The 108923-nt window shown below is 42.2% G+C and overlaps 1 protein-coding gene across 7 annotated transcripts; it reads left to right on the top strand.

Annotated features, from left to right (window-relative positions):
• Positions 1–25190: 25190 nt before the first annotated feature.
• LOC140200377 (matrin-3-like) lies at positions 25191–83735 on the top strand. 7 transcript variants are annotated; one of them, XM_072263614.1, is made up of 17 exons: positions 25191–25211; positions 40985–42048; positions 48504–48565; positions 49352–49390; positions 49886–49980; positions 52137–52174; positions 52779–52913; positions 53135–53266; positions 53561–53701; positions 53976–54107; positions 55802–55854; positions 56810–57218; positions 58538–58585; positions 70482–70625; positions 76591–77044; positions 77508–77629; positions 81744–83735. In XM_072263614.1, the coding sequence occupies exons 2-17, from the start codon at positions 41158–41160 to the stop codon at positions 81831–81833; spliced, it is 2985 nt and encodes a 994-aa protein (XP_072119715.1). In that variant the 5' UTR covers positions 25191–25211; positions 40985–41157; the 3' UTR covers positions 81834–83735. The 7 variants fall into 7 exon arrangements, with proteins under 7 accessions (XP_072119715.1, XP_072119719.1, XP_072119716.1 ...); XM_072263618.1 differs by having other exon boundaries at positions 25193–25211; positions 41157–42048; XM_072263615.1 differs by lacking the exon at positions 25191–25211 and adding an exon at positions 25222–25299.
• The last annotated feature ends 25188 nt before the right edge of the window (positions 83736–108923 follow it).

Here is a 108923-nt window from a genome sequence, read left to right as displayed (position 1 = left end):
CAGGGCGATGCTTCTTATGCGACATGGGTGCTCAAGTGAGTGTGCTGCCAATTGACCAGAACCTTCACTGGAGGCTGCCAACGGCAGCAGGATCCAGACTTGCAGGACACGATGGGTGATGCTCTGCTTCAGTGGGCAATGTTACACATAGGGCTTCGTCCTAGCTAGAGTGGCTAGACATCTGCTCTGCGCAGATTTCCTGTGTGCCCAAGGACTGTTAGTTGATCAGAAGAATTGCTGGCTTGTGGGTGTCAATTACTTTGGGTCATTACCCAGCTCCCCTGGTAAGTTTCCCACAACACCATTGTCAAGCGCATGCACCACCACATGTGAGCTTAGTCAACTGTTGGGCAAATTCCCAAACCTCAGTAAGCCTTCATTCTCAACTACAGTTACAGAACATGGGGTCAAGCATCACATTTCCACAACTGGCCCCTTGGTCTATGACTTGCATATAGATTGGACGAAGAAAAGCTGGCAACTTGAAGGCTGAGTTTGCCAACATGGAAAGGCTTGGCATTGTACATGGGTCAAATAGCCTCTGGGCGCATGGTTCCGAAGCCTGATGATGGTTGCCACCCTGTGGCAATTATTGACACCCGAACGAGTCCACCACCCCCGATCGTTACCCAGTCCCATATATCCAAGACTTTTTGGCAAGCTTAACCAGAAGGTTAATTTTTTCTAAATTTGACTTAGTTAGGGGTGCCTGTGTGCATGGAGGACATTCCCAAAATGATTGTGATAACCCCGTTTGTCCTCTTTGAGTTTCTGCGCATGCCATTTGCAGCAGAGACTTTCCAACGGCTGATGGATTCTGTATTAAAAGACTTAGATTTTCTTCTTGTTTACCTGGATGACATACTTGTCGCCAGTGCATCCAAACCTGAACACGTATCTCATCTCCACACACTTTGCGTGCTTAAGCCAACACAGGTTGATTATGCTAGTTTGGATTGTCAACCATTGACTTTCTCGGCCATCACAACTCCACAGAAGTTGTGAAACCCCTCCCACCAAAAGTAGTCATCATTATGGATTTCCCACCCCCCTGCACAAATAAAAAACTATAGGAGTTTTTAGGTGTTGGGAATTTCTATCACCACTTCATTCCACAAGCTGCTGAACTTATGCTCCTCTTAAAGTCAATGTCCCTAATCACATGCTTGACTGGTCAGAGAACATGTCCAGAACACCTGATGACACACAATAAGTTCCTTCCAATGCAACCCTCCGCTCCCCAAGCTCCTAGGCTTCAGACTGTGCTGTGGGCGCTGTGCATAAACAGTTGGTCAGAGATGTGTGGTAGCCACTGGCCTTCTTCAGCCAGCAGCTCTGTCCTCCCGAAAGGAAATGCAGCACATTTGACTTTCAGCTTCTTGGTCTCTAACTGGCTGTCTACCACTTTCATTTTCTTCTAGAGGGTCACCATTTCACAGTGTCCGTTGACCACAAACCCCCTGTGCATGCGATGGCCAAAATATCAGACCCTTGGTCTGCATGGAAGCCATGCCACCTGGTCTACATATCAAAGTAGCATCTGTGCCACTGTAATGTTATTATTTGGGGGCCGATAGATGATCCCCACCAGTGATTTTTTTCCCTTTACTTATCTCTACCCAGATGGATTCAACATTCTTCTCCTTAGATCTTACATCTTCTCTCACTATCGTCCTGATCTCATCCTTAATTAAGAGCACTACCCCACCTCCCTTACCTTCCTGCTTAATCTTCTATATTACCTGATATCCTTGAATATTTATTTCCCAATCCTCTCCACCCTGCAACCACATTTCTGTAATGGCCACTAAATCATACCCCTTTATATTAATTTGTGCCACAAGTTGACTGACCTTGTTACGAATACTACAGGCATTCAGATCAAGCACCCTTACACTCATCATGCCTTGAAATCTAGTAACCTTTGTCTGTTTTGCACTTGACTTTTCTTCACTCCACCCTTACTTTTCTCTTTTTTAACTTTTGCTTTTACTTTATCTTTATCCACACTTTTCTCTTTTACTTTATCCATACTTCTCTAATCTGTAGAACCCACTCACTACTATTTAGTTTAAAGTCCAAGCCACAACCCTAGTCATGTGATTTGCCAGGATCTAGGTCCCATCAAGGTTCAGGTGGAGCCCGTCCCAATGGAACAGCTCCCTCCTTCCCCAGTATCAGCGCCAATCTCCCATGAATTCAAACCCACTTCTCCCACACCAATCCTTGAGCCACTCATTTAACTCTCTAATGTTCTTGACCCGATGCCAATTTGCACATGGCTCAGGTAGTAATCCAGAGATTACCACCTTTTTGGTTCTGCTTTTTAATTTAGTCCCTAGCTGCTCAAATTCCCCCAGCAGAACCTCTTTCCTTGTCCTACCTATGTCGTTGATACCCACATGGACCACAACAACTGGATCTTTCCCCTCCCACTGCAAATTCCTCTGCAGGTTAGATAAGATGACCTGAACCCAGGCTCCAGGCAGGCAACACAGCCTTCAGGATGCTCTATCCTCGCGACAGAGAACTCGGTCTATTCCCCTGACTACACTATCCCCAATTACCAACACAAATCTCTTCTTTGCCCCCTCTTGAATGGCTCCCTGAACTATGGTGCCGCAGTTAAGTTGCTCATCCTTCCTACAGTCCCACTCTCATCCACACAGGGAGCAAGAATCTCAGAACTGTTGGACAAGCTCAAGGGCTGAGACTCCTCCGGCACTGTCTCTTGGATCCCTCTACCCACCTCACTCGCAGTCACACCCTCTTGTCCGTGACCACAGACCGAATTTGAGGCAGCTAATCTAATGGGTGTGACTACCTCCTGAAACAGAGAATCCAGAAAACTCTCCCCCTCCCCGATCTGCTGCAGTGTTTGAAGCTCAGATTCCAGGTTATCAACTTTGAGCCTGAGTTCCTCGAGCAGCCAACACTTGCTGCAGATGTGGTCACCAGGAACCACAATGGGGTCCACCAGCTCCCACATCATGCAGCTGCAGCATATCACCTGATCCTGCATCATCCCTACTTTATTTAATCAGTTGTAGTTTGGTGACGTTTTATTCAACCACTATGAAAGCTTTACTCATTACTCAACTGTGCCTCCTCACCGAAGCCTCTTCAGCTAAAGTCAGTAAACTCTCTTCTCTCCATCAGTAAACTATACTGCAAAGTGACTTTTAGTCCCGCCTTGTTAGGCCTACAACAACTTCACCACTATTTTAAATATCAGTTCGCTTTTTCCTTTGAAAATCATGCTAAGTGCCTCTATTACCGTGAGCGAGCTGCTTATGCAAAGGCGAAAAGACTATTCACCCAAAACAAAGGATAGGCCAGAAATAAATTCCTTTGTGGCCCCCTGTAAGGCAACCAAACACAAGTTATATAAGCAGCCATGTCCAAAATTAAAAATAGAACAAAAGAATGCGACGGGGCAAACCAACCAAACCTCTTTCTCACACTCACACTTACTCACGCGCACACTCTCCCAAACAGCGAGCGCAGTCAGACTGGAGTCTGCTACACCAGCTACCTGAAGCGTTGCAGACAAAGTGCCCAAAATATTGTTGAGGATCTCTACCATCCATCCCAGAATCTCTCTGACCCACTACCATCAGGAAGGAGGTACAGAAACATCAGGACTAGGACTACCAGACTGGGTAATAGCTTCTTCCCTCAGGCTGTGAAACTAATAAATAATCTGCCACCACCGAGGTCTCGTCACTAGGACAATGAGCTGTTTACTGTCTACTGTACTGTTTACCGTTTACCTCTACTGCAGTGGTCCCCAACCACCGGGCCGCGGACTGGTACCAGGCCGCAAAGCATGCACTACTGGGCTGCGAGGAGATGATATGATTTGGCGATATGGCTCAGCTGCACCTTTCCTCATTCCCTGTCACGTCCACTGTTGAGCCATTACGCATGCGAGGTCATTAACCGCGCATCATCCGTGTCAGTGCGGGAAGAAGTTCAACTCCTCGAGCTTGCAAATGACGACGGGCTGAAAAGTATGTTTGATATAACATCTCTGCCAGCATTCTGGATCAAAGTCAAGGCTGAATATCCTGAGAGAGCCACGAAAGCACTGAAAACGTTGCTTCAATTTCCAACGTATCTCTGCGATGAATGCAACGAAAACTAAATTGCGGAATAGACTGGACATAAGGAACCCCCTTCAAGTATCGCTGTCTCCCACCAGCCCTCAATAGGACCATCTTGTTGCAGGGAAACAAGCCCAGGGCTCCCACTGATTCAGCGATATTGGTGTGTTGCAATGATTTTATATGTTCATACGGGGAAAATATGTGTTGTGTGTTTAATATCCAAACGTTACTTAAAATGTTATGATGCTATTGACTTACTTATATAACCATATAACAATTACAGCACGGAAACAGGCCATCTCGGCCCTTCTAGTCCGTGCCGAACGCTACTCTCACCTAGTCCCACCGACCTGCACTCAGCCCATAACCCTCCATTCCTTTCCTGTCCATATACCTATCCAATTTTTCTTTAAATGATAATATCGAACCTGCTTCAGCCACTTCTACTGGAAGTTCGTTCAACACTTATTTCAAGCTCCCCTATCCTCCCCTGACTTATCACTATATTAATGCGAGTAAAATATGCGCTGTGTGTTTAATATTAAATTCATCAGATAAACACTTTTAGAAACGAAATTGAGTGTATAGCCACCTATCACCTATATTCCGGTCGTGATTAACAACACCCGCCCCCCCTGCCCGAACAGAATCGCCAAAAACGATTTGCAGAAAAAAAAATTGACAGGTCACGCATGCACACTGGTGCCTGCGCAAGACTTCATGATCATTGTAGTATTTCTCTGGGTAAACACAACGTATTTGACTGCTACTCTTGTCCGTTGGCAACCCTACACCGCCCCCCCGCCCCCGGGTCAGTCAGTCCGCAAGAATATTGTCAATATTAAACCGGTTTGCAATGTAAAAAAGGCTGGGGACTCCTGCTCTACTGCACACTGCATGCATTTGAAATACATTTTACTCACTTATTTTTAGTTTGCGTGCTGTGTGATTTACGTTTTGTGCGTGCACTGTTGCCTGGTGGAATGTTGTTTCATTTGGTTGTATATACGTGTAATAAACTTGAACTAGAGGGGTATGTGAAATTCCTCAGAATAACTTTCAGCTGAGGTCTATTGCCTGAAGAATCTATACAGAATTATGGTGACTCCTTGTTCACTGGGTGACGGCAGCACAGCTGTGTCATACTTCTCAATTTGCTGCTCATCACAGTGTTAGAGAGGTCACAGATTGTTTCTTACCTAGTATCATTTACGCATAAAGTGACCTCTCTGGCACAGAGATGTTCCATAAATTGAGGTATCTCTCAACTGTACTCCTGTGCTCACATGGTCCCAAAACAAACTCCAAATCAGAATCAGCTTTATTATCAATGGCATGTGAAATTTGTTAACTTAGCAGCAGCAGTTCAATGCAATACATAATCTAGCAGAGAGAAAAATATAAATAAAATAAAATAATAATAAACAAATGAGTAAATCAATTACATATATTGAATAGGTTTTAAAAAGTGCAAAAACAGAAATACTGTATGTTTTTTTAAAAATGAGGTAATGTCCAAAGATTTAATGTCCATTTAGGAATCGGATGACAGAGGGGAAAAAGCTGTTCCTGAATCGCTGAGTGTGTGCCTTCAGGCTTCTGTACCTCCTACCTGATTGTAACAGTGAGAAAAATATTAACGTATTCTATGCAAGATTCGAACAGAAGAGGAGTGTCCCACTCCCTCCGGATGAACCGGACCTGGTGGCATCGAGATTCATCGTCACCGAGGAGGACGTTAGAAGGGCTTTCCTGAAGATAAATCCAAGGAAGGTGAGGGGCCCAGATGGCGTTCCAGGACGGGTTCTCCGGGCCTGTGTAAGCGAGCTAGCTGGAGTGTTTGCCGACATCTTCAACTGCTCCTTGCTTCAGTCTAAGATCCCCTCGTGTTTTAAGAAGGCAACGATGATCCCAGTGCCGAAGAAGAGCAAGGTGGCATGACTGAATGACTATCGACCTGTGGCTTTGACATCGATTGCTATGAAGTGCTTCGAGTGATTGGTTATGGCACACATCAACCATAGCCTACCAGTCAACCTCGACGCTTTGTAATTGGCCTACCGGAGCAACAGGTCAACGGCAGATGCCATCTCTCTGGCCCTACATTCCTCCTTAGAACACCTGGAGAATAAAGACGCATACGTAAGGCTCCTTTTCATTGACTACAGCTCTGCCTTTAATACCATCGTTCCAAATAAACTGATTCCTAAGCTCCGGAACCTGGGCCTTAGCACTCAGATCTGCAGCTGGATCTTCAGCTTCCTCACAGACAGGACCCAGGCTGTAAAAATAGGGGACAAGCTCTCCTCTACAATCACTCTGAGTACCAGCGCCCCACAAGGCTGTGTACTCAGCCCCCTGCTGTACTCACTGTACACCCATGATTGGGTAGCCAAGTTTCCATCAAACTCAATATATAAGTTTGCTGATGACACAACAATTGTAGGCTGTATCTCAGGTAATGATGAGTTTGAATACAGAGAGGAAATTAAGAACCTGGCGGCATGGTGCAAAGACAATAACCTATCCCTCAGCGTCAGCAAGACGAAGGAATTGGTTGTTGACTTCAGAAGGAGTAGCGGATCGCACGACCCAATTTACATCGGTGGTGCGCATGTGGAACAGGTCAAAAGCTTTAAGTTCCTCGGGGTCAATATCACAAATGACCTGACTTGGTCCAACCAAGCAGAGTTCACTGTCAAGAAGGCCCACCAGTGCCTTTACTTCCTGAGAAAAGTAAAGAAATTGGGCCTGTCCCCTAAAACCCTCACTAATTTTTATAGCTGCACCGTAGAAAGCATTCTTCTAGGGTGCATCACAACCTGGTATGGAAGCTATCCTGTCCAAAACCGAAAGAAGCTGCAGAAGATCGTGAACACGGCGCAGCACATCACACAAACCAATCTTCCGTCCTTGGACTCACTTTACACCGCATGCTGTCGGAGCAGTGCTGCCAGGATAATCAAGGACACGACCCACCCAGCCAACACACTTTTCATCCCTCTTTCCTCCAGGAGAAGGCTCAGGAGCTTGAAGACTCGTACGGCCAGATTTGGGAACAGCTTCTTTCCAACTGTGATAAGACTGCTGAATGGATCCTGACCCGGATCTGGGCCGTACCCTCCAAATATCCGGATCTGCCTCTCGGTTTTTTTGCACTACCTTACTTTCCATTTTTCTATTTTGTATTTATGATTTATAATTTAAATTTTTAATATTGGCTTATTTTTACTATTTTTAATATTTGTAATATTTAATATTTGTAATCCAGGGAGTGGGAAGCGCAGAATCAAATATCGCTGTGATGATTGTACGTTCTAGTATCAATTGTTTGGCGACAATAAAGTATAACGTATAAAGTATAAAAGTGCATGCCCTGGTGCTGGAGGTCCTTAATAATGGACGCTGCCTTTCTGAGACACCGTCCCTAAAGATGTCCTGGGTACTTTGCAGGCTAGTGCCCAAGATGGAGCTGACTAGATTTACTATGAACTTTAAGAGTTTTCGGTCACATTGCAGATAATGAGAAGAATTTCATGATGGCCATGGTCTCCTCCTAAGGCCCGTGACTTCCTTTGCTAGAAAATGTGCTCACTGCTGGACTTCTTCAAGAGCCAGCAAGGCTCTGAGGAATGGATCCTGGGAAGGAGGGCTACCCTCATCAGTTGACCTCCATCTTGATTGTCCAGTGGACATAAATTGAAAGCCAAACAAGTGACATCAGTCAGTGTCAGAGTAATGCGGGAACCAGTAGCCAAACTGCGAAGACCAGTAGTAGGAGGAAGAACAACAGGGGAATGATAAAAGCAGTCAGATGGATGTCTTTGCCCAGAGCAGCTTCACCTCCCAGCCAAGTCAAAGCGGGCGACATTACTGAAATTGGCAATAGGAAACTCCCTGGTAAAGAGACATTTCTCTGTTCCTGCAGTCATGATTCTTAATTGAAGCCATGTGGCATGCTCCATATTTTAATAATTGTCAAAAATATTACCCAACAGTAATCAGCTGAAAACCCAGAGGATGCATAACATTCTCATATCTTATACTGATGGTCCACTTGCACTAATCATAAATACAACTGAATAAAACTTGAGCTAGTTACTTAACTGGTTTTGCTTTAACACCTCAGTATGCCTACACGAGTGGCACCACACTTAAGCACCTCTGACCTCCACATAAAATGCACCTTCCTCAGAAAAGCTGAACTTGACAAGTGTAAACATTGGTTGAGAGCTTGATCCCATTGAATTCGCCATTGAAGCCAATGGAACAAAGAGTAATGCACATCGCAGTATATCATTCAGATTGCTATGTGAAAGATTTAGTCATTTAGTGATAAGAAACAATCATAAGTATGGTTCAATTCAGCTCATTTCAAGGTTCAAGTTTATTTATCAGGTATATATCAAAATGCATATTTGTGCTAACAACTAATAAACCCAAGGATGTGCTGGGGGCAGCCCGCAAGTGTTACCACACATTCTGGCACCGACACAGCACGCCCATGGTGTTCAGCAGAACAACACAGAACACAAGTAACAAAACAACCGTAGCAAAACAAGCCTCCGTTCCTCCCACCCACCCACACGTACACACAGTCCTCTAAGCCCAAGACAGTCTATATTCTTCTGTCTCCAATGAATGTGGACGAGCAAACATTGTGCGTTTGACTACCCCAGTGGAGTCACAGAGATTCACAGACCCAGAGCTCCAGCCAATGGGCTTCAACTTCTGGTTCGACCCTCAGGCCTCAATCCTTGGCGTTGACTACAGGACTCAATGATCAGCGGACTGAACTCCAGTCTCACCGATATGAAGACCCCAGGGGGCCATCGGACCCTGTTCCTCCTACCCGCAAGGAACTGGGACTCTGGAACCTGCCAACAACTTGCTGACCCTGGGGGAGCCACCATCCTTCTTCCATGTTAATCTGTCGGCTGAATATCCCAGCTGGTTTTGGATGCCCCACATCTGCATCCCTCTCATTGGAACTCAGAGCAGAGACTTAAGCCTCTGGCCTGCTCTCAAATTCGTCTTATTGCTTCACATCCTTGTTGCCAAAGCCCTATCATGTTCACACGGGGGAAAAGTAAAAATAAAAAAGTGTCGATGAGAGAATAGTCATACTTTATTCTGTTCATTCTGAGCATTATTTTATTTTGTATGCTTGCACAAGCACTTACTCTCCCAGATTGAGCAGATGTTTCACGTCACGAACCAAGCTGCTTATACTCTTCATTGTCTTCAGATTGTGTCGAAAACTCAGGCAAGTAGGCAGAGGGGGTGGCGAGGCTCTGTTGGTACATAATTAAATCAAATCATTAGAAAGAGATGACACAGGGTTGGAAGGTTTGTGGGTCGAGCTAAGGAACTGCAAGGGTAAAAAGAGCCCGATGGGAGTTATATACAGACCACCAAACAGTGGTAAGGATGTGGTCTACAAATTACAGGAGATAGAAAACACATGCTGTCATGTACCCCATGACGAGAATAAAGAACCAGCAGAAATAGAAAATACTTTGGAGTCCAGTATTGCTATTAACTAATAATATTTATCAATAACTATGCAATACAGTAATATAAATGTAGATAAATCAAACAGGTTAGCAATGATTATATGTAAGTAAGCATATCTGGAAGTGTGGAAATATATATGAAAAACCAAGTTTCTTCAAGTCTAGGGGTAAAAAGATACAGTCTTACGATGATGAGTAAAGTTCAGTTCAGTTCGTAGTGTTGAGTTGAGTAGTGATGGAGAGAGAGAGAGGGAGAGATTTGAGTCTTCCGGTGAGCTGACGCCATCGATCTTCTCGTTATCCTCTGAATCCTTTAAAAGTCACCGACTGTGACCACAACAAAGGGGACCGGTTTTCTGTGGTGGAGCTATCACCCAGGCAAGGGTGGACACGTGGACAACTCCCCACCTGTCAACCCCTTTCCTTTTCACTGCAAGAGCCACTGATCGATCTACCTGATCGATCCTCCAAAAACCCACTTTTTCTGCGGCACAACAAAGCTCATTTAGTGTCAGTGTGTCTCAGGTCTATCATCTGACCTTCTATTTTATCTTCCCGTGCTGAGCATCAACTGTCACTCAAATAACTCCTGCTTCCTCTCTCTGTGTAAGAAATGCAAGTAGGCGATGTCCTTGAGAAGTATCAACATGCTGCCGAAATATCATAACATCGATTGTCCATCAAATAACACCGCCTTCAGTCACCATAGCAACTTACGAGCTGCTTGGTGCCATCTCCAACTCAGCAGAAATCCAAAAGTTAGCCAGTTCTTTCTCGTGTCTTAAAGAGACAGTCCAACAGTTAGTCTTCGTCTCTCGCTCTCTTTCTAAAACAAGATATCTGTGTTAAATATGTCTCTTTCTCTCTCTCTCTCTCTCTCTCTTTTCAAAAGCACAGTTAATAGGGGTAAACGAGCACAGTTCATAGGGGTAATTCAGGACCCCGTCACAATGCCAAAAAGTCAAAGTTACAATAGTCATGGGGGATTTCAATATGCAGGTAGATTGGGAAAATCAGGTTGGTGCCGGATCCCAAGAGAAGAAATTTCTAAGATGCCTGTGAGTTGGCTTGATGGCAGTTATATACAGGCCTCCCAACGCTGGCTGGAAGGCAGACCACAGGTTACGACAGGAAATAGAAAAGGCGAGTCAAAAGTTCAATGTTATGGTGGTCATGGGAGATTTTAACATGTAGGTTGATTGGGAAAACCAGGTTAGTAATGGATCTCCAAGAGTGAGTTTGCTGAATGCCTAAGAGGAAGCTTTGTAGAGCAGTTTGTCATTGAGCCTAGTTGGGGATCAGTTATACTGGATTGGGTGTTAAGTAATGAATCGGAGGCGATTAGGGAGCATAAGGTAAAAGAACATTTAGGAACCGGTAATCACAATATGATTGTGTTCAACTTGAAATTTGTTAGGGAGAAAGTAAAATCTGATGTAGCTATATTTCAGTGGAGTAAAGGAAATTACAGTGGTATGAGAGAGGAGCTGGCCAAAGTAAATTGGAAGGAGCTGCTGGCAGGGATGTCAGCAGAGCAGCAATGGTGTACATTTCTGGGAAAAATGAGGAAGTTGTAGAATGTGTGTATTCCAAAAATGAAGAAATACTCAAATGGTAAAATAGTACAACCATGGCTGACAAGGGAAGTCAAAGCTATTGTAAAAGGAAAAGAAAAGGCATACAACAAAGCAAAAATTAGTGGGAAGATAGAGGATTGGGAGGTTTTTAAAAACCTGCAGAGCAAATAAAAAATAATTAGAAGGGAAAAGATGAAATATGAAAGCAAGCTAGCAAATAATATCAAAGTAAAAGTTTTTTCAAGTATGTTAAAAATAAAAGAGAAATGAGAGTGGATATAGGACCGCTAGAAAATGAGGCAGGAGAAATAATAATGGGGGACAAGGAGATGGCTGCTGAACTAAATGAGTATTTTGCGTCAGTCTTCACTGTGGAAGACACTAGCAGTATGCCCGATGTTGTAGTGTGTGAAAGAAGAGAAGTGAGTGCATTTACTGTTGCAAGAGAGAAGGTGCTCAAAAAACTGAAAGACCTAAAGGTACGTAGGTCACCTGGACCAGATGAACTGCACCCTGGGGTTCTGAAAGAGGTAGCGTTAGACATTGTGGTGGCATTAGAAATGATTTTTCAAAAATCATTGAACTCTGGCATAGTGCCAGAGGACTGGAAAACTGCAAACGTTACTCCACTCCTTAAGAAAGGTGGAAGATAGCAGTAAGGAAATTATAGACCAGTTAGCCTAACCTCAGTGATTAGGAAGATGTTAGAGTCAATTGTTAAGGATGAGGTGATGGAATACTTGGTGACACAGGACAAGTTAGTACAAAGTCAGCATGGTTTCCTTCAGGGAAAATCCTGCCTGATGAACTGTTGAATTCTTTGAGGAGATTACAAGTAGGATAGATAAAGGGGATGCAGTGGATGTTGTATTTTTGGACTTCCAGAAGGCCTTTGACAAGGTGCCTTACATGAGGCTGCTTAGCAAGTTAAGAGCCTATGATATTCCAGGAAAGTTACTAACATGGTTAGGGCATTGACCGATTGGTAGGAGGCAGCGAGTGGGAATAAAAGGATTCTTTTCTGGTTGGCTGCCAGTGACTAGTGGTGTTCTGCAGGGGTTGGTGTTGGGACCACTTCTTTTTATGCTGCACATAAATGAGTTAGATGATGGAATAGATGGCTTTGTTGCCAAGTTTGCAGATGATACAAAAATTGATGGGGGGAAGACAGTGTTGAGGAAACAGGTAGGATGCAGAAGGACTTAGCTAGATTAGAAGAATGGGCAAGAAAGTGGCAAATGAAACACAATGTTGGAAAATGCATGGTCATGCACTTTGGTAGAAGAAATAAATGTGCGGATGATTTTCTAAGCGGGGAGAAAATCCAGGAATCTGAGTTGCAGAGTCCTTGTGTAGAACACCCTGAAGGTTAACTTGCAGATTGAGTCAGTGGTGAGGAAGGCAAATGCTATGTTAGCATTCATTTCAAGAGGTCTAGAATACAAGAGCAAGGATGTGATGCTGAGGCTTTATAAGGCACTGGTGAGGCCTCACTTTGAGTACTGTGAACAGTTTTGGGCCTCTCATCTTAGAAAATAAGTGCTGGAATTGGAGAGGGTCCAGAGGAGGTTCACAAGGATAATTCCAGCAATGAAAGGGTTATCACACGAGGGACGTTTGATGGCTCTGGGTTTGTACTCGCTGGAATTCAGAAGGATGGTGGGGGGAGGGGGGAATCTCATTGTAAACTTTTGAATGTTGAAAGGCCTAGTCAGAGTAGATGTGGAAAGGATGTTTCCCATGTTGGGAGAAAGAGCCTAGGAATAGAGGGCACAGCCTCAGGATGGAGGGGCACCCTTTCAAAACAGAGATGGGGAGAAATTTCTTTAGCCAAAGGGTGGTGAATTTGTGGAATTTGTTGCCACATGCAGCTGTGGAGGCCAGGTCGCTGGGTGTATTTAAGGCAGAGATTGATAGGTTCTTGATTGGACATGGCATTAAAGGTTACAGCAAGAACTGGGGTGAGGAGGAGATAGAAAAAAGGATCAGCTATGATTGAATGACAGAGCAGATTCGATGGGTCAGATGGCCTAATTCTGCTCCTATGTCTTATGTTCTTATGGCTTTTTAGAGCAGCTCATGGTTAAGCCCACTAGGGGATCAGCTGTTCTAAATTGGGTGTTGTGCAATGAAGCAGAATTGATTAGAGAGCTTAAGGTAAATGAACCCTTACAGGATTGATCATAGTATGATAGAATTCACCCAGCAATTTGAGAAGGCGAAGCTAAAGTCAGATGCATCAGTATTTCAGTGAAATAATGGGAATTACAGAGGCATGAGAGAGGAGCTGGCCAGAATTGATTGGAAAAGAACAATGCCAGGGATGATGGCACAGCAGCAATGGCTGGAATTTCTGGAAGCAACTTGGAAGGCACAGGTTATACACATCCCAAATAAGAAGCAGTATTCTAAAGGCAAGATGACACAACCATGGCTGACAAGAAAAGTCAAAGCCAACATAAAAGCCAAAGCAAGGGTATATAATAGAGCAAAAATTAGTGAGAAGTTAGTGAATTGGAAAGCTTTTAAAAACTAACAGAAGGCAACTAACATCCCAATAAAAATGTAAAGATAGAATACGAAGGTAAGCTAGTCAATAATATTACAGAGGATACCTAACATTTCTTCAAATAATGTGCAAAAGAGAGGCGAGAGGAATGTTAGCTTAACATCTGTAGTTGGGAAAATGCTTGAAGCTGTCATTAAGGAAGAAAGAGAGAAACATTTAGAAAGGAGTAGTTCCATTAGAGACGCAGTATGGATTCAGAAAGGGCAGGTCCTGTTTGCAAACTTACTGGAGTTCTTTGAGGACATAATGAGTGCAGTGGATAGAGGGGAACAGGTAGATGTCGTATACTTGGATTCCAGAAGGCGTTCGATAAGGTGCCACACAAGAGACTTATAAATAAGATAGAGATGCATGGAGTCAGAGGAAGTGTAGTGGCATGGATAGTGGATTGGTCAACCGAAAGAAGGCAGAGAGTTGGTATAAATGGGTGTTTCTCTGGTTGGCAGTCAGTGGTGAGTGGGGTGCTGCAGGGGTTGGTGCTGGGCCCGCAGCTGTTTACCATTTACATTGATGATTTGGAAAAGGGGACTGAGTGTAGCATAGCAAAATTTGCTGATGACACTAAACTGAGTGGAAAAGCAAATTGTACAGAGGATGTGGAGAGTCTGCAGAGGGATATAGATAGGTTAAGTGAGTGGGCCAAGGTCTGGCAGATGGAATACAAGGTTAGTAAATGAGGGATCATCCACTTTGGAAGGAATAATAGAAGAGAAGATTATTATTTAAATGGTGAAAGATTGCAGCATGCTGTTATGCAGAGGGACTTGGGAGTGCTTGTTCGTGAATCGCAAAAAGTTGGCTTGCAGGTACAACAGGTTATTAAGAAGGCGACGGAATGTTGGCCTTCATTGCCAGAGGGATTGACTTCAAGAGCAGGGAGGTCATGCTGCAACTATACAGGGTACTGGTGAGGCCGTACCTGCAGTACTGTGTGCAGTACTGGTCTCCATACTTGAGGAAGGATATACTGGCTTTGGAGGCAGTGCAGAGGAGGTTCACCAGCTCGATTCCAGGGATGAAGGGGTTAATCTATGAGGACAGATTGAGTCGCCTGGGACCATACTCTCTGGGATTCAGAAGAATGAGAGGGGATCTTATAGAAACATACAAAATTTTGAAAGGGATAGATAAGATAGAAGTAGGAAAGTTGTTTCCATTGGTAGGTGAGACTAGAACTAGGGGACATTGCCTCAAGATTCAGGGGAGAAGATTTAGGATGGAGATGAGGAGAAACTGTTTTTCCCAGAGAGTGGTGAATCTGTGGAATTCTCTGCCTAGGGAAGCAGTTGCGGATTCTTCACTGAATATATTTAAGATACAGTTAGATAGATTTTTACATAGTAGGGGAATTAAGGGTAATGGGGCAAAGGTAGGTAGATGGAGCTGAGTTTATGGACAGATCAGCCATGATCTTATTGAATGGCGGGGCAGGCTTGACGGGCCGGATGGCCTACTCCTGCTCCTATTTCTCATGTTCTTATGAGAGTGGATATTGGACCACTAAACAATTATTCTGGAGAGGTAGTAATGGGGGATAAGGAAATGACAGATGAAATGAATAAGTATTTTGCATCAGACTTCACTGTGGAAGACACTAGCACTATGCCATAAAACCAAGAATGTTGGGGGCAGAATTGCGTGAAGTTGCCATTACTAGGGAGAAGGTTCCTGGGAAACAGAAAGGTCTGAAGGTAGATAAGTCATCTAGGCCAGATGGTTTACATGCCAGGGTTCTGAAAGAGATGGTTGAAGAGATTGTGGAGGCATTAGTAATGATCTTTCCAGAATCAATTGATGCTGGCATGGTTCCTGAGGGATGGAAAATTGCAAATGTCACTCCATTCCTCAAAAATGGAAAGAGGCAGAATAAAGAAATTACAGACCAATTAGTCAGAGGCACATGATAAAATAGGCCATAGTCAGCATGGTTTCCTTAAGGGAAATTTGTACCTGGCAAATCTGTTGGAATTCTTTGAAGAAATAACAAGCAGAATAGACAAAGGAGAATTGGTGGATGTCGTGTACTTGAATTTTCAGAAGGCCTTTGACAATGTGCCACTCATGAGACTGCTTAAGAAGTTAAGAACCCATGGTATTACAGGAAAGAAAGAAGCGTTGATAAAGTAGTGGTTGATTGGCAGGAGGCAAAGAGTGTAATAAAGGGAGTCTTTTTTGGTTGGCTGCTGGTCACTAGTGGTGTTCCACAGGGGTCCATGTTGGGACTGCCTCTTTTTATGCTGTATGTTGATGACTTGGATGATGAAATTGATGGCTTTGCGGCAAAATTTGAGGACGATACAAAGGCAGGTGGAAGGGCAGGTAGTTTTGAGGAAGTAGAGAGGCTACAGAAGGAATTAGACAGATTAGGAGAATGGACAAAGAAGTGGTAGATAAAATACAGTATTGGGATGTGTACAGACATGCACTTTAGTACAAGAAAGTAGTAGACTACTTTCTAAATGGAGGGAAAATTCAAAAATCTGAGGTGCAAAGGGAACTGGAAGTCCTTGTGCAGGATTCCCCACGGGTTAATTTGCAGGTTGAATCGGTAGTGAAAGAGGCAAATGTGATGTTAACATTCATTTCAAGAGGACAAGAATAGAAAAGCAACAATGTAATGCTAAGACTTATAAAGCACTTATGAGGATTTCCTGGGGTATTGTGAGCAGTTTTGGGCCCCTTATCTAAGAAAGGATGTGCTGACATTGGAGAGGCTTCAAAGGAGAGTCATGAAAATGGTTCTGGGATTGAAGAGCATTTGATGGCTCTGGGCCTGTACTCATTGGAATTCAGAAGAATAGGGGTGACCTCTTCAAGCCCTATCAAATGTTGAAAGGGCTCAAGAGAGTGGATGTTTCCTCTGGTGGGGGCGTCTAAGATCAGAGAACATAGAGGGCCATCATTTTACAACAGCGATGATAAGAAATTTCCAGCCAGTGATTGGTGAATCTGTGGAATTTGTTGCCACAGATGGCTGTGGTGGCAAAGTCTTTATGTACATTTAAGGCAGAGCTTGATAGATACTTGATTAATCAGGGCATGAGGAGAATTGGGGAGAAGGCAGGAGATTGGGGCGGAGAGAGAGAAAACGGATCAGTCATGATGAAATGGCGGAGCACACTCAATGGGCCAAATGGCCCAATTCTGCTCTTATATCTTATGGTCTTTTGGTCTAACAGTTTGCTGTAGTTTTTGTATATTGTGAGAAGACGCTGCACCAAATCAGATGGGAATTGTTGATGTTGGGATGCTCTCTCTTATGGGAGTGTGGAATTGCATCAGTATGTTCTGGTGAAGATGGAATTTTACTAACTGCTGGAAGATGCACATTCTCTGTTAGCCTTTTTATTAATTAAAGACATATGGTTTTGATATTAAATAACATTTAAAATTTAATTGATATTAAATAAAATCTGTTGTTCACAGACATGACAAATTGGCGACGAGTACAAACCTGAATGTCAGAAAATATCACTAACTGCACTGATAGTCACAGCACTATTACAGGATGAAATGAGAGTTAAACAGGACGAGATGGCCATCACAAATGCTAACAAAGGAACGCCTGAATAACAGTGAAAGATGCACTGAATTTAAAGTGAAAATAACATGGCAATGGCTTCAGTTGGGAAAGTTGATGAATTTGATAGCACTAATGAAGGCTGGGAGTCGTATATCGAGAGGGTGGAACTGTACTGTAATGCGAACAATGTGGAGGATGAAAAGAAAGCCCTTACACTTCTTAGCTTAATGGGCTCAAGAAAATACAGTCTCCTACGCAACTTAGTAACCCCTGCAAAACCAGCAAGCAAGATGTTCAGTGAAATTGTTACGATTTTACAAAATCACTTGAGCCCTAAACCACTGTTAATAACTGTGAGATTTAGATTTTACAAATGGAACCAGTCAAAAGTAGAAAGCCTTTCTGAAGACTATGCAAACTACGCAAACTTTCCCAGAACTGTGACTTTAGAGGTGGGCTTTCTGATGCATTAAGGGACAGGGTTATATGTGGCATGCATAGTAAAAGCATTCAAAAGAGGCTATTGTCTGAAAGAGACCTAACCTTAGAATGGGCATTGGCCATTGCACTATTGTTAGAGACTGCAGCAAAGGACGCAGCAGGACTATAGAAAAGGAGGTTAGAATGTGAAATGCACAAAATGTTCCTGAATAGTGCAAAATGCCAAAGATGTTATTGATGTGGCAAATCCTTCCATGACGCAAATGACTGTTGATTCAAACAATAGTTTACAGAAAGTGTCACAGACAAGGTCACATGGAGAGAATTTGCAAGGCAGACAAAAAGCACAACTGAGTGAAAAATCTCAAACACAAAACGAAGCAAATGCATAAAGTTGCCGAATGTAAAACAGAATCAAACAACATAGAGTCTGACAAAGGTGAACTGTCATGCCTAGAACTGCATAGTATTACTGAAGCAGATCACAAAATCATACGGATCACAATAGATGTGTCTGGTGTAAAGCTGAAAATGGAGCTGGATACAGTGTCAGCTTTTCCATCATTCCAGAGGCCGACTACAACAGACTGTTTTCTAAGATACCATTAGAGAAGACACAGGTGATGCCAAAGACTTACACAGGCAAAAAAGTGTCTCCCAAAGGCAAACTGAAAGTAAATGTATGTAGGCCAAATACAACAGTTAGAGTTTTATGTATTGAAAAGTGGAGGACCAGCATTTTTTAGACATGAATGGTTGAGAAAAATGCAATTAGATTGGCACTCAATCAAAGCTCTCAGTGTGAAATCAACAGGCAACAGCTGCCCAAATGGTAGCACTAACCAGAGACTGGCACAGCTGCTTAATGCTAAAGAGAAGGTGATTGGTAAACTCAAAGGCCTGAAGGTCAGAATTGAAATGGATGAAACGGCAACAGCAACATTCCATAAAGCGTGTCCAGTGCCTTACACACTACGTCCTAAAGTGGATGCTGAACTCAGCGCTTGGAGGCATCTGGAATTCTCTCCAAGGTTGAGTGGAGCGATTGGCCACGCCCATTGTCCTGGTGACTCAGAGCTGTTCTCTTATGTGGGGATTCCAAAGTGAGCTTCAGCCCGGTGCTGTGTGCTGTGCAGTATCCCCCGCTGTGAATAGACAACATTTTTGCATCTTTGCCAGGCAGGGAGAGATTGACTTTTTACAAGCCTATCTCCAAATGGAGAATGAGGAGTCAAGCAGGAAGTTCTTCACAATCAGCACTCACAAGGCACTGTTCCAGTATAATCATCTGGTCTTTGGTTTTGCATCAGCTCCAGTAACTTGGTAAAGAGCAATGGACCAAGGGCTCCAAGATTTCCCAGGAACACAATGTTACTTTGATGACATCATCATGACTGGCAAAAATGATGAAGAGCACCTCCAGAAAATTGGTAAAGTGCTTACCAGGCTGAGTGAGTATGGTCTGCTTGCAAAGAGAGAGAATCTCCGAAATACAAAGGGAAACAAGAAATGACCCAACATTGTCAGACATCTATGACATCACTGTGCAAGGATGGCCAACTCATGGTACTCCTACATTTCCAGAGTTCTCAGCGAGACAAGACCAACTGTTGCTATGTCAAAGAACACTGATATGTGGATTTTGTGTTGTGGTTCTCTCTAAACTGGGCAGTGAGAAAACCTGCATGAAGAACACCTGGATACAGTTAAGATGAAAAGTCTCGTCCAGAGCTACATGTGGTGGCCGGGAATAGATAAACAGATTGAAGACTTGGCCAAAAGCTGTTCATGATGACAAAAAGTTCAAAATGCACTCCCCACAGGCATTATTACACCCGTGGGAGTGGCCGTCTTCACTATGGCAAAGGGTACATATTGACTTTGCTGGGCCATTCATGGACTCCTGGTTGCTATGGATGCCTATTCGAAGTGGCCAGAGGTTATAACAATCAAGTCAACCACTTCAGCAAAGACGGTCTCCACCCTGAGGACTATCTTTGCCAGAAACGGCTTACCAGAACAAATTGTGAGTGACAACGGACCACAATGGACGTCAGAAGCATCCTAACTGTTCATGAAGAAAAACGGCATCAGACATTTCAAGTCAGCTCGCCACCACCTGGCAACAAATGCGTTAGATGAAAGATTTACCCAAACCTTCAAGGTGTCCATTAAACTGATGGACAAGGAGGACATTCCTCTACAGCACAAGGTGGACAACTTCCTTTTTGTGTATTGGAACTCTGTTTACACGACAACAAATCAATCACCTGCAATGCTGTTCATGAACAGGAATCTAAAATCTCGCATCGACCTCCTGAAACCAAATCTACAGGGGGAAGTGCAGAATAAACATTTCATTGCCAAGTGAAGCAGCAAGGAGCATTGAGGTTGGACACGACATCCTCATGCCTAGTTACCAAGAAGGCAAGTGGACATCCAGTAGGATAGTTACAAGAACTGAACTACTGATGTGCACAATGCATGTTGGAGATCAGACATGAAGATGTCATGTGGACCAGATACTGCCTCCTGTCAGGGAGTAAGTTTGTGATCCACCTACAGAAGGGACCTGGTACATCAGGTTTGGAGAGCTTCTCTTGCAGAAGCACCGGGATGCTGGTATTGAAAGCTGAACTGAAATCAACAAAGACAATCCTGACTTATACAGCACCATGCAAAAGTCTCAGGCACAGTACTGTTGCAATTTTATGTATTGCACTGTACTGGTGCTGCAAAAAAAATCATGACATATGTAGGTGATGATACAGGTCTCTATTGATATAGGAAGAAAATGGTTGGGAAATGGGGAAGGGAGTGGGAAACACCAGAGAAAATGGTTGGGAAATGGGGAAGGGAGTGGGAAACACCAGAGAGGCATTCTGTAATAATCACTAAACTGCTTGTTTGGAATCAAATTATCTAGCCTGGTGTCTCAGGGTTGGGTATGGCATGCCTCGCCCTGGCACTCTTTCTCTGCCACCTGTCCCAGACTCCTCCCACAGTGCACCACCCTCGCCGTTCTCAACATCCTTTGCTCACGTCAGGTTTACAAACTTGCTCTCTGCTCCACAATGGACAAAAACAGTACTGTGCAAAAGTAACACACATCAAAGTTGCTGGTGAACGCAGCAGGCCAGGCAGCATCTCTAGGAAGAGGTACAGTCGACGTTTCAGGCCGAGACCTTTCGTCAGGACCTTTCCAGCATCTGCAGAATTCCTGTTGTTGACTGTGCAAAAGTCTTAGGCACCCGAGCTATATATATGTGCCTAAGACATTTGCACAGTACTGTATATGGGGGAGCCATTCGCTATGGCATGATATCTAGAGCAATGTTAACTTTATAATTTACTAGACAACGGGGTGACTCACTGGGGCACCCTTTGAGAGAAGGGTAGTGCAGTCTGATGTGACCAGAATGAACATCAAATTTCCCTGATTGCTATTGGTATCGCTTTGCTTTGGAAACTGAAGTAGTAAACGTCAGTTTATTAAAGAAGAACAACACGTAGCAAAGCAAATACAGCTCCTCCTCGTTTAACGAAGGACACTTTTGATGGCATCATTTCTGGCTTATCTGCCATCCAGCACATCTCAAATGTCCTCTTTCTTTAAGGATCATGGTTTCCCTTCTGCCGTCATCAATGATGCCCTCACCCGCATCTCCTCCATTTCCCACACTTCGGCCCTCACCCCATCCTCCTGTCACCACAACAGGGACAGAGTTCCCTTTGTCTTCACCTACCACTCCACCAGCCTCCGGACCCAGCAATTTATCCTCCGCAACATCAGCCACCTTCAACAGGACCTCACCACTAAGCACATCTTTCCCTCTCCACTTCCCGCAGGGATCATTCCCTCCGCGACTTCCTGGTCCACACATCCCTCCCCACGGATCTCCCACCCGGCACCTATCCCTGTTAGCACAAGTGCTACACCTGTCCCTACACCTCCTCTCTTGCCACCATTCAGGGCCCCAAACAGTCCTTCCAGGTGAGGCAACACTTCACTTGTGAGTCTGTTGGGGTCATCTATTGCATCCGGTGCGGCCTCCTCTACATCGGTGAAACCCGACGTAGATTGGGGGACCGCTTCGTCGAGCACCGCCGCAACAGACAGGATCTCCCGGTTGCCACCCACTTCAACTCCGCTTCACATTCCCATTCAGATATGTCCATACATGGACTCCTCTACTGCCAGGATGAGGCTAAAGTCAGGTTGGAGGAGCAACACCTCATATACCGTCTGGGTAGTCTCCAGCCCCTTGGTATGAACATAGAATTCTGTAACTTCCAGTAATTCCCTTCCCCCATCCCTGTTTCACTCTGCCCCCTCCCCCAGCTACCTATCACCTCCCTCATGGTTCTGCCTCCTTCCACTACCCATTGTGGTTTCCCCTATTCCTTCTTCATCTTTCCTGCCTATTACCTCCCTGCTTCCCCTCCCCCACCCTTTTATCTTTCCCCTTACTGGTTTTTCACCTGGCACCTACCAGCCTTCTCCTTCCCACCCTCCCCCCACCTCCTTTATAGGGCCTCTACCTCCTCCCTCTTCAGTCCTGACGAAGGGTTCTGGCCCGAAACATTGACTGATCCTTTCCATGGATGCTGCCCAACCTGCTGAGGTCCTCCAGCGTGTTGTGAGTGTTGCCCTGCCACCCTTGTGCCTCTTGTTGTCATTCGGGAGACGTGCAGCCCTTTCATCCCCTATCTCTTCATCTCTTCTGCTGTTTGTTGTTTGTCTCTGATCCTGGAGACATGCATGCCTCTCCTCCTCTGTCTCTTCTTCTCTCTTTTTATGTCCTGACTCTTTGATCCTGGAGTCGTGCGGCTCTGGCCTCCTCCGATTCTTGTTCTCTCCCTCTCCTTGCCGCATCCCAACAATGTTTGGCGTCATCTCTTGACCATAATGTCCCCCTTCCCTTTCCACGTGGCATAGTTAGGCTGACCATTTTTTTTTACCCTAATGCTGGATAGAAGATACGAAGCAGTAACACCAAAGGATGATGATTATTCTTGATGATGTGGTTGGCGCTCTCCTAAATGGATGTGATATAGTCATCGCTGTCCTTTGACTGCAGCAAAAGGTTTTATGGGTGTCTCAAAGTACGTCATTACAATAAGATTTAATTATCTCTTGTTGATGGGTGGCAGTTAGATCTGTCCCAATCCTGCACATGCTGATGTTGATTAGCAGAATGTGACCCCTCAAAATAGATCTTCCCTGCCCTTTTGCTCTGGTAGGTGTCACTGCTGAGGCTGGCCGTGCGTATGCGTCGGGCTGTCGCGTCCCGATTTCCATGATGACCGATCGGCTCTCGGGTGAAAGGGAGCCTGTTGATTTTTGGCGAATGACCAATTTTATACGAATATATAACCCTGAACTTTGCCTGCATTCTGTAAGTTAGCGCATTTTAATTCGATTTAGCCAAAAAAAGTGCTGCTGTAATGCACTGTTTGCGCTAATTGGAGGTCACAAACAGACAGACAGAGCATGAGAGTTTTAGTAGTATATAGATAGATCTGTTGGTTCTGCAGGTGAACTGAGCAGGCTTGAAATTTTTGAGCTATGGATTTGAGAAGTGACATGATGAGCCTTTGAAAAGTTTTAAATGTTTCTCTTTATGCAACTATCTAGAATCAGTCAGCAGTTTCAGAATATGAGATTGTTTAATTAAGGCAGAGTTGAAGGGAAATTTCTACTCTTTGCCATATCTCTAATTCCCTATCCCATGAAATTATTGAATTCTGTGGCAGAGACTGACAGAGATTTAAAATACAATGGAGTACGGAGAAATTGTGGGAAAGGAGTATTGAAACCAATATCAAATTAGCTAGGATTTTATTTAACGCCAAAGCAGGCTTGAGGAATGCATTGACCAATGCCTGGTGTTGGCTATGTTTCTCCAGTGAATGGCCAGATCACTGGGAAAATTCCTACCTCTTCCTAAAACTCAGAGCCTGGGATAATATTGTCAACTCTTGGCACAACCTCAATAATATGCTCAAGCTCTCAAGGGGAACTGAAATCCATAAGCTGTACAAGCTACAGCATTTTTTGAACAGCGGAAAATTATTTATCAGGCTAATCAAATATTGTTTCCTCATCCTGTGTCTACCAAAAAACGATTCATTTAAATTTTATTTCAAACAGGAGATTAGTTATGATTGACTACTGCAATTTCACAATAATTCTTACTTTTAAACGTGCCAACTTGAAAAACAATCCAAATCCACCCAAAAGGGCCAACGGAACGCTGGCGCATGGCAGTGTGGTGGTTCGCCCATCGTCGATGAAGACCTCAACACCATTAGTCATTTTGAGACTGGATGCGGTGTGTCCGAAGATAACTGGTCAGGCCAATTCAGGCACGAAATGTCCTGGCACATGTTGGGCAGACATGTGCAGGCACTGCAGTTGTTGCGCTGGTGGGTCTGGACTTGCACAGCTCGTGCTTATGTTGTGCTTCAGCAATGCTTCGTAATCTTGACAGCCCTTGCGGATGAGGCCGTGCCAGGTAGGGCGGTTTTGTGCCAGCATTTCCTAAGAGGTCGTGTCTATGTCAAATGACTTCAGGGAGGCCTTTAGTGTGTCTTTGTAATGTTTCTTCTGCCCTCCATGCGAGCGTCTTCCAGCAGAGAGTTCCCCAAAAAGGAGCTGCTTGGGTATGCGTTCGTCCGGCATGCAGATGACATGACCTGCCCACCGGGTCTGTGCTCTCATCAGCAGTGTGTGGACTGATGGTTGACTTGCTCTAGGGAGAACTTCAGTGTCTGGTACTTTATCTTGCCATCTGATGCCTAATATTCTGCGAAGACAAGTCATGTGGAAGTGGTTGAGCTGTCTTGCATGCCTTCGATACACAGTCCACGTTTCACAGGCATATAGGAGGGTAGTGAGTACCACGGCTCTGTAGACCTTCAGTTTTGTCGCTGGACTGATTCCTCAACGTTCCCATACAGTGGAGCGCAGTCTACCGAAAGCAGAACTTGCCTTTGCTATTCTGCATTTAACTTCTGTATCAATAGGTCCGCACAACGCTTTACAGCAGCAGCGACCGGGTGGGGGGGGGCGGGATTTAATTGCCACCGCTCTGTGCAAGGAGTTTGTCCCCCTTCTCCCCGTGACCTCGTGGGTTTCATCGCAGAGATGCCACATTCATAGGTAGGCTAATTGGTCATTGTAAATTGAGCCTGTACCGCGCTGCATCTCAATAAATAAATAATAAGTAACAGTTACTTCCGCGGCTCTTGGCGACAATTCACATGCGCGGGAACTCCTACAATGCCAGGCGCCGCGAGCGGTCCATTGCACGGGAGTACGCATGCGCGGGGGACTGCTCCAACGCCAGGCGATGCGAGCGTGCCATTGCATATGAGTGCGCATGCGCAGATACACAGGCGCAGAGAGCGCGCCTGCCCGTGCACGGGCGTGCCCATGCGCACTGTTTAGTTGGGGGGGACTCGCCGTTGGAGGTAAGGTGGCGGCTGGAGAATGGCGACATGCAGTCGAGAATAAACTAAGGGGAGTGGGCCGATCAGACGATCTGGACTACTCATCGGGGTTAGTTTAGAAGCGGGATTTGCTTCCTGCGTAGGCCCTTAAGAATGTGACATCAGTGAGCCGTCTTCACTCCCAAGGTTCTTTAATGTTTTCACGGCCCGAGTCGGCGCCATTTTGAGATGAACGAACGAAGGGGAAAAATTCGCAGGCAACCTGATAGAACCGCTCACCCCACAGCTGAAGAGACCTAGGTATCCGGGAGGAAGTGTGAAGGATAGGGGGAAACGAGAAGGGTGGGGGTTGTTAATGCAGACCGAAAATATTATCGAGTGAAAATAGAACAAATTGGGCGCTGTATGTATGGAGAGGAGATGGTGTGGGAATGTAAATAAACGGATGGAGAAGAATGGAATGCCAGTTTATATTTATATTGTTCCTGTCACTGGGGGGGAGGGGAATCCCAGGGTACATTACGGGATCAGTTGTCAAACAAATTTCACACTTTCTCAATATTACCATTGTTAATATAAATGGTAGAATTATAGTTTGATGGCAGTCTTTTAACAAAAGGAAATACAATATTTTGGTGTATTTTTCATTTTATTGTTTAGCCAAAAGAAACAATGCTTTAGCAAGCATTTACAGAAAAGCAGCAATACAGTTGCTACTTGGGGCATCAGAGTAACTGGTGTGTGTGTGAACCAATTTCTACCAAGTACAGTACTACAGTCATTTGATAGTGGACAAGTGGATAGCTCTTGGAGGTTGGATTGCTCAGAGGCTGTTCAAACATTGAAAGATGAAAGTAGAATTGTTTTTCTAATCACAAACGAGAGAATCTGCAGATGCTGGAAATCCAAGCAGCACACGTAAAATGCTGGAAGAACTCAGGATGCCAGGTAGCATCTATGGAAAAAAGTATAGTTGACATGTCGAGCCAAGATCTTTCATCGGGACGGGGGGAAAAATGAGGAGTCGGAGTAAGAATGTGGGGGGGGGGGAGGGATGGTGAAACCAGAAAGAAAGTGAAATAAGGAGCTTGGAAGTTGATTGGTGAAAGAGATACAGGAAGGGAGAAGGAATCTGAAAGGAGAGAACAGCCCCCCCCCCCCCTTCACCAGTCCCATTTCCTCTCTCACCTTATCACCTCCCTTTGGTGCTCCTCCCTCTTCTTTCTTCCATGGCCTTCTGTCCTCTCCTGTTAGATTTGACAGTCAAATCTTCATCTGCCAACACATTAATCTGTTAATCAATACAGTACCTTTCCTGCACCTTTATACACCACTTTTTGAGATTTGTACTTTCTGCCCTGATATCTTATTATGTGACTTTGTATCATATGTTTAATATCATTATCAACTTGTAAAATGTGCTTTTTGTACTTGTGCAAAGACTTTATCTTTTCTAGTCATAGTTATCAAGGCCACTAGCCCACTGATGTTACTGAGTTGCTTTCGGCTTTTATTTGCCTTTTGTTCTGTGTTAGTGAACCCCTAAACCTTTTTGGGTTTCTTCTATTCTTTTGACCTTTCAAATAATAATTGGATTTGTGCTTAAATGCATAACTTCACTTGCTTGCAATTTTCTGCAATCTTTCACTCTGTAGCCTATTCTTATCTCTTTCCTGTTTTGTTTCTATCCCTATTTCCTATTCATTTCAATAATTGTGTCAATATAAATTTGATTGCATGAGACACTATTATATGATATAATAAATTCATATATGAATTTCATTTTTGCATAGGGAGTAGGGAAAGATTAGGTTAAATGAATAAAAATGGATGGAATATGAGAAGCTGTAGATGGTATAGAGTGAAAACTAAGGAAATGATTTTATGAAATAAAACTTTGTATCAACAGTAGGGGCAGGAGAAGTACCAGTGGATTGGAGGGTTGCATATGATGTTCTCTTGCTCAAGAAAGGGAGTAGAGATAACCCAGGAAACTATAGACCAGTGTGTCTTACTTCAGTGGTGGGCAAATTGTTGAAAGTCCTGAGAAGCAGGATTTATGAACATTTGGAGACAATCTGATTAGGGATAGTCAGCATAGCTACGAGCCTGATTGAATTCTTTGAGGATGTAACAAAATATATTGATGAAGGTAGAGCAGTGGATGTAGTGTATATGGATTTCAGTAGGCTTTTGAAAGGCTCATTCAGAAAGTAAGGAGGCATGGGATCCAAGTGGACTTTGCTTTGTGGATCCAGAATTGGCTTGCCCTCAGAAGGCAAAGGGTGGTTGTGGATGGTTGGTACTGCATGGAGGTTGGTGACCACTGGTGTTCTGCAAGGATCTGTTCTGGGACCCCTCCTCTTTGTGATTTTTATATATGACCTGGATGAAGAAGTCGAAGGGTGGGTTAGTAAGTTTGCTGAGGGCACAAAGGATGGAGGTGTTATGGATAGTACGGAGGGTTGTCAGAGGTTACAGCGGGCTGTCGATAAGGGCGCAGAACTGGGCTGAGATGTGGCAGATGGCGTTCAAGTTGGATAAGTGTGAAGTGGTTCATTTTGGTAGGTCAAGCTTGAAGACAATATAATGTTAATGGTAAGGCTTGGCAGCATGGAGAATTAGAGAGATCTTGGTGTCTATGTCCATAGGGCACTCAAAGCTGCTGCGCAGGTTGACAGTGTTGTTAAGAAAGCATATGGTGTGTTGGTATTCATCAACCGTGGGATTGAGTTCAAATGCCATGAGGTAATGTTACAGCTGTATACCCCACTGACCCCACTTGGAGTACTGTGTTCAGTTCTGGTTACTCACTACAGGAAATATGGATGCTATAGAAAGAATTCAGAGGAGATTTACAAGAATGTTCCCTGGATCGCAGAGTGTGTTTTATGAGAATAGGTTGAGTGAACTTGGCCTTTTCTCCCTGGAGCGACAGAGGATGAGAGATGACCTGGTAAAGGTTTAATAAGATGTTGGGAGGCATTGGTTGTGTGGATAGCTAGAGGCTTTTTTTTCCAGGGCTGAAATGGCTAACATGAGGGGGCAGATTTTAAGGTGCTTGGAAGTAGGTACAGAGGGGATGTCAGGGGTAAGTTTTTCCACAGAGGGAGTGGTGAGTGCATGGAATGCACTGCAGGTGATGGTGGAGGCAGATACAATAGGGTCTTTTAATAGATTCTTGGATAGGTACATGGAACTTAGAAAAATGAAGAACTATGTAGTAGGGAAATTCTAGGCAGTTTCTAGAGTAGGTTACATGGTTGGCACAACATTGTGGGCTGAAGGATCTGTAATGTGCTGTAGATTTCTATGTTTATGACAAGCTGTACAAGAAATGGGATGGTGAAATGTTAGTAATGTATTGAAGATTAGGCTTAAGCATTTCACATAAAAGTTGTTGGTGAACGCAGCAGGCCAGGCAGCATCTCTAGGAAGAGGTACAGTCGATGTTTTGGGCCGAGACCCTTCGTCAGGACTAACTGAAAGAAGAGTTAGTAAGATATTTGAAAGGGGGAGGGGGAGATCCAAAATGATAGGAGAAGACAGGAGGGGGAGGGATGGAGCCAAGAGCTGGACAGGTGATTGGCAAAGGGGATACGAGAGGATCATGGGACAGGAGGTCCGGGAAGAAAGACAAGGGGGGGGGGAGCCCAGAGGATGGGCAAGGGATATAGTCAGAGGGACAGAGGGAGAAAAAGGAGAGTGAGTGAAAGAATGTGTGTATAAAAATAAATAACAGATGGGGTACGAGGGGGAGGTGGGGCATTAGCGGAAGTTAGAGAAGTCAATGTTCATGCCATCAGGTTGGAGGCTACCCAGACGGAATATAAGGTGTTGTTCCTCCAACCTGAGTGTGGCCTCATCTTTACAGTAGAGGAGGCCATGGATAGGCATGTCAGAATGGGAATGGGATGTGGAATTAAAATGTGTGGCCACTGGGAGATCCTGCTTTATCTGGCGGACAGAGCGTAGGTGTTCAGCAAAGCGGTCTCCCAGTCTGCGTCGGGTCTCGCCAATATATAGAAGGCCACATCGGGAGCACCGGACGCAGTATATCACCCCAGCCGACTCACAGGTGAAGTGTCGCCTCACCTGGAAGGACTGTTTGGGGCCCTGAATGGTGGTAAGGGAGGAAGTGTAAGGGCATGTGTAGCACTTGTTTCGCTTGTTCAGAAATCAGATGTAAAGGGTCTTGGGTGTCCTATTTAAGGATTCCTCAAGGTAACTTGCAGGTAAATGCAATGTTAACATTAATTTCAGATTGTTGCTTTGCTAATCTAATGTACTTCTCAGGCTTTAAGGTGTTGGTCAGACTATGTTTGGAATGTAGTGAGTGATTTTTGGGCCCTGTTTTTAAGGAACGATCTGCTGGCCTGGAGAGTGTTTAGAGAAGGCTCATAGTTGGATGCATCAGCAAGGGAGATGAGGCTGAGTACAGGGCTACGGTAGGAAACTTTGTCACATGGTGTGAGCAGAATTATCTGCAGCTTAATGTGAAAAAGACTAAGGAGCTGGTGGTAGATCTGAGGAGAGCTAAGGCACTGGTGACCCCTGTTTCCATCCAGCGGTCAGTGTGGACATGGTGGAGGATTACAAATACCTGGGGATACGAATTGACAATAATCTGGACTGGTCAAAGAACACTGAGGCTGTCTACAAGAAGGGTCAGAGCCGTCTCTATTTCCTGAGGAGACTGAGGTCCTTTAACATCTGTTGGACGATGCTGAGGATGTTCTATGAGTCTGTGGTGACCAGTGTGATCATCTTTGCTGTTGTGTGCTGGGGCAGCAGGCTGAGGGTAGCAGACACCAACAGAATCAACAAACTCATTCGTAAAGCCAGTGATGTTGTGGGTATGGAACTGGACTCTCTGACGGTGGTGTCTGAAAAGAGGATGCTGTCCAAGTTGCATGCCATCTTGGACAACGTCTCCTATCCACTACATAATGTACTGAGTGGGCACAGGAGTACATTCAGCCAGAGACTCATTCTACCGAGATGCAACACACAGCATCATAGGAAGTCATTTCTGCCTGTGGCCATCAAACTTTACAACTCCTCCCTTAGAGGGTCAGACACCTTGAGCCAATAGGCTGGTCCTGGACTTATTTCCTGGCATAATTTACATATTACTATTTAATTATTTATGGTGCAGCTGTAATGAAAACCAATTTCCCCCGGGATCAGTTAAGTATGAAAGGCTTAATGCGCCTGGAGCATTTGAGTCTTTGTGCCAGTATTCATTGGATTTCAGAAGGACAAGGGTAGATCTTATTGGAGACTGAAATACTGAGGTAGATTTGATAGCAGGGGGATATTTCCATTAAAGGATAGACTAGGATCTAAGGGCAGAGCCTCAGAAGGGTGGCCCCTTAAATCTGAGATGAGCAATTTCCAGAGAGTGGTGAGTTTGTGGCCACAGTTCTGTGGAGGCCAAATCATTTGAGTGTATTTAAGGCAAAGATTGATAATTTTTTTGTTTGTTAAATAGGTTAAGATTTACATGGAGTAAGCAAGACAACGGGATGGGAAAAAAATTAGGCACGATTCAATGGAGCCACAGACATGATTTGCTGAGTAGCCAAATTCTGTTCCTATATTTTATGGATTTTGAAGCAATGGTTTTGTCAAGCCAATTGACTTGTGTTGCTTTCATAGTGATACATTGATTTCACTATAATCTGTAAATCGTGATATTTTTGATTAAATTTGGAATTGACTGGTAATGCCAATTGTGACCTTGGATGCAGTATATACTAGAATCTCAGTATCTTATCTAATTTTATGCTTGCATTTAATTTTCAGAATCTGTTTCAAAATCACCTGTATATGTCATGAAATGTTGTTTTGCGGTCACAGTACATTGCCATACATAATTATAAACTATAAATTACAATAATAAATTTGTGTAAATTAGATAGTACAAAAAGAGAGAAAGGAAAAAAGTAGTGAGGTAGTGTACAAGGGTTCATTGTCCATTCAGAAATCTGATGGCAGTGGGGAAGGAGCTGTTCCTAAAACATTGAATGTGTATTTAGGCTCCTGTGCTACCTCCTTGATGGTAGCAATGAGTAGAAGCCATGTCCTTTGTGATGGGGGTCCTTAATGATAGATGCAGTTTTTTTTTGAGGCGTTAGCTTTTGAAGATGTCCTCAATGCTGGGGAAGCTAGTGGCCATGATGGAACTGGCTGAGTTTGCAACTTTGCAGCATTTTCTGATCCTGTGCTGTAGCTCTTCCATACCAGGCAGTGTTGCAACCACTTAGAATTGCTCTCTGTAGTACATCTGTAGAAATTTGCTAGTGTGTTTGGTAACATACCAGATCTCCTCAAACTCATAATGAAATATAGCAGCTGTCATGCCTTCTTTGTAATTGCATCAATATATTGGGCCCAGGACAGGACAGATCTTCAGAGATGTTGACTCCTGGGAACTTGAAACTGCTGATCCCTTGATGAGGACTGATGTGTGTTCCCTTCAAGCATCCCCTTCCTGAAGTCCATTATAAATTCCTTATTCTTGAGTTGAGTGCAAGGTTGTTGCTTTTACACCACTCAACCAGCTGGTCTATTTCATTCCTGTACTCCTCCTTGTCAACATCTGAAATCCTGCTAAAAATACAGTGGCATGCAAAAGTTTGGGCACCCCGGTCAAAATTTCTGTTACTGTGAATAGCTAAGCGTGTAAAAGATGACCTGATTTCCAAAAGGCATAAAGTTAAAGATGACACATTTCTTTAATATTTTAAGCAAGATTACTTTTTTATTTCCATCTTTTACAGTTTCAAAATAAAAAAGGAAAAGGGCCCAAAGCAAAAGTTTGGGCACCCTGCATGGTCAGTGCGTAGTAACACTCCCTTAGGCAAGTATCACAGCTTGTAAACGCTTTCTGTAGCCAGCTAAGAGTCTTTCAATTCTTGTTTGGGGAATTTTCACCCATTTTTCCCTGCAAAAGGCTTCTAGTTCTGAGAGATTCTTGGGCCGTCTTGCATGCACTGCTCTTTTGAGGTCTATCCACAGATTCTCGATGATGTTTAGGTCAGGGGACTGTGAGGGCCATGGCAGAACCTTCAGCTTGCACCTCTTGAGGTAGCCCATTGTGGATTATGAGGTGTGTTTAGGATCATTATCCTGTTGTCGAAGCCATCCTCTTTTCATCTTCAGCTTTTTATTTTACAAACGGTGTGATATTTGCTGGTATTTAATTGAATTCATTCTTCCCTCTACCTTTGAAATATTCTCCATGCCACTGGCTGCAACACAAGCCCAAAGCATGATTGATCCACCCCTGTGCTTAACAGTTGGAGAAGTGTTCTTTTCATGAAATTCTGTACCCTTTTTTCTCCAAACATACCTTTGCTCATTGCGGCCAAAAAGTTCTATTTTAACTTCAGTCCACAGGACGTGTTTCCAAAATGCATCAGGCTTGTTTATGTGTTCCTTTGCAAATCTTCCATGAAGGTCATATTTGTGCAGGTGTCGCTGCACAGTAGAACAGTGCACCATCACTTCAAAGTCTGCTAAATCTTCCTGAAGGTCTTTTACAGTCATACGGGGGTTTTGATTTATCTTTCTAGCAATCCTATGAGCAGTTCTCTCAGAAAGTTTTCTTGATCTTCCAGACCTCAGCTTGACCTCCACTGTTCCTGTTAACTGCCATTTCTTAATTACATTATAAACTGAGGAAATGGCTACCTGAAAATGCTTTGCTATCTTCTTATAGCCTTCTCCTGGTTTGTGGGCATCATTTATTTTAATTTTCAGAGTGCTAGGCAGCTGCTTAGAGGAGCCCATGGCTGCTGATTGTTGGGACAAGGTTTGAGGAGTCAGGGTATTTATAACATTTTGAAATTTGCATCACCTGGCCTTTCCTAACGATGACTGTGAACAAGCCATAGCCCTAACAAGCTAAATAAGGTCTGAGACCTTGGTAAAAGTTATTTGAGAGCTCAAATCTCTTGGGGTGTCCAAACTTTTGCATGTTGCTCCTTTCCTTTTTTTCACTCTAAAATTGTACAAAACAAAAATAATACACTAATCTTGCTCCAAATATTGAAAAGAATGTTTCATCTTTAACTTTATGACTTTTGGAGATCAGTTCATCTTCTACTCAAATATTCACAGTAACAGAAATTTTGACCAGGGATGCCTAAACTTTTGCATGCCACTGTAGTTGTGATTGGCAAATTTATACATTGGTATTTGAGTTGTGTCTAGCTGCACAGTCCTGGGTGTAGAGCAGTAGGCAAAGTATGCATCTTTGAGGTGCACCAGTGTTGATTGCCAGCGAGGAGGAACTGTTACTTCGATCTGCACTGGCTATATTGTTTGCTAGAAAGAGCTTCAGGAATGTTCTAATATCTTCTGAAAAGAAACTTCCTACTTGGTGTAGGAAATGGGCAATTACTGAACCAAATTATTTTTAATATGATCATTTTAGCAGCCTTCAAAGAAGGTGCATCCTTTGAAGATACAACTGTTACATGTTGCTTTAGTTGGTAACTAATTGAATTAGAATCACGTTTATTATCAGTGACATATGTCATGAAATTTGTTAACTTAGCAGCAGCAGTTCAATGCAATACATAATATAGAAGAAAACAAAGTAATAAATAAGAAAAATCAATTACAGTATATGTGTATTGAATAGATTAAAAATTGTGCAAAAAGCAGAAATAATATTAAAAAAAGTGAGGTAGTGTCCAAAGGTTCAATGTCTGTTTAGGAATCGGGTGGCAGAGGGGAAGAAACTGTTCCTGAGTTGCTGAGTGTGTGCCTTCAGGCTTCTGTACCTCCTACCTGATGGTAACAGTGAGAAAAGGGCATGCCCTGGGTGCTGGAGGCCCTTAATAATGGACGTTGCCTTTCTGGTCCTGGGTACTTTGTAGGCTAGTACCCAAGATGGAGCGGACTAAATTTACAACTATCTGCAGCTTCTTTTGGTCCTGTGCAGTAGCCCCTCCATACCAGACAGTGATGCAGCCTGTCAGAATGCTCTCAACAGTGCATCTGTAGAGGTTTTTGAGTGTATTTGTTGACATACCAAATCTTTCAAACTCCTAATGAAGTATAGTCACTGTCTTGCCTTCTTTATAACTGAATCGATATGTTGGGATTAGGTTAGGTCCTCAGAGATCTTGACACCCAACATCTTGAAACTGCTCACTCTCTCCACTTCTTATCCCTCTATATGGATTGGTATATGTTCCTTTGTCTTACCCTTCCTGAAGTCCACAATCTGCTCTTTCATCTTACTGAGATTGAGTGCCAGGTTGTTGCTGCGACACCACTCCACTAGTTGGCACATCTCGCTCCTGTACGCCTTGTCGTCACCATCTGAAATTCTGCCAACAATGGTTGTGTCATCAGCAAATTTATAGATGGTATTTGAGTTATGCCTAGCCACACGGTCATGGGTATAGTATAGAGAGTGCACCTCTGAGATGCACCGGTGTTGACTGAGAGTGAGGAGGAGATATTATTACCAATCTGCACAGATTGTGGTCTTCTGGTTAGGAAGTCTAGGATCCAATTGTAGAGGGAGGTACCGAGGCCCAGGTTCTCTAACTTCTCAATCAGGATTGTGGGAATGATGGTATTAAATGCTGAGCTGCAGTCGATGAACAGCATCCTGACATAGGTGTTTGTGTTGTTCTGGTGGTCTAAAGCTGTGTGAAGAGACGTTGAGATTGCATCTGCTGTTGACCTGTTGTGGCGATAGGCAAATTGCAATGGATTCAGGTCCTTGCTGAGGCAGGAGTTCAGTCTAGTCATGACCAACCTCTCAAAGCACCTTATCACTGCAATAATGTGAGTGCTACTGAGCCATAGTCATTAAGGCAGCTCACATTATTCTTCTTGGGCACTGGTATAATTGTTGCCTTTTTGAAGGAAGTGGGAACTTCTGCCTGTAGCAGTGAGAGGTTGAAAATATCCTTGAATACTCCTGCCAGTTGTTTGACACAGGTTTTCAGAGTCTTACCAAGTACTCCATTGGGACCTTCTGCCTTGCAAGGGTTCACTTTAAAGACAGCCTAACATTGGCCTCTGAGACAGAGATCACAGGGTCATCAGGTGCAGCAGGGATCTTCACAGCTGCAGTTGTGTTCTCCCTTTCAAAGTGGGCATAGGCGTTGAGTTCATCTGGTAGTGAAGCATCACTGCCATTCATACTATTGGGTTTCACCTTGTAAGAAGTAATGTGTTACAAACCCTGCCAGAGTTGTCGTATGTCCGATGTCACCTCCAACCTCGTTGGAAATGGCTCTTTGCCCTTGGAATAGCCCTCCGCAAATCATACCTGGTTTTCTGGTACGGGCCTGGGTCGCCAGACTTGAATGCCACAGATCTAGCCTTCAGCAGATGACGTACCTCCTGGTTCATCCACGGCTTTTGGTTTGGGAATGTATAGTAAGTCTTAGGCACACACTTATCCACGCAGGTTTTAATGAAGTCGGTAACAACTGTTGCATACTCATCCAGGTTCGAAGATGAATCCCTGAATACAATCCAGTCTGCCGATTCAAAGCAGTCCTGTAAGCACTCCTTGTGCTTCCCTTGTCCATACCTTCTTGGTCCTCACTACTGGTGCTGCAGTCTTCAGTCTCTGCTTACACTTGGGGAGTATAAGTACAGCCAGGTGATCAGACTTCCTGAAGTGAGGGCGTGGAATAGCATTGTAGGCATTCTTGATGGTGGTGTAACAATGGTCCAGTGTGTTGTGCCCTCTAGTATTGCAAGTGATCTGTTGATGGTGATTGCTTAGTGATTTTTTTTCAGACTGGCCTGATTAAAATCCCCCAAAACATTGTTGAAGGTGTTAGGGTGCACTGTTTCGTGCATGTTGATCCCATTGCTCAGATCATCTAAAGCCTGCTTGTCATTGGCCTGAGATGGAATGTATACTGCTACCAAAAATGATTCTGGAAATCTCCTGCGGTAGGTAAAAAGGATGGCACTTAACTGCTAGATATTCCAGGTCTGGTGAGCAGAATTGGGACAGCACTGATATATTTGAACCAAGAAGAGTTGATCATGAGGCATACTCCTCCACCTCTGCTTTTGAGAGACTCTATAGATCTATCCTTGTTAAACCTTACTTCTAGTTATTACCCATTACCCGATACAAGAGCACACAGTACTACGGAAGATAAAGCAACAGCTTTTTTTAATTTAGTAGCTCACTACTGGAGGGAGAGCATATAGGCACACACAAAGGCCCGTACCAGTGGTCTCTCCCCTAGCGCACAGATAGGTTTTTTATACCCTTTTTGTCACATAGCAGGAAACAATTTTTTTAGCTACCCCCAGTCACATGCCCAGCAACAGCTTTTTTTTAAACAAAGACCCCTTGGTTACCTTAAAAGGCAAAAGCCATCAAACTCAGACAGTGTACATGATGAGGGAGTTCCTCATTTTCAACCGTAGTTCCACATTTTTTAGACAGAACGTAATTAAATTACCACATGCTGCAGGTGAAACAAGGATTGCAAGGTCATATTGAACCATTGTCCAACTTAGAGTATGTATAGAACTAGCTTACGAGACAAAGACAGAAAAGCGGAACCCAATTCACAAAACGTAACTTCTGCAAAATTGTCAGTCTGAAAGGAACACAGGCAGACCACCCAGACAGAAGTCTGAGCAACCCCTCCTCACAAGGGTCTGAAAACCATTTCCCAACCCCTTTAACCCTTTTAACATCTCATCCTGACGGTGTATAGTAAACCCATTGATTTGTATCGCTGTATCCGGTATGGAAGGGGTTAACCAGGGTTTTGTGAAACAAAGGACACATGCTAATGCCCCTCTGATTCAGCACCCTAGCTCTGAGGTCATTGATTTTATTCACCAGAGGCTGCACATTTGCCAGCAAGATGATCAGTATTGGGAGTTTAAAACCCCGTTTCCTTAAACGCACTTGTATCTTTGACCTGCAGCCATGTTTTCTGCGTGGAATCTATGAGGATGAATCCATCCCCATTTGGCATTGTTTCCGTCAGTTTTAAGCAGCGATAGTTTGTTTAAATGCATTAAGACACCTTTGTTGACTGTACTGACCTTGGAAGCAGTTGTGCTTTTCAGCTGTATCAAGCTGAAACAAGAATATTTAATCGTATCCATTGAGAGTTCTGCTGCTACATGAGTTGTCCCTAGGTGCCCGGGAAGTGAAAAGTTGATATTGGACTTTGCAAATGCCTTTTGAAGTTTCTAAGTGATAGAGAAAAGTGTTATCCAAAAGTGAACTGAATAAGATTTTAATAATAAGGTTTTGCTAAACTTAATAAGATTTTCTTTAGAATTGGACTCGTCTTTGTAACATGGGTGTGTAATCTAGGCCAATACTTCAGTGTGATGCAAAAGGACTTCCACAGAGGAGAAGTTAAATCTAGCTTGGCTGTCCATTGGTTTAAGTGAATGTTAGGAGTACTCTCTGCATCTGTTTGCCACAAAACAACATTTCATGAGATATGTCAGAGATAATAACTCTGATTCTGAGCATGTCAGTTGGTGATAGATTTTAAAGGAAAAACTTTGTTTAACTTGGTAATATTGAAAGTTAGCATATTGCTGTTGTGGTCACTTTTGGAATATTTCTCTGGCACTCTTGTAAGGCTCAATTTTGTAGGTGTACATTCTGTGAATGATCCTAGTGACCTTTGTGTTCAGGCTGTTCAATGGTTCAGCCAGCATCTGCAGTCTCATTCATGCACGTACAAAATATATTTTGTATATCTGCAAGTACATATCCAAATGTTCTGATAAAATTGGACAGTTCGATAGATTGTAAAAACTTGTGAAGAGAAGTTTCTAACTACAAGGAGTTCTAGGGTATTTGGGGAACAAGTAACTCGTGTTAAATGTGGCTTTTTGTCATTTATGACAAGGGAAATAGTGTTAATGTTGCAAATCCAGAGTAACACAATGCTGGAAGAATTAGATTAGATTAGATTCAGCTTTATTGTCATTGTGCCGAGTACAGATACAAAGCCAATGAAATGCAGTTAGCATCTAACCAGAAATGCAAAGAATAGTGTTATTTACAAAATAACTGCGAATAAATAGTAAGTGCTACAACACACAAATATAAAAGTACTGAGACAGTACAATATGGGTGCAATACTCCTTAGCGCTGTGATGTGAGGTTCAGCAGGGTCATAGCCTCAGGGAAGAAGCTCTTCCTGTGCCTGCTGGTGCGGGAGCGGAGACTCCTGTAGCGCCTACCGAATTGGAGAGAGTAAAATGTCCATGGTTAGGGTGAGATGCATCCTTGATAATGCTTTTTGCCCTGCCCAGGCAGCATTTATGGTAGATGTTCTCAATGGTGGGCAGTTGGGTGCTGATAATTTGCTGGGCAGTTTTCACCACCTGCTGGGAGTGCTTTGCGGTCCAATACAGGACAATTGCCATACCACACTGAGATGCAGTTGGTGAGTATGCTCTCAATGGTACAGTGGTAAAAGACCGTCAGTATCCTAGGACAGAGGTGAGCTTTCTTGATGCTTCGCAGGAAATAAAGGCGCTATATAGGCAGATGGAGGAGTTCAGGAATCAGGTGAGATCCTTGGAAATGTGGATACCAAGGAACTTGAGCTCCGTTGAGGTAGATGGGGACGTGAGTGTGGCTCCTAGCATGCCTGGAGTCCACAATGATCTTCTGGGTGTTAAGGGCCAGGTTGTTGTTGGTACACCACGCGGCCAGGTGCTGGACCTTATCGCTGTAGGCCGTCTCGTCATCCCCTCTGATTAGATTCAGCAGGTGAGGCAGCATCTGTGGAGAGGAATAAAGAAATGGCTTTTCAGGCTGAGATACTTTATCAGAACTGCAAAAAGCGGGTAGAAAACATTCTTCCCTGTTGCTTTCCAGACCTGGTTAAGGGTCTCTGCCTGAAATGTCAGCTCTTTATGCCTCTCCATAGATGATAACTAATCTGCTGAGTTTCACCAGCATTTTTTATTGTTTAAAAAGTATTTTTGAATGGTGTAAATGATTTATCTTCAGTGTGTCATTTGTGAGACCACTTGGAACATTCCTGTTCATCATGTACATCAATTAGCAAAGTACTGCTTAATCAAGTTAATTTTAAGAATTATCTGGGGAATGCAGATAGTTTCATTGTGCTTCAGATGATAAGCATGACTTTGTTTAACTTTTTGAGAAATATATTTTAAATGTAGTTGAGGAATTCATAGACAAAATAATGTGGCTTTGAAGCAAGCTATCAGTTTACTTATGAAAAATACATGTATGCAAGTAATATTTAAAAATCAAGCAATATTGATTCAGATTGAAATTTAAACACACTTGGTCAAGTTTGTGAAACGAACCACCATACTGATTACAATTCAGAAAAAAGAAACATCATGCTGTTTTTCTCACACGGCTGGTACTTGATCAGTTTTAAAGACACGAACCATCTTCATAAACATATTATTATTCAGTATTGGTTTGCTTGATAGCTTGGTAGTACAACTGATCTTGAACAGTTAAATCTTGCTTTCCATAACAGGGATTCATCATATTTTGGTAACATGTTTGGAACTCTGAATTGTTGGTCCCTGCTGCTCTTATGGGTAGAGACTATTGCTTAGGTTTAGACAAATTGGTAACAGTCAATTGTTAGCTGACAACTTCAATGTGCCATGACATTAATCCTTTATGAAATACGATTTTAGTGCCACTATGTGCTAAAACATCTGAGAATGTACACTTTAATGCAGATATTTCTCTCCTCTCACTGAGATTCCATTATGTGAAGATGGATGTCAGACTGTAACGTTCCTACAGTCAGATCTTTTCATGTTTCAGCAACTGTGGTGAAAGCTATTGACTGGTTGATTCTCATTGCCTTGCCAACAACCGTTTTTTTTGGTACATGTGATCTTGAGTGCTAAATGCATGGTAGGATGTGTTTGATCTTGAAAATTGTTTTAAGAACCTTTTCAGAGATTAGATTTTCATTTCAGACAGCTTCTAGAATGCATAATATTTATAATTGCACTTCCATGTTGACAAGAAATTTATGGAGCTGTTTCTATAGTCCAACCAAAGGTTCTTGAGTTGGATGCACGCCATTTATTTTTCAGCACTTGCAGCTAGTTTCTTGCTGGCTAGTTGCTATTTTAAAACTTGTTGGCTTTATTCCTTTAAAGTATTCCTTGAATTCTGTGCACATTTTGGTTATCTGTTGATTCAGTTTGTTGGCTGCTGGCAGCGTGTTCAAGAGGTGTCCTTGCAAGATGAGGCATTAAATCATTTAAAAGCCCTTAAGTAAAAATGATTTGCTTTATCAAAGTGTGAAATGAGTGCTGTAACACACTGCCTCTTTCTTTTCCAGTGGCTTACACAACACATCCACTCCGTGTTACTTCCCTTTCTGTGGATAGTTAGATATCTTAAAAATCTGCAATGTTTTCTGAAGTGTTACAATTATTTTATTGGCATTCTTCAATATGGCTGAGATTTCCTATAAACTTGTGTTGGAAAAATCCTATTGATTTGAAGGGGTTTGGTGGCAGGTTACCATTTTGTTTGTACCCGCCATGCTTTCCTACTGATGTGCATTTTGAGATTCTTACCGTTTCTCATTAAGCGGTTGTATAGAATACAAATAAATTTCCCACTGCATTGGATTTTGCATGCAACTGTGAAATGTTGCATTCGATCTTGTTATTTACACTGTCTTTCTACAGACCAGTTTTGGACTTCTGACTTTGAAGACGGTTCCAGGCGTATGGTCCTTTAAAGGCCTTGAGATCCTTGATCTAACATTTTTGTTTTAACTTTTCAGCCTGGCAAAAGTTCTCTGGGGAATCTGTGACATTGTCGCATCTACCATCTGTTAGCCGAAGTTAGATAGTGAAACAACTTTCTACAGAGCCAGCAAAGGCTATCTACTAACCATTGAAGAATTGTTTTATGGTGCTCTTACCAGTTCTGAATTAGACTCTTTCTTGTGCCAGAATGTCATTGGATGGAGTTCAACAAGATCATGGTCGTGGCATGAAGAAAGACAATCATAATGTTGGATTCTTTCCGTCTGCAAATGCCCATGCAAATCTTGGGAGAATGAACCAAGGTGCACGAATGGGTGGCTATCTGAATTTTGGACGTGGTCAGACAGTGGGCCTACAAGCTATGGAACAAATGCATCAGAATATAATATCTTCAGGTATTGGGCCTTCTCGATCCAGCAGTGGTTTGACTACCTTGTTTGATATGAGCAGCCGTAATCAGCCTTCACTTGCTGCTCAGAAACGGATTGATGCGGACAAGGCCAGTAATATTTTGGCAACCTTTGGCCTTTCATCCAGAGACTTGGATGAACTGAGCCGCTATCCTGCAGACAAACTTACTCCTGAATCCTTACCAGACATTCTTTTGCAACTTAAAAGAAAAAGAAATAACGTTGGAGCATCTTTGAATTACAACAGAGGTGACATTTCTTCTCGGGAAGATAGATCCTTCAGAGGATCCCATAGTGAGTGGCAGGAAGAAAGGCGCTTTCGGAATAATTTTGAAGGCCGTGATCCTGATGCTGATCCTGTGGTCAATTATGACCATGGTTCTTCTCGAGAGCTGAGTTTTAGATATTATGACAGGAAGCACTATGAGCCTGAACGATTACGAGGTGTTGACTTCCGTAGGGATGATATGCATTTGTCTGACCCAATGTATAAATATGATTCTGATTATGGAAAAATGGGGCCGTCTTCTCGTGGCCAAGAAAGGTCCCTTTTTGAAAGAAAACGAGGATCTCCTTCACTGAGCAACATAAACGATTACCATGGCTTCTTGCCAAGAATGTTCCCTCACTTGTGTTCGCTGTGTGATGTAAATGTTCATTCTGTAAAGGTGAGTGACCTTTAATTTAAAAATTGCTTTATAAAGTATAAGCAACAATTCTTATTGGACTTGTGGAAACCACCCTTGAGTCTTAATTTGTTCCAGATGTTCTTTGGAACATCTTAGCAGCATGAAATTTCTACAAAATTATCTTTTCATTGAGAAGTAGTTATGAAAGTGCAAATCAAATTCATGAGCAGATTGCCAGTGAAAATTACAACATACTTGGTCAAATCAAAGGGGTGTGCAGTACTTGTAACCCATTGCGTTATCAGTGGTAGCATTTGTTTTGAAGCTACTGGGTGTTGGGTCTCAATTTTTTTTTGTTTGTGTTCTTAAATATGAGCAAATGGTGCACCTTATTACATGTAGAATGGCTGTTCAGGTGGGTGTATTGCCTACCTCAATAGAAGGCAGGTTTCTTTCTGGGCAATTTTTCAGAATCTCTTTCCCTTGTTAATAGAGAAATTTGGAGTATTTTTCTGGTAAATAGAAAGCAAAAAAGGACCAGATCCTTGAAATCTGAAATAAGAGCATAAAATGCAGGAAATGCTCTGTAGGTTAAGAAGCATGAAGAGAAATGGAAGTAACATTTCATGTTGATCAACTTGTCTCAGAGCCTATGGTTTTTTTCCCACAATTTTCAATTAACACTAGCATCACGTAGTCCAATTCCCTGTTTCTGAGCTATATTAAGAGGTTATTTCTAAGATCTGTGAAGGTTAATGTGAAAGGAGTCAACTTTGGTTCTGCTAGTAGCAACAGAGCTTTAATAAAAGCTTAATGAAGATATATATTCATGAAAAATGTAAATGAGTAATACAGTACTGTGCACACATTTGATTTTTTTGTATTATTGTTTATATTCCTTTAGAAACAATGGGATTTTTGGTTTATTAAGTCTATTGTTGTGGAGTGTCCAAATGTTCGGTATAAGGAAAAAAATCTACAGAATTTAATAGATGTGCATAGCTATGATTTGTATGTTATTCAATGCAGTTTTCCTCTTAGATGTCAAAATGTTTAAAGTGCTGCTTCACTTAGTGATTGAAGTAACTTCATGTGGTCACTTTATAGTCGTACAAAGATTTGTGCATATATCGTAAATGTCTAATAGATCATGATAATTTAGACCTTGAACTCAGATTGTCATAAGAAGCATCTCACTAAGTGACTTTCATGTGATATTAATGTCATTTATGCCAAAGCTTTTCTTTTTATTACCCAGGGGTGCTTAGTGCATCGAGGTTTTTCAGCACAGTGACCTCTCTTTGAACAGACCAGAGGGTTTGTTTAAAAGTTGAGAAGTTGAGCTGTCATTGTATTGATGTGTTTTTTTTTTCCTATTCTGTTTTGATTGGATAATGTTGGACAATGCACTGCCAGTAGTAAGTTCAAAGTAATGCCAAGATTAATGATGGGTGCTTTCTTTTAGTAAAACTTTAGTACTGAACTTAAGAGGATGCTGGTATTATACTCAGAGGACTCTGGGGAAAACTGCTTACTTAACAGAAAACTGGCAAGTTTTAATTATTGAATCTGACAATAATTAATTAAATCCCTAACTTTCCCCCCCAGAAAACAAACCCTGTGCACTAGAGACTAATCATAACCTGGTAAATTCTGACCTAATTTCAATGCATTCATTCTATTTGAGGAATAATTTTAAAAATTGGTATCACAAGTAGGTTCAGTCTCTGGTTGGTTCACTTAAAAGGTTTCCAGCCCTCTACCCCTTCTTTGAAATGTATCGATAAATGTCATGGATGAAGTCTGAATAGGAATATGCTTAAGGTAGGAATAAACAACAAGTCCATATCCACCAGTATTTCACAACATTAGGTGTTACAGCATTCACTGCGTTGTGAATTAAAATCAAGCTTTCCACAGTAAGCAGCTGAAAAGCAGCTTTAATTATAATTACTGTGGGAGGAGGGGAAGGTATTGCATTTTTAAGGGCTGTTTGAATATCTTTAGTTTGACGAGTCATAGCATTTGATTGGTTCAATTGTGGCACTCCTGTCTCGAGCTTGAGGTTGTTGGTTCAAAATTGGAGGACATGGTCTATGTCCTTATTACCACTACCAATGAGTGGTATTAAATTATCACAAGCCGCTGCTACTGTTGCCAACAAAAATGTTGAACAATATTTCAGGCCTCATTTGCTAATTGGCTGTTGTAATTATAGCAACAGATCTGGAAAAGTCTTGAGATAAGGGCATAAAGGATTATTTTCTTTTAAAGTGTGTAATGGCAGATTACACCGGTCTTGAGGACTTAAGCAGAAAAAATATTTTTTCTGTTTGTAAAATAAAGTACAGTTGGAAAATGAAGTCTGCTACATTTGGGGTGAGTATGCAATTTGATAAGCTGACCTTATAAGCAAGTAAAATAGACAACTTGCTTCATGTTGTTGCAAATAAATGCCCATTCAATCTGTTAAAATGTTGCACAGTCTGTTTTCATGTTCTATTACTACGGTATAGAAATGGTAACAAGATAAATTATCGTTGGTTATATCAATTCTGGTTCTTCACATAATGTATACTGTGTATGTAACAAATTGGCAATGATTTTAAAGTATTAGGATTTAATTGGAAATTTGGAAGCTCATAATTCCCTAGTATTCAAGTTCCGTTAGGTGTTGGAAAAATTGTACAAGAGAATGAAAAGAAAGTTGTAATTGATTGAAAAGTATACCTGGTAGAAATGCTTAAAAAAGACGTGAGTATTGATTGCTGTTGTATAGGGCACCTTTTAAACGTTTGATACTAAGCCCTTGTCAATTAAATTATGTGCTTTGTTAATGTGGGAACGCAAAGAAATGCTTCAACTTTTTTTTTAAGCAAAATTAACCATTCAAAGTTATATGTTCACCTCAGGGACAGATCAATTATGGCACCAAAAGCAGAATACTTTATAGCAGCTTTTGAGATTCTCATTTTTATTTTGTTGATAAATGCTTTCTTTAAAAAAACTAATTTTAGGTTTGTAATTTCAGCTTATTTTATAAAATAATGTATTTAATCAAACACATTTTTCTGGTGCAGTAGGCACTGGTGTCAGGTAGGTATTACAGTAGTTTTAAGTAAACAGCAAGATGTGAAGCTTTAGAAATATGTGCAGTGTTTGTTTATCTGCGTAGTTAGAATCGCTTTGAGTTGCAAAATATGTTAACTTCACACTTTCGGCTGGATTAAACCTTAATATTTTTGATTTGTTCCCCTTTTATCTTGAAGATAATGAAGTGAATGGCTTTACCTCAAAACATTGGGGTGGGAGGATGTCAAAATGGGAAGTAATTCAAGAATGGGATCTACCTGCAATCAGTATTGGGGACAAATTCCAAAAGAGTTAATCTTCTTGTGGAAAGAGTACAGGACATGTTGATCTGAAAGATGTTTGAACTTAAGTTATGAAAACTTGGTTAACCTGTGATATATTATTACCTATAAAAGGTATGGGGCTGGTTGCAGAAATTAGTGTATTTAATGATAGACCATGGGGGAGGGAATGCAGAACATATTTATTACTTCACCACCACCAATGTGAGTATTATAAATATAGAGAAATTAAGGACAAGACTAATTGAGATGTATAGTTTATTCTCATATTACCATGGTTCCACTGCATGCATGCATCATGTTTGCTCTGCCTAAAGGCAAATTACAAATTACCTTCATTATATAGGTATTGTAAGTAAATACAGGTGTTTTCCCTGCAGACCTTTAGTGCTTTTCAACAAATTACCCAATTGTGTATGTTTATATTCCAGCCTGATCTATTTAGCACTTCATTCTATTAGTGTCCAAATATTTGTCAGTGGCCTCATTATTTTCTCTATTTCATTCTTTTAACTTACCTGACAAATTTTATGAAGTTGCCCCTGAACTAGTAGAATAATTTTTCTAGATAATTCATGCAAAAATGGCAAATAATTAGGGATAATCATGCGGGATATTTAGGAAACCGAACCAGTTGATTGAACAAAGTTCCTGCTGATTATTTTAGGACTGTTAAACCAAAAAGATTTGATCTTGAAGACTCAGGAAAAAAATCCCTTTTAGGTTGAGAACATAAAATTCCTACTCCTATTTGGAGAACAGTGATTTTGATCATTTTGCCTGTGCAAAAAAGCTTGCCAAGGTTTGTAGCAAAAGTTTTATGGGCACGAGATTTTAGGCCTGAATGAGCTAAAGCTGTGAAATCAACATGGAACTACTATAAACTTTACTGATTTGTTTATTATCACACAATATATTTCCAAGGTATGTTTCGTTGCATTGATCCTCTTAAATTGCTCTTTAAAACTATTCATATTAACATTTAACAAAAATTTACTCTGGGTTCCAGTCATCATAGCTTCCCTAAAGTTCTATTACATTTTAACAGCCTAGTTACTGCTGCAGATACCTGAAGTAATGTGATTTGTATTAATTCAAATTGAAAATGATATCAAACACTTCTATTGGTTTTGATTTTACTCCAGACTTATCTGGGCATAGCTTAATATAGCTGAGCAATTTCTTAATTGGATTAAAAGCTTCATTAAGTTTGTGGGCTTTGGAGATGTCAACGTTTTCTGGCAAGACATTGTTTGAAAGATTTGTTTTGACAAGATATTGTTTTTGATCCTGTAGTTTCTTAAGTTTGCCAATTTGATCTTAAGCAAATCTGGTTTGGATACAGCTGGCCGTGCATTATACGATCTATTGACATTTTTGTATCCAGCTATTTGGCTGTAGGTGCATTAAGATTGAGCTCTCATTTGACTTGGGCATCTATCAGAAGTGGTTAGCTGGCAATTATGAACACAGTTACAGTGGGTTAATCACTTGAAGGTTAGTTAGAGACATGTACTTTATTGATCCCCAAAGGAAGTTAGTGTCACAGCAATTCAAGTACACAGATACATAAATGTTACAAGAAGGTTAGAAAGAATAAGAAAAAAAGTTACCTCAAACAGTCTAACAGCCATCACTGTTCTCCTCTTCCCGGCTATAGGTTGACTCATTGTAGAGCTGAATGGTCGAGGGTAAGAATGCCCTTGTATAGCACTCCTTGGAGCAGCGCTGTTGTCTTGGCGCTAAAAGTGCTCCTCTGTTCAGCCATGGTGGCATACAGAGGGTGAGAAAATTTTTCCAGGGTTGCCGGAATTTTCCATTGGGTCATTTAGACAATAGGTGCAGGAATAGGCCCTTCGGCCCTTCGAACCAGCACCGCCATTCACTGTGATCATGGCTGATCATTCACAATCAGTATCCAGTTCCTGCCTTATCCCCATAACCTTTAAGAGCTCTATCCATCTCTTTCTTGAAAGCATCCAGAGACTTGGCCTTCACTGCCTTCTGGGGCAGAGCATTCCACATATCCACCACTCTCCGGGTGAAAAAGTTTTTTCTCAACTCTGTTCTAGATGGCCTACCCCTTATTCTTAAACCGTGGCATCTGGTTCTGGACTCACCCATCAGCGGGAACATGCTTCCTGCCTCCAGCGTGTCCAATCCCTTAATAATCGTAGATGTTTCAATCAGATCCCCTCTCATCCTTCTAAATTCCAGTGTATACAAGCCCAGTCGCTCCAATCTTTCAATATATGACAGTCCCGCCATCCCGGGAATTAACCTTGTGAACCTACGCTGCACTCCCTCAATAGCAAGAATGTCCTTCCTCAAATTTGGAGACCAAAACTGTACACAGTACTCCAGGTGTGTTCTACCACATGCTCATTTGTTCTACCGCATCCTCCAGTGTGTCCAGTTTGACTCCTATAACAGCCAGCCTTTCTAATCGGTTTTTTGAGCTTGCTGACATCCCCTGTATTGATGCTATTACCCCAGCATTTCTTTCCAGTCACAGGACCTGCTAATTGGATAAGGTATGTTACCATGAATAATCATTGAATATTCCAGTTTCCAGTGACAAACCATCTCCCCATCTTTTGTTTCCTCAATTTGTTTTTGTGGAGCAAGCTTCTTTTGACACAATCAGCTTAAATTAGCTTTGCTGTTTTTCATTCATCATTCCAATTTTCTGGTCTCAGCTACGTAGAATAAGAATGTGTAAATAAGGATGAGGAAAACAGATGAGCAGTGTTGCAGAAATTATTGTTAAAGATTTGTAAAAGTTTTTTTTAATCGAATTCAGGATATTCACTTGTATATGGAGAATGAACTTTATGTCCAGAGCAAGGAAATGTAACCAATAAAAGATTTTAAAACTCTTAATCATACACAGTGTATACTGTAAGCCAACATTACAGGTTTTGATCCTGATGCTTAAGTTCCATGCAAGATTTCGTCCAGTACTATTGAGAATGAACCTCTTAGTATATATCTAATTTCTACTATATTGGATTGAAATATTTTGTTGCTTAAGATACAGGTTCTGACAAAAAACAATTGTTTGTACTGAAATATAGTCATCGATTTGTTTTCTTTTCCCCTCCAATCCCCATAATGCAGGAGTGGAACCAGCATAAGCATGAACCAGCACACAAAAGGCGTTGCTTGCTGCTCTTGGAGATGTATGCAATTTTTAAAAATTTACTTTAGAAAGATTAGTGACATGGATTCTTTAAGTTAACATCATCGTGTGAGAAGTGTAGTGTGGCACAAGGTCTGATACTTGTGTTGGCTAAACAATCCTAATTAAGCTATTTCATGTTTTAAAAAATGGCATTTATGAAGAGAATGGAAATACTGCTGTTGGATGGATTTAATTTGGTTGGAGGGGATTGGATCATAGGAGGATAAAGGGGGTAGGAATATATTAGTGGTATACATTTTCACAAAGTACCCAGAAACCAACAGATGAAAGAAAATATTTTTAAAAGATGGTCATTTTCTCTATTTCAGTGAACCTTGCCTACTCAGCTTCCATGATAGTTTTGAATGTTCTGTGGAGATTCCTTTGGGTGAAAATGAGAATGTGGTTGTAGTCATTGGTCGCTAGCCTGGGTCTCATTATCATCTAGCCCAATTAGTCTATTTATTTTGTTCTCTTCCAAAAATATTGCTCCTCATTCTTCTGATGGTTTTCTTAAATATTTATAAAAACAAACTGAGATAATTCTAAAGCAAATTACCTACCTTCTCCCTGCCCTTTTACCTTAAATTTGCTCTGTGTACATGCTTTTTGAGTGCATATGTTCGGAAAGTAACCAAGGTAACTTTTGCCGGTGTTATTGATGAGCCATCGTGCACTTGGGAATTTTAGCTCCCCTCATTTACACTTCTATTGAGTGATCATTGTTTGAATTCAGGGATTGCTTTTTGGAAGTATGTAATGAGTCTTTGTCTTTTGTTTCTAGTTACCCTCAATGGGTTCCAGAAGATGTACCGTCTGCAAGGTATGTCTAAATTGTTTTAGTGATATTTGGGTAAGGAGTGCTGAGTCTGAGTGGTGCTTATTTTGAATATCAAGTAGAATGTAGTAAAATAGCATACAGTTGGATCAGTTTCACTAAACTAGTGGTTGGGCACAGCCTGATTTTTATAAAAGTGGGAACTGAATTTAATTGTTTTTAAAGCATATTATAGATAGACTCTGCAATTTTAGACTCCCAAGTTTGCTGCTTCAGAGGTTGGCACACACACACACCCTTTATTTGTAATGCTTATAACATTGGAAGTGGTAGGTTTGTGATTGTTAATTAGTATATTGATTGTACATGAATACTTCATACTTTATTGTCGCCAAACAATTGGTACTAAAATATACAATCATCACAGCGATATTTGATTCTGCGCTTCACACTCCCTGGATTACAAATATTAAATATTAAAAATAGTTAAAATTAGTAAATTAGAATACCCAACTTGCTTTCCCTTTGGATCAAATGTAGGAACAATCCTGCTCGACAGTCCAATCTTGCTTCAGATGCTGCGTCTGCAATTCTTGCAGCCATCAGACGATTGGATGCACTGGACCCTCATGGAGGTCAGAATTAAGATTATCCTGTGTGCTTTTCTGTTTGCAAATCACAGTGATTGTTTTTCTCTAATATCATGTTCTAGTATGGAACACTTAATTGTTGTCTTTAAATAAGCGTAATTTTCACATGGAGTTGCTCTGAAGCCTATATTTTATCCTTGAATTCATTGTAGGCAATAAGTTAAAACAAGATCACAGACATTTCTAGGAAGAGGTACAGTCGACGTTTCAGGCCGAGACCCTTTGTCAGGACTAACTGAAGGAAGAGTTAGTAAGAGATTTGAGGGGGGGAGGGGGAGATCCAAAATGATAGGAGAAGACAGGAGGGGGAGGGATGGAGCCAAGAGCTGAACGGGTGATTGGCAAAAGGGATATGAGAGGATCATGGGACAGGAGGCCCAGGGAGAAAGACAAGGTGGGGGGAACCCAGAGGATGGGCAAGGGGTATAGTCAGAGGGACAGAGGGAGAAAAAGGAGAGTGAGAGAAAGAATGTGTGTATAAAAATAAATAACGGATGGGGTACGAGGGGGAGGTGGGGCATTAGCGGAAGTTAGAGAAGTCAATGTTCATGCCATCAGATTGGAGGCTACCCAGACAGGATATAAGGTGTTGTTCCTCCAGCTTGAGTGTGGCTTCATCTTTACAGTAGAGGAGGCCGTGGATAGACATGTCAGAATGGGAATGGGATGTGGAATTAAAATGTGTGGCCACTGGGAGATCCTGCTTTCTCTGGCGGACAGAGCGTAGGTGTTCAGCAAAGCGGTCTCCCAGTGTGCATCGGGTCTGGCCAATATATAGAAGGCCACAAACAACAGGAATTCTGCAGATGCTGGAAATTCAAGCAACACACATCAAAGTTGCTGCCTGGCCTGCTGCGTTCACCAGCAACTTTGGTGTGTGTTTATAGAAGGCCACATCGGGAGCACCGGACGCAGTATATCACCCCAGCTGACTCACAGGTGAAGTGTTGCCTCACCTGGAAGGACTGTCTGGGGCCCTGAATGGTGGTAAGGGAGGAAGTGTAAGGGCATGTGTAGCACTTGTTCCGCTTACAAGGATAAGTGCCAGGAGGGAGATCAGTGGGGAGGGATGGGGGGAGGGGGCGAATGGACAAGGGAGTCGTGTGCCAGGAGGGAGATCAGATACTTATCCTAGTAAGCGGAACAAGTGCTACACATGCCCTTACACTTCCTCCCTTACCACCGTTCAGGACTCCAGACAGTCCTTCCAGGTGAGGCGACACTTCACCTGTGAGTCGGCTGGGGTGATAAACTCCATCTGATGCTCCCGATGTGGCCTTCTATATATAGGCAAGACCCGACGCAGACTGGGAGACGGCTTTGCTGAACACCTACGCTCTGTCCGCCAGAGAAAGCAGGATCTCCCAGTGGCCACACATTTTAATTCCACATCCGATTCCCATTCTGACATGTCTATCCATGGCCTCCTCTACTGTAAAGGTGAAGCCACACTCAGGCTGAGGGAACAACACCTTATATTCTGTCTGGGTAGCCTCCAACCTGATGGCATGAACATTGACTTCTCTAACTTCCGCTAATGCCCCACCTCCCCCTAGTACCCCATCTGTTATTTATTTTTATACACACATTCTTTCTCTCACTCTCCTTTTTCTCCCTCTGTCCCTCTGACTATATCCCTTGCCCATCCTCTGGGTTCCCCCCCCCCACCCGTCTTTCTCCCTGGGCCTCCTGTCCCATGATCCTCTCATATCCCCTTTGCCAATTACCTGTCCAGCTCTTGGCTCCATCCCTCCCCCTCCTGTCTTCTCTATCATTTTGGATCTCCCCCTCCCCCCCCCCCCCACTTTCAAATCTCTTACTAACTCTTCCTTCACTTAGTCCTGACGAAATTCAAGCAACACACATCAAGGTCTCGGCCTGAAGCTGCGTTCACCAGCAACTTTGATGTGTGTTGCTTGAATTTCCAGCATCTGCAGAATTCCTGTTGTTCACAGACATTTGGTTAGATTTTAGATGCTGAGATCTTTTATACATAATTCCTTTATAAATTGAATTTGCCATTTTTTCTGTATTTGTAGTTTTGTTGTATTTTCACTAGGTCTGTGTGCAGCAGACAAGTGTAATAAAATATGATAGAATTTCACTTGCTGGGAGCTCATGATGTGTTTTTGTTTTCTCAGGCAACAGACAAGGTCAAATCCAGAACAAGCGAAACATGGTTTGTTTTCATCTCATTACAATATGAATGATATTAGGTCAAAAAATTACTGTTTAAATTTTCAATTTGGTTCTTTCATCTGGGTTTGAAAAAAAATTCCACTTTAGATTGAGCTCAAGTGGAATAAATTTGATACTGTACTGCTTGCTGGTAATAGTTTACCTTTCTGAAAAGTATTCTGGTGAATTAATGTGTAAATAGGTTCTATAATTTTTGTCTTTGGTTCAGGATGTTAAAAAAACATTACCTCTTCTGCTTGAATTATTGTTACTTTCTATTTTCTGTATTGGAACAAACCATTTGGTCCATTTGATCCTTGTTACTCCTTACAACCTATTTCCATCCTTCATCCTGTTTTATTTAACACACCTTTTAGATTGTTTTGTCTTTCATCTTTTCCTCAAGTGCCACCTGTTAGCTGTTTCAGCTTTGTCTGGGGTTGTGAGTTCACCACTCTTGAATTCTAAATGAATTTAAAACAATAATATTCATTACACTTGTGATCAGCTTAAGAGTTAAGTACATGAAATGATAATGCCATTTACTTTTCAATGAAATATTTGGTTGTTGAAACATGCAGTTAAATTATCTTTCCTTTCAAAAGGCAGTGGGTGAACCTGGCCAAGTACTTCATATGACGGAATTGCCCAAAGGAAAATGCAAAGTGAAAGACATTCTCAAACTTGCTCAACCATTTGGATCTATTGCAAAGTACTTGCTTTTAAATACAAAGAGCGAGGTGAGTGAAGGGAATTTGGCAATATTAAATTAGGCTGTTTGTAATTTAGTGATGGTAACAGTCTGATAAATTGTGAAGCTTTGAAGATGCTATTAAATTTGACTTTTTGAGAATGTGGTTTTTAAAAGAATGCCCACCACTATTTTCAATAATTTCTAATGAGATCTATAGCTTGACATTTGTGATGGTCCCATGCGTTTTTTGTTTAAACTCAAACTTAGGGGTTTGTACAAATGGCCACAAGTGGACAAGCACAAGCAGCAGTCGCCTACTACAGTATGAATCCAGCAATTCTTTATGGCAAGAAGGTTCAAGTGGATATATCTCTCAAATACAAAGAGATAGATTTGAAGGTAATTGAAATGGACTATTGGTGAATGTTTCAGTTATTTTTTTCTGCATTTGAGTCTTTCTTTTTTAAAAAATATTAAGTTTTGCTGTTGGTGTTTCTTCTGCTGCTTCTGACTACCAGTTGTAACGTGGGTCTGCCATTGGGTCTAAGCCTTTTGGCTTCAGAAGGGTTAGAAGCCATTGGAATAATATACTTGGGGAGAAAGTTCTACCTTGCATGACTTCATTAGAGAAAAGATTTTAAAATTGAACATTTGGCATTTAAGCAATTCTTTCTTTAAAATTGTTCTTTCCAGAAGCAAAAACAAGAAAGTGGTGGCAGGGTGGCGCTTCTCCAGAATCTCCCTCCCTCTGGGTACTCGGATGCTGATGTTGTGAAAATGGGCACCAGCTTTGGGAAAGTACTTAATTACATTGTGATGAGACTGAGGAACCAGGTATCGTTAAAAGTATTTTTGGTGTTTAAAGAAGGCAAGGGTTGCAATTAATTATGTGGTATACCTACTGTGAGAATTTACTGTAATGTTTATAATGTCTATGCACAAATAGTTAAATGACCAGAGGAGGAGCAAGGGAAATAGAATTTGTCAGTAGTTGAATCATTGGGTCCAGGGATACATGGTATATTGTTACTCTATTGTGGATTGTGAAAACAATGTTATGATCAATTTCAAGTCAATTCTCTCCTTGTACTAATGCTGTAACCAACAGGCCTTTCTGGAAATGGAGTCAAGAAAATGTATGTTAGAAATGGTTAAATACTACAAGAAAAAACCTCTAATATTTCAAGGTAGAAAGATAACAGTGGATGCATCTCAGAAATACAGAACTCTTGTACTGAAGGTAAGGAATACCCTAATTGTAATTCTCTGACAACTGGAAATATTTAAAATTAATTAATTGTCCATGAAGTTCTCTGTGGCTTCCTAAGTCGGTGAAAGCTGTTACATGGGAGCATGTCCTTTACTTCAAGTGAGCATTTCTAAATACTTAGCATTGTACTGCAGATGAAAGTGGTTGTGATGGGCACCTAATCGTTATTTAAATGCCTGGGCAGATACCTGCATAGGAAAGGTTTAAAGCTGTTTTCATTCAGTATAAATCTATGCAGAAAGTCTAAAGTTGTAAGAATACTCAGTTAATCTGTTGGCATCTTGACAGAGTGAGAGTTGATGATGAAGATTGGTAATATCAGAACTGGAAAATGTTAACGCTTGGAGGTACATTGAAAGGAAACATGTCTACATTGGCCTAGAGTTTATGTCACACAGTTGAACTGTTCTTTGGTGTCATGTTTTGCAGCATACTTAGATCTCCTTTTCTTTCTTTCCTTTTCTTGCTGCCTCTTGATGCAGCATTCTGTTACGTAAAGACCAACCCAGTTGTTCTCCATAAATTTGCTTACAGATTTGATGTGTGCTCCAGCCTGTGTTAGGCAAATTCACTTCTACCTTGAAGATCTGAATTCAACTTCCCTACTATCCACTAACACCCTGGACCATGACCCTGAAATGGAACATCAGATCATTGATTTTCACATTTATTGATCTGATTTTTCTGGTGGTCTCTTTCTGCAGTCTCTAACTTAAAAATCCCCAATCATGTCTCGAGCATCACAGTAGCACAGCGGTTAGAGCGACACTATTACAACTCGGGGCGTCAGAGTTCAATGCCTGCATCGTCTGTAAGGAGTAGCTGTGTGTACTCCCCATGGAATGCTCAGGTTTCCTCCCACAGTCCAAAGACCTTCTTGGTTAGTTAATTGCTCACTGTAAATTTGTAAACTGTCCTGTGATTAGGGTAAGATTAATTCGGGTTGTTAGAGGTTGCTGCAGCAGCAGGGCCTACTCTATGCTGGTTCTCCAAAATAAATGCATAGTTTGCTGCTTCTTTCCAATACTGACATTGGATCCTTAGAGTATTGCATGATATTTAACTTCATTTAGATAAAACATGAGCAAGGAAGTTTCCTCATTAACAGCTACCTCATTTGTTTTCACCAACTGCTTTCTCGTCAATGAAATTGAAAATGAACACGAGAATTTTCCTTGTTGCGACTCTGCTGGATTCATAAAATGTCTTTGTTTGATCAAATCTCGTCTTATGAGCGATTCTAAACAATATGCCAGAATGCCTTGGTTTTTTTAAGAGTGCGGCATAGATTTACGAGGGTAATACTTTGTGAAGGTTAAATTGCTCAGAGAGATTCCACAAATTAGCATTCAATTTCCTGGAATTGACACATGTGAGGAATGATTTGAAGTTTTCAAATATTTATCTGATATATTGCTATTTCCACTGGTTGGGCATTGACTAAAATATGGAGTCTTTTTAGCAAAACAATAAACTAATTGTAGAAATAGCAATAATTAGGCTTGAGGGGTAAAATGTCTTAGTCCTTTATAGTGAACTGTATAACTTCGGTATATATTTGAAACATGAGACCCTTTGAACAGCCATGACCTATATCTTCTGAGCCTAGAGAGTTTTCTACAGTATTCCTGATAGTGTAATAATCTTTACTTTTTTAATTTCAGAAACCAAGCATTAAAGTTCAAGAAGTGTTGAAGGACCAGGATAAAGCAGATAGGTAAATGGGCTCAAAGTTAATGTATTTTATTGTACTGTATTTGACAATCACTTTGGCCATTTTCTTTCGGTTATTTGGAGAGATAGAAAGGAATGGTCCTGTTTCCATAGATGGTCAAGCACTTAAAGAGACACTTCATGAAAAGTAATACTCCTTATGCAGTATATCTTTAGATTTATTCATTTTTGGGATATGCACACGGCTGGCAATACCAGCATGGTCTATATCTCATAGTTCCTCAACTGACAAGGTTATTAAGACTTGATTGTATTGAGGGATCTGCAAATGCATAAAAAAACAGAAATTAGAAGGAAATGCTGGAAGCTTAGCAGATGAGGCAGGATCTTTGGTTAGTGATTCAAGATGAATACTGTCAGAACTGGGGCAGAAAACACAATAGTTTTAAGTTGCAGAGAAGCTCTGCGAAGGATGTGTTGGACACAGGCAATAGGGGCAGGCCAGGTTTGCCATGGAAATAGAGTCCAGGAACTCAGCCAAGCAAGCAATGTCTGTAGTATGGGTAAAGAGAGAAACTAGTTGAAGTTCCAGGTAGGACCCTTTATTAGAACAGACAAAACAATTCATTATTTCAGTCTAAGTAGCAGAAGTTGAGGGTGGAATCTGGAGGAGAGAGAGATCCATAAAAGGGAAGGCAAATCAGATGGAGCATCTGAATTTAAGAATGAGAAAGAAACTGGCAACCAAATGCAAAGTTATGAGAATGATCTGAACTTTCCTCCTATCAAATAGATTCTTTTGGTTTAGTGTTTAACTTATTTTCCCTCCTCCATATCCAGAATATCTTGGATCAAGTGTAGATTTCCATTTGTTATAAAAACTGTGACAAATGTGAGTTTGGAGCAAGTTTATTTTACCCCATGGATTGTCTGGCATCAATTTGATTCAATTACCAGAGCTAAATCTTAGTATTTTATATTATTTGCTTCACTCCCAGAAGAAGACGACATTCCCGCAGTCCTTCTAAGAAGAAAGTACTTAGCAAATCTAGAGACTCTCCAAAAGCTGATGGAGATGATGGAGATAAAGGAGAGCAGACAACCTCGGAGAGTTCAACTTCAAAAGCAATCAAGAAAGATAGCTTTGAGGGAGATAATGAACTAGAAATTAAATCTGAAGCAAAAAAGGAAGATTCACAAGAAGCAATTGCGGTTGTTGAAAGCGATGTAGAACTTGATGAAGGAGGCATGGTTGAGGGGCTCTGCATTAGTGAATCCGAGAATGAAGCTGATCAAGAAGATTTACCGAAGGAAACGGTACATGAGATGGAAGGATCTGACTTGGAACCAGATTCGAAAACAGACATGGCAACAAGCGTGCAAAATGCATCGGGACCAGCTGAAACGGTAAAAGTTTAGACATGTTTCTTTGAGAATATGACTAAGAGGGAACAAGTGGAATATAGTGTATTTAATTTTTCAGAAAGCTTCCTTTCAGCTTGGACAGAAGAGGATGTCAAAAAGCACAGTGTTTGTGGTGATGTACTTGGGTGGGTTGAGAATTCATAATCAGACATAAAGCAACAGTGAGAGTAAATGGATCATTCTCTGTAGGCTATGATCAATGGGATATAGCAGGGATTAATGCATGGGCCCAGCATTTCATGATCTGCATGAATGACTTGGCTGAAGTGACTAAATGTCACATTTGCATGTTTGCTGACAGTATAAAACTAGGTGGGTTTGTACATAGAGGAGAAGCTTTACAGAGTAGAGGCAAATGGAATGGGTGGGCAGAAAGAATTAAGATCAATATATTGTGGGGAAAGATGTGAAACTATTCATTTTGCTGCACAGTGTGCAATGGTTTTAATGGAGAAAGAGGTTGGTGATAATAATCCTGATGAAGGGTCTCGGCCTGAAACGTCGACTGTACCTCTTCCTAGAGATGCTGCCTGGCCTGCTGTGTTCACCAGCAACTTTGATGTGTTTTGCTTGAATTTCCAGCATCTGCAGAATTCCTGTTGTTTGGTGATAATAATGTTCAGAGGAGACCGAGATGTCCCTGGACTTAAATAGTTGAATGCCAGTATGAAGTTGTAGTTAATGATTAGAAAAGCATGTGGTATGTTGTCCGTTGGAATACAGGAAGCACAGATATCTTGCAAGTCATATATAGGGCCCAGATAAGACTGTACCTCAATTTTGATCTGTTTACTTTAGGAGAAAAATGAAAAATATACTGTAGTTTTATTTGAAAGGTTTTCTGGGCCAGATCTAGGAATGACTAGTTTGCTGCATGAGAAGAGATTGGGTGGACTTGGGGCCCTTAGTCTCTCGGAAGTTCATAATTGAAAGGAATTCTTGTTGAAACTTATATTTTTAGAGTTTGACAAACAAGATGCAGGAAGAATTTTGTGCCTGGCACCAAGGGTTATGTTTTCAGGGTAGGGAGTAAAGTTAGGCCAATTTGGTTTGAAGTGAGCAGTAACTTGTCCTTTTGGTGAATGGTGAGTCTTTGGAATTGTATATTCAGGAGGCTGTGGAAGCTATCAACAAGTTTATGCAAAATATTATGCAAAAATACTAAAAGCGATACAGTTGTGGGACTGTTCAAGAAAATGGAACAGAGGTAGAAGATCAGCCATAGTTATGATGAATGGTAGAGCCTGCCTCCTGTTTTTTTATATTTGTTATTCCTCTTGTATTTTTCTGTTTTGAATCAGGTGCCAGCTGTTCAAAGGAGCAAAACGAATCAACAGGCATCATCCCAGGTATTTTTCTTCCTGCTTGAATTATTTGACTGTATATTTTAAGTTTTAAATATGTGTAGGTCATTGTTTTATTATCAACAACTTGTTAACACCCGTCAGCCTTTGACTTTTGCTTTCTGTGATGCATCTTGATACATTTTTTAAATTTAAGAGCTGACTGCTTTGCTGCTGATAGATTTGCTTTTCAGGTTGTAGGGAGGCGTAGACTAAATTTTGACTTAAAGTGTAGAGGTTAAAATAAAGATGTCATTAAGATAAATGTCCTCAGAAGTCCATTTTTGGATGTTTGTCCTCAGCAATACAGTACTACCCATAGCATTTCAAGGCATAAGTCCTTCTGTCACTTCCGCTTGTACACTTTCAACTCCTGCCCTAGCTAGACATAACATCTTAAGTATTAAAATAAGATCTTAATTAGATGTTGGATAGGTGTGGAATGTGAAGTTGAGTGACTTCTCCCTTACAAGTGTTTGACATAATGACAAGACAAATAGTTTTTTATTGGAATTTCAGTGATTGGGAGTGGTTTATAATATGCTTTGCTTTTTATTAATACAGGTACTGTTTACAAATTATTTGTCTCTGAACAAATACCAGCTGTTGTAACATTTTTAATACCATTTTTCCTTTACCCACTCCTATCCTTTGTATTTTTTTTCACAATTGCACGTCCTGGAAGGTATTGCTTCTTGAAGTAGTTATGGGATATTGAGAGAAATCACTCTCCACTGTCCACAGACAAGAGAATTTATTGTTATTGGATTGTGTGGGTGAGCCATTTTGTTAAACTGGATGGCATATATTTAAAAAATGTGAATACCATTGTGCTGATGCGGCTCTTCTCAAGAGCTGGTCCTTGATTTGAAACTGTTCAAGTTAAGACTGACCAGAGGTTTTAAATCGGTTTAGCGAACTTCTTTACTTTTGTATTGTATTCAGTTAATATCAAGGCCCCCACAAACTTTTCATAACTTTTGTTTAGCTACATTCAAAGACTTGTGGATCTGATCCTTGATTCCCCCCCCCCCCCGGACAAACTTCAAAAGGGTAATTTATTCTGGTCAAAATGTTACTTGATATTATCTTCCCCTCCAAGTAAAACTTGGAATCCTCCAATACTCCAGCATCATCCTTGTGTCTAAGATGGATTGAAAAGTTGTTCCCAGAGCTTTTTCAATTTCTTTTGTACTTCTCTCAAAACCAAATTCTTAGGATATTCCTAAACTTTTCAGTACCTAATTTTATTCCAGCTGTCAATGATTTTAACAACCGGGAGAGGGAAAATGTGTTTCAATTTCACAATCAAACAATATTTCTGCTTGAATGTATGTTGCTTTTTTTTTGGTTGAGGTACTGTAAGGTGATAGTGTCATTGAGCTCAGCCAAAAGTGAGGCTAAAAGCTACTACAAAGTATAGAGCCATGATTTGACAGGTGAGCCAATTAGGACCAGTTTCGTTTCTCCACCAGGCACTCATGGAGTGAGGTTGATTCTGGCTTCACTCCATTACCATTATTCTTCTTAACCTATAATCATCCTTATTTAATTTATTTTTACCTACACTTGAAGATTTAAACTATATTGATTTTTCCTTGAACTGTGACTGTGAAATTTGAAGAAATGAGTAAAGAAATAAATACAAGATCTAAAACCCAGGATCCTAAAGATGGGAAAGACTCCGATGGAAACAGGAGGAAGAAAGCTGAAGCCAAGTAACCTGAATTAACTTAAGATACTCTGCTGAATCTTTCAGATGAAAAATTCGCACAAGGTCAAAAGTTTTAAGGAAGATTTAAAGTCGATTATGGACTCTTTGGAATCGCTTGGCTCCAAAGTGAAACAGCAACAAAGTAAAATTACCGGATTGGATAGTGAAGCTTGGAAGAGAGATCTGAAAATTCAGAGTTTGGAACAGAAATTGTCTTTGACGACTAAACAACTGAAGCGTTTTAAATCTAAGATTATTGATCTTGAAAATCGATCTAGAAGACAGAACTTACATATAATTGGTCACCCTGAAGATGTTGAAGAAGGGGGTCCTTTCAAATTCTTCTCTCAACTTTTAAAGGATGTGCTTAGCTCTGTATTCCCGGATGATCCTCCACTGCTTGATTGTGTTCATCGTTCATTACCAGGCCCCGGATTTAAACCGAGGCCAGTAATCCTCCGTTTCCATTATGTTCACGATAAAGAGGTTCTTATCCAAATTGCCTGTCGGCAAGGTATGATTAAACTTCAACAATATCAGCTCCGTTTAGTAGAAGACTACAGTCCAGAAGTGATGAAGGAGTGGCGGGCTTTCAAACTTTTGATGACGGAATGTTACCATAAAGGTCTCCGACCAGCATTATTATATCCTGCACGACTAAGAATTTCTCCCCCCGACAGTTCATCCCGTATCTTCTATTCCAGGGGTTCCCAACCTTTTTTGCACTGCGGACCGGTTTATTATTGACAATATTCTTGTGGACCGGCGGCCTGGTGGGGCGGGGGGGGTGGGGTTTGGTGGGTAGGGTTGCCAACAGACAAGAGTAGCAGTTAAATACGTTGTGTTTACCCCGAGAAAGACTACGATGACCATGAAGCCTTGCATAGGCGCCACTGCGCATGCGTGTATGTGCTGTTTTTTTTCTACGAATGGTTTTTGGCGATTCTGTTCGGGGGGGGGGGGAGTAGCAGTGAAGTTAATCACGACCGGAATATAGGTGATACATGGCTAATACACTCAATTTCGTTTCTAAAAGTGTTCATCTAACGAATTTATTATTAAACACACAGCGCATATTTTCCTGGCATGAATATAGTGATAAGTCAATTATCGGGGAGGACAGGGGAACTTGAAGTAAGTGTTGAACGAACTTCCAGTAGAAGTGGTAGAGGCAGGTTCGATATTATCATTTAAAGAAAAATTGGATATGTATATGGACAGGAAAGGAATGGAAGGTTATGGGCTGAGTGCAGGTCGGTGGGACTAGGTGACAGTAGCGTTCGGCACGGACTAGAAGGGCAGAGATGGCCTGTTTCCGTGCTGTAATTGTTATATGGTTATATAAGTCACTTATAAGTCAGTAGCATCATAACATTTTAAGTAATGTTTGGATATTAAACACACGGCACATATTTTCCCCGTATGAACATATAAAATCATTGCAACACACCAATATCGCTGAATCAGTGGGAGCCCTGGACTTGTTTCCCTGCAACAAGATGGTCCCATCGAGGGGTGATGGGAGACAGCGATACTCGAAGGGGGTTCCTTATGTCCAGTCTATTCCGCAGTTTAGTTTTCGTTACATTCGTTGCAGAGATATGTTGGAAATGGAAGCAACGTCTTCAGTGCTTCCGTGGCTTTCTCAGGATATCTAGCCTTGACTTTGATCCAGAATGCCGGCAGAGATGTTATGTCAAACATACTTTTCAGCCCGCCATCATTTGCAAGCTCGAGGAGTTGATCTCCTTCCCGCACTGACATGGATGACACGCGGGTAATGACCTCGCGTGTGTTCAATCTCAACAGTGGGCGTGACAGGGAATGAGGAAAGGTGTAGCTGACTGATATCGCCAAATCATATCGTTTCCTCGCAGCCCGGTAGCACGTGCTTTGCGGCCTGGTACCGGTCCACAGCCCAGTGGTTGGGGACCGCTGTTCTATTCCATAAGTGTGGTTCAAAGTTTTTTGGATGAGCATTATCCAACTGCTACAGATACTTCGCTCTAAGTAATGCCTGGCTCTCGCAGTATCAGCTCTGTTCTTATGTGCTTTTTCTTTAAAGCTTATAATTATCGTATGAAGATGGACTTCTATAATTCAAGATTTTCATTTTCGGTTAATAGTGTAGGTATTCTTATTTGATTTTTGACACTGTTACTAACGATTCGATGGTAAATTTTTACTGTATGGAGGAATACCTTGTTTTTTAGCCTTGTATAATTAAGATGGCGGTTTTTTTTACTACGCCATCTTTTCATGTTTCTTCTTCCTATAATTCCTTTTTTTAGTGCCATTTTCAATTATTTAGATTTTTGTTTGTAATTGATTGATAATATGTTTTGGCCCTTTCCTCTTTCGTTCATTTTTGATACCACAATATGAAGATTATTACTGCATAAGGTTTTATTTTGGTTTTCGGGTGGCTGTCTTTTTAACATATATCTTTGGAGTTGCCTTCTGGAGAAATGGGGGTAGATTTAGTATTACTTTTTTTTCTGGCCTCCTTTTGGCTTAATTCTGGGACTTTACGGGTGGAGGGTGGGGGGGATTTTACTTTTACTTTCTTTTTCTGTTGGGCTGATTCCAAACTACAAAGATGTCTGCAGTGTTGTGACTTCTGGTTCCTCTCTGAATATTTGTTCCTCTTCCGATTTCATGAGTTTATATTCTGGTTAACTCTTTATACATTGAAGGGTTGACTTTAAAATATGGCTCAGGCTATTAATTTTGTCTCTTGGAATACAAATGGCTTGAACCATCCAATTAAACGGAAAAGGATTTTTAAAGTATTCCAAAGACTGAAAGCTCATATTAGTTTTGTACAAGAAACTCGTGAGGAAAGAGGATAATCAATGTTTTTTCAGGTTTTGGAAGAACAGTATCACTCGAGCTCTCAGGCCAAAGTGGAAGGAGTTTCAGTTTTTATAGATTCCTCAATTACATTTGTTCATCATGACATCATTTCAGATCCGAATGGCAGATTTTTATTAATTACTGGGTTACTCTTTATCAAAGAAGTTGCTATGGTTAATATTTATGCTCCAAACGTGGACTATCCTGAAATTTTTAAGCATTTTGTTTCCTGATTTAAATGAATATATGGGTGGTGATTTTAATTGTTGTTTAAATCCCCTGATGGATGGATCTATATCCAGTCAAGCTTGACTGAATAAGTTGGCCACTCTTATGAACTCTTTTATGATTGATTCTGGAATTTCAGAAATTTGGAGATTTCTACATCCTAACGAGAAAGTACTCATTCTTCTCACGTTTATCATTCATATTCTAGAATTGATTACTTTTTAATAGACTTTTAATTCCATCTGTAATTGACTGTAATTATGACATTATTGCCATTTCTGATCATGCTCCATTGAAACTTTTTATCAAGTTAATACATACATTAGATTAGATTGAGGACACGCAGTCCTCTTTTATTGTCATTTAGTAATACATGCATTAAGAAATGATACAGTATTCCTCTGGTGTGATATCACAGAAACACAGGACAGACCAAGACTGAAAAACTGACAAAAACCACATAATTATAACATATAGTTACAACAGTGCAAGCAATACCGTAACTTGATGAAGAACAGGCCTCCTGATCTCCTAGTATCAGACAATGGCGGTTTAATTCTAATTTGCTTGAAGACCCGGATTTTGTTAAGTTTATGAAGGAACAGATTGATTTTTTTTCAACAAATAATACGGAAGAAATTTCCATTGGGACAGTATGGGACACTTTTAAAGCATATATCCGTGGTCAGATTATTTCTTATTCTGTTGTTTTGAAAAAACGTATTAAGAATGAAATACTTCAGTTGGTTGAGAAAATTAAAGAAATTGATAAGAAATATTCTATTACTATTAGTAAGGAGCTTTATAAACAAAGAGTTGAACTTCAAATGGAACATAGCTTATTATTAACATCCTCAATTGAAAATCAATTAATGAAAACCAGAAGTGAGTTTTATATACATAGTGATAAGTCGGGTAAACTACTAGCTAAGCAATTGAAAACTGATTGGGTTAAACGTCAAATTATTAAGATTCGTAAACATGACGCTTTGACTGTCAATCATAGTGAGATAAATAAATCTTTTCAAAAATTTTACACCCCCTTATACCATTCTGAATTTCCTCATGATCCTAACATTATGCATAACTTTTTAAGGAAATAGAATTTTCCAAAATTACCACCAGAAGAATGTTTAACATTAGAAACTCCTATCACAGATGAAGAAATAAAAGGTGTTATTTCCTCTGTGAATTCTGGCAAAGCACCTGGTCCAGATGGTTTTACAGTGGAATTCTTTAACTTTTTTTTCTTCTATTCTTTCGCCTTGGTTGTCTCGAGTTTTTAAAGAAGCAGTCAGATTAGGTAAGTTACCACAATCATTTTATGGAACTTTTATTTCTTTAATTCTAAAAAAGAATAAAGGCCCTACTAATTGTGCATCATATAGACCAATATCTCTGTTGAATGTAGATTCTAAGATTTTTTTCTAAAATACTAGCAACTAGGTTAGAGAAAGTATTACCTTAGATTATCTGTGGATCAGACTGGATTTATTAAAAACCGTTATTCATCTTTTAATATTAGGAGATTAATGAATATTATTTATACTCAATCACTTACTACTCCAGAATGTGTTATCTCACTAGATGCTGAGAAAGCTTTTGACAGAGTTGAATGGCCATATTTATTTACTGTGCTTGAGAAATTTAATTATAGCCCAATATTTATATCTTGGATTAAATTGATATATCATACCCCTGTAGCTTTGGTTTTTTAGCAATAATCAAAGATCTCCCTTTTTTCGCTTATTTCGGGGTACTAGGCAATGATGTCCTCTTAGTCCATTATTATTTGATACAGATACCCCCCTGCTTTTCAGACGTTAACTTTACAAAACCTCACTGTTACGAAAGACCTACCTTAGTTACCTGTTTTCGCTAACAGAAGGTGTTTACGCTGTTACAAAAAAAGGTAGCGCACGGGAAAAGCAGCACGCGATAAAAGGCAGCGCGTGCCCCGAGCAGCAGCTCTCCCCTGGATTCGGAACTGCATTCGAGTTGGCATTGCTTAAACACGTGCCTGTGAGCATCTGTGCTTTATGTCGATTTATTTTGAGCGTCCGTTTGCAAGATGAGTTCTAAGGTATCAAAAAAGCCTGAAAGAGCTCGTAAGGTGTTACACTTAGTGTACAACTAGACATAGTTAAGCATTTCAATCGTGGTGAACGAAGTAAGGGCAAAGTGAGTTTGGCTTGTGGAAGTTAGCGAAGATGATGTTGAAGCGTTTTTGGCATCCCATGACCAAGAACTGATAGATGAAGAGCTGATGCAATTGGAAGAGGAAAGGATAACAATTGAAACCGAATGCAGTAGCGAATGGACTGAAAGTGAAGTAGTCCAGGAACTGAACGTGAAGCAACTGTGTGAGATTTTCGCTGCAATGATAAAGTACAACTTTAATTTTGAAAGGGTACGTCGGTTTAGGGCATATTTGCAAGATGGTTTACAAAGACCTGTATGATAGAAAAATGTGCAAGGCTAGCAGTCAAGCATACTGTCGTTTTTCAAGCCTTCCACATCAGCCACAGCAGACGACGAACTTCAGCCTTCACCATCGAGGCAGGCAGGCATAGAAGATGATGACCTGCCTGCCCTGATCAACGATGAGATGACACCCCCGTGTCCCACCACCCCAGTGGTCCCAACCCCTGGGCCGCGGACAGATATCGATTCGCGGAGAATGCAGCGGTAGCCGGGAGGCACTCAGCTCGTCTTTAAGAAAAAAGCCGAAATAAGCAAGCTAATTAATTAGGTGCTGCCTGGCATGTAAATGGCGGCCCAGATCAGAGGCGATTGCCGATTGCGTCGAAAAGTACAGTATTTCTACTTTATATAGGCTGTGTATTTATCATATCATTCCTGCTTTTACTATATGTTACTGTTATTTTAGGTTTTATGTGTTATTTGGCATGATTTGGTAGGTTATTTTCAGGTCTGCGAACGCTCACAAGTTTTTCCCATATAAATAAATGGTAATTGCTTCTTCACTTTATGACGTTTGGATGTTTAGGATTTAAATTGGTTATCGATTTCTTTACATACTTAGGGGTTAAAATTACAAAAAAGCATAAGGATTTATTTAAGGCTAATTTTTTTTTTACCTTTAATTGATCAGGTTAAATCTTTGTTTACTAAATGCTCACCAATGTCTCTATCATTGATTGGTCAGATTATTGCTATCAAGATGATTATTTTACCTGAATTTTTATACTTATTTCAAGCGGTGCCAGTTTTTATTCCAAAGGTTGACAAGGTTGATTCTAAAGTCTCTTCATACATATGGCAGAATAAAAATCCTGTGATAGGTAAAAGATACTTACAGGAATTTAACAAGGAGGAGGGTCTGGCATTGCCGAATTTTAGATTTTATTATTGGGCAATTAATATTGGATATTTAAAATTTTGGTCATGGGACTTGAGACATAATTTCAAGTCCACATTGGGTAAATCTTGAATGTAAAGCTTTACAAGGGTTTTCATTGGGTTCTATTTTAGGGACCTCGCTTCCCTTTTCTCTTTCTAAATTGCATAAACAAATGGTTAACCCAATGGTATAATATACTTTACGAATATGGTTTCAATTTTGAAAATTTTTTGGGTTGAATCAATTTATTCTAGCAAGTCCTATTATATCTAATTTGTTTTTTCAACCCTCTATCATGGATCAAGCCTATTTGACTTGGAAAACTAAAGGTATATTAAGATTTTGCAATCTATTTTTGGATAATTGTTTCATGTCTTTTGAACAATTATCCCTAATATATATAATTTTCCTAGATCCCATTTCTTTAGACATTTACAGATTAGAAATTTTAAAAATACTGTTCTTCCTACCTTCCTGAATTCATATTCATCGGATATTTTGGAAAAAATTTTAGGTTTAAATCCTTTTCAGAACGGTGTAATAGCAAACATTTATAATTAGGAAAATACGTCCAGACGTATCTAATAAAGTTATAAGATCGATTGGGAAAGGGAACTTAAGATTGCTTTACCTATTGAAAAATAGAGGAAAAATTCTTCAATTAGTTAATTCATCGTCTATATGTGCTAAACATGCGTTGATACAATTTAAAGTAGTGCATAGGGTTCATATGTCTAAGGATAAAGTAGCTCGTTATTACTCTCCTATAAATCCTATATGTGACAGATGTCACTCCGAGATATCTTCTTTAACTCATGTTTTGGTCATGTCCTCTTTTAAAAAAAATACTGGAAAGATATCTTTGATATTATTTCAACTGTTTTGAGTATTGATTTACAACCCCACCCTATTACTGCAAATTTTGGTTTACCAATGATAGAACCAAATCTTTGAACATCTTCAGCTCGTCGGATGATTATATTTTTTACATTAATGGCCAGAAGATCCATTTTGCTGAATTGGAAAGAGATCAATCCCCCACCACATTTCATTGGTTCTCTCAAACTATGTTGTGTTTATATTTAGAAAAAGTTAGAAGTGTTACTTATGATCCCTCTATTAAATTTGAAAAGACTTGGAGACCATTTATTCAATACTTCCATATGTAATTTGACCTTTTCCAAACCTACTCTATTTCTTTTTAGTATCTGTTGAGGGGAGCGGAGTCAACGACACTAATGGTTTTTTTTATGTCTCACAACAGCCCATGGTTTTTTTTCTGTAGCTTAGTTGATTTGTCTTGTTAGATTAGTTTCTTTTGGGGTTATATATTTTTTTCTTTTTCCTTTTTCATGTTAATTTGTCTATATATAATATTGGTATCCTGTAAGATTGGGAGGGTTAATATCCATGTATTAACTGGGTTTATATTTATAAATGATAATTACAACAATGTAATCCCAATAACTTTGTATGATTATTAAGTTAGTTAATTTTTATCATTACCATACTAATAAAAAGATTGAAAAAGAAAAAAAGAACAATTAGGACCAGTTTCCTAGAAGCCTCAGTTTATATGATTGAAATTTAAAGCATTGTGACTGGAGCCTTTAACAATGAAGGCCACTTCAACATGTGATCACCTATTTGATGTTAGTGGGATTCCAGGCATGGAGGATATGGGGATTCTGGGGAGGAGGAAAGCTATCCAAGTACTGAGGCAACATCAATAGAAAGCAGCTCAAAAGTATGCTATGCAAACTTAGCAGGTCAGGCAGCATCTATGGAAATTAATGAACCATCAACATTTCGGGCTGAGACCCTTCTTCAGGACTAGAAAGGAAGATGGAAGGCATCAGAATAAAAAGTTTGGGATAGCTGGAAGGTAATAGGTGGAAACCAGGTGTGTGGGAAAGGTGGAGGGTTGGAGTGGAAGAGATCTTGAAGGAGGATAGTGGACCATGGGGAACCAGGGGAAGGTGATAGACAGGTGAGAAGAAGTACAAGGTTAGAGTGGGGAATAGAAGAGGGGAAAGGGAGGATAATTTTTTTTCTGGAAGAATTTGGATGTTCAATGCCATCAGGTTGGAGGCTATCCAGATAAAATGAGGTATTGCTCTTCAGTCTTGAGAGTGGCCTCTTTGTAGCACAAAAAGAAGCTATGAGCCAACATGTTGAAACTTGAATGGGAGTCACAATTAAAATGGCCACTGGGAAAATCTGCATTTAACAGTTGGAGTTGAGGTACTCCATTTTCCCTTGTCAATGCTCCCCCATCTGTGGAGGGAAATGGATAGTCCATGTTTGGGGGCTACAAAAACGGAATACGAGATATTGCACCTTTGTTCCATCTGGCACAGTAGCCAGGATCTTCTGGTGGCCACACATTTCAATTTTAATTTTAATTTCAATTCCACTTCCCATTTCTAACATTGATGTCTGATCATGGCTGTTTGTACTGACCAGGTGCAGGTCGAAGGAGCAACTTTTCATATTCCACCTTTGTAGTCTCCAACCTAACAGCATCAAATTTGATTTCCTAATTTCCATGAACTACTTCCTCTGTTTTCCTTGTTCATGGCCCTCCCCTTTGGCTTCTATTATTTTGGTGACCCTCTCACGCCATTACCCTTTGGACCTGCCTATCACTTAACTCTGTTCCCCCATCTCCTTCCTTTATTCCATGGTTTACTCTCCTGTGCTATCTTCAGCCCTTTACCTCTTCCACCTATCAGCTCTGAGCTACTCACATCATTCCCTTTCATCCGCCTTCCCCTTTGGCTACTTCCTGCCAAGTTTTGCTCCTTCCTCCCTCGCTACCTTTTTATCCTGGCTTCTACCCTTTTCCAGTCCTGATGAAGGGTCTTGCCCAAAATGGTGACTTTCCATTTCCCTTTATAGATGCTGTCTGACCTGCTGAGTTGCTCCTGCATATTCTGTGTTGCTCAGGATTTCTAATATCTGTAGAATTTGTTGTATATCTGTATATTCATGTTTTCCTATAACTTGTCCTTTGGAAAGGAAATGTACTGATTGTTTTTGATATTGGGGGTGGGGGGAAGAGTTCAAGCTTGAAATAGTTACATAGACCTTAAGACATGGGAGCTGAATTAGGCCATTGAGTCTGCTCCACCATTTGAGCATGGCTGATCCATTTCCCTGTCAACGCCATTCTCCTGCATTCTCCCCTACCTATCAAACTCTGCTTAAATATACTCAATGACTTGGCCTTCACAGCCGCCTGTGGTGGTGAATTCCACAGATTCACCATCCTCTGGCTAAAGAAATTACTCCTCATCCAGAGGCTCCCAACCTTTTTTTATTTAATGCCATTAACTGAGGGGTCTATGAACCCCAGGTTGGGAACCCCTCTCTGTGTTCTAAATGGACATCCTCTATTCTGAGGTTGTGCCCTTTGGTCCTAGACTCCCTGTCTATGGGAAACATCCTCTCTGCAGCCACTTTATATGCCTTTGCATATTCAATACGTTTCAATGAGATTTTCTCCTAATTCTCTTAAACTTCAACAAGAAACGGGCCTCGAACCACCAAAAGCTCTTGGTATGTTAAGCCTTTCATTTTTAGAATCATTTTTGTGAACCTCCTTTGGACCCTTTTCAATCTCAGCACATCCTTTTTTTTTTAGATGAGGGGTCCAAAACTGATCACAATACTCAATAATGAGGCTTGACCAGTGCCTTAAAAGCTTTGGTAATTACATCCTTATTTTTATATTCTAGTCTTCTCAAAATGAATGCAAAGCCAACAGTACTCAAGCGGACTCTGATCGGTGCAGTTTCACTATAAAAAAGCGGAAGAGAGGACGCCGCAGTGGTGTAAAACTTCGCCTAAGGATGCAGAGAAAACTGACCATGCAGTCTCTGGTAAATAAAATTGAAGATCTATGCTAGAGTGCTGTATCAGAGGGTCATTAAAATCTGTTGCATTTTTTGTTAACCCTAACCCCCTCCATTCTGGAAACAGCGATACATCTTGATGGGTCCACAATGCACCATCAAGATAGGACTGCTGAGTCCTTCAGAGGCAGAGGAGGTGGAGTATGCTTCATGATCAGCTCCTCAGTTCATACATGGTGGTTCTGTCCCAGTCTTGTACACTGCTCCTGGAACTTCTCACAATCAAGTGTTGTCCATTATATCTGCCACAGCAGATTTCAGTAAGCATCTTGGTAGCAGTGTACATCCCACCTCAGGGTAAGACAGGTTTTAGAGTGATTATCATGAACAAGCATCAAACAGCACATTCTGATGTCTTCCCCATCATTTTGGGGATTTTACTCATGCCAGTTTGAAAAAGTCTCTAAGTTGTTACTAACGAATCACTACCAGAGGAATCAACACACTGGACCACTGTTCACCACCACAAAGAGCACTAACCGTGCTATCCAATGCCCACACTTTGGAAAGTCTGATCACCTAGCTGTACTACTTCTCTCTGAGTATATGCAGAGACTGAAGACTGCAGCACCAGGAGTCAGGACCAAAAAGGTATGGACAAGGGAATCTCAGGAGTGCTTACAGGACTGCTTTAAATCGATGGACTGGACTGTATTCAAACGTTCATCTTCAAGTCTCAGTATGCCACAGATGTCACTGACTTCATTAAAACCTGTGTGGATGATTGTGTCTACGAGGACTTACTGTACATGCCCAAATCAAAAGCTATGGATGAATCAGGAGGTTCGTAGTTTGTTGAGGGCTAGACCTGTGGCATTTTAAGTCTGGCGACCCAGGTCTACAAGAGAGCCAGGTGCGACTTGTGGAGGGCTATTACAAGCGCTTTGGAACAACTCCAAATGGAGTTAGAGGGGAAATCAGGTGCATGTCAACTATGGCAGGGTTTGCAGGCCATTACTTCCTATGAAGCAAAACCTAACACCATGATTGGCAGTGATGCTTCACTCCCAGACTAGTTCAATGTGTTTTATGCTCGCTTTGAAAAGGAGAATAAAACTGCAGCTATGAGGATCCCTGCAGCACCTGGTGACCCTGTGATCTCTGTCTCGGAGGCTGACCTCAGGCTGTCTTTCAATAGGGTGAGGCCTTGCAAGGTGGCAGGACCCAAAGGAGTACCTGGTAAGGCTTTGAAAGCCTGTGCTAACCAACTGGCGAGGGTGTTTAAAGACACTTTTGCTCTTGTCGCTATCGTCGGAAGTTCCCACCTGCTTCAAAAGGGCAACAATTATTCCAGTGCCCTAATTTCCTTAATGTCTATCATCCAGTAGCGCTCACATCTATGGTGATGAAGTGCTTTGAGAGGTCGGTTATGGTAGAATTAACTCTTTCCTCAGCAAGGGCCTAGACCCACTGCAATTTGCCTATTGCCACAATAGGTCTACTGTGGATGCAATCTCATTGGCTCTCCACACAGTCTTGGATCACCTGGACAATATAAATCACTATGACAGGATGCTGTTTATTGACTACAGTTCTGATTGGAAAAGCTCCAGAACCTGGGTCTCTGTACCTCACTCTGCAACTGACTCCTCAGTTTTCTAAACAAAAGACCACAATCTGTGCGGATTGGAAATGACATATCTCCAACACTGGCACGCCTCAGGGATGTGTGCTTAGCCCACTGCTCTGCTCCCTCCCTACACCCATGACTCTGACTTGTCACAGCTCAGATTTGCTGACTATAGAGCCATTGTTGGCAGAATTTCAGATGGTGATGAGAGGGCTTATAAGAGTGAGATATATCAGCTAGTTGAATGGTGTTGCTGCAACAATCTTGCACTCAACACCATTAAGACCAAAAAACTGATTGGACTTAGGAAAGGATAAGAAGAGGGAATGCACACTAATCCCTCAGAGGGATCATAAGTTTTAAAGGGTGAGCAACTTCAAGTTCCTGGGTGTCAGTGAGGAGCTATCCTGGACCCAACATATTGATGTGACTAAAAAGAAGGCATGACAGCAGCTATATTTCATTAGGAATTTGAGGAGACTTGGTATGGCACACTGGCAAATTTCTGCAGATGTACCATGGAGAACATTCTAACTGGCTGCATCACTGTCTGGTATTGTATGCACAGGATAGAAGCTACAGAGTATTATGAACTTAATCAGCTCCATCATGGGCACTAGCCTCTGTAGTATCCAGGAAATCTTCAAGGAGTGATACCTCATCACTCAGGTCATGCCTTGTTCTCATTGCTACCATCGGAAATGAGGAATAGCATCTTCCCCTGTGCCATACAATTTGTGAATGGACATTGAACACTACCTCACTACTTTTTTTGCATTAATTATTTACTATAATTATTTAATATCTATATTTGCTGTATTGCCATGTACTGCTGCTGCAAAGTCAACAAATTTCATGACATGTACTGGTGGTATTAAACCGGATTCTGATTCTACCATTGCATTTGCCTTCCTCACCACCGACTCAACATGCAGGGTAACCTTTAGGGATTCCTGGAAGAGGACTCCCAAGCCACCGTGCCCCTCAGATATTTGCATTTTCTCCCTGTTTAGAGAGTAATTAGTGGTTTTTATATCTTCACCCAAAATGTATGATCATTACACTTCCACATACTGTATTCCAATCTGCCCCTTCTATGCCCATTCTCCTGAACTAAGTCCTGCAGTCTCCCTGCTTCCTCAACAGTAGTTGTCCCTCTACCTATCTTTGTATCATTTGCAAACTTGGCCAGAATGCCACCAATTCTGACATCCAAATCAATGACATACAACGTAAAAAGATGCAGTCCCAACACCGACCCCTGCAGAGCACCATTAGTCACCAGCTGCCAATAAGAAAAGGCTCCCTTTCTTCCTATTCTTTGCCTCCTGCCAATCAGACAATGCTCTATTCATGCTAGTATCTTTCCTATAATACCATGGCCTCTTACCTTGTTAAGCAGCACCTTGCCAAGGGCCTTCTGAAAACCAAACAATGCAAAATCTACTATTTCTGCTTTGTCTATCCTGCTTGTTATTCCTCAAAGAAGCAGATTGGTTAGGTAAGATTTTCCTTTAAGGAAACCATGCTGACTTTGGCTATTTTATTATGTGCCTCCAAGTACCCTGCAACCTCATCCTTAACAGTTGTCTGCAGCATCTTCCCAGCCACTGAGGTCAGGCCAACTGGCCTATAATTTCCTTTCTTCTCCCTCTCCCTTCTTGAAGAGTGGAGTGGCATTTGCAATTTTCCAGTCCTCCAGAGCCACGTAGGAATCATCTCTTCGAGAAACCTGGGGTGCAGTCCATCTGTTCCAGGTGACTAATCTACCTTCAGTCTTTCCAGTTTCCCAAGAACCTCCTCCCTTGTAATTGCAACTGCACTCCTAGTCCCTGACATGCTTGAATTTCTGACACACTGTTAATGTCTTCCACAGTGTAGACTGGTGCAAAATACTTACTAAGCTTGTCTGTAATTTCCTTTTCCCTCATTACTACCTCTCCAGGGGTCTGATATCTACTCTGGCCTCTTTTTATATATTTAAATGAGCTTTTTGTGTCCTCTGTTATTGGCTAGCTTACTTTTTTCCATCTTGTCTCTATGGCTTTTTTAGTTGCTTTGTTTTTAAAAGCTTTCCAATCCACTGACTTCCCACTAAATTTTACTCTATTATATGCCTTCTCTTTTGCTTTTATGTTGGCTTTAACTTCCCTTGTCAGCCACGGTTGTGTCATCCTATCTTTAGAATATTACTTCGTGATGTATCTATCCTGCACCTTCTGAATTGTCCCTGGAAACTCCAGCCATTGCTGTTCTCAATTATCTCTGCTAGTGTCTCTATCCAGTCTAAATTGGCCAGCTTCCCTCTCATGCCTCTGTAATTCCCTCTCTGCTTCACTGTAATGCTGATGCATCTGACTTTGGCTTCTCCCTCTGAAGTTGCAGGGTGAATTCTATCATATGATTACTGCCTCGTAAGGGTTTCTTTATCTTAAGCTCCCTAATCCAGTCCAGTTCATTATGCAATACCCAGTCCAGAATAGCTGATCCCCAAGTCGGCTCAACAACAAGTGCTCTAAAAAGCCATCTTGTAAGCATTCTGTAAATTATCTTTTGGAATTCAGCACCAACCTAATTTTCCCTAATCTACCTGCATATTGAAATTTTCCCCCATGACGAGCATAAGATTGCCCTTTTGACATCTATTTTCTATCTCCTATTGCAGTTTGGTTACTGGCTACTGTTTGGAGGCCTGTATAGAACTCCCAGCTGGTTCTTTTTACCCTTGTAGTTCCTTAACTCTATGCAAAATGATTCTACATCTGATCCTCTGTCATCTCCAAGGATTTGATTTGATTGAATTTTTTTTTAATTTTTACTTACAGAGCCTTACCCCCCTTCTGCCTACCTGCCTGTCCTGTGGATATAATATGTATCCTTGGATGTTAAGCTACCAGCTATATTTTTCTTTCAGCCTTAATTCAATAATGTCCACATCATATCTGGGCGGCATGGTAGTGTAGCGGTTAACACAGTGCTTTACAATACCAGCTACCCAGGTTCAGTTTCCACAGCTGCTTGTAGAGAGTTTTAACATTCTTCCAGTGACCGTGTTAGTTTCCTCCAGGTGCTCCGGTTTCCTTCCATAGTTCAAAGATACACTGGTTGGTAGGTTATTGTAAATCGCCCCATGATGGGGCTAGAATTAACTTGGGAGATTGTTTGGTAGCACAGCTTAAAAGGCCTATTCCATGCTGCATTGCCAAAAAATAAGAAAAATATCTAACTGCACTTGAAGACCATCTACATTATTCTATATACTTTGTGCATTCATATATAACACCTTCAGTCACCCTTTTCAATTTTTTTTTTGTCCCCATTATACTGCAACTCATCCCATGACGGCAATTTTGCTTATCAGCTGCCTGTTCTTCTTGACAGTCTCACTACACACTGCCTTTTTATACAACTGCCCCACCCTCAGCCCTATCATTGTTTTCCATCCCCATAGCAAATTCATTTAAACCCTCCCCAACTGTTCCAGCAAACCTGCCCACCAGGATATTGGTCCCCCTTGGTTTCAGGTATAACCGGTCCCTTTTGTACAAGTCGTACCTTCCCCAAAAGAGATCCCATTGATACAGAAATCTGAAACTGTGTCCCCTGCACCAGTTCCTCAGTCATGTGTTCATTTGCCAAATCGTCCTATTACCCTCACTGGCGTGTGGCATATATAGCAATCCAGAGACCTGGAGGTCCTGCTTTTCAGCTTTCTACCCAGCTTCTTAAATTCTCTCTTCAGGATCTCATCAGTTTTCTTCCTTAAGTCATTGGTGTCGATATGTACCAAGCCTTCTGGCTGCTAACGCTCCACCTTTAGAATGCAATGGACCCAACTGGTATGTCCTGGCACCTGGGAGGCAGCATATCCCATCATCCAGAAGTTTCTGTCAAGTCCACGTTCTCACGTCTTCTGTAACTATGAAAGTCCTTATCACTACTGCATCATCTTCTCCCCCTGCCCCACAGTATCCAAAATGGTACACTTGTTATTGAGGAGAGTGATCACAGGGGTACTCTGTACTGGCTACTCTTTTCTTTTTCATTTCCTGACAGTCACCCAGGTACCTGCCCCCTGCAACTCAAGGGTGACTACCTCCCTGTAGCTCCTGTTTATCTGTCTCCTCAGTTTCCCATATGAGTCGAAGGTCAATGAGTTGCAGTTTCACTTTCTTAACACGTTCTCTGAGGAGCTACAGCTCTGAGCGCCTGGTGTTGATGTGGTTATCCAGGAGGCTGGAGGTCTCCCAGAATAGGAGCATTGTCTTGATAAGATTAGGTGTGTTTTTGACCATTAAAATTATGTTTGAGAGTAACTGGAGCAGAAGTTGAAAGCATTTCATAACATTTGATTTTCTCTAGGATCTGAAGCAAGAATGCTTTCCTGAAAACATAGATGAATTTGTAACTGTGGATGAAGTTGGTGATGTGGAAGCTGGAAATTTGGATCTGGAAGATCTGACACCGTGTGCAGAGAGTAGTAAACTGGAAACTGATGAAGCCAATGTAAGCATTTTAACAGAGAAGTCAGAGGACACCACTGAGCAAAAAGAAGAGGATGTAGAGAAACCTAAAATAAAACATGGTCAAAAGAGGGGAATGAACATCAAAACTAAAAGAACAGAAAGTGACCAAAAAGATGGTAGTGAAGATGGAAATGAACTGATTGACAGTAAGATGGAATCAGATGAAAAGAATGAAATGCAGGGAGAGACTGTCTCAACTTGTGCAGAACCAGAAAGTAAGCGTGCTCGATCACGATCTCCTACTCCAGATGAGTACCGACTTGGACTGTATCAGCCCAACAATCCTGTAGGTAAGAAGGAGTTACTTTGAAAAAATGCAGAAATGCTGTTCTTTAATACTTTTTATGGTGCTTGTCACACTCATTTATATATTCATTAACTTAAAGCCATTTACAAATATATTGGATTTACTCAAGTGCCACATTTGTAGTATATTCACACACACTTCAATGCTGGTCCATTTGCAAATTAGTGCAATCTGGCTGTCCTGAAGCAGTGCTCTCTCTTAATCTAATTATTTTCCTGCAACATGTAAATATTATTGGCATTTATAGCTGTTATCCAAAAACTCACTGAAATGCTATAGATTTGGTGGCTGAAGATCCTGTACTATTGTTTTGTTTTCCCCTTCCTTTTTTTGCTCCCTCAAAAGGTAAATTTTCAGGTGTGAGATGATGTGGTCTCCACTTGCCTGGGTAGTTTGTTCAATGCTGATTTAAAAGATCTAATAAGCTGTCTCTTTTTAAATTACAGGACTAGACTATGTGGTTCCAAAGACTGGATATTATTGCACACTCTGCTGCCTCTTTTACACAAAGGAGGAAGTGGCAAAGAAAACCCACTGTAGCAGCCTGCCTCATTATCAGAAGCTGAAGGTGAGCATTCTGGTGCCTGTAATCGTAGGTAGTAGTTAGATGTTTTGTGTGTTTCTTTGTTCTTCACACTGTTCAAGCAATTGAAGATCTACCGATTCACCATTTTCATCGTCTAATAACCCAAAATTTAAGTGACCGGGAAAAGAATCAACAAATTGTCCACGGAAACCAGCTTAAGCCATCATCTTCCTTTACTTCATATGTGGTAGTATTATTTGAATTACAGTTTGGATTAAAAGGAGGAATAAGTGATGTAACCATCCATCTCTATAATATCCTTATACACAAATTTTTAGACAAAAACCTGTTATTTACTTATCAACTTGATTAACATTCAAACGATAGGTTTTATAATCTTAAGAATGTGTGTGGAATGCCTTTTTAAATTTGTATTTCTTTGAATTTATTGGATCAGATAATTAAAGCTTTGTCTTGAGTTCGGGATGAGTTTGGGGGGGTGGGTGGTTGGTGTGGTATTTACTTATTCAGTCCCTACTCAAACTACACAGAAATACTCTGACAAATGATATACAGTGACAGAAGGCGTAACTTGTAACAATATGGAGCAAAAGAGTTCATAAGGATAAAGACAATTGTCTTAAGACACAGATATATGGTTGTGTATCTGTCTGTTGCCCATGGAATTCCCCTAAGTGGTTATCATATGGAGATGGGAAATGGATATGTGCCATTTCTAACATGAATCATGTAATTTATTGCCTCTCTACCATAAGAAAGATGGTGGGGAGTAACCAAGATTAGTGGGCCATGTGGGAACTAGAAGCAGAGAAAATGATTTAATATTGTCATCAAAGGTGTTAATTAGCAATGGTGTATTTTTGAAATCTACCATAGTGAGAGGGAAAGAGATGTCATGTTCAGGAGAAAGAGCTATAAGAATACTGGCAAGGGAAAAAAGATAGTAGATTAGATTATGAGGACAGGCAGTCCTCTTTTATTGTCATTTAGTAATGCATGCATTAAGAAATGATACAATATTCCTCCGGTGTGATATCACAGAAACACAGGGCAGACCAGGACTGAAAAACTTAACAAAAACCACATAATTATAACATACAGTTACAACAGTGCAACAATACCATAACTTGATGAAGAACAGGCCATGGTCACAGTAAAAAAGTTCAAAGTCTCTCGAAAGTCCCACATCTCACGCAGACGGGAGAAGGAAGAAAGCTCTCCCTGCCATGCCCAACCACAGTCCCGACTCTGAGTTGTTGGAAAACTTCGAGCTCCAATCAGCCCTCCGACACCGAGTACTGAGCACCATCCCTGCCAAGCGCTTCAACCTCAGCCTCAGTCGCCAGCAGCAGGCAAAGCCGGGGATTTTGAGGCCTTCCCTCCGGAGATTCTGAATTGCACAGTAGCAGCAGCAGCAAACCGGGCATTTCAGAAATCTCTCCAGATGTTCCTCTGTGCCTTCTCATGTCTGTCCCCATCAAATCAGAATTGTGCACGGTCCCCTACTTACAAATACGATATCATTTCACCGGAGAGGCTACGTGCACTGTGTTGCGCCACCATCTTCTCCTCCCGCCCATAAAAACATTGCAAAAGAACAGAAGGTTTAAAACATTAAAGAGTCTTCAGTATCTTTCAAGCCAATGAAGGAAATACTTTTGGATTTGGGTTTGGGGACACAATTGGGTAACATTTTTTTTGAATTATTATAAAATGAATGGTAGTCATGCTTGTGGGTTTAGTATAACAGAAGGATGACATATTTATAAAGTGCATAATAAGGGGGTAATGAGTTGAAAATAAATGATATAGCTTTGGTAAATATGTCAGAATTTGTTCAACTAATCCTTGACTAATAGGGAAGACCTCAAAGGACAGATAGTTTAGATACAGATGAAACTATTTCCCGGGGTGGGGGGGGGAGAGGAATAAGAAAGGCTCTCTGCATCAATCTCAATCTCCTTGGATTGATAAGTGTAACAAGCTAAATGTGAGGTTTGTATGGCAAAAGGGAACCAATCTGAGTACAAAAACAAAATGGAGATCTTTCCCTAAAAGTAAGAGGCAGAAGATATACGAATAGACAACTAGCTTAAAGAATGGAAAACAAAAATAATTATTTAAAAATAAATATCAGTAGGGGTGGAAGGATGGGGGGGAGGGGTTAATGAAAGTTTCAGAAGCCAGTCTAGAGCCAGATCATGGTTTAGAATCAAAATGACTGCACTTCATCATTCTTCAATTTTGCAAGAAAATAAGAGATGCTGTCTATTGAATGGGATGGATGTATAGTTGTATGGGAAGGGGTGCATTCTTGATTGGTGAGGAAAGAAAGAATTAAAGTTGTTGAATTACAGTTTGGTCTGATGTTACTGGTAGGGGAGGTCTCCAGAGAAAGTATTTTCAATATTCAACTATTTTCTTGGCATTGGCATGGATTGATTAAAAATTACAGATCTTATTTGGCTAAGTTGATTTTCTTGAAACAGATGATGCATGTGAATATCTTAAATATCTTTATCAAAGAGTGAGAAAGGTTCTTGGCAAAGAACAACATGGGTTGGTTGAAGTGCAGACAGTTAATGAACAGTTGTCAACAGAATGGCAGGAAATATTCTTCAATATTCCCAGGCATGACTATTCCGATGTCCATAGAGTATATATTGAGATTGACAAAAAGCAAACTTCCTCCAACCTGACACATCCCATTCCCATTCTGCACACATTTTAATTCCACGTCCCATTCCCGTTCTGATATGTCTATCCATGGCCTCCTCTACAGTAAAGATGAAGCCACACTCAGGTTGGAGGAACAACACCTTATATTCCGTCTGGGTAGCCTCCAACCTGATGGCATGAACATTGACTTCTCAAACTTCCGCTAATGCCCACCTCGCCCTCTTACCCCATCCATTATTTATTTATATACACACATTCTTTTTTTTTCTCTCTCTCCTTTTTCTCCCTCTGTCCCTCTCACTATTCCCCTTGCCCATCCTCTGGGCTCCCCCCCTTTTCTTTCTTCCTAGCTCTCCTGTCCCATGATCCTCTCATATCCCTTTTGCCAATCAACTGTCCAGCTCTTGGCTCCATCCCTCCCCCTCCTGTCTTCTCCTATCATTTTGGATCTCCCCCTCCTCCTCCCACTTTCAAATCTCTTACTAGCTCTTCTTTCAGTTAGTCCTGACGATGTGTCTCGGCCCGAAATGTCAACTGTACCTCTTCCTAAAGATGCTGCCTGGCCTGCTGCGTTCACCAGCAACTTTTATGTGTGTTGCTTGAAATTCCAGCATCTGCAGATTTCCTCATGTTTAAGTTAAAACAAGTTGGTTTTCTATGTTGTACAGTTAAAGGAGTTTGGGGAGAACAAAATGAATCTATAACTGGGTAGAAACCAAGAAAGTATTGTTTATACTGACTGAAAATGGTGATTTAAGGTTTAGTAATTGCAACCTATCTAGCTGGTGAATGCAGAAACAAAGGGAGATGTGTATGTTGGCAAAAGAAGATGAAATGGTGCTGGAACTGAGATGCAGAATGGAACCATTGCTGGAAATATTCAGTGAGGCAGTCGGCATTTGTGGAGAGAAAAGATGCGTTATCATCGCCATTGGGTCACACTGGCCAGTTCCCAGTACAAGCTGGAAAGGATAGTCATGTAAAATTACTGAATTTAATGTCTAATCATGAGGGCTGGAATATACCTAGGTAGAAAATGTATATTTGAAGAGCTAATTTGTGGTCTTCTATTAATTTTATACAACCGTAAAAGAAATCATGAGTATATTTTAACTATCTGAACATTGAGAATTCGTGCGATGGGATAAAGCTGAATTAAATTTTATAAGTATGATGCCATTCAATGCAACTATGTTGAGTTTGACAGTGACTTACAATTTAATGAGAGATCCACATTGATTTGTGAGTAGAATGATGAAATTTGAAGTACACTGTGAATATGTATCTTAAGCTGCATAACAGATGATAGTTTTAAGAATACAATTATTTTCTCAGACTTCAGCCCCAATAACAACCTTCTTAAGCCTAAGTCATTATATTATGATGGGGGTGGTGTCTAAAGACTCTTCCCTAAAACAATGATGACATGGCCTCATTAATGTTCTTTATTTTAAAGAAAATGTTGGACAAGCAAGCTGAAGATTACCGGAAATCTAAAAGAGAACAAAGCCCTGAAGTGCAGATCGAAGAAATAACTGACCAGTGATTCTACTTATGATAATCTGTAACATCTAACCTATTAGCTGGCAATTCTTTTAGCATCCTGATTTTATTGGTTATTATTTTTGCCCTTCTAACAATGTTTAGATGTCTTAATTTTGTAATGTACAGACATGCATGAATGGATTGGCAACAGTGATTTTGTTTGCAGTAACTATTTGTTAAATAAGTAAGTTCTCAGGATAGGGACAGTCAGCTTTCAAGGGTATTGAAGTGATGGGAATTGATGGATTTCTAAGTTATTGTTAGAATATCAGTTCTTGAGTTATCCCAGGAACTGCTTTGGGTCAATTACCATATCTGGGTTACTTTGTCTAAGGAAGATGGTGAATTTTGTAAGGTAGTAATTTGAAAATATCTAGCAAATGTCAAGTTTTATTGTTGCGGGTAAAAGAAAGTAGCTTACCAAGAATAAGTTACATGATTACTGAAATCTGTAGAAATATCTAATATTCATTTGTTGTCCCATATTTGTACAGTAATGAAGCTTGCATGGCATTGGTATTAAAGGGTAAAGAAAGGATGAATGCGGTGTTGATGGTGAGATCTTTGAGCCATAAAAATGGTAGAAATCCTGATAATTTTGTAAAGCAATATACTCTGCAACTGTTAAAAGTAAAGACCAAAATACAATTATATATTTCTTTAATTTGAACTAATGTCAATCTTTTGTTTTTCTAATGTGGAAGATCGGAGTTGCTGGAAGTTGAGAAGCCAATTTCAGTCCTCAAGTTGTAAAACTTTGGTTCTAGTAAATTGTTTATTTAGATCTGTTTAAAATAAAAGCCTTGCAAGTTAACACCAAAATCAATCCACAGTTTTGGTTTTTGCAATGTCTCATTTATGCTGCATTTGCTGAGGGAATTATTTATTGACTAACATATGAATTACTTTACAACTTTGACTTTTCAACAAAATACACATCTTACAAAAATGATTTTTAACAAATTTATTAAATTTGACCACAAGATATAGGTGCCATGTGGCCTATCAAATCTGCTCTGACATTTGGTAACAGCTGATTTATTTTCTCTCTCAGCCCCATACTCCTCTGTCTTCTCCCTATAACCTTTGATACTCTTACCAATGAAGAACCTGTTAACATCTGCTTTAAGACTTGGTCTTTGTCACCATTTCCATCTGAGGAAACAAATTCAATTGATTCACCATCCTCTGGCTAAAGAAATCCCAAATGGCTTAAGAATGATTCCTCTAAAGCACAAGTTTTAATTATAGTCAAATTGAAATTCTGTCTTGGTAAGAAATGTTCTGAAACTAGGAACGTTAATTGTTAATATTAGTCTTGAAGAATCACTACAGTTTGTTTCCATTAAAACTAATTTTAAGATTTTATTTTTGTAGGAGGTAGTTGGATTACTTTACACAATTCGGAATAAGATTGCATGAAAGGAATTTTGCATTAAAATGTTGTTTCTCTTGAATTACCTGAAATTGTATAGTACTGTATAGTATTCATTTCTGAATGATAAAACCAACTTGTATTAGTTACCAATGATCCATGCAGATTGTCAAAAATTGCTAGCAAAATGCATATTTACTTGACCACAGTACTTTTAAAAAATCAAATGCACTCAGAATTGAATAAGTTTCCAAAAAGTCAGTGTCCCTTGATTTGTCCTGTTATAATCTTGTAAACAAGTGAATTTGAGCAACTTTTTGCAAAACATGCATTTAAACAAATATTACTTTAATAACTCATTCTTCCGAGTTAAGGTTATTCCATTGCCAGCGTGCTGATGATATTGTTAAAATTTTTGGGTTTAATCAAGAGGCAACAAAGTATGAAATCTGCTGTTATGTCATGTTTGGGTTAAGTAGAAACAAGTAGTTTTGTAATTCTTCAAATAAAGCTCCAGGTTTCAATGATTGCTTGAGTTCATCTGCTTTTGCTTTTTCTGTTGATAAAGAAACGTGTAATTTAGGATTTTCGGGACAGTTTTAGCTTGGAATTAGATTGATTATATTTGTAACTGAGTTAATTTTAGGTTACTACACATTACTTTCTTTTGACTTTCCTAATACTTGGCATTTTAGACTATCATTCCATTACAAAATGTCAATTCTATTTGCTTGAATTTTTGGTTTTGCTAATAAAATTATTTAGAGGCTCCATAAGGAATTTCATTTCTGACCCTGATGTCTTCATTGTTTTGTTGTAAATGATGTAAGAGTCTAATGCTTAGACACCAAGGTGTATTGATCTGCATGTCCTGTATTGGATAGAATTCATCTATCAGTGTACACTCTTAATTATTCAATATTTCAACCTTTGAATTTGGAAGCTCATCTTGCTCCATGGTTTAAATGAACCGGGCCTACATCAGTGCCTATTTATTGTTTATTTTTATATTATTGACAGCATAGAATTAAACTGCAAAGAAATGGGTTATTCAGCCTATCTCTCACCTTAAACCTATGTCCTCTAGTTTTATCTTCCCTACCCTCGGATAAAGAGCATTACCATTCAAGTTATCTATGCCCTTATCAAACTGCTTGATAGTTAACACTTTGGATTGCATGACTTCGTGTTAACTGTACTGATTATCTGATTTCAAATTTCAAAGTAAATTTGGTCACCTTGAGATTTATTTTCTTCAGGACGTTCACAGTAAATGCAAAGAAATTTTTAAAACAACAAGCAAGCAATAAACATTGAACATATGCTTGCTCTATTTTGCTGTATTTCTTTGTACAAGCAATTTTGTCTGATAGTTTACTTTTAAGTACTCCTTCCCAAAAAAACACTTAAACCACAAAATGTGTGAGAAGTCTTTACAATATCCTGAAAGTTGCCACCAATTTATTTCTTGATACCTCTTCACTGTTTGCTCAAATCCATCCATATGTAATACATCAATGGTTTTGCATATATGACACGTCCTCAGCCTTCACGCTGTGTTACATCATAGAACTGCACAGAATGGCAGAGACAACCGTATGTGATAGTTGTAGACTTTGAAAAGGCGTTTGATACCATCCATGGCGAGAGCCCCTCATGGGATCCCTTCCAAAATTGTCCAGCTCTTCCAGAGTTTGTATGCTAATTTCACCTGCACAGTTGAGAACTTCAGTTTGAGCTTTGAAGTCAAGACGAATTGGGCAAGGCTGTGTGATGTTAGTGATATTTAGTCTGATGATTGGGTTATGAGGCAATCAATGAGAAATAAGCAGAGAGGCATGAGCTGGATCTATTCTCTACTTCAGATGACCTTGACTTTACAGATGACCTCACGTTACTATCGTGTACCAGCATGTGCAAGAGAAAACTTAGCAGCTGTGTACCTTTGGTGGACTGGTTGGACTCAGCCAGAAAAAAACTAAGCCATGACCCTCCTCCTCCCATCAAGGCATATGGCATCAATTTATCCAGCACCAGCAGATTCACCACCTTGGGCAGCATCATTCAGCAGGATGGGGGGGGGTGGGGGGAGAGAAACTAAGGACGATACCTAGTGCAGATTCACCAAAGCTAGAAATGCCTTCACATCAATGAGCAACATATGGGGATCAACCAAGCTGAAGCTGTACCTGAGGTGTGTTCTGTCTACACCATTGTATGGGTCAAAATGCTTGTGCATGACAGACTGACCTCACCAAGCTGCTGTCATTGCACACCATAACCCTCTGGAAGGTCCTCTTTATTTTCTGGCCAAGAAAGATCTTGAACCATGCCCCACTCCTCAGTGTCACCAAGAGGACATGGCCAATATCATCATGAGGTAACATTGGAGATGGATTGTGCATGAGAAGAGAGGCTAATTCCATCAAGACAGCACTTCATTGGACCCTGGAAGGGTGGAGGAAACTCGGGGAAACCAAAGACAACTTGGTGTACTGTAAAGGCAGAAATGAGGAGCCTGAACCACACCTGGGCACAATAGAGAAGATTGCTACGGACAGGCAGATGGAGGACCTTCATTACTGCCCTAAATGCTAGTGACATAAGTCAGTAACTAACTGCTGAGCCTTTACACAGTTTGAATTTTCATTTTCATGTGAGAAATTGTTTCTTAAAGCACAAAGTGAAATTGTGGCATTTGCTGAACATTCCAGCTAATTTCATACTTTGCCAATTTCTTGTGCCCTTACACTTTTGAAAGGGATTTTGTTGCACAACTAGTAGGGCTGAGAGCATATTCACACAGTCCCACATGAAGTAGACTTAAGCTTCACCAATCACCTTTAAATATTCTTAATTCCTGGCCAGGCTTTTTTTTTTACAAGAAATGAAGTGAGGAGGTGAAATTTACCAAAGCTTTCAATGTACCTGCACAGCCTTAAGTTTAAGCCATGTCATTGAGCTTTCCAGCTTCTGGGGAAAAAAATGCAACATCCCACTGACTGCGCAAGCAAAGTGGTGAAGATGCATTTGAGTTCGATATTGAGAATCTTGACTTTGTTTGCATCACCTTAAATGATCTATCCACGTACTCCATTAGCCAGCTCCTGACCTATTTGTGAATAATTGGATTGTTTTCAGTTGGTGTCATTGGTCATCTTTGAACCAGAGAGTGGAAGCAAATCATCAATCCTGAGCAACTCCCTAGTAGTGATCACAGGGGAATAGCCTTTTCCTGTACTTTTTAAATTCTCCCACTGTGATGCAGCATTTGCATCCAAATTATTGACACCCCTGTTCAACCATATCAAACTATAGTATGACCCTTTGAGTATCATGTTTTAAAAAAACTTTCTAATACTGTGAGCTGGTAAGCCTGTTTATACAGGAATGGCTTCTTTGTCCCACACTGTTGTGCCAAACCAGCTAAAAAGTACATCAAAATCCTCCCAAAACTAATCCCTCCTACCTATACAATACCCATATCCCTCCATCTTCCTCACATTCATGTGCCTATCTAGATGCCTCTGATATATTTGTCTCTACCACCATTCCAGGCATCCACTACTCTGAGTAAAAAAAACTTGCTTCTCACATCCCCTCTGAACTTGTCCCCTCTCTCCTTCAAAGCATCCCCTTTGGTATTAAGGCATTCCCACCCTGGGTACCCTGTCAATTCTATCTATGCTTCTAATATTCCTATAAACCTCTATCAGATCTCCCCCCCCCACCCAACCCCACCAGTCTCTGCCACCCCAAAGAAAACAGTCAAAGTTTATCCAGCCTCTCATGATAGCACATACCGGCTGATCCAGGCAGCATCCTGTTATGACCTCTTTTTCACCCTTTCCAAAGCCTTAACATCCTTTCTATAGTGGTGCAACCAGAACTGCATGCAGTACTCCAGATATGGCCTAGCAGAGTTTTATAAAGTTGCAACTTATCTCTTGACTTTTGAACACAATGCCTCAACTAATAAAAGCAAGTATTCCATAAGCCTTGTTAACTATCCTATTGAATTGTGTAACCACTTTTATGAAGCTATGTGCTTGCACCCCAAGATTTCTCTGCTTATCAACACTGTTAAGGGTCTTGACGTTAACAATGTGCTTTCTCCATGCATTTGCCCCACCAAGGTGCAACACCTCACTTTTATCTGGGTTAAACTCCATTATCCATTTCTCTGCCCATATCTGCAACTGATCTATATCATACTGTATTTGTTGTCAATCTTTTACACTATCTACAACTCCATCAATCTTGGCATCATCTGCAAATTTACTCACCTGGCATGATATGGAGACACTTTTAGTTGAAAAGTCTAGCTGGCCCAATGTGGGCTTGATATTTTATGTGTAACTCCCAGGTTTGGCTAGCGGTTTAATCTAGGGGGAGACAGCCTCTGGCCCGGCCAAACTTGAGAAATCTTGTTTGGGTAGATGCTGTGTGATGTGTTCTGCTGCTACAAATCAGTACCATGAAATAACAAATGGTCCAGAATATGCAATTAAACGATAGAGCTTTATGATTCTTAATTTGACTATAGGGTTAGTAAAGAAAACAAAAAAGAAAAAGGGTCCATTCTCATGAGATAGCCTAATGTGCAACATTGGAGCTCACAGTTTTCCCTTCTGTTCGTTCTCCATCAATTTTCCCTGGCGTCATCAACTCCCGACCCCATTCCAAGTCCACTCTATCCTGTAGACTACGACTTCACCATTCTAGCATCTTCTCTCTCCATCTTCTGCCAAACAAAAGACCGCAAAACCTTCTCTTGGGCAAACAAGAAAGAAAAATGTCTCCTCTCAGTGGCCAGCGCACATTCCAAAGCCCCCATTATCTCTAGTCATAACCCAAACACTGCTGCTACAGAGAAACTATTACATTAGCAGTGAAACCTTACAGAGCGTTACATATATGCTAAACATCAAAGGGCAATTCCATATTTACAATGTATCTACAGTGCTTTCTTTGAAACTAAACACAAACGTCACACCTCCCAATTAGCGCACACACCACAGAAATCCAAATGAACTTTAATCAACATTGTCTGGTCTATGATTCACAGCTTTTAGGAACTCATTGTTCAGAGTTACTGTCCAAATTAAATCCACAATTTATACTCGGACCCAGAGACTGGTGGCCAAAGTCATTAGCTAAATCTAAATGTGCTAAACCCAAAAATCGCTCTAAAAGCTACCCATGAGGGACTTTGTCAAACATCTTACTGAAATCTATGCAGACAACATATACTGCCCTACCCTCATTAATCTCCCTCTTCACCCTGTCAAAAAGCTCAATCAAGTTGGTAAGACATGACTTGCCCCACACAAAGGAGGGAGGGAGGAGAAGATGGCAACGTGACACAGCTGAGAGTGGCCACTCCGGTGGTGATGTCTGTTATTTGTCAAGGAGGGTGCCGTGCACAATCCTGATTTGATGGAAATGGACGTGAGAGCACAGAGGAACATCTGGTGAAACTTCTGAAATGCCTGCTTTGCTGCTGCTGCTACCATGTGGTCCAGAATCTTCGGAGGGGAAGGCCCCAACTCCTTGGCTTTGCTTGTTGCTTGGCCGCTGGGGCGGGGTCGAAGCACTCGGCAGAGGATAGTGCTGGGAGAGGCTGTGTCGGAGGGGCTGGTTGGAGGCTTGAAGTTTTCAGACGGACTCAGAGTCCGCTGTGGTCGGGTGCTTCCAATGGTGCTGCATCGGCAAGTTTGTGGTGCTTGGAGGGTCATGGCAGGGAGAGTTTCTCCCTTCTGCCGCCTGCGTAAGATGATGAGGCTATCGGGACTTTGAGACTTTTTTTTTCCGTGCCCATGGTCTGCTCTTTATCAAATTATGGTATTGTTTTGCACTGTTGTAACTATATGTTATAATTATGTGGTTTTGTAAATTTTAGTCTTGGTTTGTCCTGTGTTTTCTTGTGCTATCATTCTGGAGGAACGTTGTATCATTTTTTTAATGCATGCATTTCTAAATGACAATAAATGAAGACTGAGTGTCCTCATAATCTAAAAAAAAAGGCCATGCTACCTCTCACTAATTAGGCCATGTGTTTCCAAATGCTCATATATCCTATCTCTAAGAATTCTCTCCTAACAATTTCCCTACATCTGACATGAGACTCAGTTCCCAGGATTTTCCCTTGTTCCCTTCTTAAATAGAGGTACAACATTAGTCACTCGCCAGTCCTTTGCGACCTCACCTATGCCTAGAGGACATGAAGATACTGGTCAAAGCCCCAGCAATCTTGTCTCTTGCTTCCTTCAATAGCCTGGGGTAAATCCCATCAGGCCCTGACGACTTAACCACCTGAATACTCATTAGGAGGCCCAACAATTCTTCCTATTTCACCTCTAAACATCCAAACATATAGTATTTATACATTCAGCACTGATCTCCTGGTCCTCTGTGTCACTTTACCGGAGGAAATAACTCATTAATTACCTCATCATGTTCTCCGCATCCAAGCAAATGTTCCCCTCTTTATCTTGGAGTGGTCCTATCCTCTTTCTAGTTATCCTCTTGTTCTTAATGTATGTATAGAACATTTTGGGATTAAACCTTAATCCTACTTGTTAAGGACTTTGCATGGCTCTTCTTGGCTTTCCTAATTCCCTTCTTTAGTTCTTTTCTGATTACTTTATAATCCTTGTGTTCCCTTTGATCTTAATTTCTGAAGACCTTGCATACTTTTCCTTTTTCTTCTTGACTAAATTCATTACCTCCCCAGATATTTGAGGTTCTCTTATCTTTCCATCCTTGTCCTTCCTTCTAACAGGCACATACCATAAGACAGAGGAGCAGAATTAGGCTATTCAGCCCATCGAGTCTGCTCTGCCACTCTATCATGGCTGATCCCGGATCCCACTCAACCCCATACACTTGCCTTTTCGCCATATCTTTTGATGCCCTGACCAATCAGGAAACGATCAACTTCCACTCTAAATATACCCACGGACTTGGCCTCCACTGCAGTCTGTGGCAGAGCATTCCACAGACTCACCACACTCTGGCTAAAAAAATTACTCCTTGCCTCTGTTCTTAAAGGTTGTTCCTCAATTTTGAGGGTGTGCCCTCTAATTCTGGATACCCCCACCACAGGAAACATCCTTTCCACATCCACCCTATCTAGTGCTTTCAACATTCAGTAGGTTTCAATGAGATACTTCTGCATTTTTCTAAATTCCAGTGAGTACAGGCCCAAAGGTGCCAAACTCGCCTTATATGTTAACCCCTTCATTCCCTGAATCATCCTTGTGAACTTCCTCTGGGCTCTATCCGATAATGACATATCCTTTCTGAGATATGGGGCACAAAACTGTTGACTATACTCCAAGTGCAGCCTGACTAATGTCCAATAAAGCCTCAGCATTATCTCCTTGCTTTTATATTCTATTCCTCTTGAAAAAATTGCCAACATTGCATTTGCCTTCTTTACCACAGACTTAACCTGCAAATTGACCATCTGGGAGTCTTGAATGAGGACTTACAAGTCCCTCTGCACCTCTGATGTTTGAACCTTCTCCCCATTTTGATAATAGTCTGCATTATTGTTCAAGATGCATTATCATACATTTCTCAACACTGTATTCCATCTGCCACTTTTTTGCCCATTCATCAAATTTGTCCAAGTCCTTCTGTCATCACATTGCTTCCTTAGCACTACTTATCCATTATCTTTCCTGTAACGCCATAGGATTTTATCTTGTTAAGCAGCCTCATGTGTGGCATCTTATCAAATGCCTTCTGAAAATCCAACTAAATGAAATACACCACCTGCCGTTTATCCACCCTACTTGTTACATCCTTAATGAACTCTAACAGATTTGTCAGGCAAGATTTCCCTTTACAGAAACCATGCTGACTTTGACTTACTGTATCAGTTTCCATGTATCCAAAACCTCATCCTTAATAGTCTACTCAACACTGAGATTAGGCTAACTGAGCTAAAATTTCCTTTCTTTTGCCTTCCTCCCTTCTTAAAGAGTGGAGTGACATTTGCAATTTTCCAGTCCTCTGAGACCATGCCAGAATCAAGTGATTCTTGAAAGATCATGACCAATGCATCCATCATCTCTTCAGCAACCTCTCTCAGGACTTTGGGATGTAGTCCATCTGGTTCAGGTGACTTATCCACCTTAAGACCTTTGAATTTGTCTAGCATTTTTTTCCTTTGTAATAGCAATGGCACTCACTCCTACTCCCTGACATTCATGAACCTCTGGCACACTGCTAGTGTTTTCCACAATAAAGACTGATGCAAAGTACCTATTAAATTCAACTGCCATTTCTTTATACCCCATTACTGCCTCTCCAGCATCATTTTCAACTCTTATCTCCCTTTTACTCTTCATATAACTGAAAAAAAACTTTTAGTATCCTGCTTTATATTATTGGCTAGTTTGCCCTCAAATTTCACCTTTTCCCTTCGTTTTTATGCAGTCCCACCTCTGTTCTGTCATCATCCCTGCCAGTATCTCCCGCCAATACACCTGAGCAAGCTCCTCTCTCATGCCTCTGTAATTACCTTTATTCCATTCCAATACTGCTACATGTGATTTATGCTTCTCCCTCTCAAAATGCCGTATGAATTCAATCATATTATGATCACTGGCTCCTAAGGGTTCTTTTACGTTAAGATTCTAATAAGATCTGGGTTATTATACAACACCTATCTAAGATAGCCTTTCCCCTAGTAGGCTCAAGCAGCTCTAAAAAGCCATCTCATAGGCATTCAACAAATTCTCTCTCTTGCAATCCAACACCAACCTGATTTTCCCAATCCCCATTCATATTGAAGTCCGCCAATACTATTGTGACATTACCCTTATTACATGCCCTTTCCTGCTCCCTTCGCAATCTCACCCCACATCTTGGCTACAATATGAAGGCCAATATGATTCCCATATAATGTTTTTTTAAACCCTTGCTGTGTCTTAACTCTACCCACAAAGATACAATATTCTCTGACCCTATTCTCTGTCACTTCTTTCTAAAGATGTAATTCCATCTCTTACCAACAGAGCCACACCACCGCCTATGCCTTCCTGCCTGTCCTTTTGACACAAAGTACATCCTTTGGCAAACTATATCTTTTGATGTTAAGCTCCCAACATCCTTCTTTCAGCCACGACTCAATGATGTCCACAACGTCATACCAACCAATCTCTAATAGCGCCATGAGTTCATTCACCTTATTCCGAATACTACATGTATTTAAATACAGCTCATTCAGTCCTGCATTCTTCGCCCTTTGGAATTTTGCCTCTGTGGTACAATTTAACTCTTTGGCCCATCAGCATTTTTACCCAACTGTTTGTACCTTTCCTGTACTCTGTGCAATCGATCTTTAAACACCCTCCACATGTCTGTCTGTCTGTATCTTGTTTTATGGCGGTTGGCATCCAGCTTAATGGTGCATTACCACCACCCTCTGCTCCAGAATGTGCACGAGACATACATTCTAAACCCCTACACACACACACACACACACAAACCTACACTTCACCCTCCCATCTTTGACCATCCTAGTATCCTATTCCTGTTTATTCATCATATTCTATAAAAAACCCCTGTACCCCTTAAAAATGCTAAAAATACCCGGACTTGTGCTCTCTCACCCATGCCCAGCCACCCTTTTAATGTGAATTCCTGCATCCCCAACTCCCTTAATTTATTTCTCATCATCTCTCTCTGTATCCCATACTTCCTGCAACACAAAACTACATGTTCTACTGACTCCTCTTCCTGACATTCCTCACACAATCCTGTCTGGTGTTTCCCTATCATTTTCAATGTTTTGTTTAATGCACAATGCCCCAGCCTTAACCTAGTCCACACAATTTCCTCTCTCCTGTTTCCATTACCTACCCTAGTAACTGCAACACTCTTTTGTATTTGATATAAATGCCTCCCTTTCCCCTCCCTGTCCCATCTTTCTTGCCACATTCGGTTGACTTTTTCCCAGATTACACACTTAACCTCTGCTTTACTGATACTAATGTGCATTTCCACATTTTCTTTCTTTACCGCCCTCTTTGCCAACTCATCCACCCTCTCATTCCCCTTCACCCCTACATGTGCTGGAACCCATAGAAATTTTACCTGACCTCCCTGATTTGCAATTCTTAGAACTAACTGAAGGACTTCATAAAGTACATCTTGCCGACTGTTTGTGTGAAAAGACCTTAAACTTGCTAGAACTGAGGATGAATCTGAACATATCAATGCTTTGGCTTGTCTGGCTTTCTGCACCCATTGCAACGCAACCAACACTGCCAGCATCTCCACTGTAGACACCCCTAACTTATTAGATGTTCTTCTGCTGATTCCAATTTCTTTTGCTGGTATTACCACCCCAAACCCTGTCACTCCTGTTGCAGGTTCCTTTGCACCATCCGTATAAATGTGAGTATAATCACTATACTTTTCCATCACATGACAGTTAAATACATTTACCAAATCTGTTTTATATCTTTCTTTCCTTTTTACCTCTAACAAATGCCAGTCTATGTCAGGCCATACAAGCTTCCATGGAGCTACAACCGGATAAACTACTGAAGGACTTATCCTCAGATCAAATACTCCACATTCTTTCGCGATATCATTCCCTACCCGACTAAAGGTATCCCTCTGAAACCTCCCATTTTCCCAGCACTCCTGCAACACTCCTTTAGTAGGGTGAGAATCATTGTGCCCCTGCAAGTTAGCCCAGTAGTTTGCCATCAGTTGCATCCTTCTTAGTTCCAAAGGCATTATTCCCATTTCTACCTGTAGGGCTGACACTGGTGACATTTTAAAAGCCCCACTGCACACTCTCAAGGCCTGAGCCTGAATCACATCCAGTTTCCTTATAAGAGACCTAGCTGCTGATCCATATACTATATTTCCATAATCCAATACAGATCTTACTAAAGCCACATACATTCTCTTCAACGCTGAACTACTTGCTCCCCATTCCCTACCAGTCAAACATCTCATCACATTTATTACCTTTTTACATCTCTCCTCAACTTTCCTGATATGGTCTGCCCATGTTAATTGTGAATCAAATATAACTCCCAGAAATTTAAATGATGCAACCCTTTCTAATTCAACCCCATAATACATCCTTAACTTCTTCCCTACCTCAACCCTTTTCCTGGTAAAAAATACAGATTGAGTTTTGTCTACTGAAAATCTACATCCCCAATCATAACCCCACTCCACCACTTCATCAATTGCTTCTTGTAGTTCCCTGATTATATGGTCCATGTTCCTGCCTCTTTTCCACAAAGCCCCATCATCCGCAAACAGTGACCTACCTATATCCACTGGTACCTTTGTGAAGACATCATTGATCATAATCATGAAAAGTAATGGGCTAATCACACTACCTTGAGGTGTGCCATTTTCCACTATGTACTGTTTTGATAATTCTGATCCAATCCGAACTTGAATTTTTCTACCAAACAAAAAATCTCTAATCCAATTAAAAACTCTCCCACCAACCCCCACCTTGTGCAGTTTAATTAATAATCCTTCCTTCCACATCATATCATAGGCTTTTTCAATGTCAAAGAACACGGCCACTACTGACTCTCTATTTGCCTGGGCCTTCCTTATTTCAGTCTCTAACATAATCACTGACTCCATGGAATTCCTTCCCTTTCTAAAACCACTCTGATAACTTGCCAGCATTCCTCTTTTCTCAAGCTCATATGATAACCTTTCTGTTATCATCCTTTCCATTATCTTACATATACGATGTTAATGCAAATGGTCTGTAGCTAGTGGGTTTTGACAGATCCTTGCCAGGCTTCCTTATTGGAATTACTACTGCTTCTTTCCATGCACTTGGTAATCTTCCCTCCTCCCACACTCTGTTATAAAAATGCAGCAACTTCAAGAGCACTCCTTCTCCTAGATCTTTTAGCATCACAGAGCATATCAGATCTTTCCCTGGGGAGGTTGGTCTCAATCTCTTTATTGCTCTCACCATTTCTGCTAATGTAAATGGATCATCAATTATATCATCTGTTCCTTCCCTCCTGCTTAACACACCTGGGTGTTGGCTCATTATTCTTTCCCTTCTTCAGACAAATTTTCTGAACTGTGTATCAGTACAAATGACTTGGCCATGACCTCAGCCTTATCCCTACTGGAGACTGCAGTTTCCTCCTCAGATATCATTACTGGATATTCCCATTCCCTTCTATCTCCTCCCATCCTCTTAATCATTCCCCATATCTCTCCCACAGGTGTTGTTCTTCCTACCTTGTCGCAAAAACTCCTCCAACCCCTCCACATGTCTGATGTGGACTTGCCAGAAATAAGGTGTTCCCAATTAACCCCTCGTTGTTCCTGACCAATGCCCTCGTAATTTGCCCCACTCTAATTTAAAACTCTCCCACATTGACCATACCTATCCTTATCTATAGCTACCCTGAAAGTTAAAGAGTTGTTGTCACTGTTCTCTAATTGCTCATCCATTGAGAGGTCAGTTACCCAACACCAGGTCCAGTACAGTCCCTCCTCTCGTTGATGATTTATTAAACCCTCCTGTGTACACTGATCAAATTCTGCCCCATCTAACCCCCTTGCACTAAGAATGTTCTGGTTTATATGAGGAAATTTGAAACCCCCCATGACACCAACCCTATTATTTTACACATCTCCTTAATCCGTTCATATATCAGTTCACCAATGGCCCGGTGGCTGCTGGGGGGAGGGCGGGGCCTGTAGTAAAATCCCATCAGTTTGAGTGCAGCTATTCCTAAATTCCACTCAAATGGACCGTGTCTGAACCCTCCATTATCTCTCCCCGTGTGCAGCTGTGATATTGTTCCCGATTAGTAGTGCACCCCGCCCCCCCCCTTTACCTCCTTCTCTATCTTTTCTAAAACTTCGAAAACCTGGTACATTAACCTGTTCCTGCCACTGTCTCAACCAAGTTTCAGTAATGGCCACAACATCGTAGTTCCACGTACTGATCCGTAGTCTAAATTCATCACCTTTTCTGTATCCATAATACCCTTAGTATTAAAATACACACGCTTCAAACTATCCATCCCATCATATGTTATTTCGATTTTGCCTTTCAATACTTTCTCTGACATTTACTGACCTGGAATTTGCGCATTCTCGCTGGCCATTTGGATTATGCCTGGAATTTGCGCATTCTCGCTGGCCATTTGGATTATGTCTGGCTGCAGCGCAAAATGACTAAGGGTTTCCAAAATGAGCACAAATAGCAAAATAATCAAAGTGAAGTTGACGGGCATGTGAGAATGACTAAGTGGAAGGCATACAAGGGCACAAACTGATAAAATCTTTAAAAGTTATGTGGGTTACTTTGCTGATTCAATATTATCAAGAGTTTCTTCTCGAGAGAGCATCTCATTTTAAAAGATGACACCGCTGATAATCCAAAATCTTCTAACCTATACACTCGGGTGACAGCCTTGATTTACTTTTGTGTGCTCAAATCGCGAAGTGAGATTTGGAACTATAAACTTCAAATTAAATGCAGTGGTATTAGAACACTGCTGCAATTGGACCAATAGTCAAGTCAAGTCAAATTTATTTATAAAGCACATTTAAAAACAACCCATGTTGACCAAAGTGCTGTACAATCCATAACAGGTAGCTAAAATTACAAATACAAGAAACACAGATATAAACAAGGCACATAGCTTATAGGCACAAAATAAACAACCCATGAGCCTAAGCACAAGCCAAAAATCAGCCACATCAGGAAGATTCAAACGCCAGTGAATAAAGGTAAGTTTTGAGCCTTTACTTAAAAGAGTCAATGGAGGGGGCAGATCTGATGGGGAAGGGAATGCCGTTCCACAGTCTAGGGGCTACAACAGCAAAGGCGTGGTCACCCCTGAACTTAAATTTAGATCGCGGCACAGCCAGGAGCCCCAAGTCAGCCGACCTGAGGGACCTGGAAATAGAATAAGGGGTTAGAAGGTCTGCGATATAGGAGGGGGCCAGCCCATTTAGGGCCTTATAAACAAACAGGAGAACCTTAAAATCAATTCAAAACTGTACTGGTCGCCAGTGGAGGGAGGCCAGGATAGAAGTAATATGGTCCCTCTTCCGTGCACCTGTCAGGAGCCTGGCTGCGGCGTTCTGGACCAGTTGCAGGCGGGACAGGGACGACTGACTAATCCCAGTATACAGGGAGTTGGAGTAGTCCAAGCAAGAGGATATAAGGGCGTGGAAGACTTTCTCAGCATCTTTGAAAGAGAGAAACGACTTGATTTTGACAATAGTCCGAAGCTGGAAAAAACTGGCTTTTACTACTGCATTAACTTGCTTGTCAAACTTAAAGGTGGAATCAAATATCACACCAAGGAACTTAACATGGGGTTTGACAAGGGTGAACAGGTTACCAAGACTGTTGGTAATCACTTTGATGGAGTCGAGGGGCCAAATAGGACAACTTCAGACTTGCCTTCATTCAGCTGTAGGAAGTTTTGTGCCATCCAACACTTTATGTCCTCAAGGCAGTTCATGAGGCTGACTAGATTTGACTGGTCGTTGGGTTTCAAGGGGAGATAAAGCTGTGTGTCGTCAGCATAACAGTGGAAGGAAATGTCGTGTCTTTGAATGATTTGGCCGAGGGGAAGCATGTATATAGAGAAAAGAATGGGACCTAGGATGGAACCTTGTGGGACCCCGCAGGAGAAACTAGCTGGAGAAGAGGAAAATGTGCCTATGTTGACGGTGAAGCTTCTATTTTTGAGGTAGGATGTGAACCAGTTCAACACCAACCCCGTACTGGAGACGGTCTATTAAAATGGCATGATCCACAGTATGGAATGCTGCACTGAGGTCAAGAAGAATTAGGATGGCAGAGTCACCTGAATCGGTAGAGAGGTGGAGATCATTGTACACTTTCAGCAGGGTAGACTCTGTGCTATGATAAGCCTTAAAACCTGACTGAAATCTTTCCATAGAGGAGATCATACGAACTGCTCCCCTTGACTACGTGGACGAAAAATTACTCGATCATTACTTGCCCAGACATTAAATCGTACCCCTCCGCTCGACAAAGGAGGGCGGAGACGGGACGCGCAACGCATTGTGGAAGTCCTGGCAGGGAAGGCTGTGATGGATTCCGCGCGAAGGGCTGTGGGAAGCCTGGCAAGAAGGGCTCCGCGCGGTGCGCGCCGGGAGCGCTGGCTGCCGGGCGCCGGCGCGCTGGATTGTGGGTTTTGCTAGGCCTGTGCTAGTGCCAGAGCTCCAGTGGCTACTGACGGTAGGACAGCGGCGGCAGGGGATCTGCAGCTCGGTTATCGGTGGCGTGTCGATCGTCACAGCAGTCAGTGCTCATCAGCGTTAAATGACAGCTTCGGTCAGATCTTCCACCATCGCCAGCGGTCTGATAGCCCCTAGCTAAAGTTAAAGATCAGACATTGAGATTATGTTGTGGTGCTGTGAAAGCATCACCGATTTCAGCATTACCGGTAGAAATGGGTGAAGTACCTTTACATCAGGTCACAGGCTTACTGGGTTAATCTCTAAAGTTGGCCGTCCAGTGCTGGCAACGTTCGTGGTGTTGGGAACACTGTCTTCAGTGTCGGGTGGGGGAATGAATGGACGCAGAATCTTGGCTTGTTTAGTCTGGGATCAGGCCCACTGATCCCCTTTCTGTCGCCCCTCCAGGGCTCTCCCCTTTGCCTGGGGCTGATTTAAGCCTCAAGAAAAGATCGAGATGAATGATTGTACATCAGTGGCCCAGCTAGTTCAGCAATGTGAATGGAAAGATGCATTCGCAGGTTGTTCAGGGTTTGTATTCCAGAGTTTCAGGTGATTATTAGGAGAAGATGATCGGACAATGTATCAGTATCCGCGTCTGAGATGGTAGTTATCATTTTAGCCTCGGAATAGGTCGCCCTGATAATGTGCTTTTGTGCTCTGATTCGTTCTCGGTTTTGACAGGTACCGGACATTCTTCTTGAGATTGGACATCTGTTGAGGCTGCAGGGTCTGGGCTCACACCTTTTAATCACCGCTGCCCTGTTGAGGTGAATGAAACGAGGTGGCGGAGATTCTAGTCAAGCACTCATTAAAAATCACGGATGTTAATGTAGTGGCGCCTTCGCGTAAAGGGGAGGTGAAAACCATCATTTAAAAAGTCTATTCATTACCTGTGGCAACAAAGTTGGGATAAGAAGAAAAGGACAGCATTTATAGAAAATTCAGAGGATGGTGCGAACTCAGTCGGGAGATGGGTATAAAGGGAGACAAGAAGTTATCCTTACATGTTCACGTATAGGACATACTAGATTGAATAATTCCTTGTACAGATTTAATATGCATGATATGGGTATTTGTAAGGAGTGCATTTGTCGAGAAACACTGCAGCATATTTTGTTTGTTTGCAGTTCCTACGAGGTGCAAAGGAAACATCTAATTACTAAATTGAAATCTTTGGGGCAGACACAGTTTAAAATGGAAAATTTGTTAGGATATTACTGCCATCATAATGTATATAAGTGTGTATTTGACTTTCTGAAGATCATTAGACTTATTGATATTATTTGAGTTTTCTGGAGGGGATTTAGTGAAGAAGGTTATCTTTGCTCCACTCTAACTCGGTAATGGCTGTCAATCATTAAACTTTACAAGAAGCATCTGCCATCTTGCATCAAATAAGGGGAAATGAGAGATGACAGAGAAACAGTGAGAAAAGGAGACTGTGTGGGACAGGCTGTGAGTGACTGAGGTAGCGAGTGAGGGAACAGGGTGTGAGTGACTGTGAGGGTGAGGGAACAGGGTGTGAGTGACTGAGGTGAAGGTGAGGGAACAGGGTGTGAGTGACTGAGGTGGGGGTGAGGGAACAGGGTGTGAGTGACTGAGGTGAGGCTGAGGGAACGGTGTGAGTGACTGAGGTGAGGATGAGGGAACAGGGTGTGAGTGAAGTGAGGGTGAGGGAACAGGGTGTGAGTGACTGAGGTGATGGTGAGGGAACAGGCTGTGAGTGACTGGGACAAGGTGTGAGTGACTGAGGTGAGGATGAGGGAACAGGGTGTGAGTGAAGTGAGGGTGAGGGAACAGGGTGTGAGTGACTGTGAGGTGAGGGTGAGGGAACAGGGTGTGAGTGACTGAGGTGAAGGTGAGGGAACAGGGTGTGAGTGACTGTGAGGTGAGGCTGAGGGAACGGTGTGAGTGACTGAGGTGAGGATGAGGGAACAGGGTGTGAGTGACTGAAGTGAGGGTGAGGGAACAGGGTGTGAGTGACAGGTGATGGTGAGGGAACAGGCTGTGAGTGACTGGGACAAGGTGTGAGTGACTGTGAGGTGAGAATGAGGGAACAGTGTGAGGTGAGGGAACAGAGTGTGAGTGACTGAGGTGAAGGTGAGGGAACAGGGTGTGAGTGACTGAGGTGTGGGTCAGGGAACAGGCTGTGAGTAACTGTGAGGGACAGGCTGTGAGTGACTGTGTGGGACAAGGTGTGAGTGACTGTGAGGTGAGAATGAGGGAACAGTGTGAGGTGAGGGAACAGGGTGTAAGTGACTGAGGTAAGGGTGAGGGAACAGGGTGTGAGTGACTGTGAGGTGAGGCTGAGGGAACAGGATGTGAGTGACTGTGAGGTAGGGGTGAGGGAACAGAGTGTGAGTGACTGAGGTGAGGGTGAGGGAACAGAGTGTGAGTGACTGAGGTGAGGGTGAGGGAACAGGGTGTGAGCGACTGTGAGGTGAGAGGTGAGGGAACAGGGTGTGAGTGACTGAGGTGAGGGGTGAGGGAACAGGATGTGAGTGACTGAGGTGGGGGTGAGGGAACAGGGTGTGAGTGACTGTGAGGTGAGGCTGAGGGAACGGTGTGAGTGACTGAGGTGAGGATGAGGGAACAGGGTGTGAGTGACTGAGGTGAGGGTGAGGGAACAGGGTGTGAGTGAATGAGGTGAGGGTCAGGGAACAGGCTGTGAGTGACTGTGAGGGACAGGCTGTGAGTGACTGTGTGGGACAAGGTGTGAGTGACTGTGAGGTGAGAATGAGGGAACAGGGTGTGAGTGACTGTGAGGTGAGGGTGAGGGAACAGGGTGTGAGTGACAGGTGAGGATGAAGGAACAGGGTGTGAGTGACTGGGGTGAGGGAACAGGGTGTGAGTGACTGTGAGGTGAGGGTGAGGGAACAGGGTGTGAGTGACTGTGAGGTGAGAATGAGGGAACAGGGTGTGAGTGACTGTGAGGTGAGGGTGAGGGAACAGGGTGTGAGTGACAGGTGAGGATGAAGGAACAGGGTGTGAGTGACTGGGGTGAGGGAACAGGGTGTGAGTGACAGGTGAGGATGAGGGAACAGGGTGTGAGTGACTGTGAGGTGAGGGTAAGGTAACAGGGTGTGAGTGACTGTGAGGTGAGGGTGAGGGAATGGTGTGAGTGATTGTGAGGTGAGGGTGAGGGAACAGGCTGTGAGTGATTGTGAGGAGGGTGGGGGAACAGGGTGTGAGTGACTGGGGTGAGGGAACAGGGTGTGAGTGACTGTGGGGTGAGGGAACAGCCTGTGAGTGACAGGTGAGGATGAGGGAACAGGGTGTGAGTGACTGGGGTGAGGGAACAGGGTGTGAGTGCCTGTGAGGTGACTGTGAGGGACAGGCTGTGAGTGACTGTGTGGGACAAGGTGTGAGTGACTGTGAGGTGAGAATGAGGGAACAGGGTGTGAGTGACTGAGGTAGGGGTGAGGGAACAGGGTGTGAGTGACAGGTGAGGGGTGAGGGAACAGGATGTAAGTGACTGAGGTGGGGGTGAGGGAACAGGGTGTGAGTGACTGAGGTGAGGGTGAGGGAACAGGGTGTGAGTGACTGAGGTGAGGGTCAGGGAACAGGGGATGAGTGACTGTGAGGTGAGGGTGAGGGAACAGGCTGTGAGTGACTGAGGTGAGAATGAGGGAACAGAGTGTGAGTGACTGAGGTGAGGGAACAGGGTGTGAGTGACTGTGAGGTGAGGGTGAGAGAACAGAGTGTGAGTGACTGAGGTGAGGGTGAGGGAACAGGGTGTGAGTGACTGAGGTAGGGGTGAGGGAACAGGGTGTGAGTGACTGAGGTGAGGGTGAGGGAACAGAGTGTGACTGTGAGGTGAGGGTGAGGGAATAGGGTGTGAGTGACTGAGGTGAGGGTGAGGGAACAGGGTGTGAGTGACTGAGGTGAGGGTGAGGGAACAGGGTGTGAGTGACTGAGATAGGGGTGAGGAAACAGGATGTGAGTGACTGAGGTAGGGGTGAGGGAACAGCGTGTGAGTGACTGTGAGGTGGGGATGAGGGAACAGGGTGTGAGTGACTGTGAGGTAGGGGTGAGGGAACAGGGTGTGAGTGACTGTGAGGTGAGGGTGAGGGAACAGGGTGTGAGTGACTGAGGGGTGAGTGAGGGAACAGGGTGTGAGTGACAGAGGTGAGGGTGAGGGAACAGGGTGTGAGTTACTGAGGTAGAGGTGAGGAAACGGTGTGAGTGATAGAGGTGAGGATGAGGGAACAGGGTGTGAGTGACTGAGGTGAAGGTGAGGGAACAGGGTGTGAGTGACTGTGAGGTGGTTAGGGAACAGGGTGTGAGTGACTGTGAGGTGAGGGTGAGGGAATAGTGTGTGAGTGACTGTACGGTGAGGGTGAGGGAACAGAGTGTGACTGTGAGGTGAGGGTGAGGGAACAGGGTGTGAGTGACTGAGGTGAGGGTGAGGGAACAGAGTGTGAGGTGAGGGTGAGGGAACAGGGTGTGAGTGACTGAGGTGAGGGTGAGGGAACAGGGTGTGAGTGACTGAGGTTGGGGTGAGGGAACAGGGTGTGAGTGACTGTGAGGTAGGGGTGAGGGAACAGGGTGTGAGTGACTGAGGTGAGGGTGAGGGAACAGGTGAGTGACTGAGGTGAGGGTGAGGGAACAGGGTGTGAGTGACTGAGGTGAGGGTGAGGGAACAGGGTGTGAGTGACTGAGGTGAGGGTGAGGGAACAGGGTGTGAGTGACTGAGGTGGGGATGAGGGAACAGGGTGTGAGTGACTGTGAGGTAGGGGTGAGGGAACAGGGTGTGAGTGACTGTCAGGTGAGGGTGAGGGAACGGTGTGAGTGACTGAGGGGTGAGTGAGGGAACAGGATGTGAGTGACTGAGGTAGGGGTGAGGGAACAGCGTGTGAGTGACTGTGAGGTGGGGATGAGGAAACAGGGTGTGAGTGACTGTGAGGTAGGGGTGAGGGAACAGGGTGTGAGTGACTGTGAGGTGAGGGTGAGGGAACAGGGTGTGAGTGACTGAGGGGTGAGTGAGGGAACAGGGTGTGAGTGACAGAGGTGAGGGTGAGGGAACAGGGTGTGAGTTACTGAGGTAGAGGTGAGGAAACGGTGTGAGTGATAGAGGTGAGGATGAGGGAACAGGGTGTGAGTGACTGAGGTGAAGGTGAGGGAACAGGGTGTGAGTGACTGTGAGGTGGTTAGGGAACAGGGTGTGAGTGACTGTGAGGTGAGGGTGAGGGAACAGAGTGTGACTGTGAGGTGAGGGTGAGGGAACAGGGTGTGAGTGACTGGGGTGAGGGAACAGAGTGTGAGGTGAGGGTGAGGGAACAGGGTGTGAGTGACTGGGGTGAGGGAACAGGGTGTGAGTGACTGAGGTTGGGGTGAGGGAACAGGGTGTGAGTGACTGTGAGGGGGGGATGAAGGAACAGGGTGTGAGTGACTGTGAGGTAGGGGTGAGGGAACAGGGTGTGAGTGACTGAGGTGGGGGTGAGGCAACGGTGTGAGTGACAGGTGAGGGTGAGGGAACAGGGTGTGAGTTACTGAGGTAGAGGTGAGGGAACAGGGTGTGAGTGACAGGTGAGGATGAGAACAGGGTGTGAGTGACTGAGGTGAGGGTGAGGGAATGGTGTGAGTGACTGAGGTGAAGGTTAGGGAACAGGATGTGAGTGAATGTGATGTGAGGGTGAGGGAACAGGGTGTGAGTGTGAGGTGAGGGTGAGGGAACAGTGTGTGAGTGACTGAGGTGAGGGGTGAGGGAACAGGGTGTGAGTGACTGAGGTGAGGGTGAGGGAACAGGGTGTGAGTGACTGAGGTTGGGGTGAGGGAACAGGGTGTGAGTGACTGTGAGGGGGGGATGAAGGAACAGGGTGTGAGTGACTGTGAGGTAGGGGTGAGGGAACAGGGTGTGAGTGACTGAGGTAGGGGTGAGGGAATGGTGTGAGTGACAGGTTGTGGTGAGGGAACAGAGTGTGAGTGACAGGTGAGGGTGAGGGAACAGGGTGTGAGTGACTGAGGTGAAGGTTAGGGAACAGGGTGTGAGTGAATGTGATGTGAGGGTGAGGGAACGGTGTGAGTGACTGAGGTGAGGGTGAGGGAACAGTGTGTGAGTGACTGAGGTGAGGGTGAGGGTCAGGGTGTGAGTGACTGAGGTAGGTGTGAGGGAATGGTGTGAGTGAGGTTGGGGTGAGGGAACAGAGTGTGAGTGACTGGGGTGAGGGTGAGGGAACAGGGTGTGAGTGACTGAGGTGAAGGTTAGGGAACAGGGTGTGAGTGACTGTGAGGTGAGGGTGAGGGAACAGGGTGTGAGTGACTGTGAGGTGAGGGTGAGGGAACAGAGTGTGAGTGACTGTGAGGTGAAGGTTAGGGAACAGGGTGTGAGTGACTGTGAGGTGAGGGTGAAAGACCAGTGTGTGAGTGACTTTGAGGTAGGAGTGAGGGAACAGGGTGTGAGTGACTGAGGTGAGGTTGAGGTAACGGTGTGAGTGACTGAGGTGAGGGTGAGGGAACAGGGTGTGAGTGACTGAGGTGAGGGGTGAGGGAACAGAGTGTGAGTGACTGAGGTAGGGGTGAGGGAATGGTGTGAGTGACTGTGAGGTTGGGGTGAGGGAACAGGGTGTGAGTGACTGAGGTAGGGGTGAGGGAACAGGGTGTGAGTGACTGTGAGGTGAAGGTTAGGGAACAGGGTGTGAGTGAATGTGAGGTGAGGGTGAGGGAACAGGGTGTGAGTGACTGTGAGGTGAGGGTGAGGGAACAGGGTGTGAGTGATTGTGAGGTGAAGGTGAGGGAACAGTGTGTGAGTGACTTTGAGGTAGGGGTGAGGGAACAGGGTGTGAGTGACTGTGAGGTGAGGGTGAGGGAACAGTGTGTGAGTGACTTTGAGGTAGGGGTGAGGGAACAGGGTGTGAGTGACTGAGGTGAGGTTGAGGTAACAGTGTGAGTGACTGAGGTGAGGGTGAGGGAACAGGGTGTGAGTGACTGAGGTGAGGAGGGAACAGGGTGTGATTGTGAGGCGAGGGTGAGGGGACAGGGTGTGAGTGACTGTGAGATGAGGGTGAGGGAACAGGGTGTGAGTGACTGAGGTGAGGGTGAGGGAACGGTGTGAGTGATTGTGAGGTGAGGGTGAGGGAACAGGGTGTGAGTGACTGAGGTAGGGGTGAGGGAACAGGGTGTGAGTGACTGAGGTAGAGGTTAGGGAACAGGGTGTGAGTGAAAGGTGAGGATGAGGGAACAGGGTGTGAGTGTGAGTGACTGGAGTGAGGGAACAGGGTGTGAGTGACAGGTGAGGATGAGGGAACAGGGTGTGAGTGACTGGGGTGAGGGAACAGGGTGTGTGAGTGCCTGTGAGGTGAGGGTGAGGGAACAGGATGTGAGTGACAGGTGAGGATGAGCGAACAGGGTGTGAGTGACTGTGAGGTGAGGGTGATGTAACAGGGTTTGAGTGATTGTGAGGGTGAGGGAACAGGCTGTGAGTGATTGTGAGGTGAGGGTGAGGGAACAGGGTGTGAGTGACTGAGGTAGGGGTGAGGGAACAGGGTGTGAGTGACTGGGGTGAGGGAACAGGGTGTGAGTGCCTGTGAGGTGAGGGTGAGGGAATAGGGTGTGAGTGACTGTGAGGTGAGGGTGAGGGAACAGTGTGTGAGTGCCTGTGAGGTGAGGGTGAGGGAACAGGGTGTGAGTGACAGATGAGGGTGAGGGAACAGTGTGAGTGATTGTGAGGTGAGGGTGAAGGAACAGGCTGTGAGTGATTGTGAGGTGAGGGAACAGGGTGTGAGTGACTGAGGTAGTGGTGAGGGAACAGGGTGTGAGTGACTGTGAGGTAGGGGTGGGGGGACAGAGTGAGAAAGTGGGGGGTGGCGGAGTGCGCTTGAGTACGGTGCGGGGGCGTGGTGCATGTGTGAGTGCGGAGAGGGCGGAGTGTGTGTGTGAGGGTGGGGACAGTGCTCGTGTGAGGATGGGGACGGAGCGCGTGTGAGGGTGGGGACAGTGAGTGCAGGGAGGGCGGAGTACGCATGAGTGCAGGTGGGGACAGAGCGCGTGTGGGGGTGGGGTGGCGACCGAGTACATGTGAGGATGTGAGGATGGGGATGGAGCGTGTGTGAGGGTGGGGACAGTGCGCCTCTGTGAGTATGAGTATGCAGGCAGTTTGTGACAGCACGTCTGGAAGGAAGGAGGTGCAAGATGGTGCGGATGAAATTCTGTGAAGATGTTAGGGACATGGAGCAGTTGGGTGCACATGGAACACTGTTCAGTGGGAATGAGAACTGAAAGGACAATTCTGTTCTCGGTGTTTAAAAGCTGCTTCTTGTTTATTGTTTCACCATTAAAATATCCCCTTGTTTCTTGTTTTCTGCCAGTTCTTTTAAAACTAAAGCCTATGCCGTATTGTCCAGATGAATGTAATTTGCTATGCACTTGCTATATGTTATAGCACATTTTGACTTGAACTCTAAAAGGCAGACAGGAATGCAGAGAAATTATTTTTATTCACTAATGATTTCCTACAATTTCAAGATGCTTTGTTCGGGTAAGTGTACACATTTTAGAATTCCCTCTCTTTGTTTTCCACTGTCTACTTTGATTTTTTACATTTTCTGAAAGTATTTGCATTCCACAATGTCACCTTATTTCTTTGAAATATTCTTTCATCTTGCATTCCTCCCAATCTGTTAGCTAAGTAAATAGTGCTTTCTCTTTTGTGTTTTATCCAAAGTTGCCATGGAAACAGCTGAGGATGGTATAAATTCTTTGCAGCTATGCTCATCAATGCATGATATATTTCATTGTCATCCTTCTGTGCTATGCTATAGTATTTACACAAATTGAATTATCTGAGTGACCTGCTTTCCTTTTGCACTTAACAACATCTGTGTGACACTTCAATAATTCCATCAAAATAAACGTGACCCAAGGGGCAAGCTGGATTAACATTTAGTTGAGTGGAAGACAGCAAAGATAATGGTTGACTCAAATTTTATTGATGTTGTGCATACTTGATCTTCCTGTAAGGAGCTTGTAAATTCTCCCCGTGACCGTGTGGGTTTCCTCTGGGTGCTCCGGTTTCCTCCCACAGTCCAAAGGCGTACTGGTTAGTAAGTAAATTATCCCCTGATTAGGCGAGGATTAAATTGGGGCCTTGCTGGGCCGCGTGGCTCAAAGGGCCTGAAGGGCCTCTTCTGTGCTGTAGGTTACTAAATCAATAAATAACTTGGACAGGTATTTTTACCACAATTAAATTTGCGGATGATAACCAAAATTGTCAGTGCGCTTGATGCTGTGAAAGGAAGTTCTAGGTTGTAAAGACCAAAAGAAATCAATTGACCAGGTAGGTGACACAAGTGTGACCAGATAAAGTAGACGTGAAGAGAATGTTTCTTTCCAATAGTAGGGAAGTCTAGGACCAGTGGGTACAGCTGCAGAATAGAAGGATGGCCCTTTAGAACAGAGATGAGGAATTTAGAGCAACCCATATAAAATGCTGGAGGAACTCAGCAGGTCAGGCAGCATCTATGGAAATGAATAAGCAGACAACATTTCAAGCCAAGACCCTTCATCTGGACTGAAAAGGAAGGTGGAAGTTGCCAGAATACGAAGGCGGAGGGAGGGGAAGGAGTACAAACTAGAAGGTGATAGGTGAAGCCAGATGGGTGGGGGAGGGGGAATGAGTTAAGAAGCTGGGAGATGATAAGTGGAAAAGGTTAGGGGCTGGAGAAGAAAGGATCTGATAGGAGAGGAGAGTGGATGAGAAGAGAAAGAGAAGGAGCAGGGGTAAGAGGCCAGAGTGGGGAATAGAAAAAGAGGGAAGGGAGGAGGGAATTGAAGAATAGACTTCACCTATCACCTTCTAACTTGTACTGTTTCCCCTCTGCCCTCCGCACCTTCTTATTCTGGCATCTTCCCCCTTCCTTTCCAGTCCAGATGAAGGGTCTCGGCCTGAAACATTGACTGTTTATTCATTTCTATAGATGCTGCCTGACCTGCTGAGGTCCTTCAGCATTTTGTATGTGTTGCTCTGGATTTCCAGCATCTGCAGAGTCTCTTGTGTTTATGAGGAGGAATTTCTTTAGCCAGAGAGTGGTGAACCTGTGGAATTCATTGCCATGGACGGCTGTGGAGGCCAAGTCACTAGATATATTTAAAGTGGAGATTGATACATTCATGATTCACAAGTTCAAAGTCAAAGTACATATATGTCACCATTTACAACCTGAGATTCATTTTCCTGTAGGCATTCACAGTAAATACAAAACAATCACAACAAAATCAATGAAAAACCACCATCAGTGAATCAAATAAAAGGATGTCGAAAGTTACAGGGAGAAGGCAGAGAATGGGGCTGAGAGGCGAAATAATCAGTCATGATCAAAAGGCCTAATTTTGCTCCTGTGTCTTATGCTCAGTAGATCTCAGAGTATAGATGTGAGATAATGGATTTGAGCAGGATAAAGAAACTGGAACAACAGATTTGAATTGGTAGGAAACAATGGAGAGGAATGAGGATCTTGGAGT

The sequence above is a fragment of the Mobula birostris genome, chromosome 7, assembly GCF_030028105.1.
Source record: "Mobula birostris isolate sMobBir1 chromosome 7, sMobBir1.hap1, whole genome shotgun sequence".
Classification (NCBI taxonomy): Eukaryota; Metazoa; Chordata; class Chondrichthyes; order Myliobatiformes; family Myliobatidae; genus Mobula; species Mobula birostris.
This window is presented reverse-complemented; position numbering and strand designations above follow the sequence as displayed.

Bases quoted from the DNA above. Each gene is read 5' to 3' on its own strand.
- LOC140200377 (XM_072263614.1), top strand. From the start codon at position 41,158: ATGTCATTGGATGGAGTTCAACAAGATCATGGTCGTGGCATGAAGAAA. The intron at 54,108-55,801 runs GTAAGGAATACC...TTTTAATTTCAG, and splicing joins ACAGAACTCTTGTACTGAAG to AAACCAAGCATTAAAGTTCA. The intron at 55,855-56,809 runs GTAAATGGGCTC...CTTCACTCCCAG, and splicing joins GACCAGGATAAAGCAGATAG to AAGAAGACGACATTCCCGCA.